Source organism: Rattus norvegicus, chromosome 8 (assembly GCF_036323735.1).
Source record: "Rattus norvegicus strain BN/NHsdMcwi chromosome 8, GRCr8, whole genome shotgun sequence".
In the NCBI taxonomy this organism is placed as follows: domain Eukaryota; kingdom Metazoa; phylum Chordata; class Mammalia; order Rodentia; family Muridae; genus Rattus; species Rattus norvegicus.
This window is the reverse complement of record NC_086026.1, coordinates 74,553,538-74,664,038: the sequence shown is the minus strand read 5'-3', so window position 1 is coordinate 74,664,038 and position 110,501 is coordinate 74,553,538. Positions and strand designations below refer to the sequence as shown.

The 110,501-nt window shown below is 49.0% G+C and overlaps 2 protein-coding genes, 1 long non-coding RNA gene, 2 other non-coding genes and 2 pseudogenes across 8 annotated transcripts; 3 read left to right on the top strand and 4 right to left on the bottom strand.

Annotated features, from left to right (window-relative positions):
* Window positions 1-19,428: 19,428 nt before the first annotated feature.
* On the bottom strand, window positions 19,429-37,640 carry Parp16 (poly (ADP-ribose) polymerase family, member 16). Of its 2 annotated transcripts, none has more exons than XM_039081504.2 (7): window positions 37,476-37,640; window positions 36,728-37,010; window positions 30,016-30,153; window positions 27,113-27,319; window positions 23,825-23,996; window positions 21,805-21,946; window positions 19,429-20,791 (listed from the first exon to the last, which is right to left on the bottom strand). In XM_039081504.2, the coding sequence occupies exons 2-7, from the start codon at window positions 36,899-36,901 to the stop codon at window positions 20,656-20,658; spliced, it is 969 nt and encodes a 322-aa protein (XP_038937432.1). In that variant the 5' UTR covers window positions 36,902-37,010; window positions 37,476-37,640; the 3' UTR covers window positions 19,429-20,655. The 2 variants fall into 2 exon arrangements, with proteins under 2 accessions (XP_038937432.1, NP_001014115.1); NM_001014093.1 differs by lacking the exon at window positions 37,476-37,640 and adding an exon at window positions 37,244-37,254 and having other exon boundaries at window positions 19,431-20,791.
* On the top strand, window positions 34,125-37,992 carry LOC134480196 (uncharacterized). 2 transcript variants are annotated; one of them, XR_010054419.1, is made up of 3 exons: window positions 34,125-35,079; window positions 35,900-36,024; window positions 37,636-37,992. It is a non-coding gene; the product is annotated as an uncharacterized LOC134480196 (long non-coding RNA). The 2 variants fall into 2 exon arrangements; XR_010054418.1 differs by lacking the exons at window positions 34,125-35,079; window positions 35,900-36,024 and adding an exon at window positions 36,031-36,604.
* Window positions 37,993-47,874: 9,882 nt separating this feature from the next.
* On the top strand, window positions 47,875-47,990 carry LOC120094549 (U5 spliceosomal RNA). The gene has a single exon (XR_005488827.1). It is a non-coding gene; the product is annotated as a U5 spliceosomal RNA (small nuclear RNA).
* A 3,246-nt stretch (window positions 47,991-51,236) lies between these two features.
* Window positions 51,237-51,352, top strand: LOC120094550 (U5 spliceosomal RNA). Its single transcript, XR_005488828.1, has one exon. It is a non-coding gene; the product is annotated as a U5 spliceosomal RNA (small nuclear RNA).
* A 2,579-nt stretch (window positions 51,353-53,931) lies between these two features.
* Window positions 53,932-54,509, bottom strand: Rps9-ps14 (ribosomal protein S9, pseudogene 14; annotated as a pseudogene).
* Window positions 54,510-60,902: 6,393 nt separating this feature from the next.
* Window positions 60,903-107,691, bottom strand: Igdcc3 (immunoglobulin superfamily, DCC subclass, member 3). 2 transcript variants are annotated; one of them, NM_001372159.2, is made up of 14 exons: window positions 107,429-107,691; window positions 104,258-104,563; window positions 70,244-70,388; window positions 69,764-69,894; window positions 69,262-69,399; window positions 67,608-67,766; window positions 66,513-66,678; window positions 65,789-66,036; window positions 65,438-65,602; window positions 64,966-65,157; window positions 64,729-64,833; window positions 63,929-64,067; window positions 63,604-63,811; window positions 60,903-62,873 (listed from the first exon to the last, which is right to left on the bottom strand). In NM_001372159.2, exons 1-14 carry the CDS (start codon window positions 107,559-107,561, stop codon window positions 62,670-62,672), a joined length of 2,439 nt encoding a protein of 812 aa, NP_001359088.1. In that variant the 5' UTR covers window positions 107,562-107,691; the 3' UTR covers window positions 60,903-62,669. The 2 variants fall into 2 exon arrangements, with proteins under 2 accessions (NP_001359088.1, NP_001359090.1); NM_001372161.2 differs by having other exon boundaries at window positions 63,929-64,007.
* On the bottom strand, window positions 98,423-102,085 carry LOC134480195 (peptidyl-prolyl cis-trans isomerase NIMA-interacting 4-like; annotated as a pseudogene).
* Window positions 107,692-110,501: the final 2,810 nt, after the last annotated feature.

Genomic DNA, 110,501 nt, shown 5'->3' with positions numbered 1-110,501 from the left:
AGCACATGTATGCTCACACATGTGGACCTGCATGAACATGCATGTGCACACACACAAAGTACCTAGTCCAAGGCTGGAAAAGCCCTTTCTAAGATAACTCTCTGCTTCTGTTTTCATGATAAAAAATAATATACTACCCATTTCCCTAGTTTATGCCCCAGTGTTAGGAGAGGAGAGGAGGGGAGGGGAGGGCAGGGGAGGGGAGAGGGAGAGGGAGAGGGAGAGGGAGAGGGAGAGGGGTAGAGGGAGAGGGGAGAGGAGTCCCTGTGGGTAAGAATTCTCAAGCCAGCCTTGCCCACCTGGGAGCCACTAGGCCAGGACCCAGCAAACCAGCCTGTAGCTCTTGCTCTTCCCCTGGGCAGGCCAGGTCCTCTCTAGAAACACCTAGCTATCTGTTCTGCTGAACAATGGACCCTTCTCCCCAGGCTCAGACAGTCAGCCCAAGCATGGGATATGGGATCAAGGCCACCCTGCTACCATCATGCTTCTCTTTGCCCTGGGAGCTAACAGGCCACACTCATGAGAGGATTATGCATGGAGAAAATATGTTGCCTGAGTTGTGCAGGAACGGATGATCTGTGACCCTGATAGGGACAGCATCTGCTTCTGTCCTCCTGGGGAGTGGGATCTGGAAGAGGCTTCCACAGCCCAGTGGAAGGTATGTAGCAGGAGAACCAGGTTCTGCCTAGTAGAGGCCCAGCCTCTGCCTGGCCCCTGCAGAGACCAGAGCCCTCAGTCTTTCAGCCCACTTTCTTCTCTGACAGTGAAGAAGCCTAAGTTGACTTGGTTGGACCACAAGTGGCTTGTGCCACACCAAGACATGGCTGCCTTCTTCAGGGGAACTGTGGTTGCAGGAACGGCTGCTCTGAAGGTTGCTTGCAGCCCTCCATCTCAGGTTTTTGGGCAATGATGGATGTTAGGTTCCAAGTTGGCCCCCAACCCACAGAATGACAGGCTGGGCTTAGCACAGGCTAGATTCTGAAGGGATAAAAAGGAAAGCAAGTGGATAAGCAAAAGCTTCCAGTTTCTCAGAGACTGGTGAATTGGCTCTGTCTGTCGGGAAGAGCCCTACGTCCCTGTCTCTCCCTATGGGCAAGTGGGGGCATCTGGTTCCCTGTCAGCACATTCCTTTAACAGTGCCCTGCCACCACGCTAACCTCCAGGTGGTTCCAGATTACAGACACAGGGGACAGGTCCCCTGAAATACTTCTCTCTAAACCTGACAAGACTTTCCCCCACTTTCCGGCATTCTCTCTGCCCCACAACTCCCCTTCTTGGGGAAATGTGGTGCCTTCAGGTTTTGGTTTTTTTTTCCTACTGAGGGCACGCTGGTAGGGCAGCCCATTCCAGGCTTTAGAACCAGAAGTTACAGAGACTGGAGAGACAGCTTAGTTGGTAAAGTGCCGTCTCAAAAGCCCAAGTACCTGAGTTTGATCCTGAGAACTCATATAAAAAGCCAGGCATGTCAGGGCATGCTTGTAATCCCAGAGATGGGACAACGGGAGACGGAGACAGGCAGATGCCAGAAGCTGGCTGGCCAGCTAGCCTGGCCTACTTAGTGACATTCCAGGACAAGAGGCCTCGCCTCAGATAAAAAGCAGAAGGAACTTAAAGTGTGGTGGCTCGCCTCTAATCCTAGCACTTGGGAGGCAGAAGCAGGTGAGTCTCTATAAATTCAAGGCCAACCTCAGATTCAAAGCGAAACCCGGTCTCAAAAGACTAGAGAAGCAGGAGGAAGCGGCAGAAGCTGCAGTGATGGCAGCACTTAATGAGGTTGTCCTCACACTCACGCTCACACTCATGCTCAAATGCGCCTGCTCACATACAGTCACACACACACACACACACACACACACACACACACACACACACCCCACCACACACACCACACACACCCCACCACACCACACCACACACACCCCACCACACACACACATACCCCACACACCCCACCACACACACACACACACACACACACAAACACCACACCCCACATACACACACACCACATCACACACACATACACTACACCACACACACCCCACATACACACACACACCACACACCACACCACACACACCCCACACACCCCACCACACACACACACACACACCACATACACACACCACATCACACACACACACCACACCATACACACACACACATACACTACACCACACACACCTCACACACCCCACCACACACACACACACACACACACCACATCACCCCACCACACACACACACACACACACCATACACACACACATACACTACACCACACACACCCCACATACCCCACCATACACACACACACACCACACACACACACACACACACACACACCACACACACACCACACATCATACCACCCCCCGACACACACACCAAAGATTCATTCATACACTCCTTTACCCAGAAGAGCCTTGGACAATGGCTAGAGCTAGGCAAGAGCTCCACCATCAAGCTACAAACCTGACTTTCAGCCTTTGATTTTAGAAACAGGCTCTCATGCTCTTGATCAGGCTGGCCTTGAACTCACAATCCTCCTGCCCTGGCTCCCACGTGCTGGGATTACAGGAGTGCATCACTGCTCCCAACACTTGGTGTACTAATTTTTCAACTTGGTATGTGCCTTTTAAAAGCTTAAGTATAGTGTTTGTGTGAATGTTTGGCACATGCCACAGTATATGTGTGGAAATCAGAGGACAACCTCAGGTGTCTTTCTTTTTTTTTTTTTCTGGAGCTGGGGACCGAACCCAGGGCCTTGCGGTTGCTAGGCAAGCGCTCTACCACTGAGCTAAATCCCCAACCCTCAGGTGTCTCTCCTACTCTTCTATCTAGTTTTAAGATAAGGTCTCAGGACTGCAGAGGTGGTTCACTGGTTAAAAGCACTTGCTGCTATTCCAGGAGACCTGGGTTCAGTACCCACAGCCCACATAATAGAAGAGGAATCTCCCACAAGTCCTTCCCTGACTTCTTCATGTGTGCATACACACAATAAATAAATGTGGGGGAAAAAAACCACGCACACATACACACAGAGACATTTAAGCTGAGCATCATAGCACACACCTTTAATCCAAGTACCTGGGAGGCAGAGGCAAATGTATCTCTGTGAGTTCAAAGCCAGCCTGGTCTACATATCAACTTCCAGGCCAGTCAGGGTTATAGAATGAGTCCCTATTTTCAAAAGTAAACAAACGGAACACTGGAGATCTGGTGGCTTTTTTGTTTTTGTTTTTGCTTTTTGGTTTTTTTTTGGGGGGGGTGTCTATTTGTTTCCTTCTTTCTTTCATTTTCCCTTTTTAATTCTTTATCCTAGGACACCCCGAAACTTGTGGGAATACTCCTGCCTCAGCTCCCTAAGAGCTGTGATTATGTGTATAGCTATCGCATCAGCAGATCTCATAGTGGGTTTTTTTTTGTTTTGTTTTGGGTTTTTTCAAGGCAGAGTTTTTCTGTGTCTGGACACATTAAGAGCAATTTTCTGGTCCAATTATTTCAGTTTTTAGGTCAAGAAATAGATCCTACATCCTTCTGGTAATAGGAAACTCACTCTGTAGACCAGGCTGACCCTGAACTCAGAGATCTGCCTGTCTCTTTAATCCGAAGTGCTGGGATTGAAGGTATGCACTACCAGTGCCCAGACAGATTTCATGTTTCTTAACCATAATAAAAAGTAAAATTATCTAAGGCAAGAGACAGTTTCACAGTTCAGATTGCCGTGAGATTATAAATATTTTCAGCTTGAATATTTCTTGTTTTCTTGCCAGTTCATAAGTCTATTTTTTATAGTTTTTTTCTTTTATCCAGAATTATTTCCAGAAGGAAATAGGATCTATTTCTTGACCTAAAAACTGAAATAATTGGACCAGAAAATTGTTCTTAATGTGTCCGGACCACAGATTCTTTTGAGAATCTAATAAAAGATAAAGTCTGGGAATGTCTCCCCAGAAAAGAACACATTAGAAATGTGCAAAATTACTGTTGTTCTCCTGAAACTACCCATGGGCCCGGCATTAAAAGCACACAGTAGGGAACACTTTCCTTCCCAACTCTCTGGATCTCTTTCTCGGGGAAGGAAAAGCAGCTCAAACACAGCCACGGCTATCCAGACCTCTTTCCTTCTGTTCATTCCAAGCACGTATTGGAGCTAAGCATTGGAGTACAGACCTGCCGTCCCAGTGCTTGGGTGGCTAAGACAAGAGGATCATGAGTTCAAGATCAAGGTTAACTAGGTCCTGTCTCAAAAAAAAACAACAAAGTATTTACTAAACTCTGTTCCCACTGTCTACGGCTGCGATAATCATTTACCTCCCGTGGTTCTAGGAGAAACTGGGCTCAGCAGGGCAACCCCTGCTTGGTCTCATATGGCTGTAATCCTATGGTGTCAGGGCTAGCATGTGGGCTGATCATGTTCGTGTGCTGGAAGCTTAGCACCCACTGAAGATGTTTCTAATAGAGCTATGAGAAAGCGGGGCCTAATCAGAGGGAATTGGATTGCTAGGGGCACTGTCCTTGGAAGGGTCTAATGTAGTTCTTGCAGAACTTGAAAGTCTTAGACGTTTAGGCTCCAAAACTGTGAGCTTAATAAACATCTTGTTTTTTATAAAGTATTCAGATTATGGTATTTTGGTTTAGCAGTGGGAAAGCAGTGGCCTAAGACCTAGAGGCGTACTGAAGGCCTCTGTGGTTTATGCCTGGCACTTGGTGCTGATCTTGGGCCAGGTTCTCAGTGGAGTTTTCTCACTCACTTTTTTTTTCTTTTTTCTTTTTTTCAGAGCTGGGGACCGAACTCTCACTCACTTTTATGTAGCTCTCTCTGTGACCCTGGCATGCTCACAGCACAGCAACTGTCCTTTGATTCTGTCTTCTGGGGAAAAGAGCAGTTGGTGACTTTCGTGGGTTGGTTGTTTTTTGTGACAGTACTGCTATGTAGTCCAGGCTGGCCTCGAATTCATGACAACTCTTCTGCCTCAGACTCTTTAGTGCTAGGATAAAAAGCAATGCTGGAACTCAATCTGTAGATCAGGCTGGCCTCAGATTCACAAAGATCTGCCTGCTTCTGCCTCCCATGTGCTGGGGTTAAAGGCGTGTACCACCACTGGCTGGCAACTGTCTTTTGAAAGGGAACATCTACAAAGAAAGCCAAGATGCCTCTCCGGCCTGCCTCAGATGTTACACCTCCCTGCTTCTGCCACATTTGGTTAATTAGCTACAAATCATTAGACTATGTCAGACAGACATACAGACAGATAGGCACACAGATATGTATCCCAGGCTCATCTTTTTTTTTTTTTTCTTTTCTTTTTTTTCGGAGCTGGGGACCGAACCCAGGGCGCTAGGCAAGCGCTCTACCACTGAGCTAAATCCCCAACCCTCAGGCTCATCTTAAACACTCGAGATCACATATTCTCTGCTGTAGCCTCCTGCAAAGCTAGATAACAAGAGTTCAGGGCTATCCTAGGCAACAAAGCCCAACCACAACTGTCTAAATTTTGTTTTATTTTCTTTATTATTATGTGTATGTGTGCACGGTATGGAGGACACACATGCTATGGTGTGTGTGTGTGTGTGTGTGTGTGTGTGTGTGTGTAAGTCACATGACAACCTTATGGAGTGGGTTCTCTCATTCCATTATTGTATGGGTTCTTTTGGGAATCAAACTCAGACCTCCATGTTTGTGCATCAAGTACTGAGCCACTTGTAGGCCCTTGAATTTGTGAAAAAGTAATATAAACATGTACTTTGACAGTATTATGGAAGATGAGGCAGGAAGCCAGGAGAGTTCACATCACACATCTGTATGGCCTGAAACTGACGAAGAAATCCTACTGAAGAGAGATCTGAGGCGTCAGTGGACACTAACTCAGTAAAGGGGGTCACCAGGCCAAGACCCCAGGGCAGGAGGGACACTGGCCTAAGACACTGGCAGTGAGAGACAAGAGCACAGAGATGGGCCGGGCCCGGACACTGGCCTTTGTAGACCAGGGGAAGTTTTGAGGGTCACACGCTGATGAATGATGGGAATAGATTTACAACTTCAAGATCACTTTGGCTGCTGTGTGAATGGCCTGTCGCCAGATGTTGAGTCAGGACTGGGAGGAATGAGAGACTCCTGTCTACCTCCCGGCCCCATGAGGCTCTCCCACACATTTCAGGACAGCTGCAGCCTCAGCCCTGCGTGTCTGGTCTGGGACAGAGGCTAGGCTCTGTTTTCTTTTTCAGACAGGGCCTCACATAATTTAGGCTGGCCCTGAACTCTTCATGTAGCTGAGGATGTCCCTGAACTTCTGATTCTCTCCCCTCCATTTCCTGAGCGCAAGGATTACAGGTGTGCACCACCATGCCCGGGTTTATGGGGTGCTGGGATTTGAACACAGGGCCTCATGCAAGCTAGGCAAGTGCTGCAGGACTGAGCTGCATCCCCAGCCCTACCTCCTGCTTTTGAAGCAGATTTTTTTGAGATATATGAGTTAATATTTCACATAGTACATACAACGTGAGATATATATATACATATATATATATATATATATAAAATCTCATGTGATATATAGAACAAAGAAAGAAACAGCATATCAACATCACATGGGCATGGTGGTGTATGCCTTTAATCCCAGCACTCAGGAGGATCTCTGTGAGTTTGAGGCCAGCCTGGTCTACAAAGTGAGTTTCAGGACAGCCTGGGCTACACAGAGAAACCCTGACTTGAAAAACCAAAAGATCGGGGGCTGGAGAGATGGCTCAGCGGTTAAGAGCACCCTACTGCTCTTCCAGAGGTCATGAGTTCAAATCCCAGCAACCACATGGTGGCTCACAACCATCTGTAAAGAGATCTGATGCCCTCTTCTGGTGTGTCTGAAGACAGCTACAGTGTACTTATATATAATAAATGAATAAATCTTTAAAAAAAAAAAGAAAGAAAAACCAAAAGAAAGAAGTAAACAATCACCAGGCAGGGCAGTGGCTCAGTGGTAAAGTGTTTGCCATACAAGCACAAGGACCTGAGTTCAGGACTCAGCTCCTTCATAAAAGCTGATTGTGGTGCAAACATCTGTCATCTCAGCAGACAGGAGGCAGAGGCAGGTGGATCACTGGATGTTCAAGGCCAACCTGGTCTACAGAGCAAGTTCTTGGACAGTTACATAAAGCGGCAAGCGATTGAGAAAGACACTTGATGTTGACCTCTGTACATACATACAAAAGAAGCAAACAGCCCCTCATGCCCCTGTACTCATGTGTGTGTGCATGGTGTACAACAATGACTACTGGAGTTACTTACAGAAGATCTCAGACTCCTTTGAAAGCCAGAACTTCCCTGACTCACTTCCTTTCCCCTCCATTCTCGATGATCCATTTACATCTCTATAGATTAGTGTAAATATGTATTCAATTTTCTAGAACCTTTTAAAAAGATTTATTTATTTATTTTATGTATGTGAGTACACTGTAGCTGTCTTCAGACACACCAGAAGAGGACATCAGATCCCATTACAGATGGATGTGAGCCACCATGTGGTTGCTAGGAATTGAACTCAGGACCTCTGGAAGAGCAGTTAGTGCCCTTAACCATTGAGCTCTCTCTCCAGCCCTCTACGTATTCATTTTTATGAGGCTTGTCGAGAGACTTGTCCACGGCATTCGCTCTGTTCATGGCTTGTCCCCTATCACATTGAGGAATGTACCTCGATTTCTCTATGCATCCTTCTGATGATGCACATTTGGGTTGGGAGCCCTCATGTACCTACAAGTCTTTGTGTGGACTTCTGCTGTCGTTTGGTAAATACTAAAGGAGGTGTGTGTTTAACTCTCTGAGTAACTGTCAAGGGCTGTTTCCCAGAGTGTTGGCAATACTCACATTCCCACCTCCAGATTTCACACCGAGTTGTTCCATGAACATTACTCTACACTTCCTAATAAGCAAGGACCATCGTGTGTGTGTGTGTGTGTGTGTGTGTGTGTGTGTGTGTGTGTGTGGTGTATGTGTGTGCGCGCGCGCAAGAGGTCAACTTCATCTGTTGCTCCTTAAAAGCTGTGATCTCCTATAGCCTAGGCTCACCTCATAGTTGCTGTGTAGATAAGGGTAGCCTTCAACTCCTGACCTCCTGTCTCTACTCCATGCACCACCACACATGACAGTTTCTAAAAGACTGTATTCTAGGGTGATCAAGATGGCTCAGCAGTAAAAACCTGCACAAGTCTGATGATCTGAGTTCAATCCCAAGAGACCACAAACGCGTGGGATGAGAACTGGCTCCACAAAGTTATCCTCTTGACATCTATAATAGTAAGTAAAACAACAACAAAAAAAGCAAAACTGTATTCTACATCGAAGTCTTTTGTTGGTTATGTTTTATAATTCACTCTATCCCTCCCTCCCTTCTATCTCTGTCTCTCTCTCCATCCCTCCCTCCAACCCTCCCTCTATCTTCCTCTTTCTGTCTGTCTGTCTGTCTGTCTGTCTGTCTCTCTTTCTTTCTCTCTCTCTCTCTATCTCTGAAACTGGTGTTCATATTGGGACTCACTGGCTAGATTGGAATTCTCAGCCAACCCTCCTGCCTCACCCTTTCAAGTGGCTGGGCCACTGGGTCTGGTGGACCTGTGATTTTCATTTTCTAGAACATCTGTGTATCCGGTCAGAGTGTTGCTGGCTTTGTGGAATAAGTGGGAAAGTATTCCTTCCTTCCTTGTCAATTTTTAGGAAGATTTACTGCAAAGCTGGCATTATTTCTTCCTCAGATGTTTGACATCCATTTCATTCTCTCTGTTCTTGGATGTGACACATTTTCTAGTCTCCAAGATCTTCCCCTACACCTAAGTCCTCCCTGTGACTGAGAGGAGGCTCCCACCTCGCTTTCTAACTCACCTCTCCTCTTTCCCTACTCCCATGCCTCAGGCACATGGCTGGGCCTTCTCAGTGTTCTAAGAGCAGGCCAGCCTCATGCCTCAGGGTTGGGTGTTCTCTTGATCTAAGATTAGGGGGACCCCATACCTCAGAGTTGCTTTTCTAATTTCCTGGCATCTCTTCCACATGCTTCTGCATGACCCTTTCTTATCCTACATCCCCCATTGTAACCAGGGTAAGTCCTACAGACAACTGTCTTCCATGGAGCCTCATCTGCTCCCTGCGTGATTAAAAGAAAGTATAGATCACACTAATCGTTTGCTTCTTGGTCAACTTCCTAAAATCGAGAATCTTGCCTTCCATTTTTGTGCCTCTAACTGCTGCGTCCAGCAAAGACTTGGCATAAACCAGGTAGGGCAGTGAGCGAGGGTCTGTTGACTAAGGAGGTGAACAGCAGACTGGCCCTGTAGTCAGACAAGCTGTACACCAAGAGCTGCTATGAAGCATGTCAGCCAGCCTGAGGGCTTGGTTCAGCCCAGACCAGGTCAGGCAGCCCTGGAGTTGGGTGGGTAGCTCTATTGACTGATGAGCCCACAGTGAATCCTGGGGTGACAACAAAGCAAAAGACCCAGGCTTCCTTCCAAGAAGTTTCTGGCCCACTCTCTACTGAGTTCCACTGTTCATGACTCTCCCTCCAGGAAGTGAAGTCTTGCTGTGCGGGGGAGTATTGAGACTGTGAACCTGTCCCCACCCCTGTCAGCTGGGGCTCAGAGATTGCTGGAGGGTTTTTGAACCCCATAAAACCTCATCTGGGGTGGCAGCGCTCAGGAAGAGCCTGTGGAACCACAGAGAAGGCTTTGTGGCTTCCCTTCTCCCCACCGTGTCCCCCACCCCTCCTCCTGAGGCCTGGGCTCTCTGCTCATGGAAACTCCCCTGCAGAAGTTGGCTGCCTAGCCCCAGGAGACAGGCAATGTTGCACGTTGCCACTGTCCAAGCTCTGGGGGTGGGGTGGGGATGGGGGGAACAGGACATGAGCCTGTGCCTCTAAGGACCATTTTTTAATAAGTGAACCCACCCTCAGTGACCTTCCTTAGTCCAAGGGAGGCCTTGATCCTGGAGGAGGGCGTGGTCTTGTGTGGAAAGTAAGGGCTGGGACAGTTAATCCCAGGCATCCCCAGAAACACCTCTGCTGCGGGGTCATGGATGTGGCTGGGGTCCCATCCTAGCAGATGCGTAGGAGGACATCCTAGCGGCTTCTATGGGAAGCAGCTGTTCCCAATAACCAACAGTGGCATCAGCCGCCAGCGATCGGGTAGCCTCCATCCCCGTCACTGACAAACTCCATGACCATGAGGCCCCACTCGTGATGACGTCATTCCCCATCTCACCCGCTGAGGGAAATGAGCTCAGAGCGGCCACTGGACTTTAGAGGCGGCCTGTTTACTTGTAGAGACCCTGGCCGTCACCAGCTCTTTGACCAGACATTCCCTGCTCCCGCCAGCATGAAGCACAAATTTCCTTAAACACATTACTTTGGCTACAATCTACCAATGTCTCCCTTCCTTTCAATAATTTGTTTTTCCAGTAGGAAAATTCCCAATTCTGGTCCCAAACAGAAAAGCCCAGAGTTGTCAGGGCACAGTCACAAAGACACCCCGTGTACCCCATCCCACCCCACCCCCTGTACCAGGTTCGGTAGTACATGCTTGGAATCCTAGCATTCAGGAAGCCTGAGGATTGTGGCCAGTCTGAGGCCTGTCTGAACTATGTGGTGAGATTAGATCTAACCTGGGCTACATAAGGAGACCAGAGAGCAAAATAAACACAAGACTCCATAGGGTCTTTCAGAGGTTAAATCATTCCTACCTGTGAAAGAAGCCCTTCGGTCTGGGTGGAACCACCAGATTGTCTCTCAGCACCAACATGAGGAGGGTGAGGTATGAGGATGACCTGGAGGGCAGGCTAGACCCTCTCCTGCCTTCCCTAGGCCCTCAGCCACCTTGGGCTCTCTTTCAGTGCATTTCCCAGTCTACATCCCTGGCTGCCCCCTTTACCTCTCCTTCATTCCCCACAGGTCAGGGATATTTCAGGAGAGCAGAGGAGCCACCAGTATTGACAGGTTCCAGGGGATTCCCAGGATAAGCACCCCACTAACCCGAGCTGCCCCCTGCCCCACCCGATAACTCCTTGTGTATTATCCCTGGAACTCAGCTGTTCTAAGAGGTTTTGAGGGGACAGGAGTCATAGAGGTCTCCCGTCTCTCCGGCGCACACAGATCTCAAGGCCACCCATGCCAGGAGCAGAGAGATCCCCACTGAAGAGTGTTAGCCATGAGGACAGCTGATGAGCTGGGCCAAGGCTGGGCAAGCAGGTGCAGACATGTCAAGGGGCTGAGGCCTGACCTGACCCAGCCCTGCCCTGTGCCTGGCACTGCTGATCTCAGCATTCCACATCCTGGAGTTAGGCTGGAGATAGTCCAGGTGGAAAAAGGCATTGAACCTGTGATTTATAGTACCTCTGTGTCCACGAGACTGCAAGGTATCAAAGCTCCACCTTGGGATAGGGTGAACGGGTGGAGGGAACTGCTCACCTAGTACTAAAGAAATGGCTCAGTTTTCTTGCACTGTTTCCAAATCATAACAGGCCAGAACTAATTAGCATATGGTTGAAATTAATTCAGTTAGTATGTCCACTGGACCCAGGAGTAGTGGGGGTATGGCCGCTGAAACTCTAGACAAGGACAGAAGCAAGTATTTATTGAGCACCTACTTACCGGATGCCACGATCCTCAACCCTTCATGTGTTGCTTTCTCTAATGCTCTTAACACTCCTGAAGGAGGCTCAAAGATTCTAGATTTGAGCATCTCTTAAGGGAGCACTAAAGATTCCTTAACTCAGGGGCCAGCAAAATGGTTTCCTTGCCACTAAACCTGATGACCTGAGTTCAATCCCTGTGACTCACAGGTAAAAGGAGAGATTTGGCTCTCACAAGCTGTCCTCTGGCCTTCACATGTGCGCTCTCTCTCTCTCTCTCTCTCTCTCTCTCTCTCTCTCTCTCTCTCACACACACACACACACACACACACACACACACACACAGACACTAAATAAATGTTTAAAAAATGTTAACCAAATTATTTTTATAAATTAACCTTCATTCTATAGTTTTGCACTAGACTATTCCACAGATCAGACCCAAACTAGGAGCAGAATCTTGAACTCTTCTTTTTTTTTTTTAAGATTTATTTTATTTACTTTATGTATATGAGTATACTGTACTCATCAGACACACCAGAAGAGGGCATTGGATCCCATTACAGATGGTTGTGAGCTACCATGTGGTTGCTGGGATTTGAACTTGGGACCTCTGGAAGAGCAGTTCAGTGTTCTTAACCACTGAGCCATCTCTCCAGCCCCAGAATCCTGAACTCTTGATGGGTGATCGTCTAGCACCCCAGCACTTCTAATTGTCCTAAGTCAACCCCAGCAGGGAAAAAGCTCAGGGCTATCCCTCTAAGCAATGAAACATACATGTAGCTAACATGGAGGGAGTCACACAGACGTGTCTACAGGCAAAGGTACACACATGACGCATGGACCGATGTATACTCTTAGAGCTTTTCCTGTCATGGGTCCATCCCATACAAAATAGACAAGGGTCCCAGAAGGCCACAGCATGGCTCTATTTGGGTCTATATTTTCAGTGCCAAGTACAGGACAGCACCAAGCAAGCACTTCAGAAATGTCTCCTGAATAAATGAGGATATAATTTTATGAATGAATCAATGAGTGTAAGATAAATGCTTCTGCATAAATACAAAGATGTCACCGCCATGTTCACAGAGACTCTGGATCTAGTATTAGGGGGGAAGCCTATTTCCACAGACATATGCCTAGGCTTAACATCTATAAAGACAAGCTCACATTTACTCCAAAATGACCTCATGGAGGCAACTCTACTCATCTCTGGGAAGATGAAGAAGCCCATGGTTTATCCTCCATGACACCCACATACAAAGGCTTACTCAGAGTGTGGACACTTACACCCAGGCCTAGATACACATAAGCACACTTTTTACCAAAGAAGCTGTCTCCCATCAGAAACACAGCTGCCCACACAGGCAAGCCCAGGATATCACACAAACTCACACAGACTTGGACAGCTAGACAAAGAAAAGCATAGCCTGAGGCCCAAGCCAGACCAGGATGGAGACACCTGTCCACTGAGACCCCTAAGCTACCCCAACCCTCCCACGCTGTCTGGTTCCCACCCTCCTGTCTACAGCTGGAAGGGAAAAGAGGGGTGGGAATCCTAATGGAATTCCTGCTGCAGATGGCTGAGGAGGCCACCCCTCCCCTCAGTAATCTAAGGCCAGGATCCTAGGGCACAGAAGCAGATGCTGTGCATTGGGGGAAGGGTTCCCTTTCCTGAGGACTTTACCCTTAGCCCCTGGCCAAGCTCAGATCAACCGCTAGACTCTCAGACAGCAGCAGAGACCCTGCTGCATCAGCTCTGCTCTTGACAAGATGATTTAGCAGAGCCTGGTACTAGTACTTTTCCAAGGGCCCCCATCGTCTTCTCAGGAAACAGCCCAGCCATGAGCTTGATCTCCAAAACAGGCCTAGGATGAGAACACCCCACTCCCCTTCAAACGCACGGGCAGTCGGTCATGTCATCAAGCGGTGACCACATTACTCCAAGGCTTAGGGATCAAAAGTCAGGGTTCTAGTCTCATTCCGCCTCACATCTGTCTCTCCACTTCTGTGAAACAAACCATTGGGGTGTGACAGCTGCGTGTCACATTTCAAGTACCCCCAGGTAATCCATAGGCACCAGTTAAAGGACACCAACCCCAGGGACAGTGGCCATGTAGGGGTCTCCCTCCCAACTAACAGAGTTGAAATCCAGGTTGAGATACACAATAGCTCAGTGGATAATGTTTGCCTAGCATGCATGAAGCCCAGGGTTTCATCCTCAGCACAGCATAAACCAACATATGCTGGCATACACTGTGATCCCAGCTCTCAGGAGAAGGAGGCAGGAAGATCAGAAGTTTAAGGTCATCTTCAACTGAAGTGCAAAATTCAGAGTAGCCTAGGTTATGTGAGACCCTATCTCAAACAAAACAAACAGAACCAAAAAAGCCCAAAGTGGGACTTGAGGCTAAAATGTCTGATATTGGAGCAAAATTGAGACTCAGAAGGAGTGTCTGTCCTCTCTAATCTAGGAGTGTCTGTCCTCTCTAATCTAGAGATACACACAGGCTCTCCCTCACCCTCCTGCCACTTCCAGGCCCCCCAGACCTCAGCAGGAGGTGGACACAGCATTGTAACCCTGCCAGACAGCAGCAGGAGACAGAAATACAGCTCAGCACAGCTGGCGAGATGGTGGAGACTGTTTATTCTCTGATGTCCAGAAAACTCAGACAATCAGAGAAGGATTTGGCTGCTGGCAGCTCCTGGATTTGTGGTCTCGAAGAAATCATATCACAGCAGGCTGAAAAGCAGCCAGGATGGGAGGGAGGGCCCCCCTGCCTGCCCCTCACTCAGTGTCCTGTGGGTCTCGGGCTCACCTCCTGGACCTGCAGTGACCAGGCTAGATAGGTGACCAGTAGTGAGTGCAGGGCTGTGGCTACTGAGTGACTATCAGGGGAGACTCCCCACGGGATCTACTTCTGGCACCACCACGTGGCCCCTGCTTAACTAGGCAGAGCCTGAGGCTCTGGAGAGGGGGATTTCCACCCACTGGGCCTGGTGCTGGCACCACAGCCTCTCTTCACTGTCAGCCAGGGTCTTTGCCCCTGGGATAGCTTCTCTGGCTGGAGCCTGTGCCTGCTTCCATTATTTTTCCTGCCCCAGCTGACGAACTCACACTTTCTGGGGCCTGTCTCTCATCTTGTGTACATTTGAGTGCATTGTGGGACCATCCATGGCTTATAACAGCAATTAGACCTCAGTGATCCAGACTTGTTAGCTTAAATGTCCCCCACCCCATAATTCATAGATTTACACCTAAAGAGAATCGGGGACAGCTGAGGCGTCAGCTGTCAGCTAAGAACCCCTTACCCCAATGTGCACATCTTTATTTCTCACCAGACCCAATTTAGCTTTGTTAAATCACGAAGAACACATTGGTCACCAAGTGGAGAGCTTGGTGTTAAGCACCCATTTCAGTGCCAAACGGCATCACAGGTTCTGTGCTCTGCTTGCCACTGTGCTGGGATCAGTCTGAGGCCTTTCCTGGGCGTCAGGTGACTGCAGGGTCTGACAGGAAAACTCACGCCTATAATCCTAGCACAGCTCGGCTGAGTCCCATGGTATGGGAGGTACAGCATCAGACCCTGCCTCAAAGACAAAATGCAAATGGTCCCAAAGGCAGCAGAAAGGTCAGCAGAATGTCGGCTTCTCACCTCAGCCTCTCACCCCTGGGACCAGGGGAAACACGAGTCTCTTTCCCAGGAGCATCCACAATTGGGCGTCATCTTGTTGAGACTTTATTATCCGGTTGGGTCTCATGCCCACATCTGAAGCCAGCTACTGCTCTCTGTTCAGAGTGGGTGGATGATGGAAAGACTGTCAGCTTGCTTTACCAGGATCCAGGGAGAGGAGGAAGTGGGGCTGATGGCTCAGAGTCAGAGTGCAGTCAGTACCAGGAGGGTGAGTGGCCCCGGGAGACAACAAGAACAGGTGGTCTGATGCAGAGGAAATGAGGGAGAGAATGAAAGCTCTAAATGGATGAGACTTGACTTGGGCCAGACATATGATGGCTCAGTGGTTAAGAGCACTGACTGCTTGCCCAGAGATTCTGAGTTCAACTCCCAGCAACCACATGGTGGCTCACAACCATCTGTAATGGGATCCTATGCCCTCTTCTGGTGTGTCTGAAGACAGCGACAGTGTACTCACATAGATGAAATGAATATAAATAAATAAATAAATAAATAAATAAATAAATAAATAAATAAATAAAAGGACGGGACTTTCCGAGTCCCAGCACCACTCTAAACTGTACCTGGTGGCAGGGGATTCAGTTCAGCTGTCACGAGTTATGTACTGCAAGCAGGAAGGCGGTGGCACACACCTTTAACCCCAGCAACTCAGGGCAGAGGGCCTATGTATGGTTCCTAGTATGCATGGGATGGGGGACCAGATAGAGGTAGATAGATAAAGATGGATTAGATAATGAATAATCCATAGCCTCGAACTTGTGGCAATCCTTCTGCCTCAGCCTAGTGGGTATTTTTGTTTGTTGGGTTTGTTGGTTTTTCTGAGACAGGGTTTCTCTGTGTAGCCCTGGCTATCCTGGAACTTGGTCTGTAGACCAGGCTGGCCTTGAACTCACAGAGACCTGCCTCTCAAGGGCTAAGATGAACGGAGTGTGCCACCACACCTGGCTGCTGCTCAAGCGTCTAGATTACGGGTGTGAGCACAGTGCCTGGCTGGAAAGGCTTCGCTATCCTAAGTTATTGACCCCTGTGTGAAGACGCTTCAAAATCCAGTTTTCCACTTTCCAGGCCATCTGCATTTTAAAATGAAACACAAGCTCCACGCTACCGTTAGGAGCCTTCACCCGCCAACTCTTTTCTTCCCCTTCCCTGAGGTCTAATTCCAAAGCCTTAGGCTGCCATTCAACCAGCACTCTCTTTGAGGTGCGTGGATTCGAGAATCTTTCCATCTCTTCACTCAGCAAACTTCTCTTGAGCACACTGACGGAGACAAATGTATGTATTTGTCCTAAGAGCCTTGCCCTCAGGAAGCCTCCAGTAGAATTTTAATTTAGAAAACATCAACTTCACCCATAGCACAGCTCTTTGGGTCTAAAATGCTCAAGAGACATCACTTTCCGTTCAGCACATGGATGGACACTGCTGCGGAACACTGGAAATTTTCAAAAACCCTTTCCAGGTGGACCAGGGCGCCAGCAGAGTGGGTGGGGACGGCGGTTTCTATCTTGCTTTGGAATGTCGGGGTTTGTTTTGGATGTTCTGAACATCAGGTTGGAGATACACGCAAAGCGGAGGGGTTCCTAACCAGATCAGGGTTAGAGGCAGCCCAGGACACCGTCTCCATGGTGCGCAGACCCAGACAGTTGGGAAACAAACAAAACACCATGGCAGGAGTGGACAAAGGCGAAAAACAAACAAAAGACCAAGAGATGGAAAACCCAAGGGATCGAGCATGTGGTGAGGGAGGGGGGTACTAAAGGGGCTTGGGGAGGGAGGGGGTACTAAAGGGGCTTGGGGAGGGTGTGGTCCTGTTTGCTCAGTGAAGAACTGAGTTCGACACCCCCAAGAGTTGCCATGGCAACAGGGAGGACGAGTACGGCAGACTCCATGCCAACAGAAACCTCCTGGGTTCAGCAGTGGATGGGTGCAGATGGGATGCAGGCATTTTATTAAGAAAAAACTCCTGAATTGGACTCTTTAAATCAAGTCCCCACCTCTGGCCTGGCTTGGGAGGTGATCGCTATTTAGTGGAATGAATTAATCAGAACCAACCCTGAATCACATATGCTCCTCTCTCATCCACTCAGGAAGACACTCTTAGCTCACAGGATTCTGAGCCCTTCAAAGCCAGTTTCTTACCTGTGAGAGGCCCACTTGACACCTCTCAGATAGCTGCACTCCAGACAATGACTTGTAGTTGACAGAGTTGGGGGGAGGGGGTTATCTCACAAGGCCAAGGCAGCCGGGACCCCAGTGTGAGGTGGTAGCACCTGAGTCCCCATCTGACCACTTCTGCCATCAACTACCCAGGTATTTCCCTCCACGGTGAGTAAATAAGACAGAGAGGAGGCTGCTTTCTCCTCCTGAGCCCCACCCCAGGGCTCCCAGCTTACCCAGGGCCACTGTTCTAATGGCGTCTGCCTTAAGTTTAGGGTAAGAGCTGAATGGAGATGAGTCTCCTAGGGCTTGTCTCCCTTCCTTCTGATCATCTCCAGGCACCACAAGTTACCTCCACGAGGCCACCTCCTATGACCCTCCTCCACGGCTGGCACATTCACTATACAAAACATGCACAGCGTTTCAGACCTGTAGTTGGTTAATGTTTTAATTTCTTTTAAACCAGAAGTGGGGAGCTTCAGATATAGTTCCATGGTAGGTGTTTGCCTCACACAAACAAGGCCTTGAGTTCAAAACTCCTGGAAAAACTTAAAACTGGGGCTGGAGATGGCTGAGGGGTGAAGAGCACTGGCTGCTCTGGCAGAGGGGACCTGTTGCCCTGTATACTCATGATACAGTCATACATGCAGACAAAACCCATATGCATAAAGATAAAAATTAAAAAAAAACAAAAAACAAAAAGTAATACCAGACCCGGTATCCTGCGCTGGATTTCACAGCACTCAGGAAGAAGAGGCAGGAAGATCAGAAGTTCAAGGTCATCCTTAACTATGTAGCAAGTTCGAGACCAACCTGGATTACATGACACCTTGCCTCAAAACAAACCAGAGCACCCCAATTCTCCCTCAGCTTTGCCCTGGCCCCTTGTTAGCTCAGTTCAGCTCCTTCCTCCTTTCTGCTTCTCTGAGGGCTCGAGCTCTTCGCACGTTCTCACTGTCCGAGACACGTTTCTCCCTCTCTTGGCCTATACTGACTGCTCTTTTAGGTTTCAGTTGAGTGTAGTCTCTGTGACTTGTGAGAGAGGACAATGAAGTTGTGTTGTAGTTTTAGCTACGAAATGTTCCCGTAGGCTCATGCAATCAGCTCTTGGTCCCCAGCCAACAGTGCTAGAGAACTGTAGGAGATGAGGCTTGGTCAGAAGAATATCTGGGAACATGGTACAGGCTCAGACCCCTTACCTCCAACACACACTCTGTGTGTGTGAGTGAGTGTGCGTGAGTGTATGTGTGTATGTGAGTGTGTGAGTGTATGTGAGTGCATGTGTGTATGTGTGTGAGAGTTTATGTGTGTGTGAGTGAGTGTGCGTGAGAGTGTATGTGTGTATGAGTGTGTGTGTGTATGTGAGTGCATGTATGTGTGTGAGAGTTTATGTGTGTGTGAGTGTATGTGTGTGTGACAGTGTATGTGTGTGAGTGTATGTGTGTAAGTGTGTGTGTATGTGTGTGAGTTTATATGTGTGTGTGAGTGTATGTGTGTGTGTATGAGTGTGTGTGTATTATGTGAGTGAGTGTATGTGTGTGTGAGTGTGTGGTATGTGTGTGTGTGAGAGTGTATGTGTATGAGTGTGTGTGTATGTGCGTGTGTGAGTGTATGTGTGTGAGTGAGTGTGTGTGTGTGAGTGCATGTGTGTATGTGTGTGAGTTTATGTGTGTGTGTGACAGTGTATGTGTGTGAGTGTATGTGTGTGTGTTTATATGTGTGTGTGAGTGTATGTGTGTGTGTATGAGTGTTATGTGAGTGTGTGAGTGTGTATGTGTGAGAGTGTATGTGTGTGTGAGTGTGTGTGTGTAGTGCTCACGTTTGTAAGGACAATGACTACAAGTCCTTCTTACTAGCTATCCTCGTGACACTGCAGCTCATATCCACCGTGAAGGAGGAAAACAAGGTAGTTTGTAAGCCTGAGTACAGCTTACCTGAGCCGAGGCTGCAGACAGTCATGGACAGACAACTTGGTATTTAGGAAAATATCTTTATTGGTTTTTAAACATCTCACTACTTGGTTTAAAAATCATGATAGTGGCTTCTTCACAAGCTTTACAAATCATAGGGGGAAAAATGATTTCCTCCTTCTCTATGGAAATCCCATTGCCAGTAGACAGAGTTCTTCGCCATTGAAGACTGGCAGGAAGGAGAGAATAAACAACACAGCACGAACGGCCGGGGGGCTCTGCTTTCAACTCAAGCTCAGGCTCCTTGGACAGAGGCTCGGCCTGTGGAGATCTGTGGCCCACTGAGGCAGGCCTCTGCCTTGAAGGCCATCAGGGCCCCTGAAAGCCTAGAGTGTTGTTTATCAAGGCAGCTTCGTGGGAATGAGGACCCTAGCGAGCCTATGGCTTGGACCCTTCTCCATAGCAAAACCAGACAGAGGCTGTGGATCCAGCCACTCGGTGCTCAAGGCTCACACAGCTCCCTCTCTATTTGGCTCATAGAGGCTAATTGGTCAAACAAACAACAAAGAAACAGAAACACAAACATTTGGTTCCATTTGAGCTGTAATCAGCAGTTGGTCATTTTTAGAAAAAGATGACAGAGTTGCTAGTTGTCAAATCTGCATTTTGTTATCCCGCCTGTGGCTCCTCCTCCTGTGTGGTTGAGGAGGCAGGGGAGTACAGCTGTGGCAGAGACTGTTGTTGATCTGAGAAAACTGTTAAAATGTTTTGCACCCGCAGACTAAAGCCGATGGAATTCCCAAACGGTCCCACTGATATTTTTATGAGAAACACGACTGTCCCTCTTGGGTGTCTTGAGTCAAAACAAGGCAGCCGCCTGGTGATTTATCGTTCCCGTTGCACATGTTCTGTCTTCCAGAGGCATTAACGTCAGGAGGCCTCCATCTGGGCTATTACAAACACACCGCGGACAGCTTGGACACTTTGCTTTTAAATGCAGCAGGACTTCTTCCTTTGGCCCTGGCTGGAGAGCCACCTCCCTAGACTGTTTCGGAAGAAGCAGATGGTAGGATACCCCTGAAGCCAGCAAGTGAGGGGCCAGGGTCCCCGCTGACTGGACTGTGTCTGAGCACACCAACAAGGTAATCAGTACACTTATGGCATATAAACATCGCCCTGTGCACCCCGCAACTGGTTCCCAGACTCGACCTGACTGGATGTGACATGCAGGAGGTAGAGGACGAGCGCCCATAAGGCACACGGTGAGTGGCCCCACTCCAAGCACCAGGGATCATCTCTTCAGGCGATTCCAGAAGTGCTGGAAGGCAGAGGAGTTGGTGACACTGACGATGAGCAGCAGCAGCAGATAGAGGGACATCGCGACCATGAACCAATGGCTGCACAGCCAGGAAAGCTGGCTCGAGGCCCTGCCCGGAGGGAGAGAAGGTTGGCAACTCGGGGAAAACAGTTTAAGTGTATGCATGAAGCTCTGGCTCAGAGAACACCACAGGATGGATTTCATCCTCTGTGTGAGCTGCTAAGTGAAGCTGCGTGCGGCTGAGAGAGCTGGGGCGGCTTGCCCTGGCACCGCCAACACACCTTTCAACAGAACATTTTCTAAACTCACAAAGACAGCTATGCAATGAGGTCACCCCACTCGTCCCTTTTTAGCTCCTCTAATTATTTTTTATAAATTGTTTTTTTTTCTTTAACCAAAGGTTGGATATCTAAAAAGATGCCCCAGCTCTACCCAGACGGTGACTTAGCAAAGGTCTTTTACGTATGAACAGATATAAATCTGAGCTGGGAAACCTTAAATCTTTAACTAGTGTGTGTGTGTGTGTGTGTGTGTGTGTGTGTGTGTGTGTGTGTGTGTGTGTGAGCATTTGTGTACAAGTGTGGAGCCAGAGGACAGCTTGTGGGAGTCGGTTTTCTTTCCACCATGTGGGTTGCAGACATTGAACTCCAGCTGTCAGGTGTGATGCTAAGTGCTCTTACCAGCCTGGGGAATCTTTTTGCTACACAGGAGGTGTTCGAAGCCTTCCAAGCATGCACGGGAAACACTCGCTAAGGAGAATCGGTTAAGAATGGGGTTTTTTCAACCAAGTAGCATATAACTCCAGCTTCAGGGGATCTGATACCTTTTTCTGGCTTCACTGACACACACACGCGCGCACACACACACACTGTGGGTTTGGAGGAAGCTATACCACAGATTCCAATAATGCATTAAAATGGCTAAGTGCCAGTCCACCCTAAGGACCCTGGGCATCTTCCCTGACTTCCCAACTTCTTCCTTCAGTGTACAGCATTATGGGAAACATGCTTAGCATACGTTGGAGGCCTGAGGCTGGGGGAAAGGGATGTTGTCGACTGAGCAACCGACGTTCTAAGCAGTGGGCAGCCATCTCCTGACCCTCATGGGGGACCATCTTCTTACCTCTTGGGCTGCTTCTGGGAATACACCAGTAGGTACTTCACCCGCAGAAGCTGGTTGTTAGTGACTACAAAGTACTTAGGGGGGACATCTCCCCCTTCGCTGTGCTTGATTCGAGCTCTGCTGCGGTCGATTTCCTTGGAATCTGAGAGAAGAAGGAAGAGCATACTTTGTCAGGTGGTGTGTGGGGTTGGGGGCGGGGAACACAATAACAAAATAAGCGCATTAGGAAAAGAAATGTGTCCTGAGGCACAGGCTGAGGTATGCACCTGTGTACATAGGTGAACCCGACACAGAGAACAATGAGTCTCTGTCGGGCAGAAAGATACATGGGAAAAAGAATATGAAAATATGAGAAGAAAATAAAACCACCTAGTGGAGAAAGCAGAAGCAAACTGAAGGCCGAAATAGCAGATCAGGATCACATGCCCTGGGACCAGAGCACAGCAGGGGGCAAACTTGAGTAGGGCAGGCCGCCTACCTGCTGCCTGCCTGCCTGCCTGCCTGCCTGCCTGCCTGCCTGCCTGCCTGCCTGCCTGCCTGCCTATCTATCTATCTATCTATCTATCTATCTATCTATCTATCTACCTACCTATCTATCTACCTATCTATCTATCCATCGACAAGTCTCATGTACCTGAATTAAACAGCTAACCAAGGATGACCTTAGCTAGCCTTATCTTCTGATCCCCCTGATTCTAATTCCTACGAACTAAGATTACTTACATCACCACCCCCAGCAAACTGTTTTGTTTTGCTTTTTTGTTGTGGATTTTATGTGCATGTGCTGAACCCAGGGCCTTGTACGTGCTAGGTGAGTCTGAAAGGGAGGGAGGAAGAGAGTCAGCATTCGAGCTTTGCTTTTTACCAAACATGAGCCAGGGCTCTGTGGCAGCGGAGGCTGAGCAGTCTTGTTTTGATGTTTAATGTCACCTTATGCAAACTTGCTAAGAATTACGAATGCGAGCAAGTGGGCGTCCGTCAGGCCGTCTGGTTTGGGAGGATGGTGTCAGACCTGGGCCTGTTCCTTGGGATCCAGTTGTTTCACATTAGAGGCCAGAATAGCCCGTGTCTTGAATTCTTCTCTTCTTAGTAAAGACAACAGCCCAGTTTGGAGCCCAGAATGACAGTCCTATGACTCTTCTGCCTTGGGGGAGGGTGACCCAGAGGGAGGCGCAGGGCACATGGTCTAAGGGACACCTCAGAGCAGTGGAGTTGAAGTGGCTCCTTGTTATCTGTTCCTGGAGAATCCATGTCCTCAGATGCCTGTATGGTCATCTGGGGATTCCAGCACACTCCAGTGTTCTCTGCTGACGCCAAATGCCCAGGATAGCACCAATCCTGACTCTCAGGGAGCCATGCCCTCCCCTTACACACTAGCTCTATTTGTCCTTTGCCCTTCATTTTTGTTTTCTACGTATGAATGTTTTATGTGAATGTGTGTACGTGTACCACATGACAGTCTGGTGCCCCTGAATTTGGAGTTACAGGTGGTTGTGACTTTGCACAGCACGGGTGCTGGGAACTGAGCTCAGGTCCTCTGGAAGAACAGCAAGCACTCCTGACCTGTGGCCATCTCCCCACCCTCCACCTGTCAGACCTTCCCAAAACTTTCCTTGGTCACTTAGACCCACTCAGCTGCCCCATGTCAGCCCCTTCCCCATACTCCTTGAATCCTACCTATAGTATCTGACCTTTTTCTTGTTTTTCTGTTCATTTTCTTTTGTTTTTTGAGACAAGGTCTCCCCATATAGCCCCAGCTGTCCTGGAACTTACTCTATAGACCAGGCTATCCTCGAACTCAGAGGTCTGCCAGCCTCTGCCTCCCAAGTGCTGGGCTTAAAAGTGTATCTGGTCTTTTCCTATATGTTCAATCCCCGAGAAGACATTTCTCCCCTTGAAGACCAGCCTCTGCCCTGCACTGCTCTGGACCAACCCATCTGTAAGCATGTGGTGGCCCTCCACCCGACTTCTGGGCCAGGAGCAAGAGCCTGCAGCCAGGCTGGGTCAAGCACTCACTCACCCTTCTTCTTGGTTTGGCACTTGACATCTGGATGGTCGATGACCTCACACACAGCTACACAGCTAAGGGTCTGGCCAAGGAGGCTATGCTGCCACCCACGGCCGTGAGGACTATAAATGAGGGCCAGGCTCAAGTCACTTGTGAGGTAGGTCCCCTCTCCAAACAGAGAAGTCTGGAATAGCAGACATGACAGAAAAGAAACACACCAAAGTGAATGAGAGTTGGCGTCACAAGATGGCACACGTCCTTCTTCTACAGAGCTGTAAACATAGAAAATTTCACGCTCCCCCAACCTCTTTAAGACAATAGTATCAAATAACCTCTGATGTCATCACAGGGCTTGTTACTAAACACATTCCCATCTGACAACAGTTTAACCGACTGGATTTGGACACCTAGCCTAGCACATGAGCTGTACCTTGTGGTCAAGGTTGAACGGAAAAACCAACAATGATATCAGGGTTCAAACAGACCTCAGTTTCAATTTTCCAACGGGTTACATAAATTCTCTGTCTCAGTTTCTACGTCTACAGAATGGTGGTAGGAGTTCCTCTTCCATAAACTTTAGTCAGTGATTCAAAGACAAAAGGTAGGGGTGTAGGTCAGTTGTAGGGCCCTTGTGTAAGCATTCACAGGTCCTGGGTCCTGGGTTCACTGGGTTCAATCCTCAGACACACACACACACACACACACACACACACACACACACACACACACGCACAAAGCCTTAAGAAACAATGTGCCTGCTCAGGCAATCTGGCATGCAGGGTGGACATACCATCACAGGTGCTGCTGTTAGAATGCACAGAGAATTCCTGCTGTATCAATGCATTAAACATCGCTACACCTAGGGGTTTACTAGAGTGACCTAGTAAAGTCACACGTTACTACTTGAAAAAAATGAGTCAGGGTTGGGGATTTAGCTCAGTGGTAGAGCGCTTGCCTAGCAAGCACAAGGCCCTGGGTTCGGTCCCCAGCTCCGAAAAAAAAAGAAAAGAAAAAAAATGGGTCTTTTGAACAGAAACTAGGACTAAATGGGGGGTCTGGCAGGAATCGCTGGATGAGTTTTACTCTGTGTTGGTGTGGGTTAAGAAGACATCTAGGACTCTGCTTTCCTCCCTCCCTGTGTGTGTCTGTGTGTGTCTGTCTGTCTGTGCTTGCCATGGCCTGCATACTTAGGTAGGATAACCTGTGGGAGTTGGTTCTCCGTTCTGCCCTGTGAGTGCCAGGGATCAATCAGGTCATCAGGCTTAGTAGCAAGCCCACTTCCCCCCACCCCCCGCCCAATTAATCCTCTAAGTCCTACATGTGTTTTCAGTTCCTGAGACTCAAAATTTTGTGCCTGGCTGCTGTCAGCAGAGAGAGCGAGAGAGTCCTAGGACATTTCCACTCTCACGCTAACTTCACGGCTCCCAGTATAGGAGCAACCTCAAAGGAGCCCTTCGCTGAAAGGAACAGGAGAGGCCAGAGATTGAGTCCAAGTACCCGAGGCGCCCTAGATTCACATAAGCAGCACACGGCCCGGGTACTTGAATGAAGGTTTTAGTGTAGAAGGACTATAAACCTCAGGCAACGTCTCCAGACAAGCTGCAGGGTAGGACAGAGACCCCTGGATTCCAGTAGCTTGGCCAACAGTAAGCCCAGGGCCGACACAAACAAGCCCGTCACCCTCAGCTCAACCCACCCTCACTAATCAGATGCAGCAGGGCTGGAAGCAGCTTCTCCAGCCTCAGGGCGACATCAGCCGCAGCTGAGCCCAGGCTCCTGGAGCCAGCCCATCAAGACAAGACAGATGCTGCTCTGCCTGGCGGTGGAGGTGGGGGGTGGCATAGCACCCACTACCTCAGATGCCCTCTCCACTGGCCTACGATAGCAGCCGCTGCTTCTCCTGGTGCCTGGAAGACGAAGAAGCCATTGCCACCCTCTCCCGTGCTCAGAGCATAGTGGTCACGGGTGCCACAGAAGAGGGAAAAGACTCAAGTGGTCCGCATGGCTGTCGTGCCTGTTTAGCTGCAGGCTCTATCCTGCCATCTTCCTCCTACTCCTTCCTAGGAGGCAGAATATGTGTCAGAAGAAAGAGGGTGGCTGACACAGTTTTGACGCATAAAAGCGAGAGGAAAGCAGTTCTGTGGGAGAACCTCCTCCTGGTGGATCTTGGTGCACCCAGCGATTTCTCAGGGGCGACAGAGGCTCAACAATGCTTATGGTCAAATGGGATGTCGTGTTAAAGTGTGGGTTGTCACTGGGCTATTTAAGTGAGGCTCCACATTTCCAACGAGGTGCTCCTGGGTAATCCTTAGGCTGCTGTCCCAGGGTCCACACCGTGTGACTAGGGCCAGTCACGTGTTAAGACCACTGGAGAGTTGAAGTGTGCTAATGGGTCCCACCCCCACAGTATCTCAATTTCTTGGTCTGGGATGCAGTTGGCACTGGAATTGCCATCTGTTTTTGTAGCCCAGGCTAACATCAATAGCCTACGAAGCTCAGGATGACCTTGTACTTGAGAGCCTCCTGCCTCTACTTCCCCAGTGTTAGGTCACCACCACGTCCAGCTTACACAGGTGCTGGGAATTGAACTCAGAGCCTAGTGCATTGCAAGTAAATGTTCTTCCAACCGGGCTACATCCTGAGCCCTCTGGGCACCAATATTTTTGTTTTCTTTTTTTTTTTTTTTTTTTTTTTTTTCCGGAGCTGGGGACCGAACCCAGGGCCTTGCGCTCACTAGACAAGCGCTCTACCACTGAGCTAAATCCCCAACCCCTGTTTTCTTTATTTTAAACTTTTTATTTATTTGTATGTGTGTCTGCTTGTCCATATGGCCACCATGTTTGGGCAGTACCCACAGAGGCCAGAAGAGGGTGCTGGATCTTCCGGGATTAGAGCTACAGGCAACTGTGAGGCCACCCAGTGTTGATGCTGGGAACTGAACCCAGAACCTATGCAAGAGCAGCAAGCACTCTTAGCCCCTGACACTTCTCCAGCCCCAGCACTGGGGTTTTTAAAATTTCTCAAGGGATCTAAATGTAGAGCTCTGGTTGGGGATCACGGATGCTTCTCCATGCATAGCCATCAGAGGCTCTCCCCGGGATTCTGAAGGTCAGCAGTGGCCTGAGAGGCCACACTTACCCAGGTGGCCAGATGACAGCGCCGCTGGTCTGCAGGTCCGCCTGGTACAGGTCCCCCTGGTGCTGCGGCCTTGGTAAACCTACCATGTACTGTCCACCAGCAGTCCCTAGCTAGGACCCAGCACCCCCTCCCGTGCTCCTCAGCAGGGTGCCCCAGGCTCACCTTGTTCAGGTGACAATGCAGGCCGTTGTGAATGATGGAATGGAAGTTCTCTAGGCGGCTGCCATGGAAGGCATAGATCAGGTCTCGCCCTCCTTTGGTCTCATAGAATCTGGCATTGGCCGGGTCAAAGTACTCAATTTCAAAAAGGAAATCTGGGATGGGGACAGGTGTGTGAGGTGCACCGGTCAGCTGCTGGATCTTTTCAAACTTGAAAACATGATGAAAGGGAAACACAGAGTCACTCACAGCTTTATTTCGGACAGTGGTAAAGTGTGCTTCGAAAGTGCCCTCCCAACAGCCAGCATGCTAGCACAGGCCTACACACCGTCCCCCATTCGGGAGGTAGAGGCAGGAAGATCATGAGTTCAAGGTCATACTCAGCTATCAAGTTCAAGGCCAGCCTGGCACTATAGGTGTGTACCACCACGCCCAGCTAAAATGTCCTTTTGTGAAGTGAAAATACACGGGAAAGATCCTGACTTGAGCAAAATAAAAAACTGACATTCCTGTGCTCTAACACACCCACACACATGTTAAAAATTGTATTTATTACTATTTATGTGTTTATGTGTGTGCCTGTTTATCTGTATATGCACCACCTGCACGCAGGTGCCCATCAGGGCCGGAAGAAGGCGTGAGATCCCCGAGACCTGGAGTTAAGGACAGCAGCACAATGCATGCGGATGCAGGGAACTGAGCCCAGGTCTTCTGCAAGGACAGCAGCACTCTTAGCCACTGAACCATCTCTCCAACCCCACCCAGACACCACCCTGCAATTCAAATTGGTTCATCACCAAAAGTCAAGGAGCCACCATCACAGCTGCTGTAGCTGCGATACCCAGCATCTAACAGGACCTTGATCCCAGATGAGAACGAAGAAATCGTTGCATCTCAATTAACAAAGGAAGTCACCCAGATCATTCTGGAGTACAGACTCCCTCTCCATGCCCACCTGCCATTTCTTACCATCTAGCAGTACTGGATGTCCCTGTGATACCAGGACCCCTGGAATGAAAATCTGTGACATTTAGATGCTTGTAAAATTGAATTCTTAGAGCTGGACCTGGTGGCACATCCCTGTGATCCCAGGAATCTGAGGCAGGAGGACTGCCATGACTTTACAGTCACCATAAGCTATGCATTGAAATTTTGTCTCAAAAACCAAAAGCAGGGGGTTGGAGAGGTGGCTCAGAGGTTTCATACTTGCTGTTCTTGAAGAGGACAGGGTTCAGTTCCCAGCATCCACATGTCAGCTTATAACCATCTGTAACTATAGTTCCAGGGGACCTGACTCCCTCTGCTGGTCTCCTCAGGTACCGGGCATGGATGTGACAAACTTACATACATGCGGGAAAAACACTCATACAACTAAAATAAAAATAAATACATCTTTAAAAATAAAAACAGTCAGGGCTGGAGAGATGGCTCAGCTGTTAAGAGCACTGACTGCTCTTCCAAAGGTCCTGAGTTCAATTCCCAGCAACCACATGGTGGCTCACAACTATCTGTAATGGGATCTGATGCCCTCTTCTGGTGTGTCTGAGAACAGTGACAGTGTTATCACATATATTTAAAAAAAAAAAAAAAAAAAAGAATAAATCTTTAAAAAAAAAAAAAAAAAAAAAAAAACCAGGGGTTGGGGATTTACCTCAGTGGTAGAGCGTTTGCCTAGCAAGCGCAAGGCCCTGGGTTCGGTCCCCAGCTCTGAAAAAAAGAACCAAAAAAAAAAAAAAAAAAAGAAGCACATGCACTACTGGATTCGGTGAAGTTAGAAGCCTGATGTTTTCCTGTACAAGGTATTTTTTTTTTGCATTAAATCCTGGGGTCCATTCCACAATTCCTTATTTTTGACCACTGTTGCCTTTAGTAATGTGAAAATGTGGTTCTTTTTATGCAGCTGCACATATTTCTCTTTGTATAACTTAATGTGTCAAATAAATGAGTTCATCTAAAAAAAATTTTTTTAGCTTTTTAAGTTGAAGGCCAACAAGATGGCTTAGTGTGGGAAAAGGTGCTGGCCACCAAGCCTGACAACTTGAGCTCAATTCCAGGACCTGCACCATAGAAGAACAAACTATCCCCTGACCTCTACGCGTATACACCCCCAGTGGAAAAACATTGTATTTTAAAATTCAATGCTTATTTAAAATTGCTTAGCTCAGTAGCAGCACAGATAACCATCCCGTTGTTGCCATTCAGAGGACAGAACACCACACCAGGAGCCACATGATCTAGTCTGGACCTTGTCCCAGCCTGTCCCTGTGAACTCCCAGCCCGACAAGGAGGCCTATATTACAGGACATCTGGCTTCTGCCAGAAACTGTGCTGGGGTAACACCCTTTCTGTCATTGCCTCTTAGAGGTGACTACGGCCTTACCTTACCAAGGGGACTCAGCCAGTGACTAGAATAGGATTTGAACCCTAAAACTGAAGGATCCTACCACTATGTGGGATAATTTTCTGTTTAACAGCTGGACTAAGCCACTTCCTCACCTCTCCTCGCTCATCCCCTCTCTGTCCTTTTTCCCCTCCTCCCCTCCAGTGCTCAGGATAGAACTCAAGACCTTGTGTATGGTAAGCAAGTGTTCTGCCATCGAGAGACACTCCTAAGGCATGGACAGGCCCTCCCCTTATCAGAAATAACTGCAAAAAGTACACTTGCCCAACTGAAGTACACCACAGTTATCGAAATTTATAGGTGAGGAGACCCATGCCGAACTGCTCCGTGCAACCCGTCACACGGAAGCTCCTGGGCTCATACAATGAGAATCTCTGAAAGTGACACCCATGAATCTGAAATTTCAACCAGCTGCCCATGGGTAGGTCTCAGAGCCACTGAACTGGTGCTGCTGTCTCAAAGAGCCAAGCTTGGGAACCTGTGACCCTATACCCCAAAGTCTCACCTCGGCCTTCTCTGCACTGTGGATTGTCAGGATCTTGGAGGATAGAATCCAGCTCACCAGGTCCCAGGTCTGTTTGTCTGTGTCCCTGGAGGACTGCAGAAGTTCCTTCAAGTTAGGTAACCTGCCAGTGTCCGCAAGCTGAAAACAACGAACCTCCATTAGCAAGAATCCCAGATAAAAATAGTGATTGGACGCCCTCTAGTGGTGAGGTGGGAAACTTCACTCCTAACCAGAGTAATTTTCCAAGGGGTAGTATCCTCCCTAAATAATACCAAACCCTGAACATTTTCAATCCTAAAAGGTAATGCTCTGTTTCATTCACTTGGTACAAAACATGGTTTACCATGATGCAGGTTTTGCTCTCTGTCCTGTTACAACTTATGCGTTCAGCTGCAAGAATGTTACTGCGTGGGATGGCTTGAGGCTGCAGGAATTACTGAATGAGTGGTCTCGGTACTTTTCCCCCTCATGAGCACTAGGGGTTGGTGCTATTCTTACTTCTTGCCTCCTACATCCTGCTTCTTCCACAACTAGTCCCCATCCAGAAAGGAGATCCTTTTTACTGAGCATCTACTCAGTGCCAGGCCCTGTACTTCTGGGAGGCATGGAGAGGGGAATCTTGGTAGAATGGAGAAGGAAGCAAAGTAATTCTTATTTAAAATGATCACCACCGACTTGTGAGAAGGCTCAGCAGGCAAAGGCACTTGTTGCCAAGCCTGACAACCTGAGTCCCATCCTCAGGACATCCATGGTGGAAGGAGAGAGCTGGCTCCCACTTCTCCATACTCTACTCTGACGAGAGATCCAGCTGCAAAGATGGCTGGGGGTGGGTGGGGGTGGGGCATGAATGGTGGGCAGAGCTGAGAGCTTGGGACTGGGAGACAGGAAGTCTAGATAACCAGCAAAGAATGAGCAGGGTGAGAGCCCCAGTGAGTCAGAAGGAGGCAGCTCAGCCTCCTGGCTTTGAGTGACAGGGGATGCTTTAGCACCAGCTCCTGGATCAGAGGCCCAGGAATCTGTCTGCAGATGACCACAGGTGACACTCATCACTAGGCAAAACTGAAGCTGCTCAGATGCAGGTGACAGTTGCTGCTGTTCTGACAGGTGCAGCAGGTGAGAAAACACCTGGAAAAAGTAATTGTCTAGGAAAGTGCCAGAGGGGATGAGGGAATGTGGGACAGTGTTGCACAGTCAATGAACCAAAGGGTTTTACCTCAGGGACTAAGCAATGTCACCTGCAACAGTGAGGGGAGGAACAGCGGCATGGAGGGCGGCCAGGCAAAGCTAGGCAATTCCATACCGGAGTGCCAGGCCTAACACACACCTACAACACTACAATCTAGACTTACCTGCAATGGAACAAGGGGAGGGGGTAGAAAGTGGATGGGGTGGGCATGGTGGTAAGTGTCTTCATCCCAGCATTTCTCAATGAAAGAAAGGGAGGTGGATGGGGAGGGGGAAAGCGATGAAAGACTAGGAGAAGTAAGAAGGAGACTATAGGGCTGGAGTGATGTCTCAGCGGTCAAGAGCACTGACTGCTCTTCTAGTAGTCCTGAGTCCAATTCCCAGCAAGCACATGGTGGTTTACAACCATCTCTAGTGGGATCTGATGCCCTCTTCTGGCATGCAAGCATACATGCAGATAAAGCACTTATATACACAAAATAAATAAATCTTAAAATAACTACAGGGTGGTTCCAGGTACAGGCAGCTCTTTAGAAATGCCCTCTTTGGTCTAGTTGTGGACATCACTGATCCTCAGGCAACAGGATGTGAATCACCTTATGGCTGTTACTTCTAGGTGACACTCCTAATGACCCAAGCTCCATCCCTGAGACCCACATGGTGGAAGGAGAGAACCAACTTCTGCCTGTTTTCCATCCACTGACCTTTGAACATGCACTACACACATGCGCACACACACACACACATACACATATACACATACACACACATACACATATGTACACAAACCCACTACACACACAAACATACATACATACACACATACGTACATATACATACATACACACATATACACATACACACATACATATACATACATATACACATACACACATATACACATATATACACATACACACATACATACACAAACACATACATACACATACACACACATACACACATACATACACACATACATACACACACACATACACACGTAAACAAACAACCTAATACCAGGCCAGGGATGTAACTCAGTTGTTGCATTGTGATCGTCCAGCATGCATGAAGCCCTGGGCTGGATCCCCAGCACTGATTAAACCATCATCCTAATCACCAACCAGTCTACTGCTCACCAGTTACTCACTATGATGGTTGGTAGGAAGTGGTTGGTACCTTGAATTTGATCCCCAACACTGAAAGGTGCAGTTAACCTGAAAGACTAAGAACCACACTGAAAATTATCAAGTCTTAGGGGCTGGAGAGATGGCTCAGTGGTTAAGAGCACTGCCTGCTCTTTCAGAGGTCCTGAGTTCAATTCCCAGGAACCACATGGTGGCTCACAACCATCTATAATGGAATCTGATGCCCTCTTCTGGTGTGTCTGAAGACAGCCACAATGTGCTCATATTAATAAAATAAATAAATCTTTAAAAAAAAAAAACAACCTTAGAATGTGATTTGGCAAAAAAAAAAAAAAAAAAAAATCAAGGATTGACCTAAAGGATTTTTATTAGACAAGACCTAATTTCCTCCCTACACAGCACCTGAATACTTGCTATATGTGATCTACAAACAAGAGGAATAAGTCCAAGTCCAGGGCTATACTGAATGGTTAAACCGTATGCTGTAAGGATGACACCCTGACACCCGAGCTGTTTGTTTCACAGCTGCCTGGTGACTTCAGTGTCAGACGAGATGGCGAGATCTGTCCCAGCAAACGTCAACAGTCAGTCTCTAATCTGGAAATAAGCAGCAGCGGCCTTCCCCACATGCCTTTGAGCCAACAATCCCAGGTCTCAAGAGCTTACCTCAAGAAGACAGTGAGAAATGTGGACAGTTATTAACGTAGCAAGGTGTTTTACTGTGGCATTATTTGCGAGAGCCATTTAAAGTTATGAAAGAAGCAGACCCAGTAGTGCGCGCCTGTGGAGCCAGTACTCAGAAGTCTGAGGCAGGAGGATTCCAAATTCCAGGCCAGTCTAGGTTTAAAAAATACAACGGTACAAACTGGGCAGCTCAGCCGAGGGCAGCTCAGTCGAGGGCATCACATTAAAGGGGCAGAGGGTTGGGGTGGGGCCTGGGGTCATAGCTAGTGGGGAGTGTTTGCTATGCAAGCATAAGTTCCGGGATTGGAATCCCTAAAATCCCTGCCAAAAAGCTGACAGGTGTGGAAGCCAGCGATAATCCCGGCACTCAGGCTAGCTAGACCAGCCCGAGCTAGCAAGCTCCAGCTCGGGTGAGACATTCTGCCTCCATAAATAGACGGAGATGTAGGAAAACCCCAGATATCAGCTTCAGGTCTCCACACCAACTCCAGCACACACGGGAGCACACCAAACATGCGCACACGCGAGTCCACACACACAGGCGAATGCACACACACAAAACACATGCAAAATAAATAATTAAAATATCCTCACGGTAGGGGGCTGACTGCTGCAAGTGGGGCGCAGAACAAGAAAAACTTTCTCGTGAGTCTTAAAGGAGCAGTTTCCTGGACACGGTGCAGCCATGGTATCAGGGGACCCAGGACAGCAGCAAGCTTCTACAAGGTTTCCGTTTGGTTTTGTTTTTAAATAATGTGTTTTAATTAATTAGTTAATTTTTCTGAGACAGAGTCTAACTGGCTAGCCTGGAACTTGTGATATAGAACCAGTTGTCTTTGAATCCACAGAGGTCAGCCTGCTTTGCCTCCGACAGAGAGAGAGAGAGAGAGAGAGAGAGAGAGAGAGAGAGAGAGCATGTGTGTCACAGTGACTGTGGAGGTCAGAGGACAACTTTCAGGAGTTGGTTCTCTCCTGCCACTTCGACTTCCAGGGATCAAATCCAAGTCCTCAGTCCGTGCAGCAAGCACTTTTACCCACAGAGCCCCAAGGAGCTGCTGACTGGGGCACTGGTGTTGATTCAGGTCCCAAACATCCTGAGCAGAGCTAAGCCCTGGAGTCAGTTCAGAGAAGCCACCACCAGTCACCTCCTACCCCCACAAGGGTCTGTGGCCTAACAGAAAACCAGGGTGTAGTATTTTCTACAGGAAGAAAACAAAGAAAAGCTAAGCAGTCATTGACAGCCAGTGTCAAGGTCTGCTGTCAAATGACAATGTAAGTCTGGAGATAAAAGTCAAAGGGCTAGGAAATCTCAAGAGGGCTAAGAGATTCTTGGCCCGGATAAGGGCTTGTGTAATGTGCCAAGGAACAAGGTCAGAGACTCTAAGTCTGGGCAGTCAGCATAGACTCAATCAGATGCCTCCCAGGTCAGGCCCAGAGAACACAAAGAATTCTCAGTGTTAAAAAAAAAAAAAAAATCAAAGAACTGACTGGGTAGAAATGTCCTCAAAACAAGGCATCTAAGATCACTGAGGGCTTTGGGGACAGTGGCAGGATAAGACCAGACCATACCTAACTGCCAGGGACTTGGTTCATCAAAGGGGTTCTCTAGCAATAGTCAATAAAGTAGTTTAGACCAGGGCACTGACTGTTCAGAGCTGCGGCACTTTAGTACCACCTAGGCATGTGGAGAAAGGAACTGGGAATGGTCCGAAGTGGCGAATGCTCACATCAGCTCCCCAATTTATAAAAGCAGCTTCCCAAGTTTCCTTCTTCAGCCACAAAATGATCTAACAAGTGAGATCCAGACTGGACTTGACCTTCTTTGAAAGTTAGCCTTTGAAGTCACTTGGGCTACAGACATCTGCTGTCACAATGCATGTTTTGTGTTTCAAGTCCCTCACACCACAAACTCAAGAAAGTGAACGAGAGCTCTGCAAAAGAAACCATGAGGGAAGTCAGTTGGCCTGTTTCCTCCCACTTCCTGAACCCAGACCTGCAGAGGCAGTGTGGTCACGACCCGAGGTATCCTCAGTGCATGGCTAGGATGGTAAGGACCAGGTGGAGTCAGATGGCTCGCCTTTGCTGCTTGACCTCCAAGGAATGAAAGCAAAGAGGGAACCCAGGGCGGTGGGAGATACGCAGTGTCCATTCTGAACAGTCTTTCATCAGATAACATGGTTGGTTAATTAGCTGACTTCCTAACATGGAAAACCTTATGCGTTCGTGGCACAGACTTAACCTGGTGATGATGAATTACCTCTGATTATACACTGTCGGGGCAGGGGGTGGGGGGAGATCCTGGTATTTCGTGGTAGAGTTTTGTGTTTTTTAAAACAATGTTCTTTTGGGGTTGGGGATTTAGCTCAGTGGTAGAGCGCTTGCCTAGGAAGCGCAAGGCCCTGGGTTCGGTCCCCAGCTCCGAAAAAAAGAACCAAAAAACAAACAAACAAACAAACAAAAACAATGTTCTTTTAATGCAAATGGGTGGTTTGCCTGGATGTATGCCTGTGTACCATGTGTGTACCTGGTGCTGGCAGAGACCAGAAGAGAGTCTTAGACCCCCCCTGGAACTAGCACCATGTTTGTGCCAGGAATTGAACCTGTGTCCTCTGGAAGGGCAGCCAGTGCTCGTAACTTCTGTGCCATCTCCCAAGGCCTGGATTTTTGCATTTATACTCGGGAATGGAATTGCTTGATAATTTCCTTTTCTTGTATTACCGTTATGAGACTTAATACCAAGGATATTCCAACCTTTTTCTTTCCTGCTTTCCTGTTTTGTTCAAGATAGTTTTATGTAATCCAGGCTGCACAGAAGAAGTTGAGGCTGACCTTGAACTATTACTGATCCCACTGTTTCCCCCTTCCAGAGGCCGGGATTACAGATGTCTGCTGACCGCCATATCTAACTACATTTTCAATATTTTGGAAGAATTTCTATGAAACTAATTATGCATTACTCCCATATTTGAAATAGAACTTGTCGATGAAGCAGGTAGGCTCAAAGGTTTGCTTGCCTGGTTTTTTTGTTTGTTTGTTTGTTTTTGTAGCCCAGGCTAGCCTCAAATTTGTGCGTCTGCCCCCATCATTCTGAGTGTTGAGATTGTGGGTGTACACCACCACTACTGGTGACTCTATTTCCTCCACTGAGTCAATGTTTGGCAAGCTATATCTTTCCAGATAATTCCAAATATTTGGATTACAAGGACAGCTGACATCTGGAATACTGACCCTAACTCTTAAAGAAACTCTATGTCTTATATAGGTCATGTGTCCCGCTGAAACCTGTAATCTTTATATAAGAATTGTTGGTTTGTAACTTCATCTGAAGGGCAAAGTCTAGCTAGTTGCAAAGGAAGGGACGACTTCCTATCTAGGCAGAACAGCTGGTTCAGATCAACGCCCCTTTAGGGCCACACTTGAGCGTTTTGTGGAGGACTCTGTAGCTATTCCTCACATCGCTCCTGGGAGTCAGTCACTGACAAAAGGAAGCGGCCACCAAGTGACTTGGCAGTGTGTCTACACGAGGTTGTTTAGGAGTGTTCTTGCTGATAGGAAGCTTCCCCAAGGCCAAGGTGGGTGGGAAGTCCAGGGAATTGGCGTGTTTTCTAACACGAGTGGAGCTGCTCCTGCCTGCCTTTCCACAGGGCCACTTGGCCCAGGATGCAGCGAGCAACGGTGGATCAGGACGAACTCACCAGGGCCTCGAAGTCCTTACAGTCGTGGCGGGCGTAGGAGGCGGGGAAGGGCCGCAGCACCGAGTCCCGCTTGTAGCTCTGCAGCGCTGAGGCGAAGAGGCTGCAGCGGAGGTCCGCGGCCAGCACGTCGCGGCTCACCGACTCCCTGGCTGCCGCCCTGTTGGAGAGCTGCATCCCGGGCTCGTAGCGCGTGGTCGGGAGGAGGCAAGGAGGGGCAGTGCGGGGCCTGGGCCCGGGGGACCTTGGACCGTCTGCTGCCAGGTTTCCCAGCCCGGGGGTGGAGCTAAGCAAAGGGGCGACAAATTAACAGTGATGAGAAACGCGCTGGCGAGCGTCCTCTGCAGGACACTGGGCTCGGTCGCTCAGTACGGGAAACACGGGATCTGGGAGAGCCGCCTCTGGTGCCCCGCCAGTCCCAGGGTCCCGGGTCTAGAGGAGTGGCTATTGCACCGGGCTAGGGTAATATCCTGGGGACCCCGGCCTGCCCGCCCCACACTGTCTGCAGTCACGGCCTACCTCCGGGCCCGCCGCTCCGCCCACCGGGCCCAGGCCCGCCCCTTCCCGCGCCCTAGCTCCGCTCGCGCCGGCCCACACGTCCCCGAGGATTCCAGCTGCCCAGGGTGCGGGCCAAAGGTGCCCGTGCCGCTGCTAATCATCCTCGCCACAGCCCTAGGAGGAAACCGATCCGGGATCCGCCCCGGGGAATTGTCTTTGTCCTGGCTGTTCCGGTTGAGTCTGCTTTTCTCACCTTGGGAATTACCACCTGTTGAATAAGTCGGTTTCCTCTGGAGCTGACACGTTGCACAAAAGGAGCCACTTGACACCCAGGGAAAACTGAGGGTCGGAGTGACACAATACTTCCTCAAGACATTGTAGCTGACCCAAAGTCCTTTCTCTCTACCTTACAGCCTCCGGAATTCTCTGAATTGCTCAAATGTCTGACCTCAGATTTCCCAGGATCCTCCTCCTTCGAAGGCCTCTAACAGGAAGTCGGGAAAACATGTACTGAGAGAACAATGACCTAACCCTGCGGAAGGGAAAAGACCTGACCCCAAGATGACTCAGCGACTGGACAACCGGATGGGTAAAGGCACTTGCTGTCAGTCCTCACGACCTGAGCTCGATCCCGGGATCCCACATGTTAGGAGCTAACGGATTCCAGCAGTTTGTCCTATAACTTCCACACATGCCCAAGGCTCAAGTGTGCCCATATGTGAATGTACACAAAATAAATAAATGTAAGAACAGATTCCCTTTACTTCTTCCTCCTCAAGACCTCACTAGGTATTTGGCCTACTGATCACAGAACTCTAAGCCTGTGGTAAATTGTTAGACCAAAAGGCCCCCCTTTAAAAACCTCACATATGACACACTTTTAGTCCCAGCAGAGGCAGGCAGATCTCTGAGTTCAAGTCCCGACTGGTCTACAGATCAAGTTCCAGGACAGCCAAGGCTACACAGAGAAACCCTGTCTCAAAAAAACGAAAACAAAAATCCCAAAACAAAACAAACTTCACCAAAAAAAAAAAAATTAAGAAATAAATCTTTAAAATTTATTCATCCAGTACTCAAGAGGCAGAGACAGGTTGATCTCTGTGGGTTTGAGGCCAGCCTGATCTACAGAGCAAATTCTAGGACAGCCAGGGCTACCCTATGTTGAAAAACAAACAAATAAAAAAGATAATAATAAAATTTAAATTTAAAAGATTCCCTCCTGGTCTTTGACTCTCCATATCTTTGCCGTGTTGTTTCTCTTTATAAACTTTTGCATTGATGCTACTTGAAGTTCATTGGGCTTCCTGGAAACCTAGAAGACTTATTTTTGTCGCCGTTTGTTTGTTTGTTTGTTTGTTTGTTTTTGTGCTGGAAGTAAAGGCATTCTCCATGCCACAGTGCCACAACAACTGGCAACAACGACAACAAAATGTATGGAATCTTCCCTTATTTTCTCTGTGGTCTTACTCTGTAGCCCATGCTGACCTCAGACAAAACAACACAGTTTCTTTCTTCGGTGATATGCTGTATTTGATGTGACATTCTCCTTTGGCAGTCCTGCCCTCCTTTAATCATACTCTTTTGGCTCCTTATTCATAAGAGTGACCTCTGCGCACTCTGCAGTCAGTCCTGCTACCCCTTCTGTTTGCTCTTCACAGAGAGTCCTATTCTGCTTCTGTGCCCTCATTTCTGTTGTTCTAGAGAAAGGGCATTTTAGAGGATAGACTATTGCTTGTCCTCCCATTTCTGGGGTGTGTTATTACTGTCTGCTTGTTTGTTTATTTAGTAATGTCAGTAGAGGGAATCGAGTCCATCTCATCCCTTCAGAGCCTCTGAAGTTGCCACTCTTATCACCCAGAAAGGGGTACATCCACAGTGACTGCAGGGGTATGCTCACCATGACTGCAGGGAGTATACCCACAGTAATGGCATAACAGTGGGGGTTTCTTGTTTGTTTGGTTAGTTGGTTGTTATTTGGTTGGTTTTTGGTTGGTTTTGGTTTATTGTTGCTTAGAAAAGTTCTCACTATATAGCCCTGATTGGGTTGGACCTTACCATGTAGATCAGGCTGTTCATAAACTCACTGGGATCCCCCTGCCTCTACTTCCTGAGTACTGGGATTAAAAGCATATGCCACCACAACTGGCTTGATTTTGTTTTTGGTTTTTTTTTGTGTGTGTGTGTGTGTTTGTTTGTTTGTTTTGTTTTGTTTATTTGTTTGGTTTTGTTACAGGGTTTTGGGTTTTATGAGACAGGGTTTCGTTCTGCACAGGCTGGCCTGAAACTCAAACTCAAAAAAAAAGGCTGGCCTCAAATGTGCAGCAGTCCTCCTGCCTCAGCTTCACAGGTGCTGGGGCCTCAAGCATGCAGCCATCCCCCTGTCTCGGCCTCACAAATGCTGACAGTGTCTTTGCAGACCTTTCACTGGTTTTTGTCCCCGACAACACCCAGACGTTAAAACCCACTCAGCACTGTACGATGCTCGGTTGTTTAGACTCCTGGGAAGGAATAGTTCCCTGAGTTGGTGTTCATATGTTGTGACTCCAGCTGTTTACTCTCCTGGAAATATGCCCAGCCTACAGATTAGCCCATAAACCCAGTAAGATTGACAGTCTCCCAATTGCCCTTCCATACAACAGCCAGGATCGCTCCTCTTTACCTAGGTGTTGTTGTTGTTGTTTTTATTATTGTTGTTATTTGCCTAGCTAGGGATTAAGCCCAGAGCCACGCTCACACTGGAGAAGTGCTCTACCATTGAGCTGCACAACATCTCAACCTGCTTGCATGGGGCCTCTCTGTGCTCTGTTACAAAGGAAGCCCGTTCCTTTGGGAGACCATTCGTCTTCTCCCTGTTGGTAAAGTCTCTGGCCCAGGACTATGGAGATGGGGTGGGGACAATGGTGAGCTTTTTTTCTGAGTGTCACTCTCGCTCTGTAAGAAACGTTCTAGTAGGGGAGCTGGGAGGGTTGCCCAGTGGTTAGAGCACCTGATGTGAGATCGTGAGGAACTCAGATCCAAGCACCCAAGTAACAAGCTGAGATCCTGAAAACATCTGTAACTCCAGCTCAGAGGGATCTGATGCCCTGCTCTGCCCTCTACGAATGCCCAGACACAAATAAAAATGTGTCTTTTAAAAACAGTGTTCATTTTATGCATTCATGTGTGCGCACACATAATTAAAAATAAAATATGGGGGGTTGGGGATTTAGCTCAGTGGTAGAGCGCTTGCCTAGCAAGTGCAAGACCCTGGGTTCGTGTGGAAAGCCGTGATAACATTCGCCATTACAAGATGGCGCTGGCTTCCGCTGCGCCAGCCTGACTTCCTTTCAGGAAACTAGCTGTGTGCGCATGTGCAAGAGTGTGTTCGCGCCAAGTCTTTGCCCACCCCGGGGCATGCCAATGAGATCATGGGTAAGCGACCAATCAGGCGTGGACACGCCACATTAGGGTGTATATAAGCAGCGCCATTCTGGGGCTCGCTCTCTCCTCTTCAAGATGTAATAAACGCTTTGCTGCAGAAGGATCCTGGTGCCCGCGCGTGTTCTTGCTGGGGAGACGATAGCGCGGGACAGGTTCGGTCCTCAGCTCCGGAAAAAAAAAGAAAAAAGAAATAAAATAAAATAAAATAAAATATAAGATACTTCGGAATCGAAAGCAATCCTTCTGCCCCAGTCTCCTGAATGTTGCAGTTACAAATGTGAGTCACCATGCCCAGCTTTTAGTACGTCCTTTAATGAATGCTGCGTGTCCTTAGGACTATTTCTAGAGAGTGTAGATTGTGTGGAGTGTGCATGGGTGTGTGGCGTATGCATATAGCCATGTGCATGCACAAAGACCAGAGAATGACAGACGCCTTGCTCTATTACACATCACCTTTCCCCCTTGAGACAGGGTCTCTCGCTGGGCCTGGAACTCGGCTGGCAACCAGCAGACCCCCATGGTGCTGGAATTATTCCCATACCCACAACCCACATTTTACATAGGTGCTGGGATTCGAGCTCAGATCTTCATGCTTATACAGAGAGCACTCTTACCCACCACCCCATCTCCCTAACTCCTGTAAATATCATTGGTTTTCTCTCTTTAGCTTAGGGCTACAACTGGGATATAGGACTTAACCATTCACCTTTCGTGCAGAAGACCCTGGGTCAACTTAACACCATATAATGATAACAACAGGCAGTCATCCAGCTTCAAGAGTAAAGAAGGAAAAACAGAAGAAAGCCAATGAAAACATAAGAAATTAAATAAAAACAAGATCAGAAAACCGAGTACAGACATGGTATTGTGGGACCGTGAAAGACACCCTGGTTCCTGGTTGAGCTAAGGCCCCAGTGACCCTGAAGGGATGGTAGGAGCTTTGCCTGACTCCTGGCGTACCAGGTCCCTGTCACTAGCCACAGCCCTCCACAGATTTGGGGCTATCAGTCACATAAGGGCAACACCCCAAGCCCCTCCACAGGTAGAGGGTGTGACCAAAGGTCACAGAGGCTCAAAACAGATCTCCAATACAATGAGGTACCTAAAGGTCTGGAGGCTTAGCCAATGAACTTTCCTTCCCATCAACTCCTCCCTGCAAAAGGTAATCTCAGGCCCACACTGAGAAGTGGGGTAAGGTTTTACTCATCCACTTCCCGCCACAACAATAAATGTCTTAAAACCATGGGCTGTCTCTTTTCATCGGGATCCGCCGTGGGGAGCCACAGAGAAGGACTTTGCCTACAGAGCCGCCATCTAATCTCCCGTGGAAGGCCTCTCTGTGCTCCCAGGCATGGCCACAACCAAACCAAGCCTGCAGCCCACCACCGTCAAGCCAAAGACTCTCCCCTGAGGGACGAGCTAAAGCTCCCCCACTTCTCCCTCGGCTCCGGGCTAGATCCAGTCTTGTGGGCCTCCACTCTGTTCTCAGCTCTTCTGTGGCTTCCAGTGGTGCCTGGATGTCAAGGGCCTGAGAACCAGATGGCCCCGGCCTCTTTGCAGGCCCAGGGACCCCCAAGCCAGCTCCAGCTGTGTCCTGTGCCTCAGACTGCTTCTCCACTCCTGGAGGGGTGTCCAGTGGCTTCCCTACAGCTCAATACCCGCCCTGTGACCGCACAGGTAAGCGCAGTAAACTTTCTGCACCCTGCGTCCCTGAGCATTTGTGCCCTGTGGCAGAGCAGACATAGGACCCCACCCCCCCATAACCCTACATGGCAAGGCATAAGCGAATTCAGAAGCGGGGCTAGAGAGAGATGGTCCAGCATCAAGGTCACTTGCTTCCAGAGGACCTGAATTTGCTTCTCGGCATCCACAACAGACAGCTCACAACTGCTTGAAACTCCAGTGATGGGAGCGTTTGTGGGCTTGAGAACACATAGCTGACACTCAACACACATGCATTATAAGTCAAAGATAAAAGTTGTGATGTTTTGAATACGTTTGGCCCCATAAATTCATGTGTTTAAATGCTTGGCCATGGGAATGGCACTGTTAGGAGGTGTGACCTCGTTGGAGGAAGTGTGTCACTGCGTAGGCGGGCTTTGAGGTCTCCTAGTGCTCTGGCTCCACCCAGTTCAGAAGAGAGCCTCCTCCTGGCTGCCTTCAGAAAAGACCGCTCTTCGGGTTATCTGCAGAAGACAGTCTCCTCTTTGCTGCCTTTGGATCAATATGTAGAAATCTTGGCTCCTCCAGCACCATGTCTGCCGGTGTGCTACCATACTTCCTACCATGATGAGAATGGGCTGAATTTCTGACACTGTGAGCCAGGCGCAATTACGTATTTGCCTTTATAAGAGTTGCCTTGGTGATGGTTTTTCTTCATAGCAGTGAAACCTATCTAAGACAGAAAAAAAAATCTATAAAAAAAAGGAACAAACAGCAGAGACAGGCAGATCTCTGTGAGTTGGGGGCCAGCTTGGTCTATGTAGTGAGTTCTAGGACCAGGGCCTATCTCAAAAAACAAAACAATCTTTCTTATTGGGTGTTCAAAAGGCAGTGCACTATCTGGCATTGTTGGTTTCTTGGCTTTGTGCATATTAAAGCTGGTATTTTTTTTTAATATTTATTTATTATATATAAGGACACTGTAGTTGTCATCAGACACACCAGCAGAGGGCAACAGATCTCATTACAGATGGTTGTGAGCCACCATGTGGTTGCTGGGATTTGAACTCAGGAGGTCTGGAAGAGCAGTCAGTGCTCTTTAACCACTGAGCCATCTCTCCAGCCCAAACCTGGTATTTCTAATGATACCACTTATTTCATATATACCTATTTTTGGATGTAGGTGTGCCAGGAAGGGTTGAGCAAGTGAAGCCTATCTTAAAGTGGTTTATAAAGCTAATTGGAGAAGGGTCCCTAAAGTAAATTGAAGAAATCCTCAAATCTTCTGGCTAAGAACTTAGAAGTTGTCAATGACTGCGTCTTTAAACCAAGGACAGATTAAAAAAAGGGGGGGGGACTGAAAAGCACAATTGGATGACCTTTGAGAAAAGGCTATTTTCAGATGACCTGGAAGGACAGCAAAGGAATCAAGTCCCTTAAATAAGAATTTTTTGGGCTGGAGAGATAGCTCAGTGGTTAAGAGCACTGACTGCTCTTCCAGAAGTCCTGAGTTCAAATCCCAGCAAACACATAGTGGCTCACAACCATCTGTAATGGGATCTGATGCCCTCTTCTGGTGTGTACTCATATATATGAAATAAATAAATAAATCTTTTAAAAAATTTATTAACTTAATAAAAAACAATAAAAACAAACAAACATCAAAAGAAGAGAAAGAGGAGAGTGTAAAAAATAAACAAAAAACAAAAAATCACCCCCCCAAACCAAGATGGCTCAGCATGTACAAAGACTTGAAGTGAAAGCCAGATGACCTGGGTTCCACTCCTAGAATCCATGGGAGGCGGGGAGGGGAAGGAGGGGGCAGTGCCTGACAGTCACCCACTGACCTCTACACACATGCTAAGGCACATGTATGCCCATAGGCAAGTACACACATAATACACTCACACAACAATTGGGGGAAATCCTAAAGGAAATAAAAGAGCCATTTCCTTGGAAAGATTACTATTACTAACCACCTCAGAATACTCCCAAATTTTACTGTTTGTTCTAGGAAAAAAAAAAAAAAAGGATTATACTCCAACTTCTACCTCAAAGCCAAGGCAGACCACCCACTTAAAACTTTAATCTGGGGGTTGGGGATTTAGCTCAGTGGTAGAGTGCTTGCCTAGGAAGCTCAAGCCCTGGGTTCGGTTCCCAGCTCCGAAAAAAAGAACCAAAAAAAAAAAAAAAAAAAAAACTTTAATGATCAGGAGTCCAGTGTTATCCTGGTCTACATAAGACCTTGTCCCCAAAACAACAACAAAACAGCATTAGGGTGCACACCATTAATCCTAGCACGTGGGAGGCAGAGGCAGGTGCATCTCTATGTATTCAAGGCCAGCCTAGTCTACACAGAGAGTTCTAGGCCCCAAGGGCTACAGAGTAAGTTCCTGACCAAAAAAAAAAAAAAAAAGTAAAAACAGAAAACCAATGATCGTCTTCATATCCAGAAACCTATAAACAGAGTGAAAGAGGCTTCATTAAAACAATTCTTCCCAGAAACCTTGAGCAGCTTGGAGCAGAATAAAAATACAAGGACATTAAAGACTCCCTAGGAAGGGCTGCTTGTCAGCTCAGCACAAAGTGCTTGCTTGGCGGTCACCAGGCGCCAGCTCCATCCTGGTGCTGAGTAAGTTACTAAGAGCATCGTGAAGGCAGCAGCAAGCAGGGCAGCCACTCATTAGGCCTCACACACTTGTGCAGGCTCCCTGCCAGCAGAACCTAGCTGCTCTACCGTAAATTTGGTTCTTTTTTTTTTTTTTTTTTTTTTTTTTGGTTCTTTTTTTCGGAGCTGGGGACCGAACCCAGGGCCTTGCGCTTCCTAGGTAAGCGCTCTACCACTGAGCTAAATCCCCAACCCCGTAAATTTGGTTCTTAATGGTGACCAGGAAAGCAATCACTCAAGTGGGTTAAACTACAAGGAAAAGTAGATAACATACACAAGGCAGGAAAAAATGACAGGGAAAGTTCAGGGGACACCAAAGGGAAAGAAGCCACTCGCTCCAGGATCTCGTTGACATTTCTTGCTGGCTGAGGGTCAAGAACTATTAAAACCAGGGAAGACTGCCCTCTATGACAACAGTCTTGATCCATAGAGATCCCTCAACACATGTCAAACAGGAAATGGGCCGTGGCTGCTTAACACCGGATACTATGGAGCCTTTGATTTTATCAGCACTTTCTTATCTCCAAATCTGAACCTCATATGCCAATTTAAATGTTAGATTTACACAGTAAAGCTCCTTTTAAAACTATGTGTGTGTGTGTGTGTGTGTGTGTATGTGCGCGCGCGCGCGCACCTGAAGGTCAGAGATAATTCCCCCACGTCAGTTCTGGAAATTGGACTCAGTTCATCAGGTCTGGTGGTCTCATCCAAGGAGCCATTTCCCAGCCTCCCCTCACTTTTTTTTGGGAGACAGGATCTCACGTAGCCCAGGCTGGTCTCCAACTCCCTATGAAGCTGAGGATGCCCTTGAACTTCTGACTTTTCTGCCTCCTGTATTTCCCAAGCGCTAAGATTGTAAGCGTCTTCCTCCAAGGGCTGTAGACTTAATGCTTTTGTACACTTGTCAATATGTGCTGACTTCTCAATGGGTGGGCAGAACAGAGGGTAGGGCAGGAGCTTCCGACAAGGCAGCCTGATTAGCAAAAGGGTTAATATAAACCAATATTGCCCAACTATTGAAGTGCAGCTTGAAATATCTCGGTTTTTCTGTGTGGTTACTGGGGACAAGCAAGAGTAAAGAAATCCAGCTGCCGGAGTAATTCACTGCATGCATGTATATTTAAAATATTTAATTTTACAAGGTGCCATTTTATGAAGTGCTGACAATCAAAACTCAGGGCTTTGTGCATGTTAAACACTGTGCTGGCTGAGCTATGTTCCCAGACCAGAGAACAGCATTCTTTCGGATACACGAGTAAGCTAACATGTTAAAAACTACTGTTAGGGGTTGGGGATTTAGCTCAGTGGTAGAGCGCTTGCCTAGCAAGCGCAAGGCCCTGGGTTCGGTCCCCAGCTCTGAAAAAAAGAAAAAAGAAAAAAAACAAAACAAAACAAAACAAAACTACTGTTAGCTGCGGTGGTAGCCCACACCGTTGATTCTAGCACTTGGGAGGCAAAGGCAGTGGATCTCTATGAATTCCAAGCTAACCAGATCTATGAGAGTTCCAGGATTGACAGTCAGGGATGCACAAAGAGACCGTGTCTCAAGAACATTTTTTAATTAAATTAAAAACTACATACATATATATTTATTATTTCAAATTATATGTACGCATGTGTTTATGATTTTAAATGGCCAGTGAGGCTGGAGGCATCCAATCCCTCTAGGACTGGAGTTATAGGCAGTTGTTAGCCATCCACAGCTCATAGTAGCCTGTAACTTCATTGCCGAGGCTTCTGAAGCCTTCTTCTGGCCTTCCAAAGCATACACTTGAACACATGTGGTACATATACCCATACAGACACACAACTTAAAATAAATAAACGCAATTAAAAATAAATTTCTATACTATCCACAAACACTGCAAGATATCAAGACAAGAAGTCTTTTTTAAAAATTATTTTGTAAGTGGGGCCTGGTGGAACACACCTTTAATCCCAGCACTCGGGAAACAGAGGCAGGTAGAGCTCAAGGTTTCACAGACAGAGCGAATTCCAAAAGCCAGGGCCACACAGAGAAACCCTGTCTTGAAAAATCACCATCACCACCACCACCAACAGAGTGCTTGCTGCTCTTCCTGAAGACCTGAGTTCATTTCCCAGCACTCATGTGGGTCAGCTCACAGTTGCCAGCTTGCCAGCTCCACAGCATCTGACTCGGCAGCGCGCGCGCGCGCGCGCGCGCACGCGCACACACACACACACACACACACACACACACACACACACGACACATATATCAACGGTGGGAAAAGTACCTTCGTTTAGCACGTTAAGTTGGTACAGAAATGATCAGCCACATTAATTTAGAAATGGTAAACTTCATTTCCCCCCATCTGTACTGTGAGTATGCAAGGTTTCATCTACTTTAGTTTCACTACAGAAACTACTGTTCTCAGTAAGAGCAGAGGAGTACATTGCCAACACCTTTGAAATCCTCTGTGCTCCTGTGCCAATCCCCACCCCTCAGAACAGGGAGTCTACCAATTATGTTATTTCTTCGTCCTTTACAGTTCCTCGCGGTCTAATCCATTGGAAACCTCCTTTATTTAAAAGAAACCAAGTTCAAATTCCAGTGCGCAGAGGTACAAAACTGGCCGCTCCGGGTGAGAAGGAGGTGCAAACCTCCGCCCCGCCCCCTGTAGGAAGCCCCGGGAAAAGAGCCAATCGCTAGGGCGATTACTCTTGTCATTTACATACCCATAACACACCGCAGCTAATGCAAATATTTTTGTGGAAAAAAATACTTCCATTACTGAAAGCTTTAAGAACTAAAAAGAAAATATTATTTCAAAAGATCATGAAGAAATTCCTGTAGGAAACGGAAATTTAAATTTATAAGTGACCATCAGTAAACTAGGAGGTTCTGCTACTCTAGAAATGCATTGAGTAAGTCGGCTGTATACTCTGGTTTCTCTTCAGATCGTATAAATCTTTCGCCTTTTACTAAAGATTTCCGTGGAGAGGAACAACTCTGAGTCTTAAACCAATTTTTTGAGGCCTTGTCTTGACAAGGCTCCACAAATTGTCTTAAAAGTAGACTAAGTCATAAGCATCACTAATACTTAGTCTAGCTGAGGGTGTTTAAGTAGCTGTTTTAAGGTCTGTGTAGTCACCAGAATACTGTAGGTCTTTTCAAAGCCAGTCAAGTAGAGATAAAACTTCTCAGCCTAAGAACTAAGCTGCGTGCCAGTAGTAATAGTGCACTTTTCTTTTAAACTGCCTGAGCTTCTGTTTGTCTCTTCTTAAATTCTATTACTAATGAGACTAAAAATCCCAACAAGGGACATCACATCAAGTTCTCTGATATCATATGATGGCCTGCTGGATGTCCCAAGATGTAGGATATTTCTTTCCTGTCTTTCTTTAATCAGAGAAAGTGAACCTGTTCTTGCACCCCTAGATAACATCAAAAGCACTTGCTGCCAAGCCTGATGACCTGAGTTTGATCCCTGGAAATCACATGGTAAAAGAAAAGAACTGACTCCCTCAGTTGACCTCTGACCTCCACACAGACACCACAACATGTCGACCCCACTCCTAATATCTTGGAAAACATTAAAGAGGGCAGGGTGCTAGAGAAATGGCTCAGCAGTTAAGAGCACTTACTGTTCTTGCAGAGGACCCAGGTTCAGCCCCAATCTGGCAGACAATTCACAAACACCTATATTCCAGCAGCTCCTGGCACTGTCTTCTGAATTGACCTTGTGGTGTCTACATGCGCTCGCGTGCGTGCGTGCGTGCGTGCGTGCGAGAGAGAGAGAGAGAGAGAGAGAGAGAGAGAGAGAGAGAGAGAGAGAGAGAAAGTACTTTTTTTTTTTGTTTTGAGCCAGGATTTTTCTATGTTGCCCTGACTGTCCTGGAACTCACTCTGTAGACCAGGTTGTCCTGGAGCTCAGAGATCCACCTGCCTCTGCCTCTCAAGTGCTGGAATTAAAGGTGTGTGGTGTGCACCATCTCTCCACCACTACCGAGAGAGAGAGAGAGAGAGAGAGAGAGAGAGAGAGAGAGAGAGAGAGAGAGAGAGAATGAATGAATATCTCAGAGTTCCATGTGCAAGCTGGTTTCTGTTTTTGTTTAGTTTAGTTTTGGTTTGGTTTCGGTTTTTCAAAACAGATTTTCTCTGTGTAGTCTTGGCTGTCCTGGTACTTGATCTGTAGATGAGGCTGGCCTTGGAGTCACAGAGATCCACCTACCTCTGCCTCCCAAGTGCTGCAGTTAAAGGCATGCACCACCACACCTCCCAAAAGAAATCTTTAGCCCAAAAGAAATCTTGTGTCTCAGCCTACTTTACTAGAACTCTTCAAACCTAACTTCAGAAGAGAGGGTCTCCACTCTCATTTCCTCTTCCAGTGAGGGAAAACCCAACATTTCAGCCCCTTTCTGAAGTAGAAAACCAAGTCCCAAACATGACTGAGTCATCACTGTCTGACATCGTAACCATGCTAGCCATTAAAGGTAATTAGAATAACACAATAAGAAGTCCCAGGGCTGAAGTTAGAGAAGACAGCTAAATGATTGGGAGTATTGCTGCCCTACAGAGAACCAGGGTTCTGTTCCTGGCCCCTACACAGTAGTACAAAACTGTTTCTAACTCTAGTTCCAGGGAATCTGATCCCTTCTTCAGGCCTCTGCACACAAATAGTCATACACGTAAAATAATCAAGCTGGGCAGCGGTGTACGCCTTCGACTCAGCTGTCCCAAGGCAGAGACACGCAGGCAGATCTCTGAGGTGGAGGCCAAACTGGTCTACAGACCGAGTTCCATGACAGTCAGGGCTACACAGAGAAACTCTGTCTCAAAACCAAACCAAACCAAACCAAACAAACAATAGATAAAATAAAAAAAAATGCTTAAAAGATAATCCAGGAGCTGAGTGGGCATGAGGTGCTGAGTAAGACCCTGTCTCCCAACAACATTCAGTTCCCAGATGCACTAAGGTTTCAAGGGCCCCCCAGTCACAAGGGAACATTGGCTGTCACCTTTCTGTCACAGCTGTTCCAAACTGAGAGCTCCAAAACCCTCTACCCAGAATCGAGAACTGCCGATTCACCTGGTTGCCAGTGAGGCTGGCCAGTGCTGGGTGTGGTGGTGCATGCCTGTGATCCCAGTATCTGAGAGACCAAGGCAAGAGCAGGAGTTTAAAGCCGACCCAAGTCACATAGCAAGACTGTCTCCAAATACAGGAAAAGTGCTGTTCAGGGTTAGGGTGGGCAGGTGCTGGGCACCACTGAAACCACCTGGGAAAGGACAACGAATCTTAAAAGAGAGACCCACAAGGCCTTATCCACAGCAGTAATATGACCAACAGGACACCAGAACTAGTGTGCAAGCTACAATTATATTATATCATATTATATTATATGATATTATATTATATTTATTCGAGACAGGGTCTACACAGCTATTCTGGAACCCACTATGTAGACCAGGTTGGCCACAAACTCACAGAGATCTGCCTGCCTCTGCCTCCCGAGGGCTGGGACTAAAGGCCTGCAACATATGCCTGGCTGGCTGCAAGCTCCAATTTTAAAGCAAGTGCGATCACAGACTCTAAATGACAGACAAGAAGGCAGAGCATTCACAAGTGAAGTGCTGAGCACACAACTTAAGTCCACTACAACCACTGCTGCTCAGACGCTCGCCGTGCAATCCATGAAACACGAAAGTGTCACACTGTATAAATCCACCCCTCGCTTTCACTAAAGCAAGAGGCGGGATTCCGAAGTTAGTGTACCCACAGTTGAATGCTATGTTCTTGTTCGAATTTATTGCAGTAATTAGGGTTGGGAACATAGCACGTTGTAGAGTGCTTATCTGATACGTGTGAGGTTCTACTTCAAATCCTCAGCACCACAAAAGTAAAAATAAAACAAATGCAGGTTTTAAGTTAATAAAACGTAGACGTTCAGAAACACAGACCAAAAAAATCTGAGTTTCAGACTTGAACTGAGAGCGGATCCGCTCCTAGCCAGCTTTTGGTTGCCCTCTGGTGGCCTGGCCAGGCACTGCGTGGAGTCCCCGCCCTTGTTCTCAGGGCGGGGCCGCCATATATTTGCATACCCACAGAACACTGCGCACAATACAAAAACATAACAAAAAAATTACTATGTTGTTTTGCGAATATCTTCATGAAAGTCAGCATAAATTTATAAAAGAAAAAGAGTAATTCTTTTTAGCTAGAGTCGTCGTGAGTCAAGTAGACACCATCACTGAGTTAGGTGTTGTTCTTACTCGAGCTTTGAGTACCCAAGTATTTGGGTATACTCTGGTTTCTCTTCAGATCGTATAAATCTTTCGCCTTTTACTAAAGATTTCCGTGGAGAGGAACAACTCTGAGTCTTAAACCAATTTTTTGAGGCCTTGTTCCGGCAAGGCTACACCTAAGCGTGTCAAATAATAGAACCGATGTCCTGCTCTTTCACTTGCTAACGACATTTAGTATATCCTGTTCTCACAGAGAGAATAGTAGTTCTTTTGGTTCAGGTTACTACCACTGTTTTCAAGAAGGCCCTAGTTTGAGTGTGAGACACCTATTAGTTGTATTCTGGGTGTTTGTATAAACCATACTTAAAATTTAATACTTATTCCTTTCCCTTAAAACTGAGTGAGGTAGAGTTCTTGTGAACTCTTTCTCTCCGTATTTGGGAGGTGGAGGGGGGAATGAGCTTCTGTGAGTTCAAGGCCACCCTGGTTTATATAGCAAATTCCAGGACATAGACTCAAAAACAACCTTACCATTAACCACAGCTAGAATTCCGCTCAGCATTCTCTTGAGGGGATAAGGCAGATGCAATGAAAAACTCCGTGTGACCGATGATGATGGAGAAGGTTACAGCCCGGTCACATTGCAATGGCTCCCCTGGTGGACCCCCTTTTTCAATCTGAGGTCCCTGGGAGGCCAATGTTGCAGACTTTGTGACTGACAAGACTCCAGGTTGTTGTGGCAGGAGAGAGAAGAGACTGGAGAGATGCTGTTGTCAGCTAGCTGGGGACTAAATATTGTGTAGCCTCTGTAGTCCTGAGTGTTTAAACAGCAGGGACCTGACTAGGCCTGGTCTCCCCTATTTGTCAGGTGAGTCAGACAGTCTGACACCCCCACCCGCTGTGCCCTAGGCTCTGACATTTCATGATGTTAAGCGCTGGGCTCCAGGGAGTAGAGATCAGAGAGTGGCAGAACCAAAGTGCACTCGGTCTATAAGAACCGCCCTGGCCTTTAGTTACTACAAGGCTGTCCATCCTGTGGGGCCTGACTCAGACTTCCTGTGGTGATGAAAGCAGCCGAGACTGACAGGCGGCAGATGCTGTCGCACACCCGTGCACATCATTCATAAACAGACATATGTGTACTCCCATGTACTCACACATGCATTCTTATATGGAAGCAGTCACCTACTCATGTAAGCACACTTACATACATACATTTCTGTAAATAACAAGATGCAGGTACTTATACACACACGCACTTGCCTGCATACACTCACATCCATGCAGTCACTTACATTCACATGCGTGTTCACATACATACCTTGGAGTGGACCTACCGGGCATGCTTGGCTTTAACGTAACTACAGCCTCATGCGTGATAGCAGGCACATGCTCTACCACTGAGTTAGAGTACTTCCTTGCCCATGGAGAACTTTGTTGAGCACTGGACCCAGGGGGAAGCCATACACGTGAAGGATGATGGGAGCAGAGTGCCCAGGAGTCATGAAGGCCTTGTAGAGGCAGAGGTGTGGGTGCCAGGCCTTGGGGCAAACACAGAATGTTCCAGAAAGGGCTGGAGAGATGGCTCAGAGGTTAAGAGCACTGACTGCTCTTCCAGAGGACTTGAGTTCAATTCCCAGCAACCACATGGTGGCTCACAACCATCTATAATGGGACTGATGCCTTCTTCTGGTGTGTCTGAAGACAGCTACAGTGTACGCATATACATAAAATAATAAATAAATAAATGTAGTAGGCTTCTGAGCTGTTTCTGCCCCAAACCCATGACCCTAGTCAATTGGAAGGCACATCTCTTTGGGATGGCAGACCTAATACCAGCCGGAAGGACTTTGACTTGACTTTGGATCAGGGATCACTAATGAAGATACCATTGGGATGTCTAAAGACACTGGATATGAAGGATTATAATGAGTTAACAGTAATTATTCCATCAGGGTCTTCTTTTCAAAGATGGCCCACAGAGACGTACTCCATCTAAAAACCTCCTCACATCCATTGCTAGAGTAAGTACAGAGGGAGCCCCCTGGACAAAAATTGAGGACCTGTTAACCAGTGCCACAACCTGCTGTCTAGTCACAGAACCTTAAGAGGCCTCGGTGTTCTCACCTGTAGACTGGGCTTTCTCTCTTGAGGCTTTGTGATGGTAAAACTCAGCAACTTTCTTTCTTCCTTTCTTCCTTCCTTCCTTCCTTCCTTCCTTCCTTCCTTCCTTCCTTTCTTTCTTTCTTTCTTTCTTTCTTTCTTTCTTTCTTTCTTTCTTTCTTTCTTTCTTTCTTTCTTTCTTTCTTTCTTTCTTTCTTTCTTTCTTTCTTTCTTTCTTTCTTTCTTCTTTTTTGTGAGATAAGGTCATTGGGTCACGGCATGAACTCAGGCTAGAGCAAGTGCAGATAGCAGGAAGGTGTTCTACCGAAACCCTAAAGAGGCCAGCCTGCAGAGGCCGGAAGTTTTCCAAAGAGACACGCCCCTGAGACGCAACTTCCTTTTTCTAGGCTCCGCCTCCTGAAGGCTCCTCACTATTTATTTATTTATTTTTTGTTTTGTTTTTGTTTTTGTTTTTGTTTTGTTTTTGTTTTTTCGGAGCTGGGGACCGAACCCAGGGCCTTGCGCTTGCTAGGCAAGCGCTCTACCGCTGAGCTAAATCCCCAACCCCCTATTTATTTATTTTTAATAAACCAAGTATTATTTCTGTTTTGTCTGGAAAACTAGACAATCCACCAGTGCAACAAGGTATTAATTAATCTCTTCCTCATCATCACCAGCTCCAGCACCACCCTGGCCTTTCTTGGCATTCTTCCTCTTCACTCTGCCCGGGCGGCCACCACTATAATAAGAACGGAGGGAAAAGTCAATGTGCTTCTGAGAGTCCAGACGAACAATGACGTTCACCACCTGCTTGCGGACCCTGATGTGACGTCGGCAGATGAGCACACGGGCATGGTGAATAGACTTGGCCAGGTCCAGCTTAAAGACCTGGGTCTGCAGCCATCTCTCCAAGAAATCCTCAATCTTCAGGCCCAGAATGTAATCCAGCTTCATTTTGCCCTCCTCCAGCTCCCCAAAGTGAACAAGTTGCCTCAGTAGAGCATTGCCTTCAAACAGAGGCTGAGGATCCTTCTCATCCAGCGTCAACAGCTCCAGGGCAGGCTTACGGATCTTCGCCAGGGTAAATTTGACCTTCCACACCTCACGTTTGTTCCGGAGTCCATACTCTCCAATCAACTTTAGCCCCTGGTCCAGACGCGATTTCTCGAAGGGCCTCTGTGGGGTCACATCGGTTTTGCCGCAACCCAGCTTCTGGCGACCAGCATGTTGACTATGGTAGGCCCGCTGCGCCTACGGACTCAGGACACACTCCTCACTTTCTAGAACTTCACAGACATAAAATGTAGCAGTTTAACCAAGTTCTCTCCCTGGACGTGGGTGTCTATGGGTGAAAAATAAAATATTTTTTTCTTTTTTTTTTTCTTTTTTTCGGAGCTGGGGACCGAACCCAGGGCCTTGCGGTTGCTAGGCAAGCGCTCTACCACTGAGCCAAATCCCCAACCCCATAAAATAATTTTTGTATGTAAAGGTGTGCACGCAAGCACCTGTGTGCGTGTATGTAGGGTCCGGGGGTCAACCTCACATATTGATCCTCAAGTGCTCACTGTGCATTGTGCATCTTGGACTAAAATTAATTTAGTTCATTATCTTTATCCTTATTACTTGTATGCATGAGAGGGCATGTTCCGAGAAGCACACGCTGGAGAAGAAAGGGCAGCTGTCTAGTTCTCTTTTCCTATGGTTCTGTTTCTCTCCTCCCCTGTGCGTTCTAGGGATTGAATTCACGTGGACAGATGCTTTTACACTCCGGGCCACCTCACCAGCCTAATTTTTTAAAATTATTATTATTTACTTTTAAAATCGATTCCTTGAGAATTTCATAGATATACACAATGCATTTTGATCAGATCACACCCCTCCAAACCCCCCAACACACACACACATACACACACCCACACACACACACACACACACACTACCACCACCACCACGACTCAAAGTCTCCTCCAGCCACCATCGAGGTTAAATGCTCTACCAATTGAGCTATCTGGGCTGTTTTTTTTTTTTTTTTTTTTTTTTTTTTAGCTGGGATCTTATTTTGTAGCCTAACCTGGCCTGGAATTTGCTATATACATCCCCTTTGAACTCACAGAGATCTACCTGCCTCTGCCTCTGCCTCCAGAGTGTGAGAGCTTACGACTGTGCCCGACATTTATTGGATTTCAGCACTGTTCGCTTGCCTGCTTATCTAGAGACCGGTCTTCCACTAGTCTGGAAGTCACCGAGTAGGCCAGGCTGGCTGGAAGGGAGCCACAGGGACCATCGACCAATGGTCATGCCATGCTGCCCGTCTCAGGGGCCACTGAAGAATGAGCGTGTGTGGGAGTAGCCCATGGCCAGTTAGTCAGCCTTAGTAGAGTCTTCCGTTGTGCTAACAGCACCAGCAGGGTCCCTCTGGGGGACAGCATTCCACTCCATAGGAGATAAAGACTCCAGGCTCCGGGGTCTGTAAGCCGTGCCTACCCCACCCACCTCTCTGCCAGCTCTGCGACAGGGATGCCCTGCAAGGGTTTACAGCTGAAGGAGTGTAAACACATGGCTCGAGTCCCTTTGTTGCTTTTCGGCAAATTAAAATTTATCTCTCAGGGAGGAAATGAGAGGTCATTCCCGCCCCCTCCCCCACTCTTCTTAATGGGCTCTGATGAAGGAAATGAATTGAGGGGGAAGGAATCAGAAATCCGATCCACCTCTTCTGGCTCAGAAAGGGAGTGGGGACTCCCTGTGCCCTCAGAAGGGCGGCTGGGCACAGTGTGTTTTATTATATAATTAACCTTGACCCTTCTGGGTTCAAAGAAAGAGGTTAGTTGGAAATAAATCAATAGTCTGGTCTGGTCACTTCAAAGACTACAGAACCTGCTGGAAAATCCTATGTTTGTTCAGTGTGTAAATTGGGATAGGTATGCAATTCTTCTTGAAAGGTAGGAGGGGGGCTTTAGGTCTAAAATAGAAATTAATTGTATATCCGCTTCCTCTAATCATCAGTCAGAGTCCTTTATTGTGTCTTAACAGGAAGAGCGGAGGCCAGGAGAAAGCTTTGTGACCTTTGTGTGACTGCTGGGCTGGAATCAAGAACAACCAAGCCTGGAGAGCGGTGCCAGTTCAGTCCTTTGTCACTCATCTGCAGTATCTTTTTCTGTTTTACCCCCTGCTGCCGGGGGTCGAACCCAGGGCCTCTTGCCCACTAGGCAAAGCCCTTTCCCCTGAGCTATATTCCGACTGGAATCCTGAGCCTCACCAAACAATCGACACCCTAACAAAGAATGTTTATTGAGTGCCTACATTGCACCAGGTGCCAGGAATTTTCTAGTTGGGTCCTCATTTGATCTCTTAACAAAGCAGCTATTTAAGTCTGGTTATGATCGCCACTGGTTGAGGAAATACTCAGAGGGGCAAAGGTCAAGCCTGGGGCTGCACTGAAATTCTCAAAGTCTGTTTTTTGTGCCCTGGAGGAATGAAAGGGAGCTGAGGGTGGGGGTGGGGGTGTTAAACTGCAAATGTCCCCCCAGGGCCCTTTGTTAGACAGTAACTGGGGCAGGAACCCAAGGCTTCACAACATTTAAGTGTCTCACACACACACACATACACACACACACACACACACACACACACACACATGCACACACACAGAGGTGTACCTGTGCTATTCCTTTAGTAGCTTAAGCAAGCTTATCTGTTTATTTTTACTTTTAAATATGTATGTGTGTCTGGTCTCCGTGTATGTGTATGTACACGCGTGTCTGCAGGTATGTGGGATGCAGGCTTGTTACTTGGGTACTGAAGTCAGTACTCTGGTTCTCATGATTGTACAGCAAACACTCTTACTCACTGAGCCATCTCTCCAGTTCCAGTACTATTACTATTGATGATGATGATGATGATGATGATGATAATTTATTTATTTGGAAATGTGATCTTGCTGTGTAGCCCAGGGCTGACACTACAGGGGTAGGTAACCATTTCAGCTCAGGTTTACTTTTGTTTTGTTTTGAGAGACAGGCTCTCACTATGTAGTCCTTATTGGCCTGGCACTCAAAATATCGCTGGCCTTGAACTCACAGAGCGCTGCTTGCCTGTTCTCCCAAACGCCGAGGCTGAAGGCGTGTGATGACATGCCCAGCCTCAGTCATGCTTGGCTTCATTTCTAGTTCTTCTGCTTTTCCCCCCTTTCCTTTAGTTTTCCTTCCTTTTCATTCCTCAAGTTTTCTACTGCTACCTCAGTCAGATCATAAAGTGGCAAAGGCCTCTGCTTTTGGGAAATTGAACCCTAAGTTTCCGGAGCAGTTGAAGGTAAGCCTGTATTATAGCACTTCAGGAACAGGTTCAGTATGAGAGACTTAAGCAAGGTGTGGTGGAAGGCACAGCAGTGGTTCTAGTTGGGAGAGGATGGGAAAAGATCTCCCCAGACTGAGGTGCTGGTCGTTAAGACTGGAGGCACAGCCTGCAAAAAGGCCCAGAGGTATTAATGCAAAGCATCCGGGGGCGGGGGGCCGGGGCCGGGGAGGGGAAGCCAAGGGCTTGTCTTAGATAGCTGGGCTTGGTGATGGGAATAGAGCATTAGCCTCTTTCCTCGATAATAACAATGACACTGTGCTCAGCCCCGAGGGCCTACTGCACTCTGTCTAGTTCACTCCTCCAGCAACCCATGTGGTAGGAAATTAGAACAGAGATCAAGATGTGTCCACCAGACACTCAGCTAGACAGTGACAGAGCCAGGATTATAAACCTTAGCTGGTCCTCTTAACTATCCCTGCCTCTTGTGAGGACACCTTGAATTATGGACATAGAGCATTGTCCCCAGGCCTATTCCAGGGCAATGAGTTTATGGCAGGCTCCCTGTCCCATTTTATGATATACTTAACAGTCCTTTGGACAGGAAGTGTGTCAGATAGGCCAGGATCTCCTCATTCTTGAGACAAACAAACAACACACAAGCAACATTATACAGAATGAGCAGATTGTATTAATATATCTTTTGGAATATATAAACACACACACACACAATTAAACATGGCATGAATTTGAAAGAGAGCAAGGAAGATAGAGGGAAAGGTTAGAGGGAGGAAGGGAAAAGGGTAGATGATGTAAATATATTATAAATGCAAAAATCATAATAAGCAAAATGAAAACAACTCCATTTCATTTCATTTACATTCAATGCTCCGGTTTTCCTCCCGAAGCACAGGTCAAGGCAGCAGCCTGCTTACCACAACGAATCTAGGAGTCAGGCCCCGGACCCTCCCTTTACTTTTCTGGGACTTGTCTTCCTCATCTGATAAAGACACCTGTTTTTAAATATGGTGGTCTGAGTTCTGTCCTTAGGACTCACATGGGGTGGGAGAGATCAGACTCTCACAATTAGCCCTGTGACCTTCACACATGCACCACCACATACCCATTGTCCTCTTCCACAGTAAATGAACACACGGACTAAAAAGACTGCTGTCATAATTACTACTGGGACATGAGATTTCACCGACCCCACCTCTTCCCTGAGGAGATCTCAGGTAGCAGCATCAAGCGTTCAAAGAGCACGTGCTGTGGGAGACTAGTAGTCATTCCATTTACAGGTGTTCCATTTGTGTATCTAAGTGCCACGCCCCACACAGCAGATGACAGCTTCCTGGCTGCCCGCTGCACTGCCACACCTCCAACCTTGGCTTGTGTCTTGCTTTCTGTCCTGAATGTTCTCCCTGTCTTTCCTTCCTCCACGAAGCCTTCCTTAATCTACTTCATCAATCCCTCGCCTTCTCTTTCCACAGAGCGTTACTGGTTTGCATCCAAGACAGGCTTCTGATACTTGTGAGTTATTTGTATTGTGAGTTCATGGAGGCTTGCTCTGCACCTCCCTTACAGGGGGTAAGGCACATTTTGATTGCTCCTGGTGTTTAATAAGGCACACCCATCCCAATGACTGTAGTGTTCATTGGTTCCACAAGGTGGCAGCAAAGTCCTCTTGTCACAGCCCAGCCTTTTCAGTGCTGCCAGGCTGGGACCAGTGGCTCCAGGGAAGCCAGGCCAAACAGAGGCGTGCTCTCCTGCGCCAACTTAAGTCTTGTTTGCTTGCTTGTATGTGTATCTATATGGCATCCATGTCATAGAGTGTCCATGGAGGTCAGGGGACAACTTGCAAGAGTCACTTCTCTCCTTCCACCATGTGGGTCCCAGGGTCATCAGGTTTGGTGGCAAATGTCTTACCTGACAGACCATTTCACCTGCCACCTCCTATTTGATTTTTGACAGGGTCTCTAACCCAGGTTGGCCTCAAATTCTCTATATAGTTGAAGATGACCCAGAACATTTGATCCTCCTGTCCCTAACATCCAGATGATACAGACAGCATGTTTGTGTGTACATGTGTGTGTGTATGTAATAGTATGTGTATACATATGTGGTTGTATGTTGTGTGTAGACCAGAGGTGGACATCAGGGGCTGGGGGGCTTTTACTGATTTATTTTATTTTATTCGTCTGTGTTTGTTTGTTTGCTTTGCTTGTTTGTTTGTTTGTTTTTTGTTTTTTTTTTAGATGTAAGTTCTCACTGAATCTGAAACATCTTTTGGACCAGGCCAGGCTGGTGGGTCAGTGAGGCCCTAGGATCTGCCTGTCTCCAGCTCCCCAGTACAAAGCTTACAGAGGGGTACTGCCAGACTTAGCTTCTCGGTGGTTGTTTTTAAAATATGTCCACATGTCTGTCCCTTGACCATTGTCCCACTGGTGTAACCGGATTCCCTAAGTAGAGCAGTCTTCCTGACTTGCTTTAAGAAACAATGTAGCAATCAGATTGTACCAGTAGGGCCGGATGAGAAATAATGACAAGTCTGCCACCTAGCTTGTGCCTCTGACATGGTAGAAGTGAGGCCTCCAACCTCAAGCTGCCTAGTTGAAGGAAGCTGAGCAGAAGAGAGATAGCCCACCCAGGGCCAGCTCTGCCCAAAGCATAGCTCATGAGCAGAGGAGACGCCATGTTAAAACTCACTACAGGGGCTGGGGATTTAGCTCAGTGGTAGAGCGCTTACCTAGGAAGCGCAAGGCCCTGGGTTCGGTCCCCAGCTCCGGAAAAAAAAAAAAAAGAACCAAAAAAAAAAAAAAAAAAAAACTCACTACACCAGGCATTCAGAATGGGTTTCAAGCCATCGTTAGCCTAGAGATGGTAGATGGGGTAAATGGTGGGAGGAGAGGGTAACCAACACAACAGAGGATGACCCTGCATGTCTTATCATCCTGATTCTACCTCCTGAGTTCCGGGGTTGTAGCTGCACACCGCCATGCCTGGTTTGTGCAGTGTGGGGATGGAACCCAGGTTTTGTGCATGCTAGGCAGGTATTCTCCCAACCGCGCAACGGCTTACGTCTCCCCTTCCTTGAATTATGTATCTGATAATGAAAATGATGGTCACTGGCACAGCTACTTCACAAAGTCTTGTGTGGACATGCGATCTGTCCACACTGTGCCCACTTGTGGGTGCCTCACAGAGTTTGGACAGTTTGGCTGTTAGTATCTTAGGCTCTGAGCCTGTGAGGGTCCTTCCTCCACCTCAACCCCCACCCCCACCCCAACATCTGTGGCCCAGAAACTGACACTGTATCAAAAAACTCAGTGTTCACTTTGGCAACAGTACTTTTATTCAGTTAAAATGAATAGACTGTGACAAACCCAATTGGGCCGAAGAGGCTGCCAGATCCGTCTCCCGTAGCCTCTCTGACCAAAGGAAAATGGGACGCCACAGAGAAGCAACTCAGGGACAGATGACACTGGCTCAGGTGGGAAGAGCCCTAGAGTCCACCTACCATTTGGGAGAAGGGACTGCCCTTCCCAAGTCCACTTGGACAAGAGTCTAGGTTTCTAACAAAACGCCACACATTCTACTGTTTTAGCTAATTCTCTAGAGTTTGGGGTGGGAGTCCCTAGAGGATTTGGGGTCAGGGTCTTTATGTTCTAACCTCATTTTTTTAAAGAATACACAACCTTTTTTTTTTCTTTAAAAAAAGTTTTCTTTCTGCTATTTAAAAAAATGTTTCTGAGTATAACCAAAAATAGGTCTTTGTGTTTTTTTTCCTTTCTTTCTGTTTCTAACTTTTTTAACCTAAGTAGTTCAAAGAACAATACAACAGAAAAGAGAAATAAAACGTAAACACACCTCATACAAAAATAATTCCTGGCCACCCCTGCTGACTGGGTAGGTCAGGTTACCTGGGTCCCAGAAAGCTGGGGCGCCTATATGAGAGAACACCCACTTCCACACCATGCAGTACATTCCAGGGACTGCCCTGTGTCTGGTCAGACCGAGAGATGGATCTCCGGGTTATGTCCCGCCTTCCCTAAGCCCAGGCAGGGAGGACTACAGGGCTCCAGGTGAACAGTGGGTTGTTAGAAGGTCGGAACAAGGGTGGACGGACAGACACAGGAGATGGAGTGCAGGTGGTGTGCAGGGATGGGACAAGTTTGGGACAATTTATACTTCATGGAACAGCTTTGCTCTTGTTTTTGGCTTGTTTCACATTTTCTCTCTGACCAGTTTCATCTCCATTTCGGTAAGCCCCATGGTCACCTAGCTACAGCCTCCTCTGGCGGGGGAGAGGTAGGCCAGGCCAGGCCAGGGAAGGAGGAGGCCAAGGAGGGTCCAGTGACAGCATAGGCCCACACTGAGGGCCGTGAGCCTTGAGGTAGACAGTTTCTTTCACACTTGGAGTTGGGACAGTGGTTCTTTTGGGGGTTAGGTTTTTTTTTTTCCCTTTCTTTTTTTCTTTTTTTTTCTCCTTTTTCTTTTACTCTGGGCAACAATATAGGTGGGAGGGGTCCCCATTACGGGGCTTGAGGTAGGAGTGCTTTCGGGCTCTGTGGGGTAGAGGCTGAGGCTACTGCCCCGCTACCCCCAAGGACATTCATTCCGGCTGAGGTAGGTGCTGAGTCACAACAGCTAAAAATCCATCCTGAGAAAACAAGGTCAGAGCAGGGTGACACATCAGGGGCCGAGCCACAGCAGGGACATGGCTCTGGAGTATAATTCACTTCCTCCCTCTCTCTCTCTCTTTCTCTCTCTCTCTCTCTCTCTCTCTCTCTCTCTCTCTCTCTCTCTCCTTTCTCTTTCTTTTTTGACTTTTAAATTTTGATTTTTTTTTTAAAGGAAAAGGTTTGTTTCCTGAGTCCTGTGGGCAGCAGGCGTTGGTGAGGGGGCGACATTAGTTCGAGGAGGGAGATGCCTTGCTGTAGGACCCACTGGGTCCTGTGGTTTGAGAACCCAGTCCTTCATTGGCGAGCTCCTAGGACATCCAAATCCCACAGAAGAGGAAAAACCTCGCCTTTGACCTGAGAATGGGGTACCACCCCTCGGGAACACACCAGCGCTGGCTATTGTCTCCAGTAAGCTCACTGGGGAGCTGGGACTGCTAGAGGCTGGGCCGTCTGTCTGTCACTGAGGAGACCAAGGCCTACATCCTGGGATGCTGGGACAGGTCCAGGCCCTGCACAGGAAGACATAGTCTCTGTTGTCCTCCCTGCCGCAAGGTTGAAGTCTTGAAGCTGCACCATGGAGAGCTGGGTCTCCTCATATGGAGTAGGGGCTGTGGGGTCCTGAGGAAGGAAGGGTCAGGTATGGAGGTGAGTATCAGGGCCAGAGGCAAGGATCAGCCTCCGTCCCACCCCAGAGGGAAGGTTCAGCATGTCTAAACTTTTCTCACGGCAGGAGGCTGTCATGAAAAAGATGGTGTTGGAGGCCATTCAGTCAGGGAAGTGATGGGAAAAACATACTTTCTCCCCCACCCCAGCCCCGACCCCCGAGGCTCCCACCAGGTAGCTTTGGATGGCCTGAAACTTGCTAGATAGAGCAAGCTGGCCCAGAACTCATAGAGATCCAACTGCCTCTGCCTCCTGAGTGCTGGGATTAAAGGTGTGGACCACCAGACTGGAAATCATAACCTCTTAAAAAAAAAAAAGAGGGTATCGTGTAGCTCAGGCTTGCTCTCTATGTAGCTGAGGATAATCCCGAAAATCTGATTTTCATGCCTTCACCTCCGGCGTGCTAGGATTACAGGTGTACACCACCATACCAGGTGCATCCTGTTTTAAGTACATTTATGATTTTGTATTGGATCCCATTCATAGCTGTTACCTGCCAAGTGCCAGAAGCCTGAGGCTTGCAGGCTAGCCAGACATGCTTGGCTGTCCCTAGGCCTCCCAAGGAGGACCCAAGGAGCAGCACTGACGGGAGTTAGAGATCCTGTCCTGTGGCCACGATGTAGGGAGGGGTAGCACTGAGGGAGTCAGGGACTGAGGGAGATGGGTTGGAGGCCTGGGCACTCACCGTGGACCTGGAGCCTGGCTGCCCGGCTGACGCAGTTGTGGGGAACAGCTGCTCCAACTCCTTGGCATCCACATGCTTTTCATCTCGGCCTAGCTGGCCCCCTTCTCCTCGGTTCACTCCATTCAGGGTCAGGATACCAGGGTCCCTCTGGCTCCGGGGACCCTGGGGAGGGGAGAGCTGGTTTTCCACATCCTTACATAGGAGGACCCTAAGAGGTGAGCCAAATGTTAGGGGAGCACCATCGGGGATAAAGATAGACAGAAGACCGAGGGGCCGGCTCTGTTGCCTTCCCCTGCAGCTGCTCCTCCCCAGACTCAGAACTCACCTGCCCCTTTGGCCAAACAGAAGAAAGAGGACACAGAAGATGATGCAAGTGACTCCGATGTGGATGCCAATGACAATGCCTGTAGTAGATGTGTGGTTGGTGACCTCTTCCTTCCGGCAGTCACATGGGGGAGTCAACGCTAGAGGGGAGGGCAGGTTGGGGCACAGCTTGCCTGGCCTGAAGCAAGACTCCCCAGCTCTCTCCCTCTGCTTGACCCCGTGAACTTTTTCTCTGGGACCCTAGCTCAGTCTTCTGGTACTCTCTGGTACTCGCTATGGCAGCCACTCTGTGCCAGCTGAGCGGCACTAGTGCTGTTTGAGACAGGGTCTCATGTAGCCCAGGCTGGCCTCAAACTTGCTATGTAACTGAAGATGACTTTCAACTTCTGATCCTCCAGCTCCTTCCTCCTGGGTGGTGCGATTACAGATGCTACGCCTGGCTTCTGTAGCACTAGGGGTAGAACCCAAGGCTTTGTACATACGAGGCAAGAGCTCTATCAACTGAGCTACAGTCCCAGCCAGGCCCAGCCGCCCCTTGTTTTGGTTGTATGGACTATTTTATCCTGGCCATAGCTTTATAAAGTGGGTATCCTTAACCTTGTTTCATAACGGGGAAAAAAACAGGGTTCAGAGAAGTTAAACAACGTGTCCAAGGTCACACAGCTTAAGCATCTCTGCTTCCACCTAAGCTGTGTGTCTGAGGCTAGACATACTGGGCTCTCTCCTAGCCTGCTTACTACGCATCCTCCTCCCTGCAGGCCGGGCTGCGGCTGCGGCACACGTCCTATCCTTAGCCCTCACCTGTCCTCTCAGAGGCTCCCTTCAAAGACACAAATCGGACCGTGGCGTTCCCGTCTCCATTCTGATTGTAGGCGAGGAGCTTCACCTCGTACACGGTGCTGGGGTCTGCAGGAGGTAGGGCTACTGAGCAACTTCCCCTTCCCTGCCAGACACCTTTGTCCGAGAGTGGAAGGGGCACCACCCCTGGCCCCGCCCCAGTACCACCCCTGGCCCCGCCCCATGCCCTGTAGGCCTCACCGAGCTGGCTGAGGTTGTAAGAGGAGACAGTCCCAGGGAGCAAGATGGGGCCGGTGAAGGAGGCTGCGCTGGCTGGGCGGTAAAACAGCTTGAAGCCCCCATTGTGTTGGGCCAGCCGTGGCCAGGGCTTCCACAGCAGTTGTAGAGAGGAGCTGCCCAGCAACCGCACAGATAACGGGGGTGGGACAGGGGCTAGAAGCCAAGATGTGAGCAGTCAGTGGGAACTCTAAGGTTTCCACCTGTGACCTAGAACCCAAGATCCTGACAGCCCTCTGGTCTCTGGCATAGAGCAGGTCCTTGCTCAGACAGCATCTCTCAATGAATCAGAAAAGGCTGCCCCTCCCTCCCAGGACAGCCAGTCCCCACTCAGCCTCAGGACCAGGCACCTTGTACAGCATACAACCTGAACAGGTACACAGGGGATGGTTCTGTTCCAACAGCCTGAGCATCTATAGTATCCCACATTCCTCACCTTCACCCAGGGTGCTGGCCAGGGTGGGGACGGAGGCTAAACTGGCCCCCCGTGGTGTGTAGGCTTTGATGTAGAAGCTGTAGGCTGTGGAGGGCTCAAGGTCTCTCACCAGGTGCTGAAAGGTGCTCTTGCTGACAGCTTCCTGGTACTCCAGCTTGGGTGAGTCTGGAAGGCGAAGGGTAGGGAGTGTTAAAGGTTAGGAAGGAATCTTGGAAGCTTTGGTGAACTGAGGTCAGGGAGCAGGGTGCTGAAGGAAAGGAAGGTGTTAGGTCAGGATGTATGTGTGGTACAGAGCGTTAGCTACGGTGAGTGAGGGTGGGTGATGGAGTTCTCCTGAGGGTCACTACCCACCAGCAGCCTTCCTGATGTGCAAGACATAGCCAATGATCTCCTTGGTGTGGGTCAGAGGCTCACTCCAGGACACTCGAACCTCAGTGGAGGACACAGAGACAGCACGGACATTGCGTGGGGGGCCTGGCAACCCCTCGGCCCACAGCACGGTCAGCCTGGCGCTGGCTTGTGAGGAGCCAGCAATGTTCTCAGCCACACACTGGTAGATGGCTTCGTCTTCAGGACCGACTCCAGAAATGCTCAATGTGCTACAGGGGAAGGGAGAGCCTCAGAGGTCAGCCACACCCCACTTGAGAGATAAAAAGACCGAGGTCCTCCTTGTCAGAGCAAGACTTGTCTGCACAAGGGCAGTGGGTCTAAGACTTAAGCCCCAAGCCCCCAGACCCCCATCACTTTCCTCTGGCTAGATATATACAGTATATTTGGGCTACTTATTTTAGACCGCTGTCTCTTCCAAGGATAGCATGCCAACACAGACACACATACACACACACACAGACCCAGAGAGACACACGCACACATACACAGAGATCCAGAGACACAGACACACACACACACACACACACACACACACAGACACACAAAGACACAGAGAGACACACAGACACACACACAGATACACACATATTTACATAGGGACACACACACAGATACACACATACTTACATAGGGACACACACAGACACACACACACACACACACACACACACACACACACACACACCTGTTATTGTTCTTGAGCCTGACGTGGCCTCCTGCCCCCAGCACTTGTCCATTCTTCAACCACGTGACATGAGGCGGTGGTTCACCCTGGGCTTGGCAGGTGAACATGGCTGTGGTCCCAGCTGGCCTGGAGATGGACTGAGGATGCTGGACAAACTCTGCTGGGGCTGAATGGACACAAAGAAGCATGCAGAGTCATAGGGGTCATGCATTGAGGAACAGGGACAGCCATGAGTGTGGGGGAGAGGGGCAAGGTGGGAGCGGTGGCGATCACAGCGAGGTGGGACAGATAGTGGGTCACAGAAGACTACTCCCAGGAGGCCAGTAGAGGCTCCCTGTCTTCTTCCTTCACCCCAGCATCTACGAAGAGGACTCCATCTTAAGGACTATTCAAAAGACTGACATCTGTATCCGAAAGCAATCAAGCTGAGCTCCCTGCTCAGGAAATTGTTAAATAAATACATGTGCTAATAGGGCTGGCTGCACCTCCAAGGCTGTAATGACAGGAGATGAATGAGGCCCTCCCACCCCCACCCCCCAATTCCACTTCCCTCCAATCCCCGGCTTGCTCAAGCCTCTATTAACACTCAAGAATGAAATACTCCATCACTTTCATGTGGGCAGATTAACAGCACATAGCATGCTAAACAAACAGCACTTAGGTTCAGGATCCCCCATTTCCCATCTCCGCTCCTGTGCCGCAGGAGGAGACAACCAGGGGGAAAGCCCTGGGAATGGAAATCGAGGCTGGCTGCTGCGGCCTCCACATCCTGGGAGCGAGGTGGGAGCTGCTGTGTGAGAGGAAGATGACAGGTACAGTGGGGCGCACAGCAGGCGGGTGTGAGCGTGGAAGTGGCACATGTGTGAATGAAACGGCTCCACGGGAAGGGACACGTGTGAGCCAGGGGAATGACCCGCTGAGATCATGGGCGGCAAGTCTGAGAACGCCACAGCCCTCTGTTGCTAATTCTCGTACTCTGGGAGCAGCCCTGCTGTCTTGGACTTATGAGGGGCAAAGGGTGGGGCAAGGGCTGGAGCGAGAAGGTACAGACCAGAGATGCGGAGGGGGCACAGGAAGGGTTTGGCTGCTCCATACCTTGTACCACCAGCCGACCCTGGGCTGTCCTCCTCACGCGGGTGCCAGGCCTGTTGGCTGCACAGACATAGACACCTGAATGCTGGACAGTCACATCTGAGATGATGAGGTTCCCCGTGCCCAGCACCTGGATGCCTTCCACCCCAATAGGGCGGCCATCTGTAAAGACAGTGGAGAGGGAATGAGCTGTGTCAGGAAGATAGGACAGGTAAGAATATTCCAGAAGGCTCACCCCTCTAGCACCCCTCCCCAGATCTCCAAATGTGTAGCCCTGGAGCCCAGCAGCAGGAGCCAGCGTTCTGATTCTAGTATGGTGACTGCTCCCTGGTTTTACTGTTGTTTGCTTTGTTTTTAGACAGCGTCTCACTGCACAGCCTGGGGTGAGATCCTTCTGTTTGAGCCTCCCAGGTGCTGGGATAACAAACCTTATTGCCCAGTCATTCTCAACCTGTGGGGTGTGACCCCTTTGGGGGTGGGGGTGGGGTCTAACAACCCTTTCACAGGGGTCACCTAAGACCACTAGAAAACACGGATATTTACATTACGGTTCATAAAAGGGCCTTCATAAAAGTAGCAATATTACACTTTTGAAGTAGCAATGAAATAAATTTGTGGTTGGGAACCACAGAGGAACTGTATTAAAGTGTCACGGCATCAGGAAGGTTGAGAAACTCTACCTTGAGTCCATAGAGGATTTGAATTTGATCAGCAGTTGTTAAGTTCTGTTCTATCTAGGATGCCGAGGCCCATGCACAGGAATAGAAAGGCTCTGGGGGGTTCCTCAGTAAAGGGCCTTGGTTAACTTTGTTCCCCATCTGTATGAGGCCCCTGAGCCATTCTTTCTCTCTTGCAAGGCCATGCTTTGGGAAATGACGGAGCAGATGGCCCCTGAAGTGCCTAGTGGCTCCTGATGGTAGCCTGCTCTTTCCAGCCTCTCCCTGGGACCCAGGCCCTCCCCCAACCCCAGGGATCAGATTAGCACAGCCAGAACACAAGGAGACAGCTCCCCATTCAGGCCCTGAAGTGGTGAAATCTACTCCATTATCCCACACGGCCCCTCCTTCCCCCAGCACTCAGCTGCTAGTGTGGCACAGTCTCCCTGTGAATGTGACCCCACCCCACCCCACCCCCTCTAGAGGCTCCTTCCCCCAGTGACCTTTCGGCTCAGACTAGTGGTCCATCTGCACCCTTTCACTGCTTTCTTCAGCTGCCTGGGGATTTTGGCTGGGAAGACTTAGGAGCAGGCAAGCGCGGCAGGAGGGGAGGAGGGACGGGGCGGAGCCGACAGGGTAGGATGCTTGCTGAGATTTTGAACACTGAGGATTGATAGCGGGGGTGTGGCCAGGCATAGAGGGTGGCGTGGGAGGCACTGGGTGCTGCAGAGAGTTCTAGGGGCTAGAGAGACAGGACCGCCTGTACTCGGTAACCCAGGGAACTAAGCTAGCCCCGCAGGGAGAGAGAGAATGTAGCAGCAGGCTGACCTCCAGAGAAACTCAACCCCTCCCCAGGCCACAGGGGGGGGGGGAATCCGATTGACCCTTGTGAAAAACAAATACAATGTAAAGCCCCCCCAGAGCTGGGTGATGAGACCGTGAGACCAGCCCTCCCAGGGGGGTGGGCTGGCCAGAGAGCAGGCACTATGGATAAGGCTCACCCAGGCGGCTCCAGGACACAATGGGGCGCGGGTTGCCCGTGGCGACACACTCCAGCACTGCAGTCTGGTGCACTGTCAGGGTGAGGTTCTCAGGCCCCACAAGGATGGTGGGCTCCTTGTAGGTCCCAGAGCCCGAACCTGGGAGGAGAAACCCGCATTTCCTCATTTCAGTTGGAAGTCTTTTCACTCCCTCATTCCCGCCCGCCCACGCACGATCCAGGATATGCACCAGCCCCCAACCAAGTTCTGAAGACAAGGAGAATTGGGGAACCTGCGGGTCCTGACAACCGTCCTTCCTCTCCCAGCCAGGTCTCTAGTATTGGTAGAGCTCAGGGAAGACATACTTTCCAGAAAGGCTAGAGGCCAGCCTCAGGTGCTTTCGGCTTGTGGCCTTATGCTCGTAGGGCCTCTGTATACACTCAGTCACACTGGGGAACTGGGTCTGTCTGGGAGTAGACCAACTGGGGTGGCTAAGAGAACAGGGAAGGCCAAAGGAGCTCACCTGACACGGTGAGCCTGGCCCCGTGGCTGACCCGCACACTAGCCATGTTGGAGGCCACACAATGGAAGACACCGCTATCCTCAGCCCGAAGTCCTGTTATTTGCAGGACCCCCTTGGGCAGTAATGTGTACCTGTTAGGGAGGGCATAATTGACTACCAGCACAGTCATTGCAACCTCAAGCCATGGGGACAGAAACTTGAGACATGGGCACTAACCCAACCTTATTGCTGTGATCACAGATGCTTACTGGGACCCTCCTGGGTGGACATAGCCTCCTAATCTTAGTAACAACACACACAATACTCTCACACATTCTCATGAGCCTAGAATCTGGGCCTAGTAAGCCACCCGGATCCACAATTCTGACTGCAGCTTACACAAGTAGCACTGTTCCAGCCTGTAGGTGCTGGTGGTACACATGGCTGCCACAGGCTTCATCCCAAGTCAGTTATCCCCTGTCATTCCCACAAGAGGCTCACCTCTCATCATCCGTGTCAATGGGGACTCTGTTCTTCTCCCATGTGATCAGAGGCTTGGGAAGCCCGTGGATTTGGCACTGGAAGCGGGCCACACCACCCTCCTCACCCATGACCGCCTGGGGGTGCACGTGGAAGTCGGACATAGCTGGGGAGACAGAAAAGGAGAGACAGATAAGGTGCACTGTGGAGGTACAGAGGAAGAGATGAGGGGTCATCCTCTGAGAGCACAGTCTCCTTCAGCCCTCCCTACCGTGGGGAGGCACATTCCAACCTGAGGTGACATAACCTTTAAGACCCCTGGAAAGGAGACACCGAGATAAGATGTAGTCATCTATGAAGCTCATAAGTGAAATCCAGAGGAGTTACCAAAAGAAGGCCAAGAAAACCAAAAGCCCATGCTGTTTTAAATACATTTGGACCATTGTACCAGACTGAACTCATGGCTTCCCTTGGCTGTCGGGGTGGACATGCCTGGCAGAGCAACTCCAGGAAGATGAAGCTCTGACAGGGTATGTACAGGTTCTAGGCGGTTTCCTTAGGAGGGAAGGACCTCTCTCATGGAGGCCACCTAGAGAAAGGCACTTCCCCAAGTTGGCTAGTATATTTTTATCTGTTGTGACCTGAACAGTGTGAACCACATTCTACAGAAGTGGGAACCAAGGCCCAGAGAGGGAGCTGGTTCATTCACAGTTACCTAGTAGGGCATCGTCAATCGTAGCTTTGCCAGACTCTCCTTACCATGGTCCAGTGGCTTTTATTTTTTTCTTTTTCTTCCTCCCTTGTCCTCTTCCCTCTCTTCTGCAGTTTCCACAAGCGCCCCAAGAGGGTAGTGTATCCATGCAAGGTGACAGGCCCTCTCAGAAGACTGTCAAACCTTCCAATCTACATTTCAATGTGTCATAAATATTCAAGGACCCCCTCCCCACCTTTGGGGGGATCAGACTCACACTTAAACTCTGATCTGCAGAGGGGGCCATGGTGCCCCCTTGTACCCCCAGCTGGTTAAGTGTCCTTCCCACCCTGTTCCCACCCTGGCTCAGGCCCACACTGCAAACCTGGGGGGAAAGCCCCTCCCGCGTGAGTTCCCAGCTTCAGGGCTGGGACTGAGATTTCATTAAAATCCACTTTGCTTCAAGTGCAGGAAGGCGGTACACCATCTGTCCAGGCTGCAGCCCCTCCCCTCTGGCACTCCATCAATTGGGACAGGGGCTCCCTTCCTCCCAGAAGGAGTCCCCTACCCCAGCAGCAGGGACCCCTGGAGCTTGTGGCTAGTAGTTCCTGCTCTGGGCTCCCTGGCATGCCTAGACAGCTCTCCTCCTGGCCCTTGTGTTCCTTCTCAGGCTCCCTCAATCCACAGTCCTCTTCTGGACTCCATGGAAGCTCAGCAGCTTGAAAGGAGGAGGCCGAGCCTTTGTGCCTTCCCCTCAAGAGTCTCTGGGGGCTGGCTCCTTTGTGGCCATCTCCATCTCATTTGCATATGGTTCATTAAATATAAACATGCATAAAAATCCCCTTCCCAGCCTCCTCCTCTCTGATGGCCTCCCGGGACTGTGGTAGATGGGTGTGCACAGCTACTTGGACATGTGTTCTGGGCTGCGTGTTTGCTGGGAAGCCTGGCTCTGTCTCCTGTATGTGACCTGACCCCATCTGGACCACAGTAAGGGTTTGAATTGGCCAGCTACCATGGCCGGTATGTGTTTCTGGTGTTGTGTAGGTGATCAATCACGAGTGTCTCCCTGTGGGTAACGTTCTTGTGGACGGGATTGGGGGCCTGGGTTTGGGAGGGGAAGGCACATGGTCCAGCTGGGGTCCCTATCAGGCTTGATGAGAGAATACCCGGAGCATCCAGAGGTCAGCCTTCCTGCCTCGGAGCATCCAGAGGTCAGCCTTCCTGCCTCGGGCCAAGGGCTGTGCTTGGCCAAAGGTCCGTGGGTCAATCCAGGGCTCAGGAATGGTAGAGCACAGCCTCCAGGAAGGTAGGGCTGGAGAGATTTTGAGGGTGGGGGGAGAGAGAACCCAGGTTCCAGAATCTGCTCTCTTATCCCTTCACTCAGACCCTGCCTATGTAGGAGCTGAGATCTCTTCCTCACTCCAGCTGGAAAAGCACGGTGGCCTCCCCACACCCCTCCTCTCACCCTCCATCCCCAACCTGGGGCTAATGGTTCTGCCGACTGCAGATGCCACCTCCTCACAGAAACAAGCCTTTTTGCCTCTATTCCTCAGCCTGGACTCCATGGAGGTCCTAGAATTGGACTGCGGAGAGGCAGAAGAGGCTGCTGCTTCTCAGTCTTGGGTGCTGAGATGGAGGTGTCTGGCCTCTGCTGGGCAGCCCTCCCTCAACTCCCCAGCCTCAGAAGGAGACTGTCGGCACAGCAGGGTTGAGTATAGAGAAAGGGAATTCCAGTGCTGGAAGGGGCTGGACAAGGAGTCAGTTCTCACAGCAGTAGGGTCACTGGACTCTTAAAGGTCCCCTGGGACCTACCTGCCTGGCCCTCACTGCCTGCATCAGAGTGGCCCTTGAGGTCCCTGAGTGCTGTGCTTACTAACACACTCACTCTGAAGGGCTGCTCTGCTTGTCCAAAAATGCTAGAAAACCATTTTTGAACCAAACCCTCATGTCTTGCAAAAGGGTTTCTGAAGCCTAGACCTTCTGTGGAGTGGGGTGAGAGGTAGGAGATGGGGAGTGTCCCTTAGTACCTCAGCCAGTTAAGGCTAAGAAACACTGCAGCAAATTGTATGTTAAACCAGGTTCTTTTCTTCTTCTGTTCTCCTCCTCCTCCTCCTCTTTCTCCTCCTCTTCCTTGTCCTCTTCTTCCCCCCTCCTCCTCTTCCTCCTCCTCTTCTTCCCCCCTCCTCCTCCTCTTCTTCTAGATATCATTTATTTTTAGCAGGGCAGGGGTGGTGCATGTCTTTAATTCCAGTACTTAGGAAGCAAATATAGGCAGATTTCTGTGAGTTCAAAGCCAGCCTGGTCTAAAGAGCAATTTCCAAGACACCCAGGGCTACACAGAGAAACCCTGTCTTGAGAAACCAACTAACCAACCAAACAAAAAGGTATTATTCATTAAATTTTATTTTATGTATAATGGGTATTTTCCCTGCGTCTCTCTATACACTATTACATGTGCCTACTGCCCAAACAGGCCAGAAGAGAGAGCCTGATTGCCCGGAGCTGGAATTACAGACAGCTGGAAGCTGTCATGTTAGTGCTGGGAACTGAACCCAGGTCCTCGGCAAGAGGAGCCAGTGCTCTTCCATGAGCCATCTCCCAGCCTCAAGCAGCCTTTTCTTAATGGCTGAAGGACAGGTCATGAGTACAGATAGAGTTTGTTCCTCAGCTTCCCCTGGGATCAGGCTGGCCTGCCATGGGTACTCTTTCCCCCGTCACCAAGCCTTCTGCTCCCCTCTCCTCTCCACATCCTTCACTTACTCTTTGCTCAGCCCCAAGACTTGTAGAGAGCTTGCAGCCTAGAGGCTCAGCCCTCGTTTATGTAGCATGAATGAAGGAATAGTTGCCCTTCAGGACCCTCAGGTTCTGCTCTTACCTTCGCTAGAGTCTCCAGACCAGAGAGCCTGCTCAGCTTAGCTGGGGTCCTGGAACCTTCTGGGCACCCCTCTCAAACAGACTTAAGTCTCTTCTGGGGTCAGGGTAGAAGTATTTGGCTCACGGGGTTGGGGATTTAGCTCAGTGGTAGAGCGCTTGCCTAGCAAGCGCAAGGCCCTGGGTTCGGTCCCCAGCTCCGGAAAAAAAAGAAAAAAGAAAAAAAAAAAAAAGAAAAGAAAAAAAAAAGAAGTATTTGGCTCACAAGTCCTCTCACTCTGTCGTGTGTGTGTGGTGTGTGTGTGTGTGTGTGTGTGTGTGTGTGTGTGTGTGTGTGTTGTTTGTTTGTTTGTTTGTTTGTTCTGTTTTTTGAGGTAGAGTTTTGCTATGTAGCCCAGGCTGGCCCCAAACTCAACGTAATCCTTCTTTAGCCTCCTGTGTTGGGGTTCTAGGTCTGAGCTTCCACATCCCATAGACATCTGTTCTCAGCCAGGTGTCCAATGTTCACTGTAATCCAGGGATTATGGAGGCTGAGGCAGGATGATCATGAATTCAAGCAGGGCTTGGGCTGCACAGTGGGATTCTGAATTTAAAATGAAAATATGGGGCTGGAGAGATGGCTCAGAGGTTAAGAGTGCTGACTGCTCTTCCAGAGGTCCTGAGTTTAACTCCCAGCAATCACATGGTGGTTCACAACCATCTGTAATGGGTTCTGATGCCCTCTTCAGGTGTATGTGAAGACAGCTACAGTGTACTCACATACATAAAATAAATACATCTTTTTAAAAAATGAAAATATGGTCTCTTCATATGGGCTTGAGATAGCAGTGCTGGGTTCTTGGGTACTTTTATGTTATTAACTTTCCAGGGAAAGGTTCCTGGGCATACATGAAACATCAGGCTGCCAGCAGGACCTCTGAGTTCTCTAAACACGTCACCACAGAGGCTCTACGGTTGATGACTGTGGAGGCTGGTTACAGCTGTGGCAGGCATTAGCCGCTGAACATTCAGTCAGTGCCATGTCCCTGGCTGTTGGTGCTTTCCACCTCTTCAGACACTTGTTGGTCCTCTGAGGACAGTTTGGGTTCCTCACTTCAAGCTGGGTGACAGGAGCAGTAATGAAGTAGGTGGGAACCCTGCCACATGTGAGGGCCAAAGGAAGCAACAAGGAAAAGGAGGCAGCCAGCATCCTGTCCCCATGCATTTTTAAAAGGGTCGTCCAGATTCCCTGACCCTCCATGGGTACAGCAGGTTATGGTGGAGACAAGAGTGGCCGAGAACGAGGCCAGCAATCCTTAAGGGGTTGGAAGGGAATGGAAATGACAGGAAATGGCCCCTGGACACCCCTATAAATCACCCAGAAGGGCGCGATCTCCTGAGAACCAAGTATACAGCAGCTCCGGAGAGGAACTTACTGCCTGGTCCAGGGCCTTTGCAGAGGTCAGGCCTGGATCTGATTAGACAGGCTCCAGGGAGGACACAAAGGGCAGGGAAGGCCGGAGGCAGAGGACTGGGAAGGAACTCAGGTCTCCCACCTTCGGCTGCAGTCAGATTCCTATCTGGCCTAGTGATGATAAAAAATGCCGTGGGCATATTTGGAAAACGTAGACTTTGTCAAAGTTAGAGGCCTCCCCCAACACCATGGGGGTGGAGGGGTAGAGGTGGGTTCTGAGAACTGACCACCCCTTTTCAACCCATCATTCAAGAGGGGATCACAGCGAATATTTATCCAAAGATCCTGAGGCTAATCACACACACACACACACACACACACACACGCACGCACATTTATGTAAATTAACCTATAATTTATAGCTGATTCAAATTTGAAGACTCAGTCCACTGCTATGAGACAGTATAGTGATCTATACCCACGTAAAATTGAGACGTCCTGTAACATAGTATATATACTGGATTTTAAAAAAACAAACCAACTTTTTTTTGTTTTGTGAGACAGGGTTTCTCTGTGTGGTCTTGACTGTCCTGGAATTCTTTTTTTTTTTTTTTTTTTTTGGTTCTTTTTTTCAGAGCTGGGGACCGAACCCAGGGCCTTGCGCTTCCTAGGTAAGCGCTCTACCACTGAGCTAAATCCCCAGCCCCCTGTCCTGGAATTCTATCTGTAGATCAGGCTAGCCTGAAACTTACAGAGACCCACCTGCCTCTGTGTCTTAGTTAGGGTTTTGCTGCCATGAACAGACTCCATGACTAAGGCAGCTCTCATAAGGACAACATTTAATTGGAGTTTGCTTAAAGAGGTTCAGTCCCTTATCATCAAGGTGAGAGCATGGCAGCATCCAGGCAGGCATGATACAGAAGGACCTGAGAGTTCTACATCTTCATCTGAAGGCCACCAGGAGAAAACTGGCTCCCCCAAGATTAGGAGGAGGGACTCATTGCCTACCCTTACGGTGAGACACATCCTCCAATAGGCCACACCTACTCCAACAAGGATACACCTCCTAATTGTGCCATTCCCAGGCCAAGCATATTTCAACCAGCACAGTCTGCCTCCTGAATGCTGGGATTAAAGGCTTGTACCACCACCATCCGGTAGATTTTGAAAACTTAGGAGGTAAAAAAGGTAAAAGACACTGATCATTCAGGAGTCGCAAACCAAAAATTATAAATGAAACGTCAACACACACTCATTAAAACGAGACAGTTCATAGCACTTGGGATGGAGAAGCAGGAAGATCTCAAAGTCTTCCTCAACTCTCAAGTTCAAGGCCAGCCTAGCTCTGTGTGTGCTCCTGTCTGGGGAAAAAAGAAGGTAGTGTTAGAAAAAGAGGAAAAGGGAAAAACTGGGGAAGGGTGGTGGATGCCTGCAGGCTAAAACAGTGAAGTCATTTGAGCCTCTGAGTTAAAGTCCAGCTTAGGGCAGCTAAGATGGCCACGGTGGCTAAAAAGCATGTATCCTCCTTGTAGAAGACCCGAGTGCGATTGCCAGAACCCACTCAGGGCAGCTCATAACTGCTCTAGGGTATCTGATGCCTTCTTCTGGGTTCTGTGGGCATCTGCACTCACACATGCACATACCCCTATCATATACACATAATTAAAATAAAATAATACTTATGAAAAAACAGTCCAGATAATGTGTAAAACCTCCCATCTCAGAAAAACAAAACAAAACAAAACAATAATTGGGGTCTGGACAGTGGTGGCATCTGCCTTTAATCCCAGCACTTGGGAGACAGAGACAGGTGGATCTCTATGAGTTCAAGGCTAGCCTGGTCTACAGAGTGATTTCAAGGCCAGCCAGGTCTACACAGAGAAACCCTGTCTCAAAAAACCAAAAAGCCAACCAAACAACCAAACCAAACCAAACCAAACCAAACCAAACCAAACCAAACCCCTCACAATAAACAACGCTTCATGGTGCCGGTTAAGTAGGTGTGTTTCCCTATAAGACCCCATCTGAAATAAGAATAATGAATTATAATAACAACAGTCTGGAGGTAGAGGGTGGTGATGTTTGCACAATAACACAAATGCACTTTATATCACTGAGCCACGCACTTAGAATGACAACATTTTATCTCATGTAGATTTTTGCTTTGTTTTGCTTGAGACAGGTTCTCGTAGAATGTCGTCTGGCCTCGAACACTCTACAAAGCCAAAGATCAGCTTGAATTCCTGAGCCTCCTGCCTCGCCTCCTGAGTGCTGCTCGTAAGGGCGGGCCTGTACCACCATAGTTGGCTCTGTTGTGTGAATCTTTTAATTAATTAATCCCATTTGGTATGTGCATCTTGTGGTGTGTCCTGTGTGTGCTTGTCAGTTTGTGTGGAAAGCCAGAAGCTGCCGGCATGTGTCTCCTCCCAACTACCTTTATTTTCTGAGTCAGAGTCTCTTTGTGAAACTGAATCTCATGACTTCGGCTAAAGTGAGTGGCCAAGAGCTTCAGAGCCTCCTGTCTGCACCCAGCACTGCGGTGACCTCTCCAGCCACTAAAGCTGGAAGTTTATGTGAGTCCTGGGATCTGAACAGACGTCTTCATGTTTTTGTGACAGACATTTTACCAACTGAGTCATCTCTTCAGCCTCTGTTGTATGTATTTTTACCAGAGGAAAAACACTGGGAAAGGGAACTGAAGGGGTTTTCGACCCCACAATTACAACAATATTAACCACTCAGAGCTCCCAGGGACTAAACCACCATCCAGAGTACACATGGACAGACCCATGGCTCCAGCTGCACATGTAGCAGAGGATGGACTTGTTGGGCACCAATGGGAGGAGAGGCCCTTGTTCCTGCCAGGGCTGGACCCTCCAGTGTAGGGGAATGTCAGTGTGGGGAGGTGGGAGGCAGTGGGTGGGTGGATGGGGGAACACCCTCATAGAGGCAGGGGAGGGGGAAGGGGATAGGGGGTTTATGGACAGGAAACCAGGAAGGAGGATAATGTTTGAAATACAAATAAAAAATATAAAAAAATACCCACTGGGAAGGATAAATAATTGTTAGTTTAAAATAATTTCTTTTTTTTTTAAAGATTTATTTATTTTATGTGTACACTGTAGCTGTCTTCATACACTCCAGAAGAGGGCGTCAGATCCCATTACAGATGGCTGTGAGCCACCATGTGGTTGCTGGGAATTGAACTCAGGACCTCTGGAAGATCAGTCAAGTGCTCTTAACCGCTGAGCCATCTCTCCAGCCCTTAAAATAATTTCTAAAATATTCATTATAAGTTGAAATGGTAATGGTTGGACCTTCAAACAGTCCACAAAACAATATAAAAATTGCATCGATAATTTAAAAATGCTGATAATGTTGACATGAAAACATGTGAGAAATATCAGGTAAAATACAATGTATTAAAATCAACTGCACTTTGGTCCAACACTCATTGGGAGGCTTTGGCAGGCAGATCGCTGAGTTTGAGGCTAGCTTGATCTCCATATCAAGTTCCAGGCCAACCTGGGCTACATGAAATCCTGTCTCAAAAATGAAAAAATACAAAAATAAATGGCAACTGTACTTGTGTTTTGTTCTTACTGTTTTGTAAATTTAGTCACCTGTGGCACTAAAATACTTCTACTAGACAATAAGGCTACTTGGTGCCCACACAAGAGTCCCAACATCTGAGGTTGGGGTTGTCCCATCTTCTAAAGGAGGTTTCAGCCCTCAAGCTGTCTGCACATTAAATTAGAATTAGGCCTGGAAGGTGGCTCAACGTAGAGGTCCTTGCCACTGAGCCTGGCAACCTAATTCCCATCACGGGGACCCATAGGGGAAAAGGGGAGAACTGACCCCTATGACTTGCCTTCTGACCTCCATGTGTGCCCCTAGAGCATGTGAGTCCTCACGCTGTCATAAATAAATGTAAGAGAAATAAAGAAATAAATTCGATGTGAAAATGTAAGTTCTGCTCCTTAAACTCAGCGGCACTTTTCAAATGCTCAACTGCCATGAGAGGGCCATTGGCTACACCACCAAGAAGCCCCGTAGAGCCTCAGCCATTGCGGAGTTCTCCCCAACAGTGTTCCTCTATGGGCAAGCAAGGCCTACTTCTTTCTTTCTGCCTCCTTCTCACAGCTGTCCCCTCAAAAAGGACCCCCTTCTCTCTGTCTCCGTCTCTGTCTCCGACTCCGTCCCTAACTTGCCCTGCTTCTCTGGCTTGCCCTCCTTTTGGCTGTATGAACACAGAAACAGGATGAAGTCCATCCCTGGTCTATAGACCTGTAGGCTGGCAGCTTCACGCAGCCAGATTCCTTCCTGTCCCAAGTTGGGAATGTTTGCTAAGAACTTTCTGCGTTAGCAGTGCAGACAACATTAAAGACCCTGGAGTCACACTGAACCCAGGTCAAAGTTCAACACTATGATTACATTCGCCCCAAGTTCAGCTCACTATTATGAACCCCGAGAACTCGGGCAAGCGATACAATCTCTCGGAACTGTTTTGTTGGGTTTTGTTGGTTTGTTTGTTTTGAGACAGGGTTACACTATGTATCTCTGATCGTCTGGAACTTACTTCCCAATGGTAAGACTTACTAGTCTCAAGCTCACAGAGCTAGCCTGCCTCTGCCTCCCAGGTCCTGGGGTTAGAACTGTGAGTCACCACACTTGGTTCTTGGAACTTCTATTTTGTCACCTGTAAAACAGATACTCCCCTCACTAGGCTGGCTGCCGCCTGCTGTTGGAGGGAATCAGGAAAACCGAACTAAAAGAGAGCCTGAGGTTAGGAAAGAACAAGGCTGGGGTGAAAGACTCCATCAAGAGTCAACCATCTTTCCCAGGAGAGGAGGCAAAAGCAGGCACCTCGGGTGCTCTGGAGTTGGCCTGGAGAGAATTTGCAAAAAAATGGTGATGGGGGGGTCATTGGAGGTGAGGGACAACAAGGAATTAACTAGAGTGTGGTCTTCTGTCTGACTTATGCTTGGAGGTTTCATAGAGACAAGCTGTCAGTTGGAAGAGGCCGCTGGGTAATCGAGGCCTTGATTTCTCTAGTAAAATGTTTATGAAGCCCATAAACTCATGCCTTTATTGGCCGGGCTCATTCTGGCCCCTGGATGTGGCTCTCTGAGGTGTAGTTAAAACACCTGCTGAACTAGGCCCCCGATGGCGACGCTGGCCTCCTTCCAGACCCATTCAGAAGCAGTGGTGAGGTCTAGTGGGATTTGACCAGTTGTGTTCCACCTCACATGTTCTCTAATCCCACGGGTACCTCTATAAACGTCACGTTCCAAAAAGACTAGGGGAAGGAGGGCGGAGATGGTGAGGGTCCTGGGGCAGCTGGGGTATTGTCCACACTGCACTTTACCCATGGGTGGGAAATACAGGCCTTTCAACCCAGTTCTCCAGCCCAGACTCACCATTACTACACTCACATGTCCCCACCATCCAGAACCCCCTTAGCCCTTCATTTTGACTCTGTTAAGGGGCAACAGGTACTGGGCAGCCGAGGTCACCCAGGGGTAAAAAGCACAGCTCAGTGGCTCTGTGTACTTCACTGTGGCTAAAGCTGGGCTTCTGAATCCCAAGAGTGCACTAGGAAGCAGAAAGGGGCTGTGCGGATGTTGGAATAGCAGGAGGGTGGACGGAGCTGAAGCAGCTCCTATAGACCGCGGTGCTTTAGAAGCTTTGCTGCCCAGCTCTTGCCAGTGACCCTGTAGAAGCTCGTGCATCCTTCAAGTTGGCCTCCTCAGGCTCCTGACCCCTTCTTGGGCCCCTGAACCCCAGGCCCTCTCTCCCACCTCCTGGCTCCACCACCGGCTCACCAATCCCCCTACTCTGGCCCCAATTCCAACACAAAAGGCAACTTTGTCTTTCAAGTCCCCAGTCATAAATCCACAGCTCACCCCTCTGCAGCCACCTCTGACAAATGGGGGCCTGGAAAGGGGAGTGGTGTGGGATGGTTTGTGTGTGTGTGTGTGTGTGTGTGTGTGTGTGTGTGTGTGTGTGTGTGTGTGTGGAGGGGGGGGTACGTTCCCTTTAGGAAGATCTGTGCTTCTGGCTATTGGCTCCTTCAAGACTGGGGAACCTCCAAACTTTGATACCACAGTAGGTCAAGGGCAGAACGGCGGGGAGACTGGGAGCTGGAGCTTCCAGAGCCCCTAGACTGGGCTTTTACAATCCCAGGAGAATAAAAGTCCTCAAAGCTCTACTTTTAATCACTTAGCCCGGATGTTTGGAGGCTCCAGTTCTTCCCCCCACTCCTCCTCCATTTCCAGCCTCCCGGGGAGAGTGTGAAGTGTGCCTGGAGTGAGTGTGCTCGCCTATTAGGTATGTGTGCCTAAGGGTGGATGTGACACATCGTGGTGGCCTCTGGAGCTTTAGAGGGTGGAGGGGGAGGGGAACAGAGGAAATGTACGGAAGCCCCCTCCCCCCACCCCTGCCCCATGTGGTCCTTTCACCGACCGACTAGGGTTTCAAAAGCAAGCCCAGTTTCAAGTACTTTGCCCTGTTTTCATGCTTCGTATCAGGTGAACATACGTTCTGGGGTTTGGTCCAGGAAGTACAGTCGCCTGTCCCAGTCACACAGCAGACCTGCTGAACCCACCCTGAGCATTCATTCAACAGATACACACTGAACAGGAGTGCCAGGATCAGACTCTCTGTCACCTCAGAAGCAAAGCTGCCCACCCCTGGGCACTGTCCTTAGATGTTCTCATTACACTCCGGAAAGAGCCTAGTGAAATCACCAGGCTCCTAGGTGCTGTCACAATAACGTGCCTGAGGGCTGGCGGGATGGCTGCTCTTCCGGAGAACCCAGGTTTGATATCCAGCACCCGTTTATGGCTCACAATAGTCTCTAATTCCAGTGCCCTCTTTTGGCCTCTGAGGACACCAGACATCTATGTGGTACACAGACATGCATGCAGACAAAACACCCATACACAGAGAACAAAAGATTTAAAAATATGGCTACACAGGTCCATTGAGCTGGGGGGGGGGTGGCACATTCCTTTAATCCCTGTACTGGGGAGGCAGAGGCAGGTAGAAACTCTGAGTTCAAGGCCAGTCTGGTCTACAGAACAAGTTCTGGGATAGCCAGAGCTACACAGAGAAACCCAGTCTTGGAAAAACAAACAAGCAAACAAGAAAACCGGCCTACTGGAGCTGAAGGGTAGCTATTACACCAGCACAACAGCTACGAGAGGCAGGGACTGTCCACTTTTCTAGGGCTCAGAGAAGTTAAGAATTTGCTAAAGGTCACACAGATAACTAATGAAATTAATGTTTGAACTGAACATGGGCTAACTCCAAATCCAGAACTCTTTCCCAACATCACAGCTGCCCTCAGTAAAAACCAAAACCAACCAACCAACCAACCAACCAACCAACCAACCAAACAAACAAACCAACAAACCCCCACACATTCACAAGCTGCTCATATATGACTGACATGCCCACAGGAGGACACACCAGTGCTCTATATCTTAGACGCTCCAGCCATGATTCCGATCTTTTTTTTTTTTTTTTTTTTTTTTTTAGAGACAGCCACACACAGCAAGTTCACTTTCATTTAATTGCCCCAGGGTTTGGTGGTTTTATAGAGTGGAACTAATGCAGGAAAGCACCACGATAAGGCAGTGTTATCACCACACTAATGGCCCCTAAATTCTATTAACACAGGTAAATAAATAGCCAAGATGTGCTTGTCCCAGGTGGCTCTTCTCTAAGCAAGTCCGGGGTCTTTCCAGAGTGGGGAGGCTCAGGGGGATCCCCTGTGGGATATACAAATGGAGAAGTATTTTTCCCTTGGGCTGGGAGGACAACTCGTGGTGAAATGCCGTAGCTTCCATGGGGTATTGGTGAGGCCAGGAACTTGGGCTAACTCCTTAAACAACTAGTTACACAATCGTGGTGATGTCAAAGACCTTCTCTGGACCTCAGTTTGGCTTTGTTTGTTTGTTTTGATTTCCCCCCTTGTGCAACAGGGGAGTTAAAAGGTCGTGGAGTTCAAAATATTGCCCAGCTGTAACTAACCTTCAAGGCACCAAGTGTGGCAAGGGTCGGGGAGGGAGTGGCCCTGAGAATAAGTCTTTGGTGGATTTGAAAATGCCCAGGTCCAGCAGAGCTGCCTCCCTATGCAGACTGTGTGTCTCTGCTAGTGTCAGGGTCACCAATCTTCCTACGTAAACCTGCCGGGTCCCACCATATCCTTAACTTCCGTTGTTCTGGTCTGGACACCGGATCTCTCTCACCTCCCGGAAGGGCATCTGGTTAGGGGGCCCAGGCTGGAGCTATTAAGTAAATTGCTTTCACATGACCACCAGGACAACTCAACAAAAACAGACACTTCCCCCAAATTTCCAGAGCCATATATTAGGATTCACAGGGATTGATGGAGTAGGGGTTAGGTACCAGAGAGGCAGCCGGCTCAGGCTGACACAAGCCATGCATTTTTTCAGTTTCAACCTTGGTTTTACTCATCTGTAAAATGGAAGTGGAGAAGGGTAGAAAAATACCCAAGGTACGGACCTAAACATGAAGAAGACACCATCATGTACTTGCATTCCCTGCATGCAGGAGACAGGGAGGTTGGAAGTTCAAGGTCATTCTCAACTACATATCATTGAGACCAGCCTGGACTATAAGAGAACTTGGTTTTTGTTTTGTTTTGTTTTCTTAAAGACTAGAGAGGTGGCTTTCTGGTTAAGAGCACATATTGATCTTGCAGAGGACCTGATTTTGTTTCCCAGCTTCCACACTGGGAAGCTCACAATCACCTGTAACTATAGACAGCTCGAGGGAGACCTGCTGTCTCTGACCTCCATGGGCATCTGTATTCATGTGTACACATACACACATACACGCAATTAAAAATTGTAAAAGAGGGTTGGGGATTTAGCTCAGTGGTAGAGCGCTTGCCTAGCAAATGCAAGGCCCTGGGTTCAATCCCCAGCTCCGAAAAAAAAAAAATTGTAAAAGAATCTAGGACAACACTGTCCCCTCCGGATCCAGGAAAGGACACTTCTGCATTGTGTTCTGCAAGCATGATGTTGCCTCCTGGAATCTCTTATACCTCAACACCAAACCCCTACAGATGGAGACTTATGGGTCCCCACCCCCAATCATTCTCTAGAACAAGCCTTATCTATTTTCAGGAGGCAGGAGGTCCGTAACTGTGGAGGACCACGGAGTTTCTTAGCTGGTATGGACAGTAGTTGGAGGTCTCCTAACACCTCAGAAACAAACCATCTGCAGAGGGTTTCAAAATGTTTTCTAAAAAGTCACAGGAATCATGGGACCAGCTCAAATGAAGTCTCTTCTCCCCTGTACACTTCATTAACAGTCTCATTACGTGCCAGTAGACCAGGTTATATACAAAGGAATCACTGATCACCTTTCTCCCTCCATGGCTAATTGGTCCTGATTTACCTCCCTTTTCTTTCCTGCTGCTTTGGCTTAAGGTCCCATCACTTAGGACTGTTACAGTAATCCCACGCCCACCTGAACCTTCCCCATTTCAGTCTTATGTCCCTCCTCCCAAAAGTTGCAAAGTTGCTTAGTGTCTCATAAAGCTTCTCCCTCCCTCCCTCCCTCTTTTTAAGACAAAGAGAAACATCTTTTTTATTTTTTTAAGATTTATTTTGATTACGGTATCTACATGTACACCTGCATGCCAGAGAGGGCATTGGATCCCATTACAGATGGTTGTGAGCCACCATGTGGTTGCTGGGAATTGAACTCAGAACCTCTAGAAGAGCAGTCAGTGCCCTTAACAGATGAGCCATCTCTTCCTCTTCGTCCCAGTTAGTGTCTATTTGTTGTGTTTTATGAGGAAACTCATTGGCATTCAGACATTCATGGTCTTCATTATTATAGAGTGATGAGTGTCTCATCTCTCTATGCTCAAAAGGTAATTTCATGGTCACGTGATTTGTACTCGATCGTGTAAGTTTTCCTTCTCTGAATATACCGTGTTTGTTTTGCTTTTGTTTGTTTTGTTTTTCTTGAGGCAAGGAACCCTGACTGTCCTAGAACTCACTCTATATAGAGCAGACTTGAACTCACAGAGATCCACTTGCCTCTGCCTCCCAAGAGTTTTGAGTTTTAAAAAAGATTTATCTTTACTCCCCCCCCCCCCCACAGCTGGGGACCGAACCCAGGGCCTTGCGCTTACTAGGCAAGTGCTCTACCACTGAGCTAAATCCCCAACCTTTATCTTTACTTTTTATGTGCGTATTTATTTTATGAGCATGAGTGTTTTGCCTGCATGAATAGGCAACTTCAGAGGCTAGAAAGGATCCCATGGAACTGGAGTTGAGAATGGTTAAGGTACTGGGAATCCTCTGCAAGAGCACCAAGTGATCTTAAGCACTAAGCCATCTCCCTAGCAACCCATTTTCTGCACCCAGCTCCCCACACTTTAAAAAGACATGGTCTCTCTGTGTAGATCTCAGAGAGATCCAACCCCTTGCTTCTGCCTCCTGAGCGCTGGTGTAAAAGGCGCAGCCCCAGGCCCAGGCTACACTGTGGAAGCTCCCGTTTCTTTGCCTCTCCTCTCCATTTGGTCTGGAGCCCTTTCGTGCTCTCCCCCTGCAAACACTTCTGCCTTCCACATCTCCCAAAAGAAACATTGCCTACGGCTCCCATTTAGCCCTTATCAAACCATCTTCCTGCCTCATCAAACTATCTTTCTTCCTATTCACCTGTGGACTGTGATTCCCACAAGACTGGAGAGCAGACTAAGCTGCCTTCCTATTTCCAGCACCACGAATGGACACGAGGTAAATAATGAGTCCTCATAAACTGTGGTCTGTTCTGAATGGTCCAGAAGGCCAGTTGTTCCTACTCATTTTATTTTGAGACAGGGTCTCCTGCATGGCAGGCTGGCCTGAAACAATGTAGCAGAGGTCGACCTTGAACTTCTGATCCTTCGGGCTGCACCTCCCAATTGCTGGGATAAGGGCTATGGCACCCAGTTGATGGAGTACTGGGATCAAACCCAGGGCTGCATGCACACCAGGCAGACACTCTACCAATTGAGCTAAGTGCCATGCCTTTCCTCATCTTGTCTTCTGCCCAAGTCCTCACCTTTGCACAACTTCCTCACCTTTAGCCTAAGCTTCTTCAGTGAGAATTAAAAAGTCGGACAGAGCGCTGTTATGGGTTGGAACAACCTAGAGTTCTGCCTAACAATGCAAATGCCAGTGTCCCACTGTCAGAGATTCCTTGGTCTGGGGTGGATGAAAGACGACAAGAATCTGTTTCTACTCCAGGAGACCACTCACATATTTAGCTAGCTTTGGGCACCTCTGGCCCCGTGCAGATTCTTGAGAACAGCGACAGGGGCAGATTCTCAGCCCAGCCCCCCAACCTCTTCCTGGAGGCCGGCTGGTCCTAGTATTCCGACTCCAGTGCCCTAGGCGAGGCGAGATGCGGAGGGCAGCAGGCGGTGGGAGAGCCTTCAGAGCGCAGCCCCCGCGGGGGCCGGGTAGAGGCATTCGGGGGGCGGGCGGGCAAGGTCAGGGCCCGAGCCAGGGGCCCTGAGAGCCTCGCTCGCTCAGCGGCAGGAGTAAGTGGGACCATCTGCTTCACTCCTCCGAGGTCATTGCTTTGTGTCAAGCTCCCCATCCCCCTCGCTCCCCTCCCTCCTTCCTCCCCCTTTGCCCTTTGACTCCCGGGACTCAAAGGGAGAGAAGCACTTGAGGTTCTGATGAAAGTGGGAGTGTGATGGGGTGCGACACCAGCATCCGCGGCACCGCTCAACCGCAGCCCGGAATCTCCGCAGCCAGAGCGCAAGCCGCGCGGTGCAGGATCTCGGTGCGCGGTGCAGGCGCGGGCGCGGGGCGCTCCTGCAGGAGGCAGGCCCGGTTCCCACAGCCCGCCGGGCCGGCCGGGCCCCTTTGAAGTGGCCGCAGCTGCACACCCCGCCCCGCGGCTAATCCGGGCCGACGCGGGCGTCCTCGTCCCCCCCCCCCCCCCCCCCGCATAGCAATAGTGTCCGCGCTGAATGGCACTGGCTAATTACCTCGCTCGCACCACCGCGGGTGAATGAGAGAATCCGACATTGTGCAAGGCGAATGGAGAAAATAAGACAGCCATTGTCCTCGCACGCCAAACGAGGGTTTGATGTCGCTGGGGCGAGCGAAGCACCATTTCCCGCCACCCTATCCCTCTCCAGTGGTTCGAATTCCCCAACTAGGCCTGGCCCCTTGCTCCCTCTCATAAGGTGAAACTGAGACAGCAATTCCTGTCCCCCAAAGAGAAGATGGACGAGAGGGGAGCACCCGCTCCTGCTCCCACTACTCCTGACTCCTCAACCAGCCTTCTCAGTTAGCAGTCACCTCCTCTGGTCCCCCAGTGCCTGAGTCTGAAAGCCAGGAAAGGCCTGCATTCACCAGGCCCTAATTAGATTTCGTTAGAACACATGAAACCATTGGAGGAACAGTGAGGAAAATTGTCCGCTTCGGGGTCCACCTGTGGGTCACCAACTGCAAGCACCAAAAAGTTTAGAGAATGCTTGGGAGAGATAGGGGAATGAGCCCCCAGGGCAGAACTCAGTAAAGCCTAGAAGAGACAGAAAAAAACCTGGCAGGATGAAGTCTGGAAGGCCAGGAAGCAGGATTTGAATCAGGTGCACTGAAGCTGCAGTTTTGAGGCAAACAACGGTCTTCCCTAGTAGGTTGGTGGGTTGGTACCAGTGCAGTGTGGACTCCAGCTACAGATAGGAGAAGACAGACTCCCCATCAGAAAACCCTCGAGCCTAAGTCATTTCGTCCTCTATTAAGTAGTCAGCTCAGCTAAGAAATCAATCAGAACCAAAGGAAACTGATATGGACGGGCAAACTGGTGGTCCTGCTGTGTAAGGTGTTTCACGCTGCACCTTTTCTTCATCAATACCAAACAAGACAGGGAGGGGTCTTCCAGGTAACACGGACAATCCAACTTCTATATCAGGGGTGACTTTCCCCCACCCTCTATTCTGCCCGGTGTTAGTGAGCACTATCTTGTAACACACACCAGAGAATTCTCCCTACATGTGCAGGAGTTTCTAATGCTCCTCTCATGGCAACATTGAAGGCCCCTTGCTGGCAGCCACAACCGACCCCTTAATCGGAGAAACCATCTACTTTGGGAAATAGCATTAAAAAATAGGGCTTGGGATGTAGCCCAGATAACAGTACGTACACACACAAGGCCCTGAGTTCAAATCCCAGTACTACCGAGCAGCCAGGAGGTGGGAGGATCAGAAGTTCAAGGTTATTCTCGGCTACGTAGTGAGGCCCAGGCCAGCCTGGGCTGTATGAGACCCTGCCTCAGAAGAGGAACAACATTGGAAAGAATGAGTGAGAGCCACCACACAGTCCCTTGTCACCAAGTGCTAGCTGCAATCACAAGGGAAAGCACACTTTCAAATTTCAAGGGAAGCTCATCGTTTTCCTTACTCGGTCCCGAAGCAAAGTTTATTAGAACCCTGTGCCTAGCCCAGATGTGATCACAATGTTTTCCTTCATATCTCCAAGTAAATCTTTGTCATGGGACTCCTATTTCTTCTGCCTGAGGCTGTATCGGGCCTTTTAAGCTCGGCTTCACGACACCTGCTGCTGTGAACTACTCACTTACTTGAAAGGTCTGCCTGGTTAGTCAATTTAGAGAGCAGCAGAACAAAACAAGGAGATAAAGCAGAGTCTCTTTGTATGGGGTAGAGGCGGGCGGTCTGGAGCTGCCCCCACCCGACCCATCCCCCACCTTCTCCCGCCTCGAGTGAGTTCTTGAGCCCCTTCATAGAGCCACAAGACTCTAAGAGATGATGCTTAACGCTGATTTCCTATAGAGAAAAAGAACTTATCCAAGGAAACAGCTATTTTTTTTTTTTTGGTTCTTTTTTTCGGAGCTGGGGACCGAACCCAGGGGGAAACAGCTATTAGTAGCAGATCAAAGACCATTTTTAATTTGATAGAGGTTACTACTTTCACATTGTGTATGTGTGCATGCATGTGTATACATGTGTCTGTGTGTGCAGATGCATGTACAGGCTACCGGTTGAAGGTCAAGTGACTTCCTCAATCGTTCTTCAACCTATTTTTATTGTTGTTATTTTATTTTTAGATTTTTATTTGTGTGTGTGTGTGTGTGTGTGTGTGTGTGTGTGTGTGTGTGAGAGAGAGAGAGAGAGAGAGAGAGAGAGAGAGAGAGAGAGGTGTATGCACATGCTATTGGAGGCCAGAAGAGTGTGTCAGATCCCCTGAAGCTGGAGTTACAGGCAGTTATGAGCTACTTGGCCAGTGGAAGTAGGTGCTAGGAATTGATCTGGGGTCCTCTGGAAGAGTATTAAGTTCTCCTAATGGTTGAGCCATTTCTCTAGACCCCGCCACATTCATTTTTTGCCACAGGCTCTCTGGCTTACCTAGAGCTCACCAACTTGGCAAACTGAAATATTGCCCAGAAATTCCCAGAGGGCCTCCTGTTTCTGTCTACCCAGCACATGGGTGCTGGAGATCAGAGCTCAGGGTCTTAAGCTTGCATGGCAAACACCGAGTAAGCCATCCCCCCAGCCTCTAACCTTTATCTTACAAGACTCAAGTACTCAATCAGAGATCACATTCGTGTGCACGTGTGTACTTTGATCAGACTTCAGTGACAGTGCTGAACGCTCAATCCTCAGGTATAATTTGAAGACGGTCCACTATTCAGAAGCAACAGGAACCTCCGGCTCTGATGACAATCTTTATTATCTGATGCCAATTTCATCTCCTATCTTACCAACCCAAATAAGTGACTTGCAAGAAAACCCTCCACAGGCAAGCGCTCTGCGAGGAAGACAAGGATAACGACCATTGCCACAGCAACACCCGCCCGTGGGATGCTTCAGCACCACTTTGGTTGTGATGTTTATAGGTGGCAGGAAGGGGGCGGCCATGTATATGCATGGTCCTTCCAAAGAGGAGGCCCAGGAACTGGAGGTAAGGGGAGCTTTTTAGCATAGAGTCTGTCCTGTTACTCCTTTTCAGGTTGAAGATAGTAGCTTGGCATCCTGGAGTGCCTCTGCTTCCCTAGGAGATAGTCTCCAGTGGCGGCACACAAGTGGATTCTCGCTAAGACTCTAGGTGACTAGAATGGGCATTAGGGGTAGAGTCGAATGAAGAGAGATAGATAAAACTGTTTGATCATCTTTGAGTCCCAATTCCACCCTCAAGTATCAACTCCAGACCATGCACAGAGGGTGGCTACAGGAAGGAAGGATGCTCTCCTCTAAGTGTCTGTAGATCAGAGGGAGAGCTGAGTCCTGTGCACCTGCCCCAGAAAGACTGAGGCTTCTGAAGCCTCCAAAGAGCAAATCAGTCCACATGGATCCTCAGAATCCCCCTCAGAATGACGTGATAAAAGCAGCAGCAGGCTGTGCTGGGTGGTATATTCTTGTACCTCAGTGCCTGGAGTTGTCTCAAAAGTAAAGCTATCAGGGCCGGGGCAGTTGGTGGATTGCTTGCCAGCACACAGGAGGTCCTGGGTTTGATCTCCAGCATTATATAAACCAGAAAGGTGGCACGTGTCTATAATCCCAGCGCTCTGGGATCAGAGGTTCATGGTTATCATTGGCTGCATGTCAAGTTCAAGGCTAGTCTGGGATGCATTAGACCCTCTCTTAATAAAATAAATTAAAAGAATACATTCAATTAAAAAGCAGTATCATTTTATCTCATAAAGTCTTAATCCCAGAAGCAGCAGGCAACGTTGCTTGTTGTGATCTTAATTTTTGTCACAGTTTGATGACAGAATGATTGACTTGGGACTCCAAGTCGGGAACAAAGGAAGGGGCAGGAATCCAAACAGGCGCAATGCTGGGCTTATTCCATATATTCCCATTACTGGGTGACCTGAGACAACAGAAACAGAACATCCTGCAGGGGAGACTACATGAGACAGGGCTTCTCTGGGCTGCTAGAGGAGTGTGACATCACTATCAGGGATCTCAAGGAAATCAAGGTGAATCGGATTGTTGTTGAGTGGCATTCCATGCTGGGATGTGAGAGGCAGGGTGAGAATCCCCCAAAGGAAGGGAGAAAATAAGCCAAATTTGAAGGTGGGAGAAAAAGATGCAGGACTTGTTGTTTATCCCAGGCTTCCAACTCTCTAAGGTCCTATTCAACTCTGGCTCTGAAATTAAAACTCAAATCCCACTTGACCAATCAGCACATGGGAAAGAACATCTGGTCCCTTGCTATTCCCCGTCACAGCTGTACATTCAGGACGTGGGACAAGGTTCTCCCATTTCCAGGGCAGTGATATGAGGAACAGACTAGTTGGGAGTCTGAGAATCGGGCAGGCAGGGGCGGTGTGATTTGGACCTGCGACCTTCCGTTCTGATGTACTCTGGCAACATCACTGTCACGACGACATGCTCCCCCATATTTGAGTCTGCTCTCCTACAGCCTCTGAGACTTCTGCTTCTTCCCTCCCAATTTCAAACTGCAAATAGATCGTCTGGCCCAGCCCCTTGGTCAGAAATCCTTGGCCAAGCACAGTGGGAAGAATGGAGCTGGGAGCCCAGGGCCTTATCTCTCCTCCACTTTCTCCTGTAGTTCCAGATTCCCAGACTGCGTGGAGGTTAAGTTTTTAGAGTTAACCAAAGCAAAGTGTCCCTGCAGAAAATGACCACTGCCAACTATAGGAATAGGGATCCTGAGACACTGGGTTCTGGATCTCCAGAGCCAAGAAAGGAAACACACACAACAGCGCACACATACGTTGCATCTGCACAGACCCTTACTGTTGCAAGGGTGACTTGGCTGCAAGGGGCTAATCATCTACAGAGATGGGAAGATGGAGGTTGGGAGGAGTACAAAGGACTGCACATGGCCAGCAGGGTCACAAGTGCTGGGCCCACGAAACCTCACACTCGCACAGGTGACTTCAGACTGAACACTGGGCAGAACCAGAAGTAAGGGGTCTTTCTGCCCAGTGCTCAGTCTGAAGTCACGTGTCCAGGAAGACTGGAGCCCTGAGCACGATGGATGTCAGTCATGGCTCCCTGCTCTTACTTCCCACTCAAGAGTCACAGTGACGGATCTGTTTTGGAGCCTGTCGGCCACAGCTCCTCATCACTGATAAGGATCTCTGCCCTGTGCACTTCCAGCAGATAGATACCTACTGCCCTTCCCTATGAGTAGGATGCGGCATTCTTCAATGGGGGCTAAGAGGGCAGAGGGACCACCACAGACTTCCCTCCAGATTAGTGGGAGGGGGTGTTCATCTGGCCTCCAGAGCGGGCTGGGGAGAGACTATAACCTTGGGCAGAGGTAGGCCGCTAACTCCTGGAATCCTTGGGCCACCAAGCCCCCAGGATTGTAGTTACTGCCTTGGCCAGGGGACAGCACAAGGACAATCAGCGGCTTCCTCCAGGCTGATTATGTCTCTTCCCTGACACCCTCCTTCCCCTCCCCCTCCTGCCAGGACCCCTGGGGAGAAGGAGCCATCACAAACCAAGCCAGTTCCTCTCCTGTGATTTGTTCTGAATTTTCAAACAAAGAGTAATTATGACAGATGCCGAGCAATCAGCATCATTATGCGTGGGGAACAAGAAAGTGAAAGGGAGTCCAGGGAATCCTGTTGGGGGGGGAGGGGAATTCGTCTTCCCTCCTCAGGAACTGGCAACTCCCACCTCTACCTCCAGCAGCCCCAGCAAACCTCCTAACTTCCTTCCCTGATGCACCCCCCCCCCCCAGGAAGGTAACCAACGTTCAGGCCTACCTGGGAGTTCCCAGCAGAGGCTCAGAGTAGGGGAAGAGGAATCACCATGGCTGGGGCTCTAAGCTGTTCTCTGGTTCCTGGCCCTCTACCCACCCATGCTATGGGTGTCTGCTGTGTTCCAGTGGGCACTGTAGCAGGCTAACCTGGCTTTGACTCTCAGTTTCCCCACTTCCTCTGTACCTTCTAGTAAGCGACTCAATCATTTTGGATCCCCCCAATTTCTGATCTATAACCAAGTACTAGAAATACTAATGTAATTCTTGTGGGAATTAAGTAAATGAGCCCAGAGAGGGTTTATTACAGAGCAGTAGCCTCCATGACCACGACTACATTTTTTTTTTATTAATTATTATTAGCTGTTTCACTTGAATGCCAACTCACGGCCAGGCTCCTGTATCCAGTGTGCTTTGGGAACTCGTGAAGGAAGCCCTCTGCGATAGGCCACGGGTGTCAGCAGCCCTCATCAGAACTGCAACCATGACAAAAGCAAAATAGAGACATACACGGCCCGTTTGTCCTAGGGGAGGGGCACAGGGACCTCCCACCCTCTTTTGGAAGTAGGGGCCAATAAGGTTCTTGGAGAAAGCCAGAATTCAGACTGGTGTCTCATAAATATCTGACACGGAGGAGCTGGGAAAGGCCTGAAGAACAGGGCAGAAAGATGGGGTTATGGGGACCTACGTACAGACGGTCCTGGTTCAGGCCAGAACAGTTTGCTGAAAGACTGGGAGCCCTTGGGTGCCCTAGACACCTCAGCTTTTTAAAAAAAAAATGTTTTAAAATGCTAATGTGTCTGCCTGTGCATCTGTATGAGTGTATGCCACGTGGGTGGGTGGCCCACAGAGGCCAGAAGAGAATACTGAGTCCCCTGGGACTAGGATTACAGATGGGTGTGAGCAGCCAGATGTGGGGCTAGGAACCCAGTGCAGGTCCTCTGGGAGAGCGGCTGGCACTCTTACCTTTCCAGTCTCGGTTTTTAAAGTCTGTAAGCCCTAGTGTGGTGATGCTTGCATGTAATCCTAGGAAGACAGAGAAGGCCATGAACTCAAGGTCAGCCTGGGCTGCCTAGGAAGACGCTGTACAACCACAACAGACAAAACGAAGCTAGACTCACCCTCTAGTTACGTCTGGTTTTTCTTGGAGACTAGGAAGACCACTCAGGTTGCAGTGGGCCGAGCACTTTAGGGTCCTTTTCTGTAGCATGCAGTCCAGTGAAAGAGCTACGACTTGGTTCTCTTTCATGGTGGTCTGCCCCTCACCTGCCCCTCCTCTGCTTTTAGGTGGTCTGGTCTCCATCTGCCCACCCCAAGTCCCCAGGGCCTCTTGGTAGTCTCCACTCCCCCACATTCCAGTGGCCTTGGGGGCAGCAGCCAGACCTGAAAGTCCAGTTTCTGCCCATTATCAACCGCTAGCATCTCTTTGCAACCCAACACCAGCATTCCAGAGGGCAGTCCAGGGCTGCCCCACCTCACAGTCGGGGTCAGTGTCCAGCGAGGGGGCAGCCAGGTTCTCAGATTCCTTCCAGTGAGGACTGACCTCTGGGGAGGCCCTGGCTTGTGGAGGAATCTGTAAAGCCCTTCTTTTGGGGTCCTCTTTGAACCGTCCCCTCTTTGGTTCTCTGTAGAGGGAATCTGTTTCCACAGCAGAGGGTTCCCTGAAAGCAAAGAAGGCTAGAGAAATCACTGTGGAGGAAGGTAGGCGGAATGGCAGACCACGGAAGGGGGAAGGAAGGGCTGAGGAGAAGCCAGGGGAAACTGGCCCTCGGGTTTATTAAAAGGCAAACACATCAAAGTCACCTCAGAGGGAGGCAGAGGTGGGGAGTGGATGGAAGTTCTAAGCAGCAGAGACAGAGGTGGTGCTGGGAGGTTGGTGGGAGCCAAGTCTCTAACCAGACTCTCCCCTGCATGAACAAGGCCGGCCTGTGCCTAGCGGCAGTCCACCTGTCCCTCAGGGCCCTCTATGGGCCTTTTCCTATCTTCTTAGCACTGGGCTTCAGGTGCCCAGGAGTCCCTCCTTGGTCAGTACACAGGTGAGAGTAGCAAACATCAGAGTTTTAACAAGTCTAGGGACAGGGCTCAGAAAAGAGGGAGAGGTTCCTTGGGAAGAGTTAGTTAGCATTTGTCCATAGGCTCACTTGGGATGGCAGACAGATTTGGGGACCCACCCAATGAATGAAAACTAGGAGCTCGATGTCCGGGGAGCTATGGCCATGCCCATCAGCTCACAGTCTAAGACCTCGTCCTCTAAAGCAATGATCCATGGCTCACCCACTTCTCCCCACCCACAAGGCCACAGCTAGAGAAATATAGGGTGTCATAGGTAAACTGTGCACAGGGTGGACATTTTTGGTGGAATTACAAATTCCAGGAGGAGCTGTCTGCTGTCTACTTTGCCATCCTGAATACCTTTCTGTTCCATTCCACTTTTATTAAGGGGGTGTAAAATAGCCTTCAAGCTACTGTGCGAAAGTCTCTCTTCAAGACACACACACACACACACACACACACACACACACACACACACACTCCAGCCTGCAGGAGCTCTGAAGAGGAGAGAGAAAGGCGATACAAGCAGGCCAGGAGTGAAAAAGTCCTTTCTCCCTAGGGGTGGGAAGGGGGCAGAGGGTTAAGGGGGGCTGGGGGCCTGTTTCATTTGCAGGCTGCAAATGCCTCTCCTATTCACGGGCCCACATTCCCAGCCCAGGCGCCTGGCCACTGACAATGAGGGGGCAGGAACAGAGAAGATTTGCACATTGTGTTTAAGGGGCCAGCTGGCTGCCTGCGACAGTGGAGCCAAGGTGTGGGAACCAGAAGTACTCAACTTCCACACTCGAGTCCTGCGGGTGGGGTGAGGGGCAGCCTTGGGCCCTGCACAGAGCCGGAGGCCTCCTTCCCAACAGGCCGAAGTGCCTGGGGCTGCAGGACACATCAGGTTAGAGAAGAAGGTCCAAAGCAGGACATCCAAGGCCCTTCTCATAGGAGCATCGGGCAATTGAGTGGGAGTCACACCCCATCTGGTGGGGCCCTCCGAGCTTAAGTTTCTCTAGAGAAGAGCAGCACCCACGATCCTGCCCTGTATGAACACAAGGCAGATCCATTCTTCACGTTCATGGCCTCTGTCCCTTGGAACTGTGCTACCAACCCAACAATTTCAGAAATGAAGGAAAGAGAGAGAGAGAGAGAGAGAGAGAGAGAGAGAGAGAGAGAGAGAGAGAGAGAGAAGAGAAGAGAAGAGAAGAGAAGAGAAGAGAAGAGAAGAGAGAGAGAGAGAGAGAACACACTTTGAGCCCAGAAGACCACATGTTCATTTAGTTTTTACCAAGCTCCCCAGGCAGGGAATGTGAGAAATACAAAAACACCCGCCCCCCAGCTTAAAGTCTAGCTGAAGAGACAGATGGAGTGAGTAGCAGTTACTTAATGGTCCGAGCACCCACTGCCAAGGCTCTAACCTGAATGCCACAGACCACGACTGTTCCCAGCATAGGAGAAGAAGAAGAAAGGTCTGTAAGTTAAAGGACTGGGGAGGAACCGGGTGTGCCAAGGGCAAGAACGGACAGGGGAAAGGTGCCTCGGAGGCAGCTCTGCCCTGAGAACCTTACACAGAGCGAGGCCTGCACCACAGCCTCAGTGAGCTGTTCACATGCACAGGGCTCCTGGGGTCCCAAGAGGGCCTTTCCATTCCCCTTCTCTATCACCCCTCGAAACTTACTCAAGAGTGCCAAACAACGATCTACATGTGGGCTTGGGAGACAGTCTAGTCAGTAAAGTAGTTGCCTTGCAAGCATGAGGACCTGAGTTCAATTCCCAGAACCTGCTTGTAGAAAAAAAATAGACACATCAGTTCTAGTGCTAGGGAGGTGGATACAGGCAGAATCCTGGAGCTCTCTGCCCAGCCAGCCTGCCCTACCTTGAGAGCTCAAGGTCAGCGAGAGACTGTCTCACTACAACAAAGTGGGCTGGGTGTGGTAAGCCACATTTTGAATTCTGACACTAGGGAGGCAGAGGCAGGTGGATCTCAATGAGTTCGAGGCCAATCTGTTTTACACAGTAAGTTCCAGACCAGTCAAGAACACACAATCTTGTCTTTAAAAACAAAACAAAACAAAACAGAAAACCTCAAAGTGGATGGCACCTCAGAATGATACCCAAGACTGTCCTTACGCTTCTACACTCATATGTGCATACACATGCTCACGCACATGCACACACACACACACACACACACACACACACACACACACACACACGATTGGCAGGCAAGTAAAAGGCACTGACCCGCACCCACTTATCACATCATGACAGAGGTGAACTCCCAGTATGTCTACGTGTGGACACTCACCCACTGGTTGACACTTCAGCTTCAATGCCTGTTTCTTGCCCTGACAGTAACCAGATATGTGTGTGAAAAGCAGCGAGGACATTTCCTTGGGTCCCCTCACTGAGTTGCCTTTCAAGGAGAGTAGGAAAGCGTTAGTTTCACACCTGAGCTGGACAATCAATTTCCAGGGGATGAAGACCTTCACAAAGCTCCAGGGCTAAGACCCACTTCCACACCACCCATCCTTTACTCAGGGCCTTGTAAGTGCACTGAGTCTCCCACCAAGTGTCGTCCCCAGTAGCTCCTGCCCATACTTCTCCTGGCCCCACCTAAACATAGTTCCAGACTAAGCAATCATCAATCATGTGGAGAGGATGAGGTTGGCCTGCCTTCTCTCCCTCATGCCATCTTGAGAATGATTCAGCTCTTGCAAGTTCCAATGGGTCTGAACTCTTGGTTCCTTCCTAGGAATCACACCACAGCCAAGACTGGAGTCACAGCTCAGAAAAGTAATAGTTCATGTTTCTGGTTCCTCGTCAACAGTCTAGAGCCTGAGCTGTGGCCTGGGCTGAGCTCTTCATACGCATATCCTAAGGAATCTGGGGCTCCATGAGCTTAAGTGACTTGCACAAGGTCCCAAAGCCAGTGGGTAGTTGTGGGGCAAGGCCCACAGCCACCAAGCCCAGATCTGTTTGCCCTATCAGCCTACATCTGAACTCACTGTTAGGCCCGCCCAGCCTGGCTGGATTGTGGGCATAATGTTTTTGTAGACTGTGTAAAGTTTACCCTTGTGCTATTCAAATGCTGATTTCTCTGCCCTCAGATCTTGTTTCCGTCTGGACTCGACATTGTAATGTGTATACCAAGAATCCCTTGCCTTAGGTTTGTTTAAACAGTTCTTACCATTTATTCTCTGCCTTGTCAATAAATGCTGATCACCCAATGGGCTGGGCAGAATAGAAAATAAGCCGGGACATCTGTCAGCCAGAGGAAGGAGAATGGGGAGAGAGGGAGATTCAGATGAGCCAGGAGAATGGAGGATTTGGAGCCATGAAGAAGGGGTCCAGAGAGAGGTCACAGAAACACACCTGAAGCCCAAAGAGCCAGATCAATAATAATATGTGAATCTCATGGGATGGGGCTGGGAGGAGACAGATTAACATAGGAGATTGAGGTACAGTTTTTTTTTCAGTCTTTCACGTGATTTTATTTTCTCCCTTCAACCATAATAATATGATATCTAAATTTTGTCTTAACGGGTGGGTCTGTAAACACAGGCTTATCCATCCCACTTACAGGCAAGGCAAAGGCTGCTTCTTGAAATGGCCCCACCATGGATCCTCTGGTTATCCAACCCAAGTCACCCCCTTGTCTGGCTTTATCCTCACTGTATTGGGTGGCCACTTCACTGAATCTCATCCCAGACTTTAGCTTTTCCATGGCTTCCATGATTTTCCTATGTTTTTCACATAGAATGTGTCTGACCTTTACTGCATTGCCACCACCTTTAGGACCCTGAGACTTCTTGTCAGCACTGTCACTCCCAGAGGCTGCACCTCCTTTCCCTTCCCAGAACCACTTTTCCTCTTCGGCGGCATCTCTTAAGCTTGCCGTTGAACCTGAGGTACAGTTTTAAATATATCTTAGTTTTTCTGTGTGGTTCTTGGGGACCAGCATAAGGTAAAGAACTATAGCTGTTGGATTAATGCACTGCTAATATTTCTATTAAAGATAATTCATTAACACCTGATAAGTATGCATCTGGCATAGTGGACAACACCTACCACTATCCAAGATACTTGTTTTCCTAGGCATCAAGCCCTTTATTCTACCACCTCAAAGAGTGTTCCCAGAGCCTAGATACCTTGAGGGGAGGGATTGTGGCTTTTGTCCAAATGGGTATACAGTGACTCAAAAGGGTTAAGCAACCTTTGCTCAGGGCCTCTGGTGAGTGAGTGGCAGAGTTGGTTCAAGCCTGCCCAGCCTCTGCCCTTGAAGCCCTGGCTCTATGGACTTCACTAGGCCACCTGCAGTTTCTCAAAACTAGAGAGTATGCTGTGAGATTATGATGTCCATTGTGGGTCAGCAGCATTGACATCACTTGGGCTCTTATTAGATGCAGAAACTCAAGCCTTGTCTAGATGCTTAGATTCAAAATCATACCTTACCAACATCCTCCCCCTGCTCCCTGGGGGGCTTGTCAGGAAGGGTTCAACTTGGGGAATCCTGCACATGATCACAGGGTGTCTCTCTTTTATTTCCTCATGCGATCGGGACCAAGAATCAAGAGGCAGGATGGAGAGCTTCTACTGGAGGGCAGAGAGCTAGGAACAGATAGATCCCTGACTACCTCTTAAGACTGGCCTGCATCCCGCCTTTTTAAACTCTTATCTTATATGTACGAATGTTTTGCCTGCCTGCATGTCCCTGTAGCACATCTGTGCCTAAGGAAGCCAGAAGAAGCATTATGCTCTTTGGGACTGGAGTTTAGGACGCACTGGTCCTTGTGGCTCTCCTTCATAGTGGGATGATATGTATACATGTGTCATGGTGCAGGAGATTCAGCCAAGGGAACACAAACTCCACATCAGCAACTCTCAGTTTTCAACCCTCATGCTGTTAACCTGTGAGACAGCAAGGCAGAGAGTCCAAGACTCCTGAGATCATGAACTTGGGAGCTTAGAACCTGATCCCCAACTGAGGTTCCAGGGCCAAACCAGCTTATAGCAGAGCCCAGCCTTGGGCAGAAGTGGACAGAGTGCCCTCTGTCCTAGAGCTTGGCTGCCTCAGCAGTCCTGCCTGTAAGCAGTGCAAACAAGCTTACTCCTACCCAGCCAAACCCCATGGAGTTCACAGGAGAAGCCGGGGTCCTAGGGGCCACTCACATCTTTCATGAAGCCACTGCACTCCTCTCCCCCCACATCATACAACATCTGCAGTGCCAGCAGGTAGGGCCAGGGTATGGAGGAAACCCAGACTGACAGTCAGCTTTGGAGCTTTGGGGGGACATCAGCCTGTGAAGTGGAGTGATGGAACTGGGGCCAAAGCAAGTCCCCACAGGGCACAGATTTAGAAGGGGGAGGAAGAGTATATATATCAGACCAACACTCAGAGTCACCTCCCTTAGCTTTTCTGGGACCCCGAAAAATTAGCCTCAGAATTGAAAGAAACAAAACCTTTTTTTTTTTTTTTTTTTTGAGACAAGGTCTCTTTAATTAGCCTTGGGTGTCCTGGAACTTACTATATAGACCAGACTGAATTCACTAATATAGACCAGGCTGGCCTTGAACTCACAGAGGTCTATCAAAAAGGCCAGAAAGGTGTGAACTACCATGCCCAGGTCAAACAAAATATCTTAAGAGTTAACATCACCCACAGGAAAACACATTTAGTAGTAGGGAAATGGCTCACACTGGTCACACTGGTGAGGACCTGAGAGGTCAGCTCTCCAGAACCAATGTAAAAAGCTGGACCAGGGCTGGGGAGGTGGAGGCAGCAGGATCCCTGGGGCTTGCTGGCCAGTGGTCTAGCTAAACCCTCGAGCTCTGAGTTCAACGAGAGACACTATTTTAAACAGTAAGGCCCATAGTGATTGAGGAGAACATGACATCAACTTCTGTCCTCCACACATATTCACATCCCCTCATATGTGTACATACATGAACATGCACACTCATACACACAATGAGGTTAACCTAGTATGTCTAAATCCTTGCATTTTATTCCCAACATTAAAAAAAGAAAAAACACATCCTCCACACACACACACCCCCCACAGCTCCTTTCTTTCCTGAGCCTTTACCTCCCAGGATCCTTTGTGGTGATGCAAAGACCCAACTGGCCTCTACTTTTCTGCACTAAAACAGTTGATGACATGTGGAAGGACTCATGACCCTCCAGGTCATCACTGCCATCCAGAAGACAGTGGATGGCCACTCTGGAAGCTGTGGTGTGATGTTTGTAGGGCTGCCCATAACATCATCCCTGTGCCCACTGGCACTGCCAAGACTGTGGGCAAGGTTATCTCAGACCTGAATGGGAAGCTCACTTTCATGACTTTCTATGTTTCTACCCCCAGTGTGTCTATTGTGGATCTGACATGCCACATGGAGAGAGTTGCCAAGTACGATGAAAAATCAAGGTGGTAAAGGGGCCTGGAGAGATGGCTCAGTGGTTAAAAGCACTGACTGCTCTTCCAGAGGTCCTGAGTTCAAATCCCAGCAACCACATGGTGGCTCACAGCCATCTGTAATGGGATCCTGTGCTCTCTTCTGGTGTGTCTGAAGACAGCTACAGTGTACTTACATATAAATAAATAAATAAATAAATAAATAAATAAATAAATAAATAAATAAATCTTTAAAAAAGAAAAAAGGGGGCTGGAGAGATGGCTCAGTGGTTAAGAGCACTGACTGCTCTTCCAGAGATCCTGAGTTCAATTCCCAGCAACCACATGGTAGCTCTGTAATGGGGTCTGATGCCCTCTTCTGGTGTGTCTGAAGACAGCTACAGTGTACTCATACATGTAAAGGGAATATAAATAATTCTTTAAAAAAAAAAAAAAGGAAGGTGGTAAAGCAGGCAAGGGCTCACTAAAGGACATCCTTCACTACACCAAGGGCCAGGTTGTTCTCTAAGCCTTTAATAGAGACACCCACCCTTCCACCTTTGATGGTAGGGCTGGCATTGTTCTCAAGGATAACATTATAATCTCATTTCCTGGTATGAAAATGGATACGGCTACAGCAATAGAGTGGTGGACTTCATGATGGACCTCATGGCCTACACATGGCCTCCAAGAAGTAAGAAGCCTGGGACTACACACTCCTACAAGAATAGGGAGAAAGAAGGGGTTGGGGATTTGGCTCAGTGGTAGAGCGCTTGCCTAGCAAGCGCAAGGCCCTGGGTTCGGTCCCCAGCTCTGAAAAAAAAAGAACAAAAAAAAAAAAAAAAGAATAGGGAGAAAGATAGGAGTTCCTGTCCAAACTCAGCCCCCACCAAATAAAAAAAAATCCTGAGCACCCATTCAAGACCCACAGAAGAATTGGGGGGCTTAGAGAGCCCTACTTTCTTGAATACCATCAATAAAATTCGCTGTACCCAATGAATTATTGATTGAATGAATGAATGAATGAATGAATGAATGAAACAGGCCATGGAGGTAGGCAGTTTTTCTCCCCGGGAAGTTTCATTCCTCCCATCCCCAGACTCCAGGTCTTCCTCTGGTTCCCACTCACACATCCTGCCATCTGCTCAGAGGCCACATCAGTCTCCCTAGCCTGGTGGAGAGGGCCAGCACCAGAAGTGATTCCCATCTCCAAGCCCAGGGCTGCTTCCCAGCAAGCTCCATATGGGGGCCTGGATCAGTCTTCCTCAGAACAAAGGGGGCATCCTCAGCCCAGCATGAGGGCTCCTGCCCGGAACAATTCATCACTCACCAGCCTGTTCAAAGTAACAGTGCAAATGTCCCCTGAGTCAGGAAGGGACTTGTCAGCGTTCAGAGGGAAGGAGGCAGCATGCCATAGCTTAAGCGGGAGGGTACAGAGTTCAGGTTGCCCAGGCTGCAGTCTGGCTCTTCTGCCTCCCAGAATGTCACCACTGAATCCCACCCTCCTCCAGGCCCAGATGTCTCTTCTCTAAAAGGAGAATGTTACCACATGTCTCCCTCAGTCATTGTGAAGATTCAATGAAATAAGTCATAAAGCATTCTGGGTACCCTGCATACAGCAAGTACTAAATAAATGTTGGCTAGCGTTGTTACCAAAGCCAAAGCAGCTTTTTAAGGAAGAGTCGCCTCCCTGAAGTACAGAGATCTAGGACAGAGAACACTGGCCACTGGCCTCAACTCTTGCTGTTTTTCAAGAAGTCTCCCTCCCTCCCTCCCTCCCTCCCTCCCTCCCTCCCTCCCTCCCTCCCTCTCTCCCTCCCCCCTCCCTCCCTCCCTTCCTCCCTTCCTTCCTTCCTACTTTCTTCCTGCTCATCCAATAAATCTCTTCCTGACATCTGTGTGTCTGTCTGTTGTCTGTCTATTTATTCAGTGTATGCTTAAGAGGGACATGCATGAGTATGTGTGTGTTTGTGTGTGTGCACATGAGTGTATGTGTGTGCATGTGCGTGTATGTGGAGGCCAGAGGTCAATTTCAGGTGTCTTCCTCAGCAACAATGACATCTTGTTTCTCTCCTTGGCACTTAAGGCTTGCTAATTCAACTGCGCTGGCTGGACAGTGGGCTTCAGGAATCCTCCTGTCTCCAGTTCCCCAGCACTAGGACTCAGGTTGTTACTACCACACCCGGCTTTTTATAAGGGTTCTAGGGATTAGACTCAGGCCCTCAAGCTTGTGCTGTAAGTATTTTGCCAACTAAGCTGTTTCCCAAGCACCTACTGTATGTTTTTGCTGTTTTGTTTTTAAAGAAAAATTTTGACCAGTTTGAGGATTCATTACGGGCATAGTGAAGTCTTTTTTTTTTTTTTTTTTTTTTTTTTTTTGTTCTTTTTTTCGGAGCTGGGGACCGAACCCAGGGCCTTGCGCTTGCTAGGCAAGTGCTCTACCGCTGAGCTAAATCCCCAACCCCTCAGAATCTTTCAAAGTTAACCTATAATTAAATTTTTCATGTCATTAAAATGCCCCTTCAAAAATCTAAGTGCCCCCACAGAATAAGGCAAATGTTTCTATGTTTAAACACCAGAACCATATTCAGTGGACCAAGACGTTTGTGTACGACATACTCGGGAAAACTTTCATAAGCTGAACGACGACACGGATGAGGCCCTGCCTCTAGCCTGTGAGCCTTTGGCTTCATTCTTGTCAGTTTACATTCCAGTCACGGAAAAAGAGCACATGACATATCTGTGCCATCCAAAATCACCACTGTGCCACCTGTCAACTGAGCCAATCTACAAAGTGTGTTCTTTTCAGCTTTAGAAAATGAGGCTCCTCCCTCACCCTCAAGATGCAGGCTGACCTTGGTCACCAGCCTGGGTTATGGAGAGGGAAAAGAGAGACAATGTACTTACTTGCAACCTGGATACGAGCCTTCCGACTGACCAGCAGCCCAAAGCGGTTCTGAGCCACACATTCATAGTCGCCCTCATCTGACGGGCTCTCTCCCTGCTCCAGCCTGAGGTGGTGGATCAGCAAGGAGCCATTGGCCAGTAGGGTGGTGTGGGTGTCCTCAGGCAGCTCCGCTCCATTCTTCCTCCAGGAGACTTGCACTGGAGGGCTGCCCTCTACTTTGCAGCCCAGCATGATGGGCTGTCCAAGGTTTGCAATATCATCATTTGGCTCCACGGAAAATGCCAGCTCAGCAGAATGGCCCAGACCTGGATTAGGGAAGGGGAAATGGAAAGAAAAGACATGAGCATGGAGAGTACACACAACCAGGAAGAACTCCGTACCCAGAGATGTCCAGTTCATGGTCCCACGTACCCGCCGCGTGCCTGTGGTGCATCTGTCAGCTTAGTACAAGTCCCCATTATACAAGGAAACTTCATGTACTACAAACGCCATCTTGTGCAGTGTTTTATTTAAATCCATCCACTGCAGGTGAGTGAATACTGTTTACACCACTCGCTCTTTCACAAATAAGAAAACCGAAACCTGGTGATGATGTTTGGTGACTTGCCCAGGACCTCACAATTGGTCTTTGGAAATCTGAGTCTTGGAGGACTGGAGAGATGGCTCAATGATTACAAACACTGCTGCTCTTCCAGAGGACTCAGGTTCAATTTCCAGCACCGCCATGGGGACACAGCACCTATCTGTATCCAGTCTCGAGGATCTGATGCCCTCTACTGGCCCCCATGGGAGCCAGGCATGGAGGTGCACCAGCAGGTGAGGAAGAAAAACACCCATGAAGGTAAAATGAACTAAATGTTTTTTGTTTTTTAAATCAGAGTCTCAAAAGCAAGATTGATTCCAACACTCTGCTTCCACTCTCACGATCACCCTGCACTGAGGCTCACAGACTTTCGGAATGTAGTCTTAAAAATTCAGTGCAATCCCAGCTTCCCCTCATCAACTATTTAAATGAAGGAACAGCAATGTGGCTTGTGTCATACAGTTGCTTGACATGATTAACAAGAGAGCACTGCAGAAAATTAAAATCCCTAAGCGACGAGAAGGGCGGAGATGTAGCTCATTTGGTAGCATGTTTGGCTCACATGCATAAAACTCTGGTTTCCTTCCCCAGAACTGAAACCCAACATGGTTGCAAGGGTGGGGCGGAGGTACGAGGACCAAGAATTAAAGCGGGTGGCATCTTGGCTTTTCACAAACAATGGAGACAAAGATGTCCCCTCACTGTGAATTAAAAGGAAAAAGTCTTGTGTGGGGCATACGCTTTTTTTTTTTTTTTGGTTCTTTTTTTTTCGGAGCTGGGGACCGAACCCAGGGCCTTGCACTTCCTAGGCAAGCGCTCTACCACTGAGCTAAATCCCCAACCCCGGGGCATACACTTTTAATCTAGGGACTCAGGAGGCAGAGGCAGGTAGATCTCTGAGTCCCAAGCCAGCCTGGGTTACAGAGGAAAGTCCAGACAGCCTCACAAAGAAACCCTGTCTCAAAAAACAAGCAAACAAACAAAAAAACCTAAAAAGTGGAGTGAGATAGAAATAAATCAGGTTTCCATTTGCTGGTAAAACTATCAGCGACTTGGTCCAATGCCTGCAAAGGGGCCCCAGGTATGGACCCAGTATTCAGGCTGTGTGTGGCCCGTCCCCCTAAACCCAGGCTCTGGGTGTTGCTCTTTTGGCCTTTGTTATACGGAGAGTTGGGGAATAGTAAACATCAATTTACATTTCCCAAATTTAGCAGAAAGCTCTTGTATACCTAGACTCTTCACTCCCAGGTAACCTCAGAATAAAAATGAGCAGGCGGGAGGCAGGTGTGGGAGGGATAGACTCAGGGCCCATCTACAGTGGTTGGATTTAAGGGAAACACTGCACAGGATGGCATTTGATGAAGGAATAGGCACTCATGCCAGAGGTGACAGCAAGTCTCTCCAGCAAGCAATTTATCTGATCGGTTATGCCTTCACTCCAAGAGGAATGAGCCCTCCTGGTCTAAAGGGGCGGGCACTGAGCCCCCTCCTCCCATTTCCAGGGAATTAGTGATCCTGGACCAGGCTCCTCCCTCGCAGACTCAAACCCTTCCCTGCTGGGTGAGACCTAGTCAGGGTGGAGGGTCTAGGCATCGCTACCACTGTAGGATAAGGACAGTTTAAGACGTTTGAGGCTCACACTCTTTCAAATCCTTCGCATCCTCCACGAATCCTAAGTTTGAGCCGCCTCCTCCCCCAATTCAACCCCGCTGCAGCTACAGGGGATAAAGTTTCTCTCGGGTGTACATGCAATATTTTGCTTTTGGAGAAGGAAGGGAGGAAAGCGAATTGTCCAAATGTGTGTTGCCTGAGAAGGACTTGAGAAAGAGGAGGGCTTGGATCCACACCCGTCTTGGGTGAGATGAATCTTTTACAGTCCAAGAGGAAGCGACGGGTGGCCAGGCGAACCAGGACAGGGACTCTTAGCTCCCTCGGGGAAGGGCGGGGTCCTGGGTAGCAGCGCTGGCAGGCGCTTGCCCTAGGCTACAACACCTCTCCTCCAGCTCTCCCACCTCTTGCCAGGGTCGTCCATTCCGCCCACCGGGAATCATTCCTTCCTCCTCCTTGGATTCCCTGGAACCCAGTCCTAGCTCTAAACCCTAAGGGATGCCTTCTCTGCTCAACGCAGGCGAACCCCGATCCTGGGACCCTGATCTGCTGCTTCCGGCTTCGTTCGCCTCGGGCTACTCAGGGTCCCCAGCAGGGCTCTGCGCACCGGGGATCGCCTTCCTCTGTTGGGACTCGTCCGCTTTTTCTCCTCGGGCTTGTTTCCTCCAATCCGCAATGCCAGCCTGCCTTCCCAACTCCCGCTTTGCCCCGCTCCCAGCTCCTCGGGTCCAGAACCGGGGTCCTGCCCTGAACCATCCTGAGCCCCGGAGGCGCAGAGAAAGAGCCCCGGCCCTCTCTCGGGATTCTCCCCCCCTAATCTCCCGCAGTCCTTCAAACTACTGGCAGCCCAGGCGGAGTGGGTTTCCCGGTGCCCGCAGCGCGCTGTCCCGCCAGGTCCCTCCAGCACGCGCTCCTAGCACAGGTCCCCGCGGTGTCCCGGGGTCCGCCCCTCTCGCCTGCGTCCTGAGTCCCGGCTCACCCAGGCTTGGCACAGGTAGCGGCAACAGTAGCAGCAGCAGCGGCGGCAGCAGCGGCGGCAGCAAAGGCGGCAGAAGCCGGGGCCGGCGCAGCGCGGGCGGGCGGCGCGGGGACGCGGTGCGCGGCTCAGCCATCGGTCTCTCGGTCCGCTGGGCTCGGCTACGCGCGGCGCTGCTCGGGCGGGGGTCGGGGGAGTCTCACGGGCTCACAGGGTCCCGCGGGGCCGGCCCCGGGGCCGGGGCCGGGGCTCTGGCCGGGGCCGAGCCCGAGCGGCGGGAGGCTGGGGCCGCATGCCGGCCTTAGCGGGGATCGGGTATCACCGAGAGCGCCGCTTGCGCCATCTTGCACCCACCGCGGCGATCTGTCAGCCGCGCCCGGGGTGCGCGCTCCGCACTCCGCCCGCGCCCGCACCGCCCTCCTCCTCTGCCCGCCGCCCCCCCCCCTTTCCTCCCCTCCCCCCAACCCCCTCTCCCCGGAGGCCGGGTCTGGGGAACAAAAGAGCCGGCGAGCGCTTTAAGCGGCCGGACATTCCCGGCTGCGCAGCGGACGCGCCCCCTGCGCTTTGAACTGCAGCGGGAGCTGCCGCGGCGACCCGGGCTGCAGTAGGGTATCCGCTCCTCGTGGTCCGTCCGGACTTGAGGATCTGGGAAAGTAAAGACTGAAAGAGGGTCCCGGCTGCGGAAAAACAAGCAAAGCTGAGGGGTTTTCTTTCCTCGTTCTCTTTGCGGTGCCCTTTTCACTAGGTCCAACTCTCTGTTTTAAAGACAATTCTCTTAAAACTGCTCAAAGTTGTCAGAGATTCGGTATTCTCTAGGTTTCTTGTCCTATTCAAGGGTTAGGTCGTGTAGCTTCAAGACTAGCCTCTCAAGATTGAATAAGTTAGGGCACTCCGGTAGGTGATCTGGGAAGAGCAACCCTAACACGACAATAAGAATCCCATAGAAACCTCACTCAGTTCTGCCTGCTGTCCAGCCCAGTTAATTTCACTGAGTTGGTCTGAAACCTGAAGACAACACTAGCTTCCCTCAACTTTGCAGATCTTTAAAAGCAAAGATCCACTCAAATGACCTGGTAGCCGGGTATGCACACTGGAAGTTACAGTCGCCATCTCTGTCTGATGTCTCACCTGTGGGAAGACAGCTGTTCAGAGAGACATATATGTCGCCCAAAGAGATGTTGAGTCTTGTCTTTTTGCTACTGTATGCAGCCATGTATTGGGTCTAACTTGATGGGTGAGTCCATTAAAATTACGGAGCACCCACTTAATCCTGGTGGCAGCGTCTCTGGCGGGATTGGGAGGTAGGAGTGTAACAGTTTCTCACCTCTCATGGCCCAGCCTGGCCTTGAATTCACTTTGTAGTAGAGGGTGACCTTAGACTCTTTAATCCTCCTGCCTCCACCTTCCAAGTTTGAGGATTACAAGTATTTGTTACCATGCTCTGGTACAGGTAAGTAAAGAAGGCTTCAGGCTAACGAGATGGTTCAGCAGGGAAAGGAACCTACAGCCAAGCCTGATTCGCCAGCTGAGCTCCATCCCTGGTTGAAGGAGAAAATGACTCCCATAGCAAATTGTTCTCTGACAGCCAGCCACACTTGCTTCATGGCACATGCACGTACACACACACACACACACACACACACACACTCACACACTCACACACACACACACTCACACACACACACTCACAAATGCCCTACAATTCTCTAATTTTTTTTTTTTTTTTTTTTTTTTTGGAGCTGGGAACCGAACCCAGGGCCTTGCGCTTGCTAGGCAAGCGCTCTACCGCTGAGCCAAATCCCCAGCCCCTTCTCTAATTTAAAGAAACGTTAAGAAGAGCCGAGGGTAATGACACACATCTTAGGAAGTAGAGGCAGAGGGTCTCTGTGAATTTGAGGCCTGGTCTTTAGAGCGACTTCCAGGACAGCTAGAGAAACCCAGTCTGGAAAAACCAAAAGTAAATAAGTAAATTAAAAAAAAAAAATAAAGCAGAAAACCTTCAGACCTGTAGAGCGCAGACGTCTGTCCACAGAAGGTCTGCATTAGTATAAGCCGAGAAGACTGAAGAAATTCCAGAGCGGAGACCCCAGCCTGCCACCGTCATAAAAGGAGTCATTGAGGAAGGGCCAGAGAGAGGCCGATACAGACAACAGGGAAGGTAGTACTGAAGAAGGGGCCCCCTTGGGGCTGAAAGTCCTGGAAGGCCCTCCTGCAGGCCTTGAATCAGCAACCACCCCTTACTGGCATGTTCTGGGCTCCGGAGAGGTCAAACTGGTGTCCTGAATTGCTGTCATTTTAAATTCATCTTGACAAGTGTTTAATTCTTCTTTATCACAACCTTGGTCTGAGAGTGATATGCAAATAATGGCTATTCTGCTGCGTGCAAAATGTGCAGTATCTCTCTGTATGATCTGTCAATTAACTCCGAGCCTGGCCCACCAGTCACTTTGGGGGTGGTCCTGGGTATGACAGCCTCTGCTGGCCTGTGATTCCTTCCACTGAAGAGGCACTTTCTAGGCTCCTTAGAGATCTCAGCTGTGATTCTGAGATGTGTGGAGTACGGGTCTGAGCGTGGAAAATTCTGAGACCGTACGCACTTGAGGGTATTTGTGAAGGAGTGCACACTTGCGGAGTGAGCGTAAGGGTGCACCGATAGCCGGTGTATCCCAGGTCAGCTGTGGTGTGGTCAACACATCCACGGACCATAATTTCAAAGGGTTGGCAGGGATCTGAGACAGTCCTCCAACTTAAGAAGCATTCACGTGGGGCTGGGGATTTAGCTTAGTGGTAGAGCGCTTACCTAGGAAGCGCAAGGCCCTGGGTTCGGTCCCCAGCTCCGGAAAAAAAAAAAAAAGAACAACAAAAAAAAAAAAAAAAAAAAAAGAAGCATTCACGTGGTGTGCGTGTGTATGTGTATGTGCAGGCAAACACTCAGTACACATGCTAGGAAAGTTTTCAACTGCACAATGACATTTGCAGCCCCCTTTTCTTAACTTAAATTTTTTTTAATTTTTATTAATATTTATATGAGTACAACTACACTGTTGTCATCTTCAGAAGAAGGCATTAGATCCCA

Coding starts and splice junctions, on each gene's coding strand:
- Parp16 (XM_039081504.2), bottom strand. CDS start 36,901: ATGCAGCTCTCCAACAGGGCGGCAGCCAGGGAGTCGGTGAGCCGCGAC. Junction 23,997..27,112: donor TGCATTGTCACCTGAACAAG/GTGAGCCTGGGG, acceptor CTGCTATTCCAG/ACTTCTCTGTTTGGAGAGGG. Junction 21,947..23,824: donor GTGCCAAACCAAGAAGAAGG/GTGAGTGAGTGC, acceptor TTCTTCTCTCAG/ATTCCAAGGAAATCGACCGC.
- Igdcc3 (NM_001372159.2), bottom strand. CDS start 107,561: ATGGCTGAGCCGCGCACCGCGTCCCCGCGCCGCCCGCCCGCGCTGCGC. Junction 66,679..67,607: donor GGGTCGGCTGGTGGTACAAG/GTATGGAGCAGC, acceptor GTGTCCATTCAG/CCCCAGCAGAGTTTGTCCAG. Junction 64,834..64,965: donor TTACAACCTCAGCCAGCTCG/GTGAGGCCTACA, acceptor TACCTCCTGCAG/ACCCCAGCACCGTGTACGAG.